The 144,179-nt window shown below is 39.5% G+C and overlaps 3 protein-coding genes across 14 annotated transcripts; 2 read left to right on the top strand and 1 right to left on the bottom strand.

The window, feature by feature from the left end:
* Positions 1-24,534: 24,534 nt before the first annotated feature.
* phc2b (polyhomeotic homolog 2b (Drosophila)) lies at positions 24,535-63,687 on the top strand. 2 transcript variants are annotated; one of them, XM_085159131.1, is made up of 15 exons: positions 24,535-24,662; positions 38,564-38,915; positions 41,393-41,536; positions 41,679-41,756; positions 42,101-42,262; positions 43,533-43,655; positions 43,927-44,221; positions 51,829-52,133; positions 53,176-53,371; positions 58,405-58,616; positions 59,979-60,108; positions 61,018-61,120; positions 61,232-61,346; positions 62,154-62,484; positions 62,601-63,687. In XM_085159131.1, exons 2-15 carry the CDS (start codon positions 38,622-38,624, stop codon positions 62,753-62,755), a joined length of 2,643 nt encoding a protein of 880 aa, XP_085015257.1. In that variant the 5' UTR covers positions 24,535-24,662; positions 38,564-38,621; the 3' UTR covers positions 62,756-63,687. The 2 variants fall into 2 exon arrangements, with proteins under 2 accessions (XP_085015257.1, XP_085015256.1); XM_085159130.1 differs by lacking the exon at positions 24,535-24,662 and adding an exon at positions 25,258-34,288.
* A 1,687-nt stretch (positions 63,688-65,374) lies between these two features.
* Positions 65,375-80,677, top strand: LOC146518015 (T-complex protein 11-like protein 1). The gene is made up of 10 exons (XM_085159141.1): positions 65,375-66,856; positions 67,481-67,571; positions 67,697-67,826; positions 67,925-68,045; positions 69,178-69,398; positions 70,139-70,275; positions 72,065-72,246; positions 72,580-72,761; positions 74,387-74,559; positions 75,634-80,677. Exons 2-10 carry the CDS (start codon positions 67,493-67,495, stop codon positions 75,864-75,866), a joined length of 1,458 nt encoding a protein of 485 aa, XP_085015267.1. The 5' UTR covers positions 65,375-66,856; positions 67,481-67,492; the 3' UTR covers positions 75,867-80,677.
* anks1ab (ankyrin repeat and sterile alpha motif domain containing 1Ab) lies at positions 77,412-129,265 on the bottom strand. 11 transcript variants are annotated; one of them, XR_014874040.1, is made up of 15 exons: positions 127,962-129,263; positions 109,274-109,346; positions 102,535-102,650; positions 98,164-98,262; positions 96,091-96,237; positions 91,713-91,820; positions 90,858-91,028; positions 88,879-89,016; positions 88,589-88,660; positions 87,753-87,836; positions 87,500-87,637; positions 86,384-86,560; positions 84,121-84,219; positions 82,600-83,265; positions 77,412-81,551 (listed from the first exon to the last, which is right to left on the bottom strand). XR_014874040.1 is itself a non-coding variant. In XM_085159135.1 (15 exons), exons 1-15 carry the CDS (start codon positions 128,253-128,255, stop codon positions 81,518-81,520), a joined length of 1,848 nt encoding a protein of 615 aa, XP_085015261.1. In that variant the 5' UTR covers positions 128,256-129,264; the 3' UTR covers positions 77,412-81,517. The 11 variants fall into 11 exon arrangements, 9 of the variants coding, with proteins under 9 accessions (XP_085015261.1, XP_085015262.1, XP_085015264.1 ...); XR_014874041.1 differs by having other exon boundaries at positions 82,719-83,265; XM_085159135.1 differs by having other exon boundaries at positions 83,168-83,265; positions 127,962-129,264.
* Between the last annotated feature and the right edge of the window lie 14,914 nt (positions 129,266-144,179).

Genomic DNA, 144,179 nt, shown 5'->3' with positions numbered 1-144,179 from the left:
TGCCTGCTGGATTTATATTTTTCCAGTGCATTCCAATGGAGCCTCTGTTTCATAACAGCGGTTACACTTAACCCCTTAAGCCCTACCACCGCTCCACCTGAGAAATCTCCTGCACATTATGCCAATAACAGCTCTCCAACTATATCAATAACCTTGGGCTCCATGGATAAGAGACTTTCTTTGGGAGAATTTTGAAGCACATTACATGATGACTCCTTGGTTGTAGCAGGTGAGGGGGTGATTTGATACAATTAAATTGGATCACTTCAGGTAGTGCTATCCACCCTCTATTGTGGGCGTGGGCAATTATTTTCCCCAAGGCACCACGAGACACTAGGACTGCTGTGAAAAGTCACACCAGTAAGTTGAACTCAGTTCTGCTCAATTTAATTTAATAATTTTTATATTTATAAGCTTATTGGTGACCCTCTCCACAACAGTCCCAGTTTCTCATGAGGCCACTGGAGACCCCTGCACTATAGTGTTAAAACATAATTGTGTCGTGGCGCAGACAAAACATCAGAGCAGAATATGTGCAGCTATGCACACACACAAGTGATAAGGAAGACAGAGAGACACATCAGTACATTTATTTCTAGAAAAAGTAATGTATGCATACTAAATCACAGCTGATGTCCTTCACATACAGCAATGAGTGAGCTAGGCTTCCTTTATTTGTGGACAAAAGTGGGTAAAAATATTCTTTAATCATTTTTTTAGTTAGATTCTAGAGATGGTAGGGGAATTTCCAGTGTGGAAAGTGACACACAAAACCAGTCAACGTGACAGAGTCTGAAGTCACAGTATCAATCAAATGTGTCCCTTAATAGAAATACAAAATACAAATGCAGCTGTTTAGTATGTGTGGATCAGAATGAGTCCTTCTGGTATAACAAAAAATAGAAGGTTTATGATTTCTTTGATTTATTTATAGAACATTACTGAAACAACAACAGGAAATGAAGCAATTTTGTGGTGTGGTTGTTAATGCAGCTGTAAATGCAGCAGTGAGGACTACCAGCTGGGCCCATATGTCGCATGTCCTTCCCCACCTCTCTCTCCTGCAGTTTCCTGCCACTCTCTACTATCTACCGTCTACTCTCCAATAAAGCCATAAAATATGCCCCTGCCAAAATGACATGCTCAGATTAATGGTAAATTCAAGGAATGGTTGCACTATCACCTTATCTTTTAGGAATTTTGAATGTGTGTGTGCTGTTTAACTGCAAGGCGTTTAGTAGTTTAGTCTGAACCAAAGTGTCAAACATATACACAGTCTCCCTAAAGCCAAGCTAGTACAGCTAATGTCTAAAGAGAGTAATAATGAAGTGAAACCGGAGGCATTATAAAAAAGAACCCTAATGCCAAGGTTCTGTGACAAATTCTTCTTTTTACCTTCCTAAAGGATCAGCCAAAGCCACAAATATAAAGCCTTGTTCTTTTGTCTTAAAACTCCATGTTAAATAAGTCATGCAATTTATCAGCGATAATGTGTTTAAGTTGCCATATATTCACTGATGTTTTCTGCTAACCTTTAGTTCAATTCAATTCAATTCAATTTTATTTATATAGCGCCAAATCACAACAAAAGTTGCCTCAAGGCGCTTTATATTGTACAGTAGATCAAACAATAATAGATACAGAGAAAAACCCAACAATCATATGACCCCCTATAAGCAAGCACTTTGGCGACAGTGGGAAGGAAAAACTCCCTTTTAACAGGAAGAAACCTCCAGCAGAACCAGGCTCAGGGAGGGGCGGGGCCATCTGCTGCGACCAGTTGGGGTGAGAGAAGGAAAACAGGATAAAGACATGCTGTGGAAGAGAGACAGAGGTTAATAACAGATATGATTCGATGCAGAGAGGTCTATTAACACATAGTGAGTGAGAAAGGTGACTGGAAAGGAAAAACTCAATGCATCATGGGAATCCCCGGCAGCCTACGTCTATTGCAGCATAACTAAGGGAGGATTCAGGGTCACCTGGTCCAGCCCTAATTATATGCTTTAGCAAAAAGGAAAGTTTTAAGCCTAATCTTAAAAGTAGAGATAGTGTCTGTCTCCCGAATCCAAACTGAAAGCTGGTTCCACAGAAGAGGGGCCTGAAAACTGAAGGCTCTCCCTCCCATTCTACTTTTAAATAGTTGACTGACATCAGCCCCTCAGCCACAGCTGACAGTGTTTTTATGCTTTCACAGCTTTTACAATGTAAATAATGTGAAAACTTTTCTTTTAAAAAAATTCTCTCCTTCTGTTAATCCTCTCTTATTCTCAGAACTCCCATACAATTGAAGGTCTATTGTGACCTTCTAAAGCTGTGGTGCCCAAATCTGAATTCCTCTGAACTGTTTAAAACTGTGGCTCTCATCCAAGAAGTCTTATACAGCCACCTCGCAGCAGATTAAAACAATTTTTCCTCATAAACAGAAAACTAGAAATGGACAGCATGCCAGTGGGATTATTCTTCTGGTGGGAGCAAGCATGCTGAGAGGAGGAGTGAGAACCATAGGTTTTGTAAAGCCTGCTTCCACTGTTTGTATTCATGTTGGTATTATACAACTTTAGGGATTAACACTATGTTACATAATCAAGATGGAATTCAAATGACTGGGGAAAAAATCTGAAACCCTGATTTATGTTTAAAATCATTAGATTCAATTTCATTTGTTACCTGTCGTTAATGATCTTCCACTAATATTAACAGCTGAAAATGCTACAGTTGTGAAAACATGTTGTGTAAGGAGATAGTAATCTTGTTACAAATGTTACATTCACTTATCAGCAGTTAACAAATTATTTGATTGTGAGTGCTTTGGCCATTGCCACAGTTTACTGGCTTGAGCTGCTCTCTGGCAGAGCTTCTCATCTCTACTTTAATAAAGAACAACTGCCAAGTCTTTGGTAAGTAGTTGGCAACACACAAGTCAGGTGATTGCTTTGTGACATCATTTCTGATGCAAAGAGCTGTAAAGCCTGTTGCCTCAGGGTTCAGTTCTAGGACCACTGCTATTTATTTTATGTGTAAGCAGTCTTGATCATTGGTCAATCTCTGTCACAGGAGCAAACTTTAATTTTTATGCTAATGACTTTACAGAACATTTACATGGTCATGCCACGTCTGCGTGTGTTCTCTGTCTCTCCCACAGCCTAAAGGCATGCAGTTAGTGGGGTTAGATTAGTTGGTGATTCCAAATTGGCCAAAGTTGTGAATGTTAGGGGAAATGGTTGTTGGTCTCTTTGTGGTAGTCCTGCTACAGACGTGGGTATGTCTCACCTCTCACCCTATAGTAGCTGGGATAGACTCCAGGGCTCACACAATCCTGAACTGACGAAGCAAGAGGGATGGATGGATTCTTGCCTTGCTCACTTACTGATTTATGTTCATCAAACAAGTCGGAAGTGTGAAGACTATTGTTTTTGGCCCCGCATTTCTCCTGTCAGTCCCAAAAATTCGAGGTGAATTTGGGAAGAGGGCACTCAGATTTGCAGGTCCCCAGTCCTGGAATAAGCGTCAACTAATCAACCAAAACTGTAAGAGATGGTCTCACTGAAGGAATCTAAGGTGATTTTGGGTGATCTGAAGAAAGCAAATTCAAGGCAAAAGTATTTTCAGTTTCAACACTCTTTATGATATTTCATCATAAAGTAACACTTCCTCTTCTGAATCATTTGTGGATCCGTTTGCAGGAAATCCTTTATAAACATTGTAAGAACAAACACAGATCAGTCTCAGTGAGAGCTCATTGTGCTTTATATAACTTTCCTGTTAATGATATTTACATTACCGCTAAACATCCATCCATCCATTCGCTTCCGCTTATCCTTTTCAGGGTCGCGGGGGGCGCTGGAGCCTATCCCAGCTGTCATAGAGCGAGAGGCGGGGTACACCCTGGACAGGTCGCCAGTCTGTCGCAGGGCTAACACACAGGGACAGACAACCATTCACACTCACATTCATTCGCACATTCACACCTAGTGACAATTTGGATTATCCAATTAACCTATCCCTACAAGCTGCATGTCTTTGGACGGTGGGAGTAAGCCGGAGTACCCGGAGGAAACCCACGCAAACACAGGGAGAACATGCAAACTCCACACAGAAAGACCCCAGCCTGATGTTGGAATTGAACTCAGGACCTTCTTGCTGTGCGGCAACAGTGCTAACCACCGTGCCACCGTGCTGCCTACCGCTAAACATTTACTTTGATAAACAAATACATTTGTTTCTATCAAATATGAAAAAACAAAGCTGGTTGCATTTGTTAAATCACCTGGTTTGATTAATTAGGTCTCCATTGTGGTGCCTTGAGGGGGAGGGGGGGGGGGGAGCTACAATAAATAAATAGACATTGCCTAAAATGCAAATCTTTACTGCACTGAGCTTCCAGCGCCACCTTTTTCAAGATGACGCCCAAAAGAATTTTGCAGCGGCACAAAATTTTGTGCGTAAGATTTACTGTCAAAACAAAAATCAATGTTTTAAAGTGCATTTTCCAAAAGTTTCTATATCAGTGCCTGTGTTTCAGTTTAGTGCAGTGTGGATTATTAAAATGCTCATACTGAGAACACATGCACATTGTTTCTCCAAGACTGATAAGCTCTTACTTCACCAATACAAAGAAAAGCATTGTCTTCAGACATTTGTCAGCATTTCTGAATAACTTTATTGGAAGAGTCTCTGCAGAGCCTTATGATGGCTGTTTACATCATAGGGTAAATCTGCATTAATATCTATATTTTCGAGAGATGTATGTATTATTTTGTTGCTGAAAACACTTCATAATACAACCATGCAACATTTGCTACATTCTGCAGAGCAAGGGTCAAGGAGATTAACTGTTTTCATTCATTATCAAAACAAATGACTCAAAATAAGTAAACAAGTAAAACACCCCAGAGACCTTTCAGTTCTCTAACAGTCTACCCCAAATGATAAATGTGACATTTATGAAAAATATCATTATAATAATTTACAAATAATCCATATATACAGAGAGAGAGAGAGAGAGAGAGAGAGAGAGATAGTGTGACTCAGTTTACAAGATCGATTTGAGAAGACTTTAGCAGCACATGTTTGTACTGATGCAGATCTCAAAACAATATGGCCATAGTCCAGAGATTGCTCAACTCTTTCTTTTTTGGGGGGAAAGTCTTGTGATTGCAAACAGCTCTATAGAGAAGTAAATGTAGACCTGGAAAAAAGCATAACTGAAATCATTATAAATGTCTACATGTGATTTTAACAGCATTTGTGTAGCAACACAAATATCTTGATAAACTGGTTTTAAAAGATGTCTCTACACTAACACAAACAAGGCGTGGTAAAAATGTGATTCTTGCATTAACATTCACCTAGGCTATGGACAACAGAGTGTTGCAGTGTGCCAAAGTGCACGGTTGCCGTTACAACAGTTGGCATGTTTCTAACATTCTCTCAGTCCCATTCACCTCACCCATTGCCTGAGAGGTTGTGAAACTGACAGATAAAGCAGACTGGCTAACAAAAGATTGCATCTGGCAAAAAAATAAACATTACAGTTAAGTGCGTAGCATTTAACTAGAATGCTCAGTCCTATCAGCTTTACATATTGGCCCCTCATAGTATTTGTTATAAGGAATAGGTCACACTGTTGCTTCATACTTTAATTCTTCTGCCTTATGTTGTCAGATTTAAATTGGGTACATTACAAAAATGCTGAATATTAATGCAGAAATATGTTCAACTGGTATTTAATCAAATACATTTTTGATAATGTTTTACTAATTTAAAAATGTAGTGCTTCATGCCAATTTTGTGCAAACTAGAAGATGTGAAGTAGCCCAAAAAACATACCAGCTTCCAGTGTTTCTCAGTCTTTGGCACTGTGGTCGCTGAATACGACACAAAATCTAACCAGAATGAACCGGCTGGCTCAAAAGCAGCCAGAATCTCGACACATTCTTTTTCTCTCTATTGTACCGCTTCCCTCTTTGAAAACACACCTAAGTCTAACAAGGTCTTGATTCACTGTAACTGGCTCTGTCACTTTGCCCAGTGCCCCTGCAGAACCTCAGTTGACCATGTGGCAGGCAAGAGGCCAAACACGGCTCTAGCGCTCAGCTAATTCGCTGACACACTCCTTTCCATTCTTTGCTGTGCTCAGAAACTCTGCACCCCTGGTGCCCCAATAAGATGCCCGTGAGGTCTGCAGAGAGGACTGAGGATGCTAAATGTATCTAATCCTGGAGTGACTGAGCAGCCAGAAACAAAGGGGGGCAGTATGAAACATTACACTTTGTCGTGAATGTTTAGTGGTAAACTTTCCCGTGACCCTTCTACCATTGTAACACCTTGTCTGAAATTTACACTACCCAGAGTTATTGGTTAATGCATTTAGGTTTCCACTGTGTATCTGTTGTGTGAGTTAATTTATATTCACTGGTTAAAGAGGGATTCCTATACCAGTAACCACTACTGTCGGTTTAATGCATGTGCTTATGTCAGGACACCCACTTTGTATTCTCAAGGTCCACAAGAAAAGAAATACCAGAAATATATCCTGCTCAGACTTTTCAAGAGTCAGACTCGCATACACGTACAAGAAGAGCAAAAGAAGCTGTGGATAATGATACGAGATCATTAGTCTTCTATCAATTCTGTGGCAGCACAAGACGAGTTCAAATGTGTACACTGCCCAAGGAAACTGGGCATACAGTAATCTCAAGTGGGAATCCAGTCTCCACTCCCTCCATCATTATGTTCAATTATAAAAATGTCACTCCTGCTGCTGCCTCCAAAACTGTGCAAAATGGAAAAACAGAATGTCACATTGCATTAGCGTGGTACTGCCCCGTTTACAAAAATTCACTGGAGCATCTCTGAGGTCTGCAGCTCGAGCCAAATGAGGTAAGAAGGGACTGAAGCCAAATATGGAAGGCATACAAGTCTGCTGTCTCTTTCAGAAATCTTCTTTTGTTCATTTACTGCGTAATAAAATTGGGCTATTGTCTGCTGCATTATCACAGGATGCCCAAGCCTAAGAACGAAGTCTGATACTCAAGATACAAGATAGCAGGACAGCTGTGCTTTTTCTGTTCTTTAAATGTTCTGAGAAAACATTGTCTTATGTTTCAACCAAATTCAGACAACAAAGACGCATCTTTCGATAACTGGAAAATATTTCTTTTTCCCTTTTTTAGAGTTTAAGACGTTATTTTTGACATCTTTTTAATTATTTTATGCTAGGTGTGATTAAATTAGGTTCATGTGTGTGTGTGTCTTTGGGCCAAATGTGAATTAAATGTAAATAAAAATCACAACTGGCAGACCACGGTTCACCAAAAACACAATGTTCATAGCATCTGGTGTTTGGTGGGATATCATTAAGGAAACTGAATTTGTGACAATCACATGCTGTTCCTGTTTTACAAAGTATCTCCACAATGTTGACATTGTTCCAGTGGAAGTTTTGTCCACATCAAGTCTCAAATAGACCCTCCTGAAGGACAGTCTTGTCTGAGAAAGGGAGTTCTGCTCTCCCTATCACCTTCTGACAAATCACGCAGTTAGCGATTTAGTTCAGGGTCATCTCTAGAGGTAATTACCTCACAGTTCTCATTTTCATACTTTGACCTTTCATTACAGAAGTATAAAGACAGATAATTGGGCAGTTTGTTAAATCTGTTAATAAAAATGATCTTTTTAAAGGAAGAAAATGAAAAATATTGTGCTGCTTTACATTTTACATTCATCTTGCTAAAAAACAATTCAAAAACAAAACACAGTAAAATTGTCATGATCCTGGGTCGTTGACCCAGCGTTTTGTGTTTCATTTTGGTTTCATCTTGTGTTTGGTGTTTATTCTGATTCTGCATTAATTCTTTGGGTTGGTTGTCGTGTTTATTATCCCTACCTGTGTCTCCCCTCTGTGCTCCGTTCAGGTCCCTGCGTTTTTTGTTGTAAAACAGTCTGCGTGTTTCCGGGTTTACTTTGTAGGTCTGCTTCTCATCATGTCCATTAGTGTCAGCTGTATCCACCCCTGCATGTCATCTCCTCGTTACCTAGTGTGTATTTATAGTGTCTGTTGGCTTCTGTTCGTCGTCGGATCGTCTGTGTTTCTCGGTGTAACTACGTCTCTCTGCATTCTCCGCTCTCCGTCTCATGCTTAGGTTTGTCATTTAGTTTTCCCAGTCTAGGTTTTTTCAGTCATTTCGTCATTCCTCACTGCCTGTTCTGTCGCTCCACTTCTGTAAATAAAACATCACTCTCATCACCAGTCAACTGCCTGCATTTTGGGTCCTTTTCCTCCTACACCACACGGCTCACCCCGCCAGCCGTGACAAAAATGTTAAGTGTCGAAGAAATTAATCATGCTTTAGGAACCATCCATATTATCTGTACTCAACTTTACAGCACATGTCGGGGTGCTGTGAAGGTATCTTGTTCTTTAATTGCAATTTGTGATCTGGTTTGGTGATAAGAGGCCTGGAAGTATGAAGTCACATGAGCTTGAGGATAATAATACATTTTTAAAGCATTAGTAAAGTAGCACTGCTGAATTGGCCGGCCAATTCAGGACTACACCGGTTTAGTCCTTCCTGTCATGTGACCATGAATCACACATATGACCCTTTGTCTTTTTCTGATGTGGTTTTTGATTCTTTAATTACTAATTCCTCTCTCAACTTAGCTTTATTCATTAAAACTGGTGTAACCTAAATACACTCAAAACAAAAGAAAAGTATTGTTGTTACTAACATTTATGTTAGCAAAACATTATTGATAGATTCAGCACTTGTGATAGTCTGAGACTGAACAGTTGCTCAGCTAGCTTGTGAATACCTTTCATTTTCTTTTGGATTACATCTGTGTGTTGAGTTTTGATTGAAATGTAAAAGTCTACAGTTGTATTCCAACCAGCTGTGCAACAAACTTCTTGCCCAATGAGAGAGGTTCAGTCTGGTTTATGATATTAGTATGATACAGTTTGTTTTGTTTCCAAAGAAACATTGAGTGTTAATGGCGATGCAACATGACATTTTACAGTTCTTAATAACTGCAGTGGTTCCACTGAATTCATTACATCAGTGACTGAGACTCCTTTTTCTTTACATTTCTTTAAATTCTCATTCTCTCAGCCATTCATGGCATACGTGCACTCAGGCTCATCTACACTCTGACGTTTTGTCTCTCTGACTCGCTCAGTGGTTTTCAGCTTGCTGAAACTTTTTTCACCATCTACCTCTGTGCAGATCACAAGCCCCTGTGGTTTTAACCCACTTTTTTTTTTTTTTTTGCCTTACTGAAACTAGAAAATGTGTGCGTGCAAACAGACACTGTGTCAGTAACCTGCTGCAGCTTTTAATAAACTATACTGTAAATGAAGTGGATGTCATAAAGCAGATGTGAACTTTATTTTACCAGTATGTCAGTTTCCTTATTCAATTAATATGACGTAGTTCCTGTTAGACCATCAAGCGTGAATGTAGGTCAAACCACAGCAAGCTTTACAGTGGCTCTTTGCATGCCCCGCCTACTCTTCCTCTTTAAGACACCTTAGTTAACCTTAACTAGACAGACACACACACATAAACAAACAACACAAGAAAAGAGAAAGCAATGTTCTTTGCAGATAATAATACTAATAATGTTCAATCAGTCAGTATCATGTTTGGTTTGGCTTTGAAGAGGGAGAAACTGATTCTCACAGCCATATTTGGGTTTATTCAAACTAATATGCTCTGCCAGTCTACAAGGGAACTAGTTTTGTTTATTTCTTCTGTTCTCTTCTTGAATAAAAAAAAATGTGATTTTGATGTTTATAATCCTTCTAAAACATTAAATAAATAAATACAATTAAAAAAATCTGCAGTCAGAAAACTAATTAAGTTTAAAAAAGGCTGATGTCAAATGTCCAGTAACCTTTTTTTTCTTTTTTCTTTATTTGTAATACAGATTAGAATAAAACATTTAAAGAGTGCACAGACAAGACAAGGTTTGCATTGATATTGAGTTTAAGGGGGTATTTTTGGCTTACTTTTCAAGGTTTTCAACGTCTTCAGAGCAAGTTCTAATTCAAATTCAAATTCAAATTTTATTTGTCACACACAACCATACACAGTATGACATGGGGGTGAAATGCTTGTAGCTGTACAATGCCCGATCATTAAATGACAGAAAAAAGTTTTACAGTATTTACAATTTACAGGTTACTACAAAATTTACAAATTAACTTAGGAATTTACAGTAAAAAAAAAGTGCAAATAGCAGAAAGAGATTATCAAGATTTTAAATTATAGGAATTATAGGATTATAGGAAGAGTGTGGTGGTGCGTGTGGTGATGTGATGTGTGTGAGAGTCCAGTCTTATAGTGATGTGTGTGGGAGAGTCCAGTCCTACACCTGGTTCAGGGCCCGAATAGCCTGGGGGAAGAAGCTCCTCCTCATTCTCTCTGTTTTGGCCTTAAGGGAGCAGAAGCGCTTCCCAGACCTCAACAGTTAGAAGAGTCCATTGTTGGGATGGCAGAGGTCCATCATAATCTTCCTAGCTTTGGACTTGCACCGCTTGGTGTAGATGGACAGCAGGTCAGGGAGCTCTGATTGAATGATGCGTTCGGCTGAGCGCACCACTCTTTGCAGATCTCGTCTGTCCTGCTTGGTGCTGTTCCCAAACCAGGTGCAGATGTTTGCCGTCAGGACGCTCTCGATGGTGCAGCAGTAGAGGTTCTTGAGCACCTTCAGTGGCAGATGGAAGTCTCTTAAGTCTTCTGAGGAAGAAGAGACGCTGACGGGCTTTCTTAACCAGGGTGTTGATGTGGCAGGACCATGACAGGTCCTGAGTGATGTGGACACCCAGGTATCGGAAACTGTCCACTCTCTCCACTGGCGTGCCACTGATGATGAGGGGTTTGTAATTCCTCACCTGCTTTGTGGTGAAGTCCACGATCAGCTCCTTAGTCTTGCTGATGTTTAGGAGGAAGTTATTCTCCTAGCACCAGGTCTCCAGGTTCCTAATCTCCTCCAGGTAGGCCGTCTCGATGTTGTTGGAGATCAGGCCTACAACAACAGTGTCGTCAGCAAACTTGACAATGGAGGTGGTGTCTGATGTGGCTACACAGTCATAAGTGTACAGTGAGTACAGCAGGGGGCTTAAAACACAGCCCTGAGGCACTCCAGTGCTGAGTGAGATGGAGGGGGAGACTTGTTTTCCCACCCTGACTGATTGGGGTCTGTCTGTGAGGAAGTTGAGGATCCACTGACACAGTGATGAGCTGAGTCCTAGGTCCGTCAACTTGGTGAAAAGCTTAGAGGGAATTATTGTGTTGAATGCTGAACTGTAGCATTCAAGTTGAGTTTATGAGCAGTTTCTCTTTCATACTTTCAGCGTCATTTCCTCAGGCACAGATTCTTTTTTTAGGTGTGATTTATGTCTGTGACGTCTTAGGCAGCCTTTGACTGGCATGCCACTTTCACAATGAGACATGAAGTTTCATCTTGAGAAGCAAGGAATAACTGACGGTCATGCCACTGTGGTTACCTTAATATAATCCCTGCAAAAGATTTTTCTTTTACTCAGTTTAGATAATAAAAGCCAAGACCTCTAAATCAGGCTCCACATTTATTCCTCCATTGGTTGTGGTAATATTTGTTCGTAAGACTTTCTGTAAGATAGAAAAACTAACATTTCTTGAGTAAGGCTCACTTATTACTTACCATAAATGTTTTTCTATTTATCAAAGGATAGGTTGGGGCTGCCACTGGGTAAGGGGCAGGGCATACAGACTGTCACAGTGCTAACGCAGAGACAGACAACCATTCACTCACATTTATGGGAAATCCAGAATCACAAGCTGTGACTCACTAACTCCACTAAATGCATGTTTTTGGACTGAGGGAGGAAGCCAGAGAACCTGGAGAGAACCCACACAGACATGGGAAGAACATGCTAACACACAGAAAGGTCCTATGCCAGGATCACATTGACTTAAAAATGGCCTTTGGGCTCTAATCTCTAAGTGGAATTCCAGGATGAAAATGCTTTTACAGGATTTGATGTAACTGTAATCATTTATCCAGGAAACTTGAAGCAGTGACACATTAAATATCATTATGTTGAAATTCCTATTATTAGAATAGATGGTATCATAGTACAAGCAAGTAAACTTATCACATTAAATCACTTTTGTTTTGTTTTTTTACTTTGGTTTATATTTCTCTTTTTAACATAGCTCAATCCCAATATTAGCTGTTTCTGTGGGAACTAGCAGTCCTGGTTTTCATCTACAAGAAAAATGATGAAAGTGAGTTGAGCCAAAAGGCAAGCCCCACAAACAGCTGATGGACCGCTCATTTGCAATAGGAACCCTGGAAAACACTGGACCCTTGTTCTTCCACACACATCGCTGCACACAACCCAGCGTGTCGTAATGTTGATGGCAAAAATCCTATTATTCTGATCGGGTGCGCGAGAATTGAAGTAATGAGTGTGTTTGGTCGTTCAGTTTCTGCAGAGACAATTTAAGCTTCTGTAAGTCCAGTAATGCCACTTTAAAGAACCATGGGGAGGGGAAAAAATCAATACGGGGAGAATAAATGCAGCTATTCTCAAGTGGAGGTGACAGAGCACAAAAGGACATTTTACAAAGAAAATCCTTCTAAACTTATTCCACAATTCCAGAAAGGAGTAATAAATCATTTATACATTGACAAAAACAACTGTAAAGGTCAAGAGGTTGTTTAAAATCTGGGTGAGTGGACAGTGAACCTGCTACATGTTCTTGTTTCATACTGACTTGAGAGTTCCTCTTATTGCACAACACTTTTAAATAATAAGTTTAAATACGAACAATAGTAGTTCAGCCACATCATGATTAAGGGCCCAGTTGCGTAGGGCTAACTACAGGGTGCTTGTAATCCTTTTCTGTGAAGTTTGTGTGCAGCAGGGAGTGGATGTCTGCTGGGACTGAATCAGACTAAATATCCTTCCTCACAATAGTCATCTGTGCTGTGTAAACAGCAGCGCGACAAATCTGAGAACTTCAACACAATGAGGAGAAAACTGACTAATTCTTGAACTAATAAGCAAACTTTGATGCTAAAGGCCTCTCTGTCGTCATTCCCAAGCACTTTCATGCATTAAAAAAAAAACTAATCAAAAAGGCATCAGGATGGTGGTCTACACTGTCTTTGAAGAAAATCATGAAAGCAAACACAACAGGAGTGACCAGAGAGGAAGTAGCAGCACACTGCCTTTGACTTCAGGAATTTTCATTGTTTCACAGGAACAATTTACCTAGTTCCTGGACGCTAAATAAAACGCCCCTTACCAGCCTGGGTGATGACGACATCTGAGAAAAGATAATTTCAAACGTAACTTGTCCTGACTAAGACTCTTTGAAGCTTTGTTCTCCAGATATCCTTTAGGTGACTGTTTTGAAAATGAAATAATGGATTTTAGGCTCACATAAACATACATTCTCCAGAAAGCAATAACACAACACCTTATTGTTTAAAAACGTTAGGGAAGGCAGATATAAGCAGTACTGTTATTTTTATTTAGTTGTATTTGATTTTTTTTTTTCGTATTAGTGCAGTTTTAAATGAATCTGGTACTGGGCAAGGAAAGGCTTTTGCAATCTAGTAGCACGATGCCGCCCCCTTGTGGATGAACGGAAACTACACAATCGCTTACCATGGAACTATTGCAGCTGGGATAGACTTCAGTACCTAAATGGAAAAAAGCACATGGCATATCCTGGATTAAAGGTATCAAAGAACACGCCCATCTCGTTTCATGAGGAACAGTTAGGGCTTTGTTTGCATTGGTGTGTGAGTCCCTTAAATGTTCATAAGTCTCACTGTAAGTAATGTAATCTCTGGGGATAAAGAAAAAAGTTATTTCTTGTGGGAATAATCATTCCAACTTTATATTGTATTGTGTACACAGCAGATGATGTAAATGACTGAAATTAATAGACACCTTGGTGTACCCTTGGGTTTAAGTGTGCTTTATAACTAAAGTTTATTATTATTAGTAGTAGTAGTAGTAGTATTATTATTATTATGTTTTAAAGTATTTTATATTATAAGGCAAAGACCCAAAAGTTCAGTGAGCCCTTCTTATTGAGCACTTTGTGATAGTGGAAAGTACTCTTTTAAAAGGAAGAGTCTCTGCACAACTGCGAAACTCATGGAGGGACTGCATTTTGTCTGGTGTGAGGAGAAAGAGAAGAAGGAAAGGCAGATATATATGAAAATATTAGGGGTGCAACGATACACAAAATTCACGGTTCGGTTCGATACTTTGGTGTCACGGTTCGATATTTTTTTGATACAAAAAAAAAATGTTCATGCCTTTTTATTAATTTGTCATTTATTAAATTTTCACGGCACATTCTGCACCACATCTCTGTGCGTTCATCATTTGTTTGAAGCCAGCTCACCTCCTGCAACCACTTTTCCGAGAATACAGGCTTCTTTTGTGGTTTGGACTCCTGACATTTCTTTGGAGGTGGAGGAACATCACAGTAATTCCTTAAAGGAGCTTCTTCGACATCTTTAAGAGTTCTAAACAAATGTCTGTCCTTCTCCAGAAAATCTTATGTATGCAAACACGCCTTGCAACTTCTTATCTTGTGCGCGTTTTTTCATTTGACAGCGAATGCGCACCTGCGGACCACTTATGTGCAGCCCTGGTTATTTAGCTCGTCATATTGCAGCCACAGAAATTCTTTTGTCCATGAAACCATAAAGCTGCACTTTCTTTTTGCCTTATAGTCTGATTTGTCATAACTTTTCCGTTTTGTGGTAAGCTTTTCTTTGGCTGTCACTTCTTCACCCTGACCTGTCTTATTTGGCTCAGCAGAACTAAAATATATATCCTGCTGCTTTTACACACGCACTCACATAACGCTCAGCGATTCTCTGCGCGATCAACCTCCCACATGTTTAAGCTTGCTGCGGGAGATTTCACTTGTCATGTTTGCATAGTAAGCTAACGATTGATAAGACGATGTCAGAGGAATTGGTGCGCAAATTATCATCACTCACCAATCAGTGCTGTCGCTCTCTATACACAGTTCGTGGGATTGCAAAGTGAAAGCAAAAAACAAGCGCAAATTCAAACGCGATTTCAATATGTCACATATTGACAGTGGCTCACCGATGCCAATGACATAATTACCCAGCTACATTTCCGAAAGAATGCAAAAGCATTGACATATATTTTTCCTTCCTACGATAGGCCGTCGGGCAGGGCAGAGATAGATTTTGGTAGCCCGACTGGAAAAATCGCTAGCCCCTGGATGGCGGGCTAGCGATTTTGCGAGCCCTGTATCTGATTGAGGAATCCCTCATCTTTGGAAAAGAGAGTTTATTACAGAGAATTGGCTCTTTCCAAAATAAAAGCTATACTATACGCTTCTTCTGGGCTATATTCTCAGCAGCATATTAAACATATCAGGTCCCCATAAGGAGAATCATGTGCTAAAGGCTGTCTAAATGACTGGGGTAAAGTTTGTAGCATGCGTGCTTGTTGTTTTTGTCTGCTTCCACTTGTCTTTGCAATAGGATGCTGTCAGAGTAAATGTGCAGTCATATTCGTTGTGTTCCCACTAGTGCTGTCAGCGTTAATCTGAAATGAGGTTAATGCCACAATACGGCAAATCTCCGTTAACGAGCTACCGCAGATCGCCCTGTGCATGGGGCTGGACGGCCAACACATTAACGAGCTAACTGCGCTAACACACTAGTTCCCACCCATGTAATTGAGCATTGCTGGCACATCCAACATACTGTTTTACTCTAGTCCATGACGCGCTTACCTTCAGGGTCATACTTCACATGAAAACCAAAATAGTTCCAAACGCCAGATCTGAATGAGGGTGGGGGAGGTTCAATTTGCCATGTTGCAAGGAGAGCTTAACTTCTGTCTCGCTAGCTTGCCCTGCCCTCAGTGAATCTGTGTTCGACTACTCCGCCTAGGCTGCACTGTCGAGCGCAGATCCACTGAGCGCTCAACACAGACAGCACCGTCAGAAGGAAAGTTGATAAAATAAATTAAAAATGTTGTATTGTACTGAACCGAAAGCACTGCATCGAACGGTTCAATATCGATACGAGTATTGTTGCACCCCTGGAAAATATGTATGGGAGTTGGAAAGGAAGGAACAATGAGGTCCTTTAGCAGCCTGAACCTAATGCAGCATAAACACTCAGGGTCGATTGATCCACCCCCAACTATAAGGCTACGTTCACACTGCAGGTCTTAATGCTCAATTCCGATTTTTTTGATCAATTCCGATTTTTTGTCTGCTTGTTCACACTAGAAATAAAATGTGACAGCAAACGCGCTCTAGCTTGAACCCTCAAAGCGGCCCGCATGCGCAAAAGAAGACGTCACACACAATGCGCTCTGTTTAGACCCAGAGCAAACAGTATTGTTTGACAGATGGCCGTTAATATAAAGACTTCGGACTTTCCCAATTTTTGCTTTAAGTTATTTTGTTATTTACATAATAATGTAAATAACCTTATAATTATCCTTATTGCTGTTTAAGAGAGGGGCGGTGATTCAAAGGATAGTTGCAGATTTCTGTCAGAATCTGCAGATTATACAGTACAAATAAAATGTTCATGTTGTCTTCCCAACAGTTCACTAACATCTACACGGGACGGCCAGGAAGCGTTCGCGGTGTCTTCTCGGGCGCTTCTCCGGCGTTGATAATTGGCGTCTGTCTTGTGTCGGTGACGTAAAAGACGGATTTAATGCGACATGACCGTTCAAACAGCAGTCGCTTTCTAAAACATCGGATATGTATCGGAGTCAGTACCACATATGAAAGTGACCCAGATCGGATTTGAAAATATCGGATTTGCGCCGTTCACACTGTCATACCACGATCGGATATGGGTCGCATAGGGTCAAAAAATCGGATTTGATGCGCTTTCGCCTGCAGTGTGAACGTAGCCTAAGTTTCATCAAAGATGAAAGCTTTACACTTAATCTTAAAAGCATAGTCTTTCTGTTGCCTGAATTAAAACTGGTTTCACAACATAGGAGCCTTTAAAAAATTGCCTTGAGAAAAGCGTTGTGAATAAGTGCTAAATGAAAGTGGAAGGCTCTGCCTCCTATTTTACTTTTGGAAACTCCAGAAATCACAATTAAGCTTCCACTCTGAGAGCAAGATCCTCTATTGGATTAATGTGCTCTTTAAAGTATCATGGGGCCTGATCATTCAGGGCTTTGTATGTGAGAAAGCCAGTAAAGAGAGGCTAATATGGGAAGAGTATCACCTCTTGTTCTAGTCCCTATCAGTACTCTCACAGGAACTTTTTGAATCAGTTGAAGGCTTCTCAGGGAAACTGTCACAATTTGTAGAAAAGAAGACCCACTGCAGGACTCAAAATCAGGCTGAAGTTAAAAGACAGAAAACCTTTTATTGAGGTAAATTCAGAACATAAAATGACATGCAGTCATAAAGCAAGAACACATACAAGGTAGGAATATAAACAGACTACAAGCACTCTGACAATACAGAAAGGTAATTAAGGCAGAGTGGAGACACCTGGGAAACCAGACACAGCTGAACCAGACGAGGCCAGGGGAAGTAAAACCAAAACCAAGGCGCAAAAGACAAATGTCTATTTAAATAAAACAGGGAGTAGCATTGCAGAGGAACATGAAACACAGTGACAAACGCTTGAAACAAAACAGAAAGGCACACCCAAAAGTCTAGACCAAACTAAAGCAATGAATCAAATCTAAATAACAACTAAAAAACACCAAAGAGAAAACAGAAGAAACTAAAGACTAAGAATCCTAAAGACCTGAATCAAACTGAGAAACAAAAGAGAAAGGGATTAAGAGAGGAGTTACATAGAACTAGAATCAATAAATGAAACATACGCATAAGCAAGAAACACAACATAGTAACACAACATAACATTTGTCCGACCAAGCAAACATCAGTATAAGGCTCAATAGCCCAAGAGGCAATATCCTAAATTTGTTTCTTTTTGGCTCCTATTCTGCTGTAAAACATTTATAATCTACTGTAAACTCTTCAACAGACACTTAACATCTGTAAACTGCATGTCAGGCTCTTTTTAGGATCTCTTAAGATAAAAACCTTTCATTTTCAATGTTTCAAGTTAGATTTCTTATGCTATGTGTCATTGTCCTGGGTGTGACCCAGTGTTTTGTGTTTAATTTATATTTCTTGTTAATTGTATTCATGGTTTAAGTTCTCTTGATGTTATATTTAGTCTGTTTCTCAATGTCATGTCTGCATCTTTGTGAACTGTCTCATGTTTCCTGATTTATTTTTGATAGCCCCAGTCCTGCGTGCAATATATCTAGTTTTGCTTCCCCTTGTCTTGTTATGTTTGATCACTCCCATCCGTGCTGTCCTCCTGTGGCTTATTTCCTCCTTATCCCTCAGTTTATTTAAGCCCTGTGTTTCTCTCTGGCAGTGTTGTGTCGTACCCTCGTCGTGCTGTGGTTTCCCCTCCGTGTTTCTGGTAACCGTCTAGTTCTTTGTTCAGTTTTGTTTCAAGTTTTCCCAGTTTTTCTGGTTAGTGCTACATGCTTTGAGTTTTAGTTTCATGTTCAAGTTCTCCAGCAAATGAAGCTGCGTTTTGAGTTTAATTTTTCCATCTTGTGAGTCCTGCAATTGCGTCCCATTTCCTGCCTGCCACACAGCAAACCTTGACATTAAATAAGTTCAGTGGGACTTGAAAATTGAGGTGCTATGAAACAGGGTATGTAGCGCCTTATTAAAAACATTACTTGTATTACAAAGACATGGTGTTTGCCTCTGTTGAAACAAATTCAGTCCTGCAATTTAAAATTTGTCCATAATAATCTAATATTATTATATAATGCAATATAAATCTCCTTTCTTCTTGTTCTTTTTCATCTTCTTACACCTCGATCCTTTAAGGGTCACCACAGCTCCTCTTTCATACTGAACCTTCTGCATATAATCCACCTGTGTGTACTTTCCTCCATTTATGTTCCTTTGTCTTCTTGAAATATATTTTCACCATAGTCATTTTGATTCCTTCCGCTAAATCTGCTACCATGTGTTTTGTCGCATTTCTCTCCTTAACAACAATTATAATCTACACCTCCTCATCTCCTCTCTTCTATTATATACCTGCTAAAGTTATCACTCTCTCCCCCTGACAACACACTCGCTATTTCATCCAATCCATATCAAATTTGCTTCTTATCTATAGTAAGAAGCAACAGTAGAAGAGTTTGAATTTACTAATGTTCCCCTGTGCATTGTTTCCCTTCTACCTGGTCTCTTGCACATACAATATCTCTACATTCTTCTCTCTATCATATCATACCAGATCTCTCTTTTTACCAAGCCAGTGTCCCTATATTTAAAGTCCCAATGTCTACCTTTCCTTCTCTCTCACTTCCTCTGAACATGCCTCCCCCCTCGCCTCTTTTGTCTCCAGTGGTAAGACACTTATGTCAGAATGCTGTTCATAGACCTTAGCACAGCATTCAACACCATTATCCCCCAATAACTGTTTGAGAAACTCAGCAAGCTGAATCAGTGACATCTCCAGCACCATCAGACTGAGCACAGGAGCTCCTCATGGCTGTTCTCAGCCCACTATTGTTCACTCTCCGGACACACAACTGCACCGCCCTACACAGCTCTAACCACATCATCAAGTTTGCTGACGACACAACCGGGGTTGGACTCAGCAGCAACAACGATTTGGCGTACAGAGATGAGGTTCAGCATCTCAACATCTCAAATGACCTCGCCTGGACGACCAACACCACCTCCTGTTCATCCACACTGAAACGAGTGTAATTGGAGTTACGTGCAGACGTATTTTACCTGCACAAACAGCCGAGATGTGGTTTGCAATACACGTGACAAGACAGTGAGGTGTTGTGGCAACACCACTAACCTCGTGAAATACCTCGCAGTAAATCAGATCACAGAATATGACGAGCTTATGTTGAGGCGAACTGAAGAGGAGGACAGGGACAGGTGCTGCTATGGCGAGACAGACGTCTCTCACTGAATCCTTTAGTGCTGCAGGTAGGCCACATGCTCAAATAGGTTTTTTATTTCTATCTGATGAATTCTGCATTATTAAGTGATAAGAACAAGTAATATGATGTCCTGTAATCATGATGACGCTATAATTTGAGATACAATAAAAGATAAAATAAATAAAGTACGTTTTTGTACAAAGTATCGATATCAGATCAGCATCGTCGATACCACCCTGAATTTTACTTGATATTGGATCGGAAAGGAAATCAGTGGTGTTGCACATCACTACTGAAAACGCTTACGTGAAACATAAGACAATTTGACCTGCGTCATTTCTGTCTGACGTTTATTTACTTTCTGGCTCTTGTGGCAGCAAAATGTCGAGGAAAAGCACTGAGTTTTTTAAATGGACTGACATTGAGGTGGAGTTGTTGCTGCGAGTAACACAAAAGTACAAAGTTGCAAAAGCGAGTGACTATTAAAGAATCTGAAGAAAAGCTATCTGGAGCATGTACATTTGATATTAATCTTTAATAGGGCTGTCAAAATTGTGCACAAACAAAACAACTGCTGCATTATGCCCTCCGCTATCTTAGTTTAATTGGTCACATGACTGCATCACATGACTAAAATGTGTCATCGTTTTCAAAAGCCCCCTGCTTTGTCCACACTGCCACGCAAAAACGTATCCACATTGGAGAGCGTTTCCAAAACGCTGCGTTTTCCTTGACCAAAAATGCAGTCTCAGTGTGGATGGAGGGCCAAAACGGAGAGAAAAAGATGTGTGGACATGGCCTAACTGACTCTATTGCACTCCACATACCACTGCCTTTGTAATGCAGACGCTGCTCTATGGACAATCCTACTCTCAAGAATCCTGCTCATGTTTGCAAGCTACTACGTTTTCTGGTCACTTTAAATCATTCAACCTGTAAATTGTCATTGATCCTTTTACATTAGTCTTAAGTGTATATTTATTCTCTTCTTATATTTATTGTTGTTTTTTGCACTGAATGGAACTGAAGAATGTTGTCTCATCTCTCTATATACTGTACTGTTTATAGCAGAGATGACAATAAAGTTTGCTTTGACTTTGATTTTGATCAACTTTCCCAGGGAGGCTGAGGACTTTGATCCCTGTGAAGTTAGAACACACCTTCTTAAAAACAGAGGGACCCACTACCCCAGTCCGCCAATCCAGAGGCATTGCACCATCCCTCAACCCCCATGCAATGTTGAAAAAGCATTGTGGGATAGAAATGTGTATGCATACAAATTCGCTTGAGGCCAAAGACAATACAATATATGTTTTCTTTTGTTTTTATGTGTTTTGAAAAGCTAAGCATAAAAGCTACTGGTTCCATCTATGTGAAACATAATACTTTAATTAATGCTGCTTGTCCACATTTTATCATTTTGTTTGGGGCTTTGAACTCCCACATATTTTGAAAGGCAGTTCATTTGGTAAAAAAAAAAGAAGAAGAAGAAGAATAGCCTTTTTGTAAAATTCATGCACAAGCAGCACTAATTTAAACAATAAACCTGTGTCCCTTTGCTTGTGGCTTTGGTTTAATAATTGTACTTCTGTATAATCAGACTAACCACAAAAAAGTCACATTTTATGTTTGAAACCTTACTTAAAGCAATAAAGAACAAAGAAAGCTAACTAAATTATTTTAAGTTTAAAATTATTTGCATCACTGTAAAAAATATAAAAACTCCATATCTGATTTTATTGGTCAACAAAGCTGAATGGGAGCCACACATAAATATTCCATTAAGATTCTCACATTATTATCAGCACACCATTACCGCTAGTCCATTATGGCATACAAGCGTCACATTGAAGGTATGTTCCAGTCCAACAAAGCAGTGTTTGACTTCACTGTTACCTCTGCTATAACATTAATATCACACATTAATCTTGGCTGCAATCCCACAGCGTATCTTTGGGGACTAACTGCATTACTGGAACGATGCTGTGCTCATACTGATGCTGTGAGGGATGTATCAGGGGAGCTATGAAAGACCAGATAATTAACTCGCGGGCCAACCAAATAAGTCATATTCAGATAAATTATTCAGTATTTGCAGGCGGATGAATGTGCTGCCTCCTCATATTGCAAGCAACACAATAGTGACTTACTGAAACATTAGCAGTTCATTGTTGTCCAATTTATTACAATGCTGGGTCATTTCCATGAGGATACAAATTACAGATTCAGTGGGGCCTACTCTTGCGTGCACGGTATGTGGAATGCTAAAGAGTCTGTGAAGAGAGCAAAGACAACCACAACCTGAACCTGTGAAAGATGGCAGTTTTTAAGGAATCTGGAAAACAAAAATCACAAAATGATAGAAAACTACAAATGTTTGTTGAAAATTCTAAATTGAAACAAACAGAACAGAAGAAAAGGTACAGAAACAGCACCTCCTTACTTTTTTGTTGTTCCAGTCAGTCTGTGTATTACTTCCTGACATTTCCTCTCATCCCCTCTTCTTCTCCAGATAGAGCTGAGTAAATAAAACGAGTCAATAAAATGTGGAGGCCAAAACCGCTTTTGTGGGGTGCAAAATATTTGCATAATCACATTAGTTACACCTTCATTATCATAGACACAGGTGTAACTAATGCAAACAGCGCCTGCATTCCACTGTCAGACTCCTATTGGCTTGCATATCTTACTGCCATTCAAACTAATACAGTGAATAGGGTTTATATAGGTATTTAAATATTTTAAACTCTGAACTCTTTGCGCATGCATCTTTATTGTATTTAAAGTTATCAGTCTGTCTTTATATCTGCTTTGACTGGTGATCATACACATGCGGTTTTTTTATGTCCCGTTGATTGAAATCTATTAGCAAAATTAATTTAGATAATAGAATTAAGTCAGTAATATTGTTACTGCTGATAGAGGCAGCAGGTGAATTCTGAAGTGTACAAGGTTATTATATCTGCTCAGATTTATACAACCAAGACTGCAAAAGTGATCCAACAGTGCTTCACATGTGCAAACAATGACCCAAAGCATACTGTAAAAAGGGTTTCTCAAGGCAAAGAAATGTGATATTTGTCCGTTTGTCAATTAGTCATTTGATCCCAACCCATCAGAGGATGCTTTACTGAAGACAAAGCTGAATGCACAGAGACCCACAAACAAGCAGTAACTGAATGTTACTTAAATAAAGGCCTGGCAGAGCATCTCAAGGGAGGAAACAGCATTTCATAATGTCTTTGGGCTGTAGAGATAAGAAATTCATTAACTGTATTTAAAAATGCAGCATTTAAAAATCCTTAGAATTAACCCTTTCATGTATGAATTATGACAACCTCAATCAGGATTTTTTTTCTTAAGTATTCCTATTCATCTTCAGGAATGAAAAGATGAATACAAAAAAATCCTGAAAAAAATCCTGAAAAAAAAAAGAAAAAAAATCCTGATTGAGGTTGTCATAATTCATGCATGACAGGGTTGAATAACAATTAAAACAAAACAATTAAACAAAACAATAAAAAATTACAATGAAACACGTCAAACATTTATAGTAACATTAAATGACCAGTGGGTGGCAGGGTATGGAGTGACACATCAGTGTTCAATGTAGTGGTTTATGAGCAAGTATACCATCAACACTGACAAGAAAACAGCCTTTGAATAGCTGTCCACTGTAGTGACCACTATGCATGAAAGGGTAATAATTGCCAATAATTTGTTTAAACCTCTTGAATAAAGATTGAAGAATGAAGAGTTTAGAAATACAAAAATATAAAAATTTAGTCATTGTCCGAACACTTAATAGCAGTAACATCATCAATAGATGCCCATGCCATAAGATTTACATTGTGAACTGTTTATCTCCTTCGCTGTATTCTCTGAATTTAATTTGGTATTAATTAGTTAATTTTATTTAGTTTTCCCCTCTGCATTAAAGTCTAACTTGTCTTACAAATGAAGAAACATTCTAATAATGACGACTGAAAATTGTGAAAAAGCCAGCACTTCAGGTCAGATTCATCTTACAAGCAAACATGATCAAAATAATACTTATTTTACGGCAGAATGGTGAGCGTGCAAGAAAAAGAGTCCACATGCTTGTATGTGAAAGAATTTAATAGCTGCTAAGCTTACAAGGCAAAGAAGTGGCCCGGAACAAAACCCTGAATCAAATGGCTCCAGGGGTGCTGTTTTGAGGTCGCTGATGTTGACCTCCGTTTTGAAGAGGGCCAAACAAAGTGTGACATATCTTTAAAGCTTCTCTGTGGCCCCGTAGCTGCACTGCAAACAGAGCACAGTGCAAAGATTAAAGCTCTTTGTTACCATGGAGATCAGGACTGAGGCCGACACTTGACAGGTGAATGGAAAGAGAGGAGAGGAGGGGTTAATTGACAATAGGGGGTGGGGTCAAATCTCACCCTTTACGCTCATTGGTCCGCTTTGCATCACGTTGCCTGTATGGAATGCAAACGAAAGAGTCGCTTCGGTCTACCCTCCCTGGGCCAGGTCTCCTTTGCCGCTGTTTCTTCTGCTGTTGCTGGAGTGCTCCGAGTCTGTTGGGCGCAGCGAGCCACCGTCCAGTGTAGAATATCAGGAGAAACACTGAGCGAGAGCAGTCAGAAGGAGAAGCGACGAAACAAGGTTTTCGGCAACGGTAAGGTCACGTATATTTGGCTTCTTGGCGCAGGATGTCACGGTTCGTACAAGGGTCACATACCTGTTTATATGTGTTTATATGTGCTTCGGAACGCGTGAGGTTAGTCGATAGCACAAGCAGACGTCTACACGGGCCCCAAAACAGCAGCAAGCGTTTTTCTAGCTGACTTGCTAACGTCGACGTTAGTTTAAGTGCTAAGTTTACTGTTCAAAACCTCATATAGGAACAAAATTGTGTTATTATTATGAATAACAACAATTCAGATGTAGCTAACGTTAGCTAGTTTTGTAATGGAATTCATTGCCAGCAGGAAAGGAGTAAAAATGCTTATGAATGAGACAGCGCATGAGCGAAACGTTTAAATGCAATGTTTTGGCCAATAATAAAGCCTCCCTTTTTGTTTTTAATTGACAACAGTGTCTGTAGGGTGTAGCTTTGCTAATTTTGAAATGCTAGGCAAAGTTGGCCAAGTGGATACCAACAGGGAGCTGTGGCCCCTAAGGTCATGACATTTGGCATAAAGAAGGAGGTAGTTATGTTGACAAGTGAAGGTCAACACAGCCGATGGCCCGGGCCCTTTAAAAAGCTGCATGGAACAGTCTGTCCATTTAAGGAAAATTAGCAGTGCTTTAGGAGCAGAAATCTGTGAGGCAGAAAAACAGACTGCAATTACACTTAAAATTGGCTGAAACAAATGGAGTGTAAAATGACTAAGTATATGGCACAATAGTAGCAATGTATTATAATGATGCATCGTAGACTTATTTCAGCACTGGAACTGTATTCACCCTAAGCATATATGCATAAAAGGTTTAATCAACATCTCACCTATTTAACATATTTTCTTAATTTGTGTAATAGAATCCATTTATTTAAAAAAAAAAAATTCAAATATATTTGGATCTCAATATGAGTTCAGTGACCTTCACATATAATTAAAGCAAAACACAAAAATCTGCATAGGTTGAGGAAATTGGGTGTGTGTGTGTCGGGGGATGGGGGGGGGTGGGGGGTGGAACAGTACTTATGCACAGACTAACTGGTGTGTTTAGTCATAAAACCTCAGATACAAAGGAGACCTGCACAGTAGCCACAGATAGAAAAAAAAAGGAATGTAGCCATTTTTATGTCACCCACTGTTAATTAGTGCTAAGTAATAAGGTAATAAAATGTAACTTCACTCACCCAAACTAAAGCACAACCTCTTGGATGGTCTCTACTACACTACAAGCCATGATAATGAGGTCCACTTTAATGACTAAAGTAGTGGAGCTTGGTCTTTGACTTTCATGGGCTCCAGATGTGTGTGTTTGAACACCTGTCAGTTATTTTGGCCTTCCTCCTGAGTTGTAAGAAATCCACCTCTCTTAAAGTTAAACTGAGGCTAAAACCATCCACGCTGTAAATGTGGTTTTAGTGCTATAAATTTGGCCATTTTAACATGGAAGTTTCTGGGAATTTTGGAGCCAGCCTCAAGTGGCATCTAGAGGAACTAGAGTTTTGTTTTTTCCTTTTTCTTGTTGGCTTCGTTTTTCGGCTTGACGGTAGTCACACGAATTGATGGAGAGCCTGTCACTATTGTGGCTAAAAGACCCTCTTCATCATGATCCGGACACCAGCTGCAGCCATTAATGGTTGTTTCACAGAGTTACCTAGATTACCTTTACAGTTTCTTCCAGATAGCTCTTGAACAAATGTTGGATTTCTTTTAAAGCCACAGTTATAATTTAAATTAAAATCAGATTAAGCAGAACAACTACAGGTCCAGGCTTGGTTTGGTTTCTATGTTTTATTAAAATCTTATTAATTTTCAAAGTTCAGCTTATTAATTTACAGAGGGTGTTGTGCTTTACTTGCCTTGTTATGGCCTTGGTTTGAAGGTTATTTTGTACCTGATTTGCATCTGTTTCCTGGAGCCAGTGAGTTGAGACGGCCACTTCAAAAGGTGCTGCAAGATGGTGCCGAATATCACTGTAAAAAACTGTGAGGTGTCAAAATCTATAAGCAGTATATAATTATGATGAGAATAATACTAAACTGTTAAACCTATATCCACGCCTATATTTAACTTGCAGTGAATCTTTTTTAGATTAGGGATGTTTACTGATTCATAGCTGGGGGGGCAAGCATTTACATCACTTCAGCTCATACAAACAACTGACTAGTTGTGTGCAGCAGAAAAATAACACAGCAGGCTTAGGGAAGAAACTTGTAGATTTTCTTCACTGACACTGGGGTTAACTGAAGAAGAATTATGCATTATCCACTTAAAAGCATGTCAAGCTGTTGTAATAGAGTAGAGGCTCCTTTAAAAACCTGAGATTAGTTAGCCAGCTGTGAAAAATCAAGCAGAGATAATTAGTTACCCTTCAATTCCTATAGACAGCACCTGATCTGATGCTGTTATTCAAATTAATTATGGGCTTTTATTAGGTATTTATGAAAAGGTTTATTTGTTTATTTCACAAGAGAGAGAGAAGCCACACTTTGTTCCTATGTTTTGTTTAGAGATGAGCTCATTTACATATTGCATACTGCTTTACATTTACTTGTGACTTGCAACTGCCTCTACCCTTCAGTACACAGCCAGCATATATTGCATGTTATAGCTTTCAAAAGATCCACCTGAGGCAAAATGCCACAACAGATGGCTGACGGACTTCCTGATTGATTGTAGATACTTGCAAGCTGTAGTATAGTTATCAGTACAGGTACAAATAAAGCAGTGATATGTAGTTGTGTTTATCTGCACCAGTAGGCACGGCTACAGTGGTAAGTCTTTCTGTGGGGTCACAGTTTGTTCATTTTTATTATTATTATTTTTAAACTGTTTATTTATTTCAGGGTCACATAGTGGCTATAGCTGACACCATATGAAAATGGACTTCTTCATTAAAGTAGATGACAATTCAGGTGAAATAATGCTATGACACACTGATGACCTTAAACTGCATCCATGGGCCCATACATAGGTGTAAATTATTAGGTTGGCCTTTGGCTACATCCACATCAGTCCAGATAAATTTGAAAATGGCGTTTTCGTCTGAAAACGCTCTGCGTCCACACTATCGTTCTCAGTCGTTTTCACACTGTTGTTCATCCACATTTTAACGGGCGAAAATGCTTACGTTTCAGTACTGCGCATTCGTGAAACGCAAGACGATTTGACTTGCCTCATTTCTGTCTTCTGTTTATTTACTTTCTGGCTCTTTGAAAGGTTGCAGCAAAACGTAGAGGAAAAGCACCGAGTTTTTTAAATGGACTAACAAGGAGGTGGAGTTGTTGCTGCGAGTAACATAAAACTACAAAGTTGCAAAAGCAAGTGAGAATTAAAGAATTTGAAGAAAAGCTCTGTGGAGCATGTACATTTGATATTAATCTTTAATAGGGCTGTCAAAATTTAGCGCAAACAAAACAACTGCTGTATAATGCTCTCCGCTATCTTAGTTGAATTGGTCACATGACTGCACCACATGACTAAAACGTGTCATCGTTTTCGAAAAGGCTCCAGGTTCGCTGTCCACACTGCGACGCAAAAACAGCGTTTTCAAATGTATCCGCTTTGGAGAGCGTTTTCAAAACTCTGCGTTTTCCTTGACCGAAAACGCTGTCTCAGTGTGGATGGAGGGCCAAAACGAAGAGAAAAAGATGCGAACATGTATTAGTCTGGACATGGCCTGTGTGTCTACTTCAGTGTCTTTTAACAATATAAACATTGACTAAAGCTTTCTGTCAGAATGTCAACATGTGTTATGTTTTTCATAATTTTAAACCTGTTGAGTAACACATCTGTTATTTTGGGCACAAGATTTTGCTTCTGAAAGGTAGTAAATTAACACAGTTAAGTTCTCTCGGCTACTTCAAAATGACGAAGTGGCTTCTCTGTTATCCTTTGGATAAGCTCTAATTTTTGTTGTCTCTCTGGTTCCCTGTTAGCATTGATATATATTTAAAGGACTTTAAAGGATTTAAAGGAAGCACTACATTTCTGTTTGCCTCTGCCTCATACCTGACCCAGTTTTCTCTTTCTTTTTTTTTCTGCTGGCATGAAAGACTCCTGAGAGTGATGCCCGAGAGACTGCTTTGATAGAATAGTTGGGATTGAAAAGCGTTGATAATCTCCAAGCTTCACCAGAACTATTTAATGGTGATATTTATAGATCAGAGAAAGAATCTTTCATTTCTCTGTTGGCACCACTTCAGCCTCTCAGTCTATGTGTGCTTTTCTGCCTGCTTTTGCTGTGTTTATTTTGAGAGGCATTAATAGTCTGAGACATTTTTAGCATCTACTGGAGCATTTTGCACCTTACGCTCTTAGCCCTTACTAAATGAGCCAGGGTCCTCTCTGGAGAGTAAAGTCAAAGTGTTTTGTATCTTCGCAGCATGAGCCTACATATGCTGGAACGGCACACACTCTCAGCACACTTAACCTGGAAAGCAGCCAGAGTCTCTTTGTGCTGGTCTACTCAGCTGTGGAAGGCAAGGTCCACAGCTGAATCGGAATCAGATGGCTCAATTACGCTTCCATGGTCGGCCTTTCCTTGGGATCAGAGGGTATCGCTATCTTACACACTTTAGCGAGGGCAGTGGCCTGCTTGCTGTGTTTGGACAAGCCCATCAGCTATCATCAGGCTCAGGGGATTCTCCCAGCATTACCAGAGTTCTCCAAGGAAATGCTTTTTCAGAACAAATGATCTTGTCACTGACTTGAGGTTCATTCCACTGAAAGAACAATGAAATCTGAGACCCTCTGTAATTCAGGTCCTCCTGCGTGGTCAAATAGCATTGAAGAGAAAGTTCTTCAGGACCTAATGTTGAGGACCTCCCACACACGGTGATATGACCCTCAAAGGTTTACCCACAATGCACTCTTTGAAATCTTCTCCAATTGATCATAAGAAAACAAATACGAGATACAAGGAATCACTATTTTTATCTGTTACACTGCATTGTAGACAGTAAATTGGTGCAGTCCTACTATGATATTGATACTATGGTATATCACATGATATTAAACTTTATTTTTTCTACAAAGAGCTTTAATTCTGAACAAAAAATTAATTAGTTTTGGGCTTTAGACTGTGACGTAATTTATTTTTTTTTAAATCCGTAATTCTGATTGCTCAAATACTGGGGAAATTTCAACTCACTCCATTTATGTTGAGCTTTTTTTTGCAATTACTGACTGTCAAAGTTTGGCTTTACTTAATTGAATACACTAAAATTGGGTGGGAGGTACTGATTGGAAGGGAATGACCCATTAAAAGTTTAAATAAATAGGCCCATCCCTCTAAAATGATATTTTAGTTTCTTAGAGGTAGAGCAGGGCGATATGACCAAAAATATTTATCACAATATACATTTGAAAATTTGCGATAACAATATAATTGACACTAGACAAAATACTTTACAACTCCAAAACTTTATTAGTGCAAAAAAAACCAAACATCAATGTATTTTCACTTAAACAAGCAGCTGTTTTTATGTGCATTAAAGTTATATAAAAATTTAACAGTGCAAATGCAAATTCCTTGCTGACAGTTTAACCAAAAGGCATTTCCAGTGGAAATTGGCCGACATATCCTCAACATAACCATGTATAATATCCATAAAACTTAAAAAGAGGTTATAGGTACACAATATGGTAATATTATGTTGAAGCACAGTATGTATCACTCCGCGAGGCGCCTGCCTACGATAGCCGTAATGCTCCGGCAATCCATCAAGCGGTGCGGGTTCGTAGTTTAGCAAAGTTGTACTAAAACATTTGACATATTTTCGAGCGCCGTGTACCACCTAAAATCATTTCGAAGTCAGTAAACACAACCAGAATTCATACATAAGGCTCACACGATTATAAGTGGCACGGTCGATTTTCAGAAAAATCAAAGGATTGATTTTAAGTGTGCCGTATTTTCCAAAAAACACGGTAATAACGACAGCCCGCTAGCATGCTCTACCAAAAATAGTGCTTTGTTGTGTATCTGACGGACGAAAGCTAAACCAGTTCCACACCACTGAAGTTGCAGCATTTTTACAAACCAATTCTGGTTCATCCATTTCATTCAACGATCCGCTTTCGCCCTTGTCATTTTCTGTCGCTGCCATACGCGTATATAAACAAAGTCACTGCGCATGTGCGTTTTACCCATATTCTATCGCAATATTTCATTTTCTTATCGTTGCCCGACATTATACCGGTATTACCGTGAAAGGTATGATATGGCCCAGCCCTACTTAGAGGTAAGGGCTTTGTGCAGAGGTTCTATTGTAAGAGGCAATCTTGTACTTAACAAATGAAGCCATTAGGTGTGAGTAATAAAGACAGTGGGTCCCCATCCCAAGTTTGTCTTTTTGAACTTCATTAGTTACTTTGACTTTAGTCAGAGTTGTTCGGCTAACTAGAGAGAATTAGTTTTGTCAATTTATGAAGTCTAAAGAAAAGCTTTTGAGACCTAACCAGTGTGTCAAAGGTAGCTCTGTTTATCTTTTTACAAGCAAAAAAAAAAATGATAACATTGAAAATAATTATTGGCATTGATAAAAATGAACTGATAAAATCCTATCAATACCTTTTGAATAGTTAAACTAACACCAGTTATTAGTTTATCATTATATTGAATTTATTCCTATGTTTTAGGTTTGTCCGTCTTTATTTCTTTTCACTACCACAATAAATTCTGAGTGCCTTAAATTTTTTGCCACATTTGAAATTTTGCAAAAAATTTCCTGAGAACAAAATGGAATGCCCTACTTCAAATGGTTCATTAAATGTTTGTGAGATAGATGTCAACAAAATAGCCCCGCAAACTCATGTTCATTTTGTCAGTCTGACTCATACCAATTTAATTCAATAATATCTTGCCTGTTTTGCCATCTGGCATCTTTAAATATCTTCATTATCCTCATCCTCAAATAATTTAGTTTACCAACTTTAGGGAAGTTAAATAAAAGCAATTATTTCAATCTTATTTAACCTAGACTTTTACCATCATAGCTCTTGTTAGGGTCTATTAGGCCCCTGGCTGAACCACCTTTTACACCGTCCTTGCATCGTAATCACTTTGTTTTTGATAGCAGTTTTGGAGACTGAGCTTTAGGATGTTGAGTTTTATCATCAAAGAGATGATATCTCACTGAGCCACACTATTGGTCTTTCCTTCCTGTTTTTAACCCCCCAACCCCCCTGCCACAGCTCTGTTAGCCAAGTGTGAGATTTCAGGCTTGCACTTCTGGATGCACTGCCAGCTAATCTATATGCTAATGAGAAGATGATAATCAATGAGGCTCACGCATGGTTGGCCCCAATCAATACTATATTGCACCAGCAAACGACTCAAATAGCCACATTTCATACTGCCAGACAGTTGGGTGGCGTGTTAATGTTGTGGGGTAGAGCATAAGTATGCCATTATCCTTTGGTTTTTATCTTCCCAATTCCATGTAAATGAATTCTGTTGTCATTAAAGAGGAGTTTAAATTCAACTCTAAAGCTATCTCATTTCATTTTTATGAGGGGTTTTGCTGGTTTTCCTCTTTTGTTATTTTGTTTCTAAGCTTGATGTCCATACAGAAATCTTTGGCACCAATTATTCAAAGCCTTCAGTAATAAATCACTCTAGTCTAGTGTGTACTGTTATTTTTTTTAAAAACTGTCAAGACATGTTGGATATGTTGCAAAAGCGAGTGAGAATTAAAGAATTTGAAGAAAAGCTATCTGGAGCATGTACATTTGATATTAATCTTTAATAGGTCTGTCAAAATTGAGCGCAAGCAAAACAACTGCTGTATAATGCCCTTCGCTATCTTAGTTTAATTGGTCACATGACTGCACCACATGACTAAAATGTGTCAACGTTTTCGAAAAGGCTCCAGGTTCGCTGTCCACACTGCGACGCAAAAACAGCATTTTCAAATGTATCCGCTTTGGAGAGCGTTTTCAAAACGCTGCGTTTTTCTTGACCGAAAACGCCGTCTCAGTGTGGATGGAGGGCCAAAACGGAGAGAAAAAGATGCGTTTTCAAATGATAACATGTTAGTCTGGACATGGCCTTAGCTGTTCCTAGGACTGCGCTCTTCTGTACAGAAATCTCAGACGTTGTTCCTCGGATCTGCTGGAGCCACTCGCCTAGCTTGGGAGTCACTGCACCTAGTGCTCTGATTACCACTGGGACCACTGTTTCCTTCACCCTCCACATCTTCTCAAGCTCTTCTCTGAGCCCTTGGTACTAATTCCAGCTTCTTGTGTTTCTTCTTCCTGATGTTGCTGTCATTTAGTATTGCTACATATATCACTACGGTCGTCTTCTTCTGCTTCTCTACCACCACTATGTTCGGTTGGTTAGCCACCACCATTTTCTCCGTCTGTATCTGGAAGCCACACAGGATCTTAGCTCGGCCATTCTCCACCATCCTTGGTGGCGTCTCCCAGCCTTGTTCCTGCTTGTTCCTGTGCTGCCATGATTAGTGCCTCTGTGTTGTCTTTCAGTCCAACTTTCTCCAGCCACTGGTAGGACGTCTGGATGTCAGCCACTTCCTCTATCTACCGTTGGTACATACCGTGCAGGGGTCTATCCTTCCATGATTATTCCTCCTCTTTCTCGGGTTTCTGCTGCCTGAGGTATTCACTGAGCACGTGGTCGGTTGGGGCCATCTTCATTTGCGGATGTTTGTTGTCTCATCCTGGACTGTGATGATATCCAGTGTTGGTGATGATATCTCTCCCCGACTGTCGTCCTGGTTCCCCCTTTGTAGCATGTGTGTTGTTCCTCGTCAATCTCTAGACATGAGAGCAGTCCTTCTTCACAATGTTTGAACACTGAGCTGCTAGTTTTGCCATCAGTGTGGATGTTGGGTATCAAAGATTCCATAGGTCCCCCATCCTATTCATGTAACCCCTTCGTTGTTCAGCCTGTGACTCACTGTTCCTCTCCTTAGCTGAATGCTAAGGAAAATGGGCCTATTGCAACTGCAGGTTATTTGTGGAAATTGTGCTGCAGACTTGAAGTGAAAACTGAAATACTGAAAAAGGAATGAAGCCTTCGGTTTTCCACTGTTCGGGTCTAGACTAAGCAAAAGAGAAGAAAAAGCATTTCAGGGTTATTTTTATGAAATGCCTCATTATCTTGGATTTTCAGCTATTTGGAAATAATTTGGGTGATATGGGGAGGTTAGGGTCTAAGCCTAACCTAAAAAATAATTCAGTATTCAGGAAGCATCAGAGGGGGAGGGGAGAGTAAAATCATTACCATCATCTTCATTAAAGAGGATCCTGTTGTCCAATCAGGATGCGGCTCTGCATGGGGATTCCATAAGCGCCCGTTGGCTGTCGCTAGGATACCACATAATTAGGAGGCAGGCTGTGGCCTGGTTGGTGGACTTGGGTGTTGATGCTGGGACGACGAGCTTGCTGTGTGTTGGGGGTAGACAAGAGGGGCAGGGGGTTTGGAGGCTGCACAGAAACACCCTTGCACGCGCTCATTTATTCACTCAGTCAGCCAGGCAGCCAGCCACTCACTTAGGCAGACAAAGAGGAAAGAGGAGCAACATCCTGCAGGAGGACCGCACGCTCCCCGGGGGATGGGGCATCATACCCCTGCATCGCGTTGGGGGTGTCGGAGGAGGTAGGAACACCAGGGTTAGGGGGCTTTGTCTCAGAAGCAGAGTACCCCTCTTCACACACAGATACACGCACACTCGCCTGTGCACACACACACACACACACACACACAGAAATTTATATATAAAAATACACACAGGCACAGATTTCTCTGTGGATCTTTTAGCTATTAAAGCTATTATCACACATCAATCGATTAGTGGAGCTGACAAATGCATTCTCATAGTATTTTTAATGTGGGTCATCAGAGTTGCATGGGCACTGATGGAGGTTTCTGCACTTCCTTACTGTGATGTAAGCTCTGTAGAGACAGCCAGTCTGTCTGACAGTCTCTTAACAGCTCTCATCGTCCTGCTGGATATGCGAAACGGATCACACGCAAAGCTGACTGTCAGTTCTTGTGGTCTTGTAATGCTAGCATGAGGGGATCAATATGCTCCAACAGCACTTAAATTACATTGTTATGGCATTGACTGGCTCTTTGCACTGTGTTTCATGCTGCTGGTGCTGCTTTGATGTTGTCTTAAAAAAGCTGAATAGCACTTTTCATGGGTGCAAGGGGTCCTCCATGAAACCCAATTCAAAGACAGATTTGTGGATGTAACAATGTAAAAGTGGTACTTGGATGGGGCTGAGCAAGGGGTGATCTACATGGCACTGTTTACTGATTGATGGGTGACTCCTCTCAGAGGGACATGGGTTGCAGGGATCATTACCAGAGGGGATTCCCTCCCCTCTCCCCACATGGGGAGGCAATATGAAGCACAGTGTGGGATGTAGGCTAATGATGGCATACAGACAAGCAGGCTTTGGCAGCAGTGGTGCTTTGTTTACAACCTGGACCCAGCACTGCCTGACTGCATTTCATTTTTTCAGCCACAAATATGAAAACCTCAAGTTTTCAATCAGTGACTGGCACCGCTGAATGGAAAATAAGGGTCTTTTTAATTTAGGTCTTGGAATATGTATTTTATATTTTTCCATTTTTCATCCAGTTTAAATTAGGATCTAGTTCTTTGCTTTAATGGTGTTAGATATATCAGGTTAATATGTAAAAGCATTTTTAATTAATCCGTGTACTGCCCTAATTTGACTGTTTGCTGCCTTTCTTGTTATGCAACCTAAGGTTTCAATTAAAGCATTTAAGCTGTTTAAACAGATGTTTAAAAAATGTCTTTTAACTCACTCACTGGTTTGCTCAAATATTTTGTAACCTTTTGTGGGCTGTTCTGCATTTGCCATTTTAAGGAATAGCATGTGGTTTAGTGAGATGGCAGATTGTTTCCAAGTCTCCTTTGTAGCCTAAATGGGCTGTAGAGCTTTGCTTTGGCTCCTAATCTGCTCAAAAGAATGAGTATGTGGAGGAAATGGCTTAAGAATTGCAGCATGGCAGCAGCATTGCTCCTTATTTAATTACTTCCATTACACACTCGTCCCACTTCTGCTCATTTAAAATCCTGAACCTGTTCACTCAACCTTCACCTCTCACTTGCTCCTTTTTCCTTGTAGCTACGTTGACTTAATGTGAACCTGTATAACCTTAAGGCTAGAAATTCCTCCCTCCCTTTTCCCCCCTTTTCTAACTCATACAGCGATTGTTATTCTTTCTGATCCCCCCACCAAACATGCTCATTAATCTCATTCTTGACACTAGTCAGAATCTTAATGAGTTCAGATTCTCTTCTTGCTCTGAGAGCTTTTTTTTTTTAACTTCTTCTTTTTCTTTTCTTTTTTTCAATTAACTTCTGGACTTTGTTTAAACAAAAGAATTTTTGACTTTTGCTTATTGCTTATTGCTTTTGATTGCTTATTTTCCACCAAGGGAGGATGCTTGATCTGCTTCCATCATCTTCACTTTTTATCAGCTGCCATGCTGAAATCTTCTCCACCTTGTCTACCCGGAGAGCTCTGAACCTTTTTCGTTCTGTGCTAATGGATAGCAAAGCACCAAGGGACCAAACCTAAAAAGGCTTTTATGGAAGGACCCTAAATCATTCCTCCTTATTCTTGTGACTGACTGAATGGAATGGATTCATTATTTTATTTTATTTTTTTTTTAAATTTCATTCACTCAACACTCTTGGACTGAATGTTGACTTAATTTAGGCTTGTAGTGTCTGCTTACCCCTTATATTTATGCTAAATTCAGTGGAGTTCACTGTATTCCTGAAACACAATTTTATGTGTATTTTTACATGAAAACAGAGGTATCATTTATTTTCCAGCTCGTGTTTGTATCCTGCATATTAATTTCATGCAGTCGGACAGCATATCCGTCTTTGAGAACAGACAGCAGAGGTGTAACTTAAGCAAAATGACAAGAGATATCCTTATGTTTGTTTTGTAACTTGTACTGACTTTATATAACTTTAGCTTGGCTCAGTTTATTAAATGCATAAATACAAAGTAAACAATGAGATGAAAACTCCCTTCTTTGAACAGTAAAAGCAAAGGGAGTATAAACTGTTTGAAACTTAATAAAGAGAATGGCATAAGGGGCTCTTACATAACCCAGCAGCAACAAAAGGAAAGCGGCTCCCCACAAAGATGGTATGTCTTGTTTTGTATGAGAGAGAATGCTTAGTATCAGAATATATATGTATATTTTGTGTAGTTTGTCAAACTGGGGGCTGGACAGTCATGGCAACAGGGATGTGGGTGTCAAATTAAGTCGGGGTAAAAAAAAAAAGAAAGTTAATGATTGGCTGCAGAGTTCGACATGATCTCTTTCATGGTTTCTGCAGTGAGAGATTATTCAGGTAGTGGCTGTAGTAAAAGATTGCAGTGACCTACAGCTTACACTGGGCTGGTTTGCAGCTGGGTGCGAAGGATAAACTGAGCACTGAAATGCTCACTGAGCTGGGGGAAAAAAGTGAAACTGGTAATTCACTGGTTGATCTGCATTCCTAACCTCACCTATGGACACGAGCTCTGAGTCTTGTCTGAAAAAATAAAATCACAGATACCAAAATGGCAGAAGAGTTTCTTTCAAAGCATAATAAATTGGTAGGGGCTCGAAGTAAAACAACTACACTTTCATGTAAGGTGATTCAGGCATCTGACTAGTGTGTTTTCTGGACTCCTCCTGGGTGAGGTGTTTTGAGCCATGGGAATGGCTCAGTGTATCACAAGAGCTGGAGGTTGCAGGGGAGAGGGAGGTCTAAAGGTATTGGTTTAGACCCTGATCAGGAGCAGAAGATGGATAGGTGTGATAAAGATTAGTTTCAACTGTAAAAGTACGTAAAACAATGATTTTATAGTTATGTAGTAAATGTTTTTGAAGTCACGTACTAATTTGAGCAAGCTGAGATTTTGAGATTATTTTTCTTTACATTAATATAAAATCCACAAAACTTGGACCTGGTGAAATCTTCATAACCAGAGTTCAGAGTTTTTATTCAGAAGAGATTTTACTTAATTTGAGTTCCTTTTTTGGGCCTTTTGATCATTTATGAGTCTAATTTGCATTTTGTTTTGGTGGCAGGGTGATGCACTAATTAGTACTTACTTATTTTTCATACTTTAAAGGGATTGTGGCACATGTGTCAAACTGAAGACGTAGGGGTTCAATCCAGTCCTTTGCAGGTTTTAATCCAGCCTGCCAATCAGTTTAGTCTTTGAAAAACTTCTTAGTCATTTGTAAGTTTTCATGTGAATCTCCTTTTTCATCCTAGAACCCTGTGGAGTTCATTTAGTTTAAAATTTTCAAAGATCTTTAAGTTTGACTTTTTTTTTCTTTGAAATTCCCCACATGTACTGAGTTTTCAGGTTCATGCTTTTAAGAATTTTAAGATTGATTATTTTACCTTGAGCTATTTGTGCTTGACTAAATGATATGACATAGTTAGGGATCTTTGGACAAGTTGTTGTTAAGAATATCTGGTATATGTAACCATAATAAGCTGTAAACTGTGTATGGCCTTGGATGTCACCAACCGTGGTAAAATAAATTTTATTGCCCTTGACTTATAGTGCAACATAAGACTAAAACAGTTTGGGTATAACTTTGATGCGGTAGATGTGTCACTGGTCTTACATTTACCTGGTGTTGAGTGGTTTATTGACAGCCATGTTCAGGTGCATCTTGTTTCGACTACTTTGTCTCCATTCAGTTGTATGTAAACATAGAAACCTAAAGCATTTTTGCAATCCATGAGCCAAAACTCTGGGTTAATAATTATTGAGTTGGTTGTCTAAAAAAATTACTAATTCCAACTTCTTTATCAGTGGCAGAAACAAGCTTCCATACATTCATACATTTTTTGCTTCTTTCTTGAAGGCACAGGAGAGCCATTCAGAAGAGCCGGGGGTCAAAGGTGAAAAGAGCAGAGGGCACCATGGAGAGTGAGCCAGGGGCCCCTGCTTCCACTGCCAGCAGTACCGGGACCACCGCAGCCACCACCACGTCCACCACCAATTCCTCCAGCACCACTGCTGTCAGCAGTAATAGTACCTCTAATACTACTACGACTACTACTAGTTCTACCACTTCCACTAGCATTAGTAATAGTAGTAGCAGTAGTAGTAGTAGTACTAACACTAGCAGTACTTCCAGCAGTAGTACTACAGCTGGAAGACCGGCAGTGCCTCAGATATCGGTTTACAGTGGAATACCTGACCGTACAGTACAGGTGAGTGTTTTGGTTCTGTAATAAATCTGCTGAGAGCTTAAGTTGAGGTATTCTGTGTAACATCCTGACACTCTTTGCTCTACTGCCCTCTGTTGGTGTTTAAAAGTGACATCGTTTTTTTACAAAGCGAATTGATGAAAAAGGGAATTTGTCTTCCCAGTAAAGGATCTCAAATGTGTGGTAATGTTGGAGCATGTCTCCAATTTGAAGGAAAGAATGTTTTCTGTGCTTTAGTGCTTTTGACCCCTTGCCCTCGGGGTAAGCCTCTACACAGGCTTAGCCTCCCTCAGAATTAGGTCCACTCAACTTTGAGTGCTGATGGTTTGACAGCAGGGTTTTTGTTAGATTGAGTCCTTCTTTTCACCCCCTCAGCATGCTGACAATCACAAGGCAATCACTATTGTCACTGAGCAGCACTGTGAGCATAAAGGACCGCTGGAAATCAGTTCATGCATGTATTTCATCTTTGCTACTTGTGCCCGTCAGCGACACATTGTGGGTCCGGATGCTTCTGTGACACTGTTGACTGCAGGTCAAAATCCTTGGAAACATGGCAGAGGGCACTTGGAGAGGTGGTTTCCCAGTGGTAGGGGTTTAACTTTCTTAGAGTTGTGTCTGGCACAGTGTGAAACCTTTCTGTCCCACATTTAGGGAAAAAGAATTGTTTGTATGTTTGCAGTAATTGGAGGTTTTGAAACCCTGACTTCTGTCTCCCGATTAGTCTGTTAAATAGGCAGTGATGCAATCAGTTCAGATTCAACACATTTTGATTGGACCACATTTAGGATTCGATAAAGATATTGCACACTAATGACTATTGCTTTGGTCTATAAAGCATTTTGAAATACTATCAGGACAAGATTTATAAGCTCAAGTGATAAAATAATTGTAAATCTAAAACCTTGTAAAGTTTGTAAAATGTTAAATTCATAATAACTTAGTTTTATTTAGAGCAGAAGTAAATGTCTAAAATAAAGCATAAGGGTATTATTATTGTTAGGGATGCCGCTATTATATCATCTGAACATATTTTTATATCATAGATATTTAGGTTACGGTAAACGTTTAACTTGGCAACAAATTTGTTTTCTAAAAAAAGTTATTAAGCCTCATGCAATTCCAACACATAAATCAGAAAATGCACCGTGCAATCGAACTGACATTTCTTGATGTTGTTTACTGTTATCACACAATTTCCTTTTCATTTTTCCCACCAGATAATCTGCATGAGGAAAGATCCTAGTAAATAAAACTGCATTTAATATGGGGATGTATTAGCAACTGTTACTGGTATCAGAGTTTTTGGGTTGCCTGCTTTTTTTTTTTTTGTATGCCTTTGGCATGGTTCTAGCACCGCTGTATGTTTGTAAAAGAGCAAATCATTTAAAAAAAACCACAGGTAAGGCTGTACAAAGAACAGAACTATTTTTAGTATAGGTGTGATGTTGGTGGCTTTAAGCGGTTGTATAATAGAAGAATGTGGAGAGTGTGGAGGTGGGTGATACAGCCTCAGATTATATCACAATATTTCAAAGAAATTTGCAACAAGTGTTTTACTTGTGAATGAAGTGGTGCCAGCAATAGCAGCATTATGGTGCAACAAGTCACACAGGTATTGTTTTCCAAGGAAATTTTAAGTAAGTCTAAAATAAGTGTTTAATACGTTCGCAATAACTAAAGTAACCTTGTAACTCTTCAGAAACCTACACAACATTGTCACACAATAAAACTGAAGCTGAAAAATATTTTCCACCTTCCACCATGTAATTTGGGTCTGCTCTCTTTCTTTTTTTTAAATCTGTTGCTCCAAGGCCTGCTTTACCACTGGTTGAATTGGCCAAACAATATGCAACTGAATCAGTAATTTCTATCCACTGCTTGCTCTTCTTGTCATATGAACTCCAACGAGTGCTCCAGTAATGCTTGGTTGAGACATTTCTTTACTTTTGTGTCGTAGATCACCAGCTGCACCAGTTTCCTCTTTGCATGCCTTCGTAGCATGGTTATACTTAGGGTGTGTTTTTGGTGAAACAGGTTTGCCTTTTCCATGTTCAGCAGGGACGGTTTTCTTGCATAATTTGGAAAGCATTGTTATGTTGGAGGATGATGAAGTAGCTCCCTTTTAACAAATCATCACTGTAGGCGGACACATGGCTGTGGCTGTCAGATATATCTGGGCTTGTCTACTTGTTGTGCGATTAGATAATGTAAACACATGGCATTGCTATAGAAATAAAATTATAAAACCCATTTTCTTTTCTTTTTATTTATCATGTAAAAATTTGTATTGAGATTACCCACATGGTAGAGGCACAGAGGCTTTGGTTTGCTTTGTTGACATATCATGAAGAATTGATGTTGTTTCGAGGTGACTGAATCTGTGATTCTTTGGATTTTATGAAAGTTTAGTTCAGATGTAAAAGTCAAATGTTTTTTTTTAAACTGGTCATTTTTTTTGCACCTGTTTTTATTTGCAGGTATTCCAGCAGGCATTGCATAGACAGCCCAACACAGCAGCACAGTACTTGCAGCAGATGTATGCAGCTCAGCAGCAGCATCTGATGCTGCAAACTGCAGCCCTCCAGCAGCAGCACAGCCTCAGCCTGGCTGCTGTACAGCAGGTCAGCAAGCAGGCATCACAAATAATTCATTCTCTCGGTTTAGAGATGATGATTGCAGTTATTGTTGACCTGCTGCAAAACATGTTTCAGAAGTTGTGCATCACTCACCCTGTCCTTCTGCCTCTCTCTTCCTTTGCGATAGGCCAGTATCGCGGCTGGCCGGCAAAGCTCTTCACAAAATGGCACTTCATCTCAGCAAACAGGATCTACTCAGGCTACGGTAAGTGCAGTTTGGAGTGCTGCCTTCCTAAAAGCCTCTTTAAGTTATCTTTGTCCAGTTGGATTATCATCGAGCCAAGTGATGCTAGCAGCTTGGTTGCTCCTTCTGTTTTACCTTTAAAAAGATTCAAGTTTCTTTTTGATTTTGTACGTATTTAGCTGTAAGAAATATTAGCAGAATGAACACAGTTCAAACAATTTTTTTAAAATCTTTTTTATTAACTATTTAATTTGATGCTGTCAAATTTAATAGTTGGGGGATATGATGCTTTTGTCTCAGAACTCCCCACATCTATTCAGGTATTGTATGTATAACCTAATAATCCTGATTATCTCTCCCCATAGATCAACCTGACCACGTCTCCAGCGGCAGCTCAGCTGATCAGCCGAGCTCAGAATATTAGCTCAACCCCCACCACTATTTCCCAGCAGGCTGTTCTGCTGGGCAGCCCATCGAGCCCCACTCTTACACCCACCCAAGCACAGATGTACCTGCGTGCACAGATGGTAAGACTACAGAGAAAAGAAATGGCCACAGGCACATTTACATGATCCTCCACTTTATGCATAAACACTAGCACACTCGTATTGCTTGATTTAAATAGGCACAACTCTGTTCTTTGGAGGCCCTGTGTATGTGTTTATGCCATTCAGATTTCTTTTATTGTCATACAGTCAATACATCACAGATGCATTACTGAACAAAATTGCATGCACGGAGAGAAACTCGCAATAAAAACAGGGCTGAGTTAAAAAAGAATAAATGAAGGTGTTATTGCACATGTATAGAACATTACATACATAAATACATAAATAAATAAAATATACAAAATACATATTGTGTTTGTAAGTAATTCCACTGTAAATGGCGTGTTTTGTTGTCATCTTGCAGTAGAGTAGGTGGTCAGGATAATGCGTTTGCCTACAGAGAGCTCTTTGCATACATGGAAGTCGATGTCTTTAACGTGAATGCTCAGAAAACATTTTTTGGTTTGTGTGTGTGTGTGTGTTCTCTCTTTCTCTTGTTGAAGGAATAGAAAGTGGTTATTTTGGGTATAGCTGGTTTTGAGTGATGCCAGTTGGAGTTTCCAGATTGTACAACTGATGGCAAACTGAAACTGGCAAAACAACCTGCTTATTACGAGCAAAAACACAACATTATCAGATGTCTGTGATGATTGCGGCAGGAAGCAAACTGCATGTCAGTTTAGTCATGGACTTTATTTCGAGCACAGTTTCCTGGTGCTACATCTACTCATATCAGTGTCCCAAAATATTTTCTTTAGTTTCCTGTTTTGTCTTATCATACACCAGAGGTTAAAAACTAACTAAATATACACACGCAGCACCCCATGATTAAATGATCTTCTGTCTTGTTAAGTTTTTTACTTTTGTAAATAGTGTGTTTTAACATTTATTGGGAGCCTGTGGCCCTTATTCAGTGTCATGCCCAAGGTACTGAGTCATATTTTCTAAAGCAGAATGGATGCTCATGGCACAGCTTCACCTACTTCATAGGTGCATGTTTTGGCCTGTGGCTTTCATCAGGTCAAAATGGTTATGGCCATTATTCAACACCATGCCCTGGGTACTGAGACAGTTTTCACAGGTAGTTAGATACTGATTTGGTGATATAAGTCTTTGTCATCATTAAAATTGCAGTTTCACTAGTTGGTGGGGGAATATGATCAGTAATGACACAGGAGAGTAATTTTAGTTTACGGTTTGCTTCTCCTATTTTAGTTCCCCCTTTTTTAATGTGTGCCAAACTTTCCAGGCCCAGGTACAGGTGGCGAGGAGCCTAGGTCGTGCTGTTCCTCTGTCCCCACAGCTCATCTTTACCCCAGCTGCCACTGTGACGGCTGTGCAGTCAGACAGCTCTACGCAGGCCTCCTCACAGGTAATATTGCTGGAACGTATATTACCACTAATAATACAAGAGCGGTCTTTTATCTCGCCTTAACATCTTTTCCAGCTCCCTCTCGTGAATATAACTTTATACATTTTACACATATGTAGCAAAGCAGTAATCCATAAAAATAAATATTAAACTTAAGAGCTTTAAATGAATTTCCAGCATTTTACAAACAAAATTCTTATGAACATAGTCAAAAAATCCACAGCTTGAGCCATTTGTGAATCTTGTCTCTCTTTTTGTATTTTGTCTTAAGAATCAGGTACAGAATCTGGCCATCCGTGGCCAGCAGGGGGCGACAACATCCTCCTCTCAGACTCAGATGCCACAGGCTCTCAGTCTGAAGCAGGCCCCTGTGCCTATCCAGCCTGCGTCACTGATCAAAAACCCAAGTCAAGGTACCCAGGCCTCAGCAGGGGGAAAGACCAGCTCCTTAGACAGTCCCTCTGAAGGAGGGAAGAAGGGGGACAGTGCAGCAGTCACAGAAGTCCGAGCTATAAACATGAGCCGCAGTGTCACCGCTGTGAATGCTCAGCCTCTGCTTGCTCCAGGTAAGAGAAGTTTGCATATCCACAACATTAAATCCCATCCATTAAAGAAATGTCTCTCACACAAGTGAGAGAAAATAATAATAATGATGGATATTAGTAATGCAAATAACCAACCAGTTGTTTTGGGTTTGTTAACAGGTTGTTTTGTTTGATCTTTAAAAGTACAGGAAGTAATACTTTTCTTGTTCTACTTACTGCTGTCACTCTTTTTAATCAAGAAAATTGTCTGCAGCTCAACCAATATTTATTGATACATGCAGCCTTAATGTGTTTTAAACCTAATGCTTTGTGCGCTTGCCAAATTGTTTGCAACACAAAGTCTTAAAAAACAGCAATAAACTCTGTGTAAGATATCAAGATGTGCTTCATAGGTCTTGTTGAATATGAGTGTTTGTATTAAATGGCAGCATTGTGGTTCAATTGATGGCACCATTTCCTCACAGCAAGAGTGTCCTGGGTTGAAACCTTGACAGGGCCCTACTGTGTGGAGTTTTGTCTGGGACCACTTAATTCAAGTTAAAACTTGTGGCTCCACAGTGTAGTGGTTAAAACACATTTAACACGTGGAAGTTCAAGGCCAGGAGAAGGAGGGTTATGTCAGGGAGGGCATCTGGCATTAAACTCTCTTCTAAAGGCAGTGGTGACACTGCCATACACTCTAGACAATCTAACCAACATGTGCAAGCAACACTGTAACATAACAGATTACATTTTAATGTCCCTAATCATGTATTTTAGCAACAGTCTTATAAATCAGTGTTTGTCAGCTCACTGCTTTGATTCTGACTAAATTATATCAGCAGCTCGACTGGATTGCCATGAAATTATGCAGAGCAGAGATTGGTGGTCACAAGAACATGAATCCTAGTGTCTCCACTGAGTTTCCTCTTCTGTGTTTCTTCAATCAAATTGTCTTATAGCCAGTAAAATCTTTAATCTCAGTGTATTTTAAATGCTGTTTCTGAGCACATCTTAGATAAAACTTCTTGTGCTGCTCATGCTATGTGTTTTGAATGCACCAATGTTTTCCTCTGAAAACATGTGGTCCACAGAGCACGTAAGCTCTAAAACTGCAGTGAAGTTATGGTTTCATTTTTGTGGACAGAAAAAGGAAACTGACAAACTGTTTGCCGGCGGCTGCATGCTTCTGTTATGTATCAGATGTACATTTCAAACCTCAAGAAAGATTTTGGCTTTGTGACAGCTGTCTTATATACATATACAGAGCTGTGCTCTAGTGTTTATAGTGAGATTAGATGAAAAGACATTTCACACATGGACGTTTGAAAGCTTTTTCTTGGCTGTTGCCGTGACTTGTCGGGGCCTGCTTCACAAATCCATTCACTCACTAAATGGGTGAAACCAGCTCTATTAGAGACAGCGTGTTGGTTTTGTGTCTGGAACAGTCTAGCTGCTTTGTGAATTAGAAGCTGTGAAAGGCACACTGCCATGCAAGAGTGTTTTTAAACCACTTATTGTGTAATTGAAAGTCAGCAGCTGTTTTTTCTTTTTTTTAATGTTTTTTTTCCCCCTTTTTAGCGTGAATGTTCTAGCAGCACAAGCTGATTACGTCAAATTAAGTCCCATTTGTTTGCATGATAAGTCCCTTTAGATGCATTTTAAAGAGGGTCCTCATAGGAAATCACATCTTACAAAATAATTTGTCTGTCTGTGCATGTGCCATATTTATGTCTGTATGACTGCATGGCTGTAACACTCTTTACATTTATGGTTGGTGGTGTGTGTGTGTGCGCACTTGGGCTTGTGTGTTTGTGAAGAGAGGGGGAGGTGGGGATTATCTGTGCACGTCGGTGCACAACTGTGTCTTGCTTTGTTTCAGTAATAGATTCGCATAAAATGAAAGGGAGGATGGAAGCTGAAAATCTGGCAGCATGCTGTCTGGGAAAAAAAATTACCATGGGTTGCCATAGCAGCAGCCCACGAGGGACAGGTGTGCACATGAGATGCTGGGGAGTTATTACTGTGTGGATCAGGAAGAGAAGAGGCAGCGTGGCTGGCTGATGGGATTCGGATTAGGATAAAAGCTTGGATTCAACTTGACTGTGGCTGGGTCAAGATGCACTTTGCTTTAGAGGGTAAAATTGGTAATAGAAGGGAGCAGACATTATTTTTAGCTGCAGGAAACCAGAGATTTTGCTCCATGTTGTTGGTGGGTAATTTCACCCCCTGAGGATGGTTTTGGTTCATGAAAGATTGTAGAGGTAATTGCTACTTAGCATTTTATGTAATGTAATTGATCAGCAATTTTAGTGATTTTAGTCTTAATAAAATTATGACACTTAACTGTTGCATTTCAAAAGTAGCTCATTGCCAGGAAAATTTAGATATTAACTCAGCTAGTGGTTTTGCACAGTCCACATTCATGATATCAATTATTAATAGTTTCAGTTGGCAAATGAACCACCTATAACGCTGCAATGTTACTAACTTTGTTGCTAGTTACTACACTGACATTGACTGATATTAGACGTTTAGCCTAAATTCACCTAACAAAATGGGTGGTGAATTTATGCATGAGGCTTGCAGACTTTAGAAGTGTTTAGAAGTGTAATATGGTAATTATGGTTTTTGCACAAGTAAAAGGAATAATTACATCAATAACCTTGCTTTAATTAGTTTTTTATGTTTTAAAAAAAAGAATACAGTACATACAATATTGCATCTTTGCAGTGATTTTTGTTTTAAACAGGACTCTCCCGGCCAAACAAGGGGTGAAAAATATCCATCATAATTTCAGATTGATAAATGGATTCATAAGTAGTAGAGCAGGGTAAAATGACCAAAAATATTTATCACGATATACATTTGAAAATTTGTGATAACAATATAACTGACGATATAATTGACACTAGACAAAATACTTTACAACTCCACAACTTTGTTAGTGCAAAAAAAACAAAACATCAATGTATTTTCACTTAAACAAGCAGCTGTTTTTTATGTGCATTAAAGTTATATAAAAATATAACAGTGCAAATTCCTTGCTGACAGTTTAACCAAAAGGCATTTCCAGTGGAAATTGGCTGACATATCCTCAGCATAACCATGTATAATATCCACAAAACTTAAAAAAGAGGTTATACACACACAATACGGTAATATTATGTTGAAGCACAGTACGTATCACTCCGCGAGGCTCCTGACTAAGATTGCCGTAATGCTCCGACAATCCATCAAGCGGTGCGGGTTCATAGCTTAGCAAAGTCGTACAAAAACATTTGACAGATTTTCGAGCGCCGTGTACCACAGAAAATCATTTCGAAGTCAGTAAACACAACAAGAATTCATACATAAGGCACACAGGATTATAAGGGGCACTGTCGATTTTCAGAAAAATCAAAGGATTGATTTTAAGTGTGCCGTATTTTCCAAACAACACGGTAATAACGACAGCCCGCTAGCATGCTCTACCAAATATAGAGCTTTGTTGTGTATCTGACGGACGAAAGCTAAACCAGTTCCACACCACTGAAGTTGCAGCATTTTTACAAACCAATTCTGGTTCATCCGTTTCATTTAACAATCCGCTTTCGCCCTTCTCATTCGCCGTTGCCGCCATGTGCGTATGAAAACAAAGGCACTGCGCATGCGCGTTTGACCCATATTCTATCGCGATATTTCATTTTCTTATCGTTGCCCAACATTATACCGGTATTATGAACGGTATGATATGACCCAGCCCTAATAAGTAGGTTCAATAATTCATGTGAAGGATGCCTTACAGCCTCCCAAAGTGAAAAAGAAAGAGATAATAGATGCATTTAAAGGGTTATAATTCACTTAACAAAACGGACGTGCACCTCCCATCAAAAGACTCCTATTCGTGTACCCTTGTTATCGCCACAAATAGAATCTTAAGAAAAAACAAACACCTGACGTGTCTCATTTCTACCAAATCTGTGTTAAATCTAACTCAGCACAGAACAAATTGATTAATTGTGGTTATGCTGAGAGTTTGTCAGATTCACATTCATGGGAATTGAGGAGGAAGTAAATGTTAGGCCGTCTGGCTTGATGCAGCAAGTGTATGTCTGTCATCACCTTCTCTCAGCAACAAAGACTCGGCACCACACTATAAAACCACAGCAGGGAAACCCCGTCAGCACTAAAAAACTGGAAAGATGAAAACTTTTTTTTTTTCTTTTTTTAAGGGGTACTTATGTATAAAACCTTTACTGTACTGTAAGTTTTGAAGCCAGTTGAGAACTGGATTCATGGAGCTAATTTTCCTTGCTAAACAATCTTCAATCCTTATTTGGAATTGTATTAAAATTAGGAAAGGTGACTCAAGGTCTACTGTTGCTGTGGTGTTATTGGTCAATATTTTTCAAGATGGTAAGCCAAAGCAGGAGTCAGTGAAAATGTGGAAACTCTGGGGTTTTCCAGGGCCTGGTGCTGCAAAAGCTGGAAGGAATGTATACTGTCCTCAATTTCAGGACATTGCACGGCAATACACAGAGTAAGAGGTCTACAAACATTCACAACCTTGGGGGTGGAGGGAGTGGGCTTCCGCATACTGTAGACTATATGATTTGTATGTATATATTGGTTTGGGGTGCCTGAGTAATTCCAGTCCTTAATCTTAAGACCTTGAGAGGGAATAACATTTAAATGAATTTCCAAACCTTCCTCTTCTTTCAAGACCTCTTTCTGTTACTCATTAGAGGCTTGGGAAAGATGTCAGGATTCATGAGAAGGGGCTGATTGTATCCGGTGTGTACTGATTCAGAAATCCCCCTCCTCCTCCCTTACAGAAGGCTAAGAGTCTCTTGATACTGCAAGTTTGACGCAGTTTAACCCCCGCAAGGGAGCTTTCTGCTGCCGTTTTGTTCTTTGATCACATTACAATAGAATAATCATTAATAAAATAGGTAAATGTGCACACCATTTGTTAACTATTGAATATGGCAACCAACAAGTTAAAGATAGACATACATGTAGCAGGCTCTGCTACTGTAATTGGTCCTTTCCTGACTGTTTTATATCTTAAGATGGTCAGTTTGTAATGACAGAATTATACTCAGTCTCCAATACCCAATGATCAGTTAAACTCAACAACAGCAAGCACTAACTTTGAGTAGCTGCCTTCTTGCTACATTCAAGACTAAGAACAGCAGACTGTGGCTCCCTCATAACTTTGGATGAACATTGTAAAATGGCAGATGCAGCAACCAACTTGCTTTTCTTGACAACTTGTGGTGTTTGGAGGTAGTAGGTTGACTTCATAGCCAGAGCTGTCTTAAAATTATTACACTATTTTGTAACATCAGTGGATGTTACACCACAGTGGGTCATACAAACTCATGTTTCTGCCGTGTGAAGATGTCCGATGTTAAAATCAATTCAAAACAATCTCATTTTCTGGTCCATTTACTTGGTATTTACACATAGTATGATTTTATGTAGCACGTCTATCATCATCGTCATTCTACCACTTTGTAGAAAATCCAGTTTGAAGAAATATTTGAGTTCAGAACAAATGTTCATGTTATCCAGGAGATTAAGAATCACCACAGTCAGTAGGTTTATTTTTATTTTAGTGCAACCATAAGGCTGCACTAAAACAGGGTTTGTGTCTTTAAAAAAATTGATTTCTGTGGAATTTGATGCTCGCAATCATCATGTAGAGCAGGGGTGTCAGACTCATTTTAGCTCATGTGCTGAATACAGCCCAATTTGACCTCACACAGGCCTGACCAGCAAAACCACAGCATAATAACCCATCAAAAAAAAAACAAAAAACTAAACTCTCAAACCATTCCCATTCAGCTTTGTCTCAATTGTTTCACATTTGGTGTGTTGCAATTTTTAATAAGCTACTGTTTTAACTTAAAGAAACGCGTCAGTGTGGCTCCTTGGCTTAACCATCTTTGGGGTGGTTTTGGCCGGCAGTGTGTAATGTCTTTGTCAGAAGGAAGGCTGTAAAAACTGGACATGATTCAGAGCTCTGGCTTGAATGGCAATTAATGATTAGGACACTCTCATGATCTATTCTTGTGCTCCGCTTATCTGTAGTTTTCACACTTTATGAACCTTTACAGGAGGCCTGATCAGATATTTTTAGGAGACTTGTTGTAGAGTTGTTGTAGACTGTTCACTTTGCTTTTCTACACTTATTTATTTTGGCTGTCTCAGACAAGAAGACAGTTGAGTTTAAAGTTGCTAAAATGGGAATGAGTGGACTTTTGTTTGCCGTGTTTTTATTCTCTTCTACCACGCAGACTCTTTACATTAAAAAGATGCTTTAAATGAAAGGCTTTGGGGCTGTGATGCTTGAGTTGACAAAAAAAGCATGTCTCCACTCATTTCTTTTTCCCACCCATGGGCATAGTTGTTGAGTTAATGGATATAATTTTCCACGGTCTGTTTTTAAAGTTTGTTTTCTTAAAAACCCTTTAATGGTTAGCATCTAGCTGGCTTTATCCACCCATCCACATCTTATATTTATCCTTCTCTTAACATAATAAATATTAACTGAAGGTTTTCATCGACGCCACAGCTAACCAAATTTTCTGTCAGTGGGTTCCACTGTGTCTCACCATGTGAAAATGAAAACTCTTCTCAGCGGTCCTCGTACCATTAAAGGGACTAATGACATGCAAACTCTGCTGGATAGAAATGTCTATATTTTCCACGGCAGGGTACAGAGTGTGGTTACTGCCTCACAGGGAAACTTTGAAACCAGATGGAGCCTGTCCCACACGAAACAATGCGAAAAGAACAGGGGGGCGGAGGGAGGGGCCGAGGGGGATCTAAGACAAACACTGATGCACTTGGCAGTTTTCCACTCTGGGATTTACTGTGATGTTTATTAACATAACCAGATGCACCTCTAGGTTCACATGGCTTATATAGCAGGACCTGCTGTTTAGTAGTTTTCAGGGATAACTCTTCATTTTTTGGGGGATTTTTAGTAATCAGATTTTTTTTTCTTTGTTGATAAAATTCTTAGAAATCAAGGAGGTGTGTGACATACTGGAACCCACTGACTCATCCTTAACTCTATACAGGGTGTCATAGATAGTTTGCTCTGCATGTTTCTTCCTGAGGCATTTCTAATATTAGACTAGCCTCAGGCTACTTCCAAAGAACACTCTCCCACTCGCACATGCTCCCACAATACAAGATTGATGTGCTGTGTCTTGGGCTTGGGGGCAAGTTATGAGCTCAGGATGTCCTTTTACCCACAGCAGCACTGACAGGTGGTGACAAGCCATTTTAAAACTATTTGTGAGTAATGGTCTGGCCAACACTGCAACAGTGGGCCTCTCTATGCACCTTTCAACAAGCTCTTAATATTATATCCTGTCAACAAGGGACTTACAGGTGAAGGCGCTGCAAAACAAGCTCTTTTGTGCAGACGTCTACATTTTTCAATGTTTATGAGCCTGAGGCGCAGTTCTCCGGATATCGAGAGTTTGGACAGTTGTCAGCATGCATGAAATAAAGAATGCTCAATGTATGACAATGACTTGCTTTGTAAGGATATTTATGAACAGTTCTTTTTCTTACCAAATAGTTTTAACAAATAATCCTAGCTGAAATAAAATCACTTTCAGAAATAAGTGTTGGTGTTCTCGTTCCAGCATACACCCAGATTCAGCCACATTCTCTGGTTCAGCAACACAAGCAGCAGCAGCAGTTTGTGGTTCAGCAGAGCCAAGGTTCCCAAAGGACGACGGGCCAGCTGCTGCAGACTGCCTCCGTTCAGCCGTCACAGCATCCTGTCCCCGTGCTGCCCAAACCTGCTCCTCACCAGCCTTCTACACCGAGCCAGCAGGCTACCATCTTCCACTCCACTATCAGCCCACATGCCCTCCACTCCTCCCTCAACCATGCCAAAGCTCAGCCTGTCCAGCTCACTGCCATCAACCTACAAATCCAGCCAACGGTACGTACACAAATGCAGATTAATGCCACACACAAAAGAGCTTGAAGACAAGATTTTTGTAGGTTGTGAAAATGCTGCAAGTTTGACACAAATGGGCGGCCTACCCATAAATAAACAGTTATAACAGGTCAAAAACTCCACAGATAATTTTTCAAGGAGGTTTCTTATGCTTTACCTTATTGTCTCTTGTTTATTTGCAATGACAGTGGTGGGCACTCATATTAAACGTGGTCATTACTTTAAATAATGACTGTGCGTAATCCCTGTGAGTCACAAACTCAGACTTAAAACTGCTCTAAATGCTCAGTTTTAGACGTTTTTTCCCCCATTCTTGGATCTTTATAATGGCAAGGTGAGCAAATATGTCTAATATGGTGGTCTTACTTAATTACCTGCTGTTCAAACTATGTCTGACTGCTAGCTCATCTGAAAAAGTTGACTTTAACCTGAGAGGATGTGGTAGCTGAACCTAGGGGCTACACCAAATCTCAGCAAAATGTAAATGAGGATTATTTTGAAGAGTGAAAATATGTCCTTGAAATGAATGTAACCCATCTGCTTTAATTAAAATCACAATTAGATGTGCAAAGCTATTTGCATTCAAATTTTTGAGACTTTATTTTCTAATATGAAAAATGGCAATTCTCCAAAGTGAACTTTTCACCTGTGTCCTACCTGTAGATATAAAACCACAGGAAAATATCTCTCTCAGAGTAATGCTATCCTTTTCAAAATTGCGTAATGAATGTGTTTTGAGTAATTTGAGTTCTGGTACACGTTCTATAATTCGGTATTTTGACAGTGGCAACCAGCTAAACAAAAACTACTTTTACAGCAGTTCCACAGTCTTCATTTCTTCTCTAAGAGACACAAAGGAAAGAAACCCAAAAAACACAGGAATCTTCACAGTATTATATTTTCCCCCTCATGTTTTCCAAAGCTGATGGATTTCAATTTTTCAGTCCCTGATGTTTGTTGTTTTATCTCAGATTTCTTCTTCTCACACTTTTTTCTTTTTAATTGTTTCTACTGCACTTCCCAGGCCTCCCGACTACTTCAGGACAGTAAAGATAAGCCGACCTCTCTGGTAGTCAGAGAGACATGTCAGACCCCATCCACACAGCAACAGCAACAACCACAACAGCAGCAACAGCAACCTGCAGCTTCTCCATCCCAACCCTCCAAGCCTGTAGAGCAGTCCAAGGTTGACTCAGCCACACCAGCTGTTCAGCAGCAAGGTAGAGACTCAGTGGGATTTTCTAAGCTGAAAGTCTTATTAAGAACATAATTTATGTACTTGGCTCTGGGACGACATTACTGGTAGGAGTTAAACAACTGTTAGCTACAAATTTGCGCCTCGACAATTCAGCCATCTCACATCTGATGTCTTTAATCTGTTCACTTGCATAATGAAGGAAGATACATTTTTGTTCTTACATCAAAACATGTGTTATCAGCTCATTCACACTGCTCTTCTTATTGTTTTCCATATCTGTGGTCGTGACTTCACCCTAACCACTCATCTTATGAATCAGAGGGGGTTTCTGCCAAAGGTGTTATGATAATGAATCCAGTTTTTCACTCTTTTCCAACATACATCAATCACATAGACATTTGTTGATTTCATTATGGGTAAACTGATACATCAAAATGATAATAGAAACTTTAAAACGTTTATATTATATCCTTAATTCTGCTAAGTTCCACTGAGACTAAAAATCTTTTTCGAGAGGTACACCGTCAAGAAGGAAACGGATATTCTAATAATTGTAAGCACAAAAGAGCACACAGTGGTAACTGTTAAACGCTACATATAATTTAACACACAATTCAGATTACAAGCAATTTTAAAATCAAATAAAGTCAAGATCAAAACTGGTAGAACAATGTGCTCGATTGTAACCTCTTCTGATAATGTCCGCTCCTTCTGTAAGGTCCTGCCTTGTTTTGGCACATGCTGTCTGCTGTCGAGTTGTGTAATACTCACCTGGCCAATAGGGAGTAGTTGACATCGAAATGTGTTTACATTTGTATAGTGTGCTAAAGTTTTTACACCACAAATATACCAGATCCCACTAACTATGGCCTTAGTCCTAAAGTATCAGCTAACCTTAAGTATAGCAGTTGTTTAACAAAATGACAAATACAAGCTGGCTTTCTGTCTGTGTTAACCTCATAGTAGCCTACCAACTTTTGCCATATGACTGCTAAGATGGGCTCCAGCCCCACTGTCACCCTTAAAATGTTTCCCTGACACTTGGGGTTTGCTTTAGTCTTAACCTTTAAAATTGTTATTTTAATTGCATGTTTTTCTAGTTATCATTTTGATTTTATTGGGGATTTTATTGATTTTATTGGGAAAAAGTCTTTTTCTTTGTGGTAGTTTTCAAGTCTTGCACCTTCTCTTTGGTGATGGGCAATTTGATGCTATCGTCATGCGTTTCCTACACACTAATCTTTATTGTCTAGTTCATAGTCATTTAGTAAAACACATACTTTCGAAAAGTGTACGTCTCTGACAAAGGAGACTCAAGCATTGCCTTAGAATGTGTGGGGTGGAGATGCACAGTTCCACATAAGCTCTTGTCCATTAGTACCAACCTTAGGTGATGATACCAGGTACTGTTTTTGTACTTACTCTGCAGGCGTACCAAACGATTTGAGGGGATGTCAGCACACTGCACGCAACCTATTGGTTTGTCAGTGGCGTCATGCAATCAGTTATGAGGGCGTCTCCTTCACGAAAATCAAAACCACCACTTTGTTGTGGCGTTCGTGTCACATACTAATTAAGTCACAGGACGCTTGGCTGCGTTGCTATAATGACCCCAAGCACATTAGGTGGTACTCGATTGTAATAGAAAATGAGTTGAGTTGTGCCCCGCATCGAGCTGATCTGAGTAGGTACTAATCGAAAAGGGGCGATAAAGGATATTTAGGCACCCATTTGGGGAATGCTTTGAGACCATGTTTTGCTTCTGTGGAGTAATTCATTAAATTAAGTGCGGACCAAACTGTCTAAATGGTGTGGAGATGATTCCAATATGTGTTCTGGGGAATTTCTTTGTGTGTGGGGGTAGAGTGTATATTGGGGGACTTGGATGGCCCGTGTAACTCTAAAATCCTTTTTGCGGCCCTGCTGAAAAGCATGCCTTTTGTGGCAGGGTTATTTGAGGATTGCTTGCATTTTCCGTGAGAGACTGGTTGAAGTCTGTGCCAAAAAGAAGATATTTCCTGTAGTAGGTTGAAGCTGGAGGCTCTGTGCTGGTTTGTGTTGTTGTGCAGCAGCAGCAGCAGCAGGCGGAGTGAGGAGAATCAGAGCTACTAACGTGGGAGGAAACGGGGAGGCGGGGAGATATTTACGTGAAGCGGCGCTGCAGCTTAAAGTCGCGCACAACAGCGGCAGGCTGGCGTGTCGGAGCAAAAACAAACAGCAAACCGCACGTGCTTTCTGACTGAGCAGAGCGGAAGTTGCGCGGTAAGAAAACGCTTTCTCATTCAATCCAGCCGGATTTTAGGGTGACAAAGCGCAGAGGAGCGGTGTTTACTTTCGCTTTGGAGGGGGTTTTCACAAAAAGCCGAAGCGTCTTTGTGGCGGTGCAAGCGACAGATGTGGGGTGGTTGCGTTGATGTTGACTGGTACACTGTTACAGGAGGTCAGTGCGGGATCGTTTAGGTCTGCCGGCAGATGAGCAGGTGGATATGACTGCGCTAATTTGCCTGAAAGTGACCGTAATTTGACATTTGAGATTGCGAAATGTAATCGCATTAATCCTTGCAGCCTCGGTGCTGTTATATGAAGACAGACATTTACGATGTTGCAAACAATACTACTAATACTACTAACAACTACTACTACTAATTACTAATACTAATGATAATAATAATAATAATAATAGGATTCGTGTTCTCAAAAGTTTAGCCTTTAAATTTATGGCTGCAACTAATTACGCTATTCATAAATTTATTTATCCATAAAACATAACAAACAAAACAAAGTTTGTTTGCTTGCTGCAAACCTCCGAGGTGTCAACTCCATTGTTATCACACACTCAGTGGCCACTTTATTAGGTACTTGCTACCTTTTTGTCTTTAGAGCTGCTCTAATTCTTTGTGCCATAGAGTCAACATAATGCTTGACACATTCGTTAGAGTTTGATCAGTTAACGATGTCAGCATCACAGGTTTTGCAGATTTATCAGCTGCACCTCAATCAGATGAATCTTCCATTTAAACACATCCAAAAGGTGCTCTGTTGAACTGAGATCTGGTGACTGTGGAAGCTATTCGAGTACACTGAACTCATTGTCACGTTTAAGAAACCTGTTTGACTTGATTGGAGCTTTGTGTTATCCTGCTGGAAATGGCCCCCAGAAGATGGGTATGCTGTTGTAATAAAGGGATTTGGATTTAGTCAGCAGCAATACTTTGGTAGGCTGTGATTATTAAAGGATGCTCAGTTGGTACTAAGGGGCTGAAATATTAAATTCAATTAATTTATATAGCACCAAATCACAACAACGGTCCCTAGCAGTGGGGAGGCTGAACAAGCCAGGAGGGATCCATGCTTTCATGTTGTTTTTGCAAAATTCTGGCTCTACTATTTGAATGTTACAGCAGAAGTCCAGACTCCTCAGACCAGGAAACCCTTTTCCACTCTTCTGTTGTCCAGTTTTGGTAAACACATTAAGTTGTTTACTTCAGTTTCCTGTTCCTAGTTGACAGAAGTGGCACCTGGTGTAGTCTTTTGCTGCTGTAGTCCATCTGTTTCAAGTAGAGCTTGACCACTGTTGGACTTTGGATACCGATGCCAATGTTTGATGATTTAAAAATCCCATGTTCCGATATGTTTTTTTTTATTTCCTATCTTTCAGACACACAGACAGCTTTTCCTAACATTTATTATTTATAGTTATTTCTTTTTTCATTCATGCCCTGCTTTGATCAGCTGATCGTTTGTAATGTTTTGAACTTGTTGCCAACAGGGGAGGTTGCAGAGTGCCCTCTGGTGGTTAACATGGTTGGGGCTCTTCTCCTGTGTCTTATTTACTTTTCATTTATTGGCTGTTATAAACGTGGTAACAAAAGGCTTACGGCGGCTGATATTCCAACAAAATCGGTCAGGCTTGAGTTCTTAACTGATAAGAGTGGCACTTGGCAGGGTCTTCTGCTGCTGTCACTCATCTGCTTCAAGGCATACTTTGTTTGTAATGACTGGTTATTTTGGTAAATCTTCTCTGATCGCTGACATCAACAAGGGATTTCTGCCCAGAGAACTGCTGCTCACTAGATGCGTTCTCCTTTTTGGAGACCCTTCGTATAGCCTAAAGCTGGTCGTGTGGGAAAATCCCAGTAGATCAGACATGTTTAAAGTCACTTTAATTACCTTCGTTCTCCATTCTGATGCATCAATGTTATTGGAAGATTGCATTAAACAGTTAAACTGATGTTCATTAATGGAATTCGCCAAAGTGGATGGCGAGTGTAATAAATTGTAATTATTAAAATTTAAGAAACTGAGATGGGTTACTGTTGAACATTTTCACTTAAATGTGATGCAGATTTGATGACATGATTACTCGATTTTTATTAAATATGCCTGATAAAATTTCCCCAAAATTAAAATGGGAATGAAATGCTTGGTTTTACAGCTGAAGTTTTGTTTGTTTCATGTGTTTTTAAACATGTAATTATAGCAAATCCGATAATATGTCCAGCATAGTGTCTGCTAATGTGTTGTTTGTAATGATCTCAGCATTGTCTGCAGCACTTGCACACGTAGCATCACAATAAAATGATTCATTTGAATCTCATCTTTAAGAAAATTATTAAACAAATACTCTATGGTTTCCTTTTCAATATTACTCTAACACACTGTATTTATATTTATGTGCATAAATATGCATACAATCCAATATATTTATATTTCCAATGTAGTATATTGGATAATTACATTAAATTTTATATAATTATGATTATATGAAAATCTGGCATTTCTATTGAAAAACAAACAAAAGGAAAAGGACTCCAGCTATCCTTGTCTTGCTTAACCAACAATGTACAACCAAAAAATATTCAGCTTATTGTAGAACATTTAACCATTCAAATCTGAAAATGTAATCTGTCTTTTCTGCTTTTCTAAATGACTGAAACGATCATCAGCGACTTCTTTTTAAACTTTAATTTCATTCAAACTGAAACATTTCTTAATGGATACATGCTCCTTTGTATTAAATGGACCCATTTTGTTTTTGTTTTTTCTCTCCATCAGGTGGGGGTACAGCGAAGAGGCCGAGTGCAGCAGTGGGGACCCCACCTCCAGCCATGACCTCAGGAAATGAGAGCGAGGCGCCCACCGTGACGGGCAGCACGCCACAAAACGGAGAGAACAAACCACCTCAGGCCATCGTCAAGCCCCAGGTCCTCACACATGTCATCGAAGGCTTTGTCATCCAGGAAGGAGCTGAGCCGTTTCCCGTGTGTGTAAGTGCTCAATCTCAGCAATACTGGCAGACAAACATGATAAACAACCCAAAGCCAGCACCGTCTCCAGTGTACACGCCTGCAGGGAACTGTCAGCAGGCAAACACATACCCTCTGTTACTGCTAGCAGTGACATCGTACAGCTTCTGTTTGATTCACTCGTTAATTACAGGGAGATGAGACCCTGTGAATGAGAAAGAATACAGATGGAAGAAGGTAATGAGCAGCGCTCTGTAGTCAGTTCATTTAATCAAGGGCATTAAAATCCTTCCTTAATCTGTGTAGTCATCTCCCTTGAAATTGGTTCATTATTATCTCATATTGTTTGTACAGTTTAACATGTGCTTATATATTAATGTTTGTATCTTTTCAATTGTATTCGTCATTAGGGGGGAAAAAGTGTAGTTTTAATTTCTAGGCTTTGGCCTCTCTGCCTCCTACTGGACATTTTGTGAAAATGCTCTATATACATGCACACATGGCTAAACAAGCAGATTACAGTTCCAATTTTTAATCAACAGACATGGAAATAAATAAAATGCAGTATTTATGAAGATGCGTACACACATGATGACACATGGAGCTGAGGATTATTTTTCCTTTTATAGTAATACATTTTTTATTCATTTTATGACTCAAATTAATCTGATTACATTTTCCACCTCAGTGTTCTGTCAATTTAACAAAAAAAAGAAAAAAAAGAAGAATAAATTAAACACTGATTATATATTTCTTATGATGCCAACACTGTCCTGTAAAAGAACTTGATTGTTAACAGTTAACTGTTACTTTATATACGCTGGTATTCAAGTTGCTTTATGTGCCGTATGGACAGGAGAATTAATTGTATGCAAGCTTCATCTGTGCGACATGCAATGCTTGAAAATCAGACTACATTGAAGTGAACATGTCAAGTCTACATTATCAGTTTAAATGGTCACTGTGTGTGGTGGTTTAACAATGATGGTGTTTATCTGTTATTTTTGTGATCGCTATATATTCAAACATTAACATCCAGAAGACTAAAACATTCAGTTGGTGACCACTGTTTCCTTTTAAGTCTAAAAGGTTTAACTTGTAGTGGCCAGCAGTCAGCTGACTTTTTAAAAAAAAAGTCATCTCATCAATACTACGGTAATGAGGCGCAGTGGGGCTGTGCAGTGGAACAGCTGCCCTGATTTCCAGGTTATTATTTGGAGTAGCAGCGGTCTTTGCGTTAATGTTGCTGCGGCGACAGAATGCAGCTGTTGTGATAAAGCAGTCCAGATGTAAACCCTTAAACCACACCCATTGTTTCTTGTTACTGTTGTGTGCAGCGTTTCATTTTTAGTCCATTTATAAATATTTTATGCCCCACACCAGGTGGAGCGTCTGCCCATTCTCATCGATAGTCCAAAGAAGCTGGACCATCAGCTCTCATCTGACCCGGACAAAACTCCGGTCAGCAACGCAGCCAACACAGACTCCGAGCCCGAGGACATGAGCCAACCAGGTGAGACCAAACACATTACAGTGTAGATTGTGTATATTTCTTTGTGTAGCTTCACCAAGTTTTGGAGGTGTTAGTCTGTCGCTCCTGATTTTTCCTGCCAGGGTTTCACATAACGTTAAAGGAATTCACTTTACAATGATCATCCTCTCATAGTATTGGAAGGTGTTACGAGCAGACACCGACCCAACAGACAGAAACTCTGACCCCGGTGTGTCCGTAGAGTTTATTTAACCACGTAAACTGCATTTTGCTCCTCTGCCCCAACAGTCAAACCCCACACTTCTAAATAATGTAGACCCTCTGGAAGTGTTTTTAACTCAGTTGCTGGAAGTTCATTATTAATTAGATGTTCTGCCAGTTCCCGTTTTCTGATACATGCTTCTTTTTTACCTTTGTCTAACATGTTGTAACAAGTTGTCCATTTATAAGTTAGAAAAAGACCTATGTAGAAAAGTGCTGAAAATATGGAGTAGATATTTGGCAACACTAGCTGATGTTGACATTTGTGGTTTTGCTGCAAATGCCTGTTTTTGGTTTTTTTTGCCTTCACTTTAATGTTGCAGGAAGTGCCATCAGTAGCTTTACAAGTGTTGACCAACTGCTGTAAACAAAGCAGACCAGACTCACTGCACTCGCAGAGAAATCTCTTGAAAGAGGTTCAAAGCAATGTAGGTTTGTATGTATTTGACATCTGCACCCTGAGCCTTAACCATCTCATGACTCTCCGCCAGAAGTAGAAATGATGCTTTAACATTGGGCCCCGAATAGTTTAGATGAGCTACCTACAGTTTTAATTTTCTGCACGCTGAATACACCTAGTATTATGTCTGTCCTTTTTTTTTTTTTTGTTCAGAAGAAAGTCTAATACTTGACATGTGTGTTGTGTTTATGCTGCTTCCTGTCCCCCAGAAAAAGATGAGCCCAAGCTGACGTGTGAATACTGTGGCTGGGTTGATTTTGCTTACACATTCAAAGGCTCTAAAAGGTTCTGCTCGGTGGTTTGTGCAAAGAGGTAAGTAACCTTGGCTTTTTTTCTTTCATGAAAGAAAATAGCAATTTTTCCATTATGTTCACAAAAAAGGAATTTAAAAATATACATATATATATTTATTTGTATGAACAGATACAACGTAGGCTGTACGAAGCGGATTGGACTTTTCCGTCCAGAGAGGAACAAACCAGCAAATCGCTGGCGTCGACGGTCTCAGGGCCGCCCCAGTATTGAGGCAAAAAAGCAGGTAAAAACATGCTTCTTAACTGTCATAAAACTTCCTCATCAACACTTTACCTCTCATCAGATACTGCTTCTGCTGCACATTTTAAACCCTGCACTTTTCATGCCTCTTGCTTTTTAATGAAGTTGAACATAATTTGTGTGAGCCCGATTATCTCCCTCTGTCTTTAAAGGGTCATTAAGTACTCGATGATCTTCATCAGCCTTTATTGGTGACCGGCAGAAATGGGAGAGCATTAGTAGAGATTTTCTGCCTTCTGCACAAGTTATATAGATGTAGATAACAACTGGATTCACAGTTTTCTCCCCACACGTCAAAGCCTTCTTTTGGGACGTAACACATTATCCTTTAACTGATCTTAAAGAGAAGCAGTTTAGGTAATTACAGCAGAAATTCAGCGGAAAATATAAAGCAAGCATTTTACACCACAATAGTAAAATGTGGTGTAAAATTTTCTTTTTGAATCAAGAGCTTTTTAATATTTTATGGCCAGCTTATGTAATGTTATAAGGATTCAGCTTTAAACCTCCAGTGGGGGGTGCTTTTGTGTCATGTTTACACCAATATGCTTAGGGCTTTGCAATTCAAAGACAAAGTGATATTTGAGGCAATGGTATTGATCCATTAATCCCCATCATATCCCTGCAGGTGTATTATCGGCATTTAAACCTATTGTACCCTACAAATCTTACTTATTATCCCGTTAGTCTTTGCGTTGACTTTTATATTGACCTGGGAGTGTTTTACTTATGCGCTATCCTTTTCTTAAGTGTAACAATTGATGTCACTCCTGTTTGTATTGCTTTGCAGAAGCTGGCCTTGTCACCACAGCAAACTCAGGGCGGTTCTGTATCCTCACCACATCCCTCCCAGCCCAGTCAGGAGGAATCCAGCCCGTGTTCAGACATGTCGAGCTACGAGGAGCCACCGTCTCCCCTGTCAGCAGCCAGCTCTGGGCCTTTGGCTCCTGCCCCGGCTCCAGTCCAGGTCCCCGTCCCTGTCCGCCGTCAGCCGAGCAGGGCCTCGGACCAGGAGGCCTGCGTTGGGAGAGATGGAGCACCGCTCTGTCAGCGCTTCGTACCCAACGACCCCACCAAATGGAATGTGGAGGAGGTTTATGAGTTCATTCGTTCACTACCAGGTGAGTAGGATTTGTTAAGAAGGCACAATCATAATGCTTTATACTCGGATGTGTTCCGTGTATGAAACCTGTTTACCTGTTATTAACTGTAGCTCGTGCCTCTGCTGTTTTCACAGGTTGCCAGGAGATAGCAGACGAGTTTCGCTCTCAGGAAATCGATGGACAGGCCTTGCTCCTGTTAAAGGAGGACCACCTGATGAGCACTATGAACATTAAGCTGGGACCTGCACTCAAGATCTTTGCACGCATCAACATGCTCAAAGACTCTTAGCAGGAAACCGTGTGTGTATGGGTGTGTCTGTTTGTGTGTATTTGTATATTATAGCACTGATGGCACAGAGTACTGACTGCACTGTGAGCAGGCCTGCTCCATTACTGGACTGGTTCCTGTCATCCAGAATCTCACTCAAGCTTGACTCGACCTCCCAAACCAGATCTTACTCACCGGCATCAGCTCAGTCGCCTTGTGACCATTTATGCTTCTGCTTGGTAACGTTAGAGTGACGTGTCAGACACTTCAGTCTGTGTTTACATGCAGTCACAGGAGAAGCTTTTCAGTTGCTAAACCTTAAAGGAGCCTGTACAAAAGCTGTGCCAAAATCTTTTATTTTTCCAGATGAAAAGAAATTATACTTTAAAAGTATACATGGTTGAAACAGCAGATGCATAAGTTTCCACCTGGCAGTGCACCTGGTGAGTTCTTTCTGGGTTAAAAAGAAAAAAACTACATGAGTTGATGTGGGTATAACTGTTAGTAGAAAAGACATCAGATGTCAAAACTGGAGACAAGTTAATGGCAAGCAGCAGCCTCTGGGGCTGAAAAAGCCAACGCACAAGTGCCAAAAACTGCAGTTCTTCTACAGTCGCTGGCTCTAAAAGCCATTAATCCCCCTTACCCAGTTTATGCTTCCCGTTGTCGCCCTCGCTAACAGTGGTGCTGGCCAACAGTGACATCACAATTGCTGGCAAGCACGACGCATCGGTGTCATGTAGGCTGGTGTGTACTATCATGCCACCATTTCAGTGACAGTCGTACAGAAGCTCAGAGATTCTAGAGGGATTTTTAAAGCAAGGCAGATGCAGCAACAGCTTAAAAACATGACTTTGCCATAGCTTTGCATCCTTTTTCTTCTTCTCCTATACCAATGCTCCTGTGAAGGATTCTTCTTAATAGGAGACGAATCTGATGTGCGTCAAGCACCAGTATAAATGGGTACAGGGCTGTAATGACGTCACGGGTGGTGTAACAAGCAATTTGATTAACATAAGCTAGACATAAGCTAACCCCAATGTTAAAATGCTCAACTTTACTGTATCAATAAAACATGTCTGCAGCCCTGTACAAAAATGTTTTGGTCTTTCTGGATAGATTACACCTTCAAACAGCCTAATTGTATCTTGGCAAAGCTTCCATTCAGCTAAATAGAGTCGCTATATTTAACTTCTCAACTGTGTTTGGTGCCTTTGGGAGCTTTTTTAATGCTGTTATCTGACATTTTATATGGTATTAAAGCACTGCTGAACTTCATATCTGTGCAGGTATCTGTACTATAGATGCAGCTTACAAACCAAGCTTGCCAGCATTAACTGATAGCACTGTTTGCTATTGAACAAATACATTTAGCACAGCTCCAACACAACATGGACATATAGCTCAAAGTTTAAAGTGCCAGTCCATAAGTTGATAAGTGATGTTGCACTACATCCATCAATTACATAATCTGCTTCTCTGCCATAAACAGACGACGGGGGAAAACACCTCTATAATGTCAGCTTTTCAAGCTGGGGAACGATAATCTTCTATTACATGTGTAATCTGTTAAGCTGTGATCACAGTGCAGGAGAATTAAGATAACAAGAGTGTCCTTTTAGTACCAGATGTAACAGCAATTATCAAATGTCATTAAGCAGATTCCAGATGAAGATACTGATCCTGTGATAATTACAGAAAAATGGAGTGTCATGTTTACCCCGGAGAGGATTTGTTTTTTTGTTGTTGTTGTTTTGTTTTTTTTTAAATAAAGTCTCTAAAAGCTTAACTAAGGGAAAATGTGGCTAAGAGAAGAGACAGTGCCAAGGTGCATTACCTGTTCAGTTATGATTGGGCCAGGTCACACTGCAGCACAGTCAGTGCTGAATGGAGGCATTGGGACAAAACATGAGAGAAGTCTCGATTTATTATATTATTAGACAAGTTTTTGTACAGTTTGGTTAGCGTGTGAATGAGAGCGAGGTGGCTGTACGTGCGGCTGGGAACAGAAGATTGCATTCATTAATTTGCCCAATTTTATTCACTTGATGCTCCTTTGCCTTTTCTCACAATGGACTCTCACAGCTCTCGAATACAAAGCTTGAATGCGAAGAAACCATTTAAACAGCCTCTTTTGTGACATCGATTTTTCCCTTCCATCTGCCAGTTTTCTCCTCTGAACTTACACTGCTTACAAATGATTTTTTTTTTGTTGTTGTTGTTAAAGATTTACTAAAATATGATATTGATTTCTTGTATGAGATTTGTAAAAGTACACTAAATTATCAAAGAAAAAATGTGGGTACGCTGCTCTCTTTTCGTAGCAGCTCTGTTTTTGGCACTTATTTTCTCTTTTGCGTTAATGTTGGGGAAACGCTTCACCTAAAAGTGAGAAATCTGGAGTGGCATTTGTGAAGCGGTGCCAAAAAAAAGTTTATATGTGCATCACAGCTCAAGTGAGGAAGAAGAGTGTGAATCTGTTAAGTTATCGTTTTAATTTTTTAACAAAAGTATAAAAGGTGTTTGATATTTTGAAATATGCAAATGTATAAAGTACTATTGGCTTGGGAATTTTGGGTTTGTTTGTTTTCTAGGGGGGAAAAATGTTCATATTTACTTGTTTTGTGGGCGAATTTGGAAAGTTGACTTTTTTTTTTTTTGATACTGCTTTGTTAAATGCTTGTATTTATCAAAACTGTTTGTTACACATTTTGCAGTCATAAATAATTTGCTATACAATTCTGTGTCGGGACATTTGTGTGTGTCTGTGGATTTTATTATTTATTTATTTTATTAATGGGACACCTCTAGTTGTTAATTTATATACAAAGCATTTAATTTCACAAATTCCATTTGAATGAATGTGCTGGTGTTTTTTGGAGCATGTTATCAGAATTTTATGACCACTGTTTCTTTCTCTTGAAGTTCCAGACTCGTGAGGACCGAAACTTAAAATGCTGAAATATTATCAGGTTTATTTAATTAAAGATGGAAAATGGTTTTGAAAATGGGCAGATTTGGCAATATATTTAGAGATTTCTTCAATTAAGCACCAAAGATCTAAATATAACCGGGCACCAAAGCATTTTTTTTAAAGGCACATATTTCTTCTTTTGATACATGTTCAGTCTCCCTGTCTACATTAAGTATTTAAAGAAATATGCTAATCTATAGACTGATCACAAATGAAATCCAAAAACGATTAACAAACAGAACACCATCTGAAATGATGGCGTTATTATTATTATTGGGATATGATATAGAAAACATGACCTTGAGAAGACACGCAAAAGCAAATTAGCTTTTTAGCTCCATTTGTGTCCATTCCATTTGGCCTACTTGATGAGGGAGGTGAGGAAATTGAATATCACATAAAATAAATATAAAATCCATTATGTAACAAACCTGGAACCTGAACACACACACAATATAAAAAAATTATGGATCTGGTTTATAAAGCATAAAGTAAACAGAACATACACAAAAAAATTAGTAATTGTAGAACAGGCCTTTTAAAAGTACTGGTGCAGTATTTGAGTGGTTCGGTATAACGCACGGGTTGACAGTCCACGTTCCTAAGCTGTGTACCTGCTCTTTCTCGAAATTGGAACAAAGATGTTTCCAGGTGTTGAGCTCTCATAACGTTTCGTACAATGGCTGACGGGCGATTTCCTTTTTGTTTCCACCGAACTATAATGAAGAAACAGGTAGCTCGAGTTTTGTTTCAAACACAGAGACGAGCAGCGTACGGTACAGAAAACTGCAGCACAGACACGCCCACTGATTTGATTTGAGAACGGACCAAACCAAAAGAAGTAGCGGCTTTTTTAATGTCTTGTCTTTTTCAAGGTAGAAAATAATTTAGTTCAATGGTTTATTATGTTTATAGCTGCATTTTTCTATATGAACACAGCCACGCATACAGGATAGATGTTGCTGTGAAACAGGAAGAGCGTCTATCATTGTTTAACCACCCCCCCTATTGGTGAAAATGGTTTAGTCCAAGTTTGAAACGATGTTTTGAACTGGAGGTTTTTAAACTGCGGAAAGAAACACTGTAACGTTTCTAACATACTACTCACATCTAGAACCTATACTATATTCTTTAAATAACAGCAACAGGTAAGTTCGCCTTTAGAAAGGTGTCATATTTTCATTTCTGTGTAGTCTTATTTTTGACTTTAATAAATACGTTTTTACTCATTTCATTGTATGTAATTTTTTGTTAATACTTTAATGTACACATGTAATAGTACATTTTCTGTGCGTAGAGTGTAGGTGTACCCAATTTTACCCTTGTACCCAACACATGTTTAACCTAAATATTTATGTTTATATCAATAAACATATTTATGTCAATAGTTGCTATAGTGTGTGTGTGTGTGTGTGTGTGTGTACATATGTATGTGTGAATATATATATATATATAAAAATGTGTGTTTATATAGATAGAGTTGAATATAGATACAGGACTATTGTACATTTATAGAAAAAGGTGAAAACCCCTTATAATTTCCTAGAAGTAGTCACACTTTATGTTCTTTTTGATCACTAGTCCCCAAACCAGGGGGCAAATCTTTGAAACTCTAGCTGTGCTGTTTCTCATTAAAATATTACTAAAACTGTTGCTTGATTGTTAATCAATTGACGAACAGTCTCAACCATGACCATTTTGAGTGGAGGCGTAGTTAAAACCTGACAAAAGTGACTATTTGTACCACGTTAACGAGCGATCTAAATGTCTAGACTGCTTCTGAAATGCCAAATCAGAGAGAGGGGGCCACTGATGATTCCCCTGCTGACCTTCCCTGTCTGGAAAAACTTGACTCTCCAACAGGTACGTGGCAGTTATTACAGCAGTTATTGTTTTCAGGCACATTCAGGGGCCATTAGTAATTGAAATATTACCACCGTGGCAGTTTTAATTATCTGTGGGTGTGTGTGTCCTGTCTGTGGTGTCAGGGAGCCCACCCACAGCCTCATTATCCAGTCTAATGGAGCTGGAAAATTGCGTTTCCAACCTGAGTCTTGCACATGAGATAGTAGTGAACAGAGACTTCTGCTTCAAACCCCGAAATCCTTCTACAGACAGGCAAGAAAACACATCTACAGTGACCTTGGTTATTCTTAGTTCCTATATTAATGAGTGTTTTTACCCTTGAGCTGTTCTTTTAAACTGCTTGTCTGCAGCCTGGAGGGTAGAGTGACAGAAATCGTTCACCGGGCCTTTTGGGACAGTCTTCAGGAGCAGCTGAACAGCGATCCTCCAAACTACAGCCACGCTGTGCTTCTGCTGCAGGAAGTCAAAACTGTGAGTATCTGGCATTGTAAGGGTCAAAAGGAAAGCACAAACATGATCACCAACCTTATAAAATGAGGAATTAGCGCTATCTGATCAATAGAGCATTACTTTAATTCACAATGTATTTGTTATGACACTGTCAAAAATATTCAGGTTTAAAAGAAATGTGAAGACAAAAAAAATCTTACATTTTAGATCTTTTAGGGTTTTTTGAAACAATTAAAAAGTCATTTTTAAAGTGACATGAAACAGAAAAATCAGAGAAATACATGTCACAATGATATTACAACAGATTGGGTTCGGCAACCGTGTGGCAGTCCTTTGAGTTTATTTGAGTTTGTGCATCACTTTGATGTGTAGAAATCCTGTTGTGGGCAGATGTCCCAGTCCTTTTCACACAAGAAAGAAGCTGAACAGCTGCTTGTTCAGAGTTTCAAAATTGAAATCTTTGTGCCTTACATTGAATGAAAATGTTGGTGGTTGAAAATATACAGTACAAGGGAAGTGATTATCCAGCTCATTTCTTTGATCATACTGAAAAAACAACATTGCATCTTTTGAGATGAAACATTAGGTCACTGCAAAGTGTATTTGTAGCTTCTGGGAACCCCAACATATATACCCAGATGTTTATCTTTAATATAGTCACACTACTGCGCCTCCATAAGGTTTGCACAACTTTTTTTTAAAACAGATGAGAGGTTCAGGTTTGGCTGCTTTGAGAGTGTACATTTACTTAGAGAAGCTCTGTCTTTGCACAATCTTCTATTTCCTGTAAATTTAAATAAGAAATGGAATAAGATCCCTTGAGCACATATGTAGATTTTCATATCTTCTCTTTTGATTCCAAAAAAAAGGAGAAGAAATGAAAAAAATAGAAAGAAACTGGCCATGTCATCTTTAATCAAACCCATATACTACTCTACTTTTATCTTAGATGTGTGCTTGTATTTTATAGCTTGTTTAAGATTGTGTTTATCTGCCCAGGGATTGTAAACTTGGTAGTAGCTAAATCTTTATTAAATAGAAACAGTTCCAAGTGACTGTTTGCAGTGGATTATATTAAAAGAACTGGATAAACAGAATATTTCCAAACAAAACATAACATGTTAGTGAAAATAGGCATTTTTCTTCACATTAGATGCTTCAGTCCCTGCTCTTGCCTGCTCACGTCAGACTGAGGTCTCAGCTTGACGAGGTGCTGGATATGGATCTGATCAGGCAGGAGGTCGACCACGGGGCTCTGGACCTCCACCGACTGGCAGAATTTGTTATCAACACCATGGCATCTTTATGTGCTCCGGTGCGCGACCCAGAAGTCAGAGCACTGCGGGATCTCAAGGAACCTGTGGAGCTCCTGAGGTAAGAAGCAGGTTAACAACACCTGCACCGAATAAACTTGTGTCTGACATGGAATCAGTGGCAGGCTGTGGCCATGTATTAAATCCAGCATGCAGCAAGCTGTATTCCTGTAATGACATCACTTGCAGGCCACATTATTACCATGAAATGTAACGTAAAACCAAATTAATGTACATTCACTGATCAGTTTTCTGCTTAGTAATGCAGTGCCAATATATATATAAATCCAAACTTTTTTTCAGTTGGTGTGAGTTTGGATGCTCTGTTCTGCAGGAATACCTCTCATAATGTCCAATTAGAACTAAAAATAATCCTCAGTATGTGCAAATATTTAAATATGCTTGTAAATTCTTGTTTTAAAAATAGTATAAATCCCACCAGAATTAACAAAATCTATTTAAACAATATAAAGATGCAAATATATTAATTTATATCCAAAGCATCTATATATTGTGCTGAAGAGATATTAACTAAAATTGAACTTTGGCCAAGCTGTACTATCATGTAATACCACTTTGCGCCACATGATGATGCTGTGAGTTGTGTAACCTTTATTTAACTGGGCACGTCCTTTGCTCTAGTGATGACCTGCTATTTCTTGAGGAAATGCATGTAGAGCTAAAGTATCCAATGTTTAAAACATCTCCAAACGCGTATTAAAATTCTGCCCCCTAGTGGTTGAGGTTACCTTATTTCCAAGAATGTCAAAAAAGGTTTTACTCAAACATTATTCCTCCCAGGGAGATCTTCCGTGTCTTGGGTCTCATGAAGACCGACATGGTTAACTTCACCATTCAAAGCCTGAGGCCTCATCTCATGCAGCAGGCCATACAGTACGAGCGGGCGAAATTCCAGCAGATCCTGGACAAGCAGCCAGGTGAGAAGGGATTTCATTTCCAGCACTCTTCAATCTTCAACTTCACTGGTGCAACGAGTGATAGATGATAAAGGTGACTTTGTGAGTGCTACATTTATGGTCGCTAGATATTTCAGTTTTCAATTAAACCTCTTTTGACCCTCGTCTTTCTAAAGTACCATCCTGCCATTTTTCTGCTTCTCATATATTGGGTAAGGAGTGGGACAGCCAATCCCTGAACTGAGTTTTTGGCTCATGTACTGTGCTTCTGTAGCGCTGGCTAATCAGAGTAACTGGCAGCGTGACAGTCACTGGTGCTGAAAAAGCCATGTTAGCATCCATCCATTTATTTTGTTAATCGCTCATCCAACTTAGGGTCATGGGGGGAGTTGCAGCCTATCCCAGCTGTCATATGGTCAGAGTCGGCCTTTACAAAAGGCTGACAAAGAGAACCACACAGTCTCACATCCAAACAATTTTTTTTCTCACTACTCTGGTGAGTAGTTTAAAGACTGAAAAGTCTAAATAGTAAGCAAGATCATGAGTTAAGCAAAAGAGTTTTATCACCTGGGAGAGACACCTGGTGCAATCCCATGTGAAGCCTTTGTTGGGATGGCTGGAGCGTATTCCAAGTGTCATCAAGTGACATGTCGAGGAAAAGGAGAAGACAAGACGGGTCCTTTTTAAGAGCAGCAAAAGAAAAAAAAAGAGCGATGGTAGCCAAGGAGTACAAAACCCAGAGAATCAGTTATGGACATTAGTTTATTTATAAGTTAGCAGTCCAGCCTTATATTATATGCATAGGTACAACACTCTTATCAAATGTTCTAGAGCAGGGGTGTCCAACTCCAGGCCTCAAGGGCCAGTGTCCTGCAGGTTTTAGATATCAACCTGGGTCAGCACGCCTGAATCAAATTATTAGTTCATTACCAGCCCTCTGGAGAACTTCAAGACATGTCAAGGAGGTAATTTAGCCATTTAAATCAGATGTGTTGGAACAATGACACATCTAAAACCTGCAGGACACTGGTCCCTGAGGCCTGGTGTTGGGACACCCCTGTTCTAGAGTCATCACAGCAATCAGGTTTTCACCAGCCGTCTCTAACCAGAAACCACCTTTTACTGGGTCCAGCTCCTCCACCTCATCCGACACCAGTTCCACAGACTTAACTCCAAGGTTATAGTCCCAGGTCAATTGCAAATGTAACATAAAAGGTCAATATATGCTGATAGATTACTCTTCATAAGAAGACAAAGTGGGATGGAGATGATTGACTTTTTAACAGCACCACAGTCTTAGACTAAGGTAGGTGTGGGGAAAACCACAGAGGTAAATTTAACAAATTATTGTGCTTTAAAGGTGCATATTTAAATATGTAAATAATAAGTGCAAACACATACAAGGTAAACGCAGTTTTAGCAAAATAACTCAAGTATGAATTCACAGCTAATCCCTACATGGGTTTCTAGTTTCTACTGAAGAGAGCATGTTTATTTTTTTAAATGATGGTCTCATTAGTTTAAAAATTGATAATAAAGCAGGGGATGCTTTAAGTTGCATGGAGTTAATGCTCAGTTTCTCTGTCGATCTCTGCCTCAATCGTCACAAAGTCTAAAATGGGGATGGTGAAAACGCTCAGCTCGAGGCTTGACAAACCACAGTGACATAACCATGGCTACATCCATCTTTAATGAACAGTCTATGGCTCTGTCTCGCTCAGTAGCCATGATTCACTTAGTCGGTCTCATCTGTGTAGTTTCAGTTTTTAGTATATTCTTAATCATTTTATAATTTGTCACTTCTCTTCAGATTCTTTGGACAATACCACTGCTTGGCTTCAGGCAGCAGCGTCTGAGGTGGTGTCGCCGTGTGAGGCGCAGTCTGATTCTCCTGGTCCTGACAGCTGCGGTCCTTTCAGCCCCACCGCTGTCCTCAACCGGGCCTACATACGTCTTCTCCACTGGGACCCACAGGACCAGAAATATCCTGAGGTCAGCTGCCGTCTGAAAAATTACATCACGCCCATGCTTTTCATCGGACCCGGTGATATTTTATTGATTATGAGGGAATGTTCAGTTTGCCTACCCATTCCTCCTCACTGGTTAAAAGCATGTGAACTGATTTTAGACGCTGCATTAATATAATTGATGAATCATGACAGTTTGCATTTATATACTCTATGACCCCTGGAAATTCATCAATTACCTGTGGCTTCGCAATCTTATTTAGGGTTATAACCATTAGACTCCTTATTGAGGTATTGATTTCATATTTATGCTGAAAACATTGCCCCCTTGTGACCCCAATCTGCCTTCCACACACAGACCATCCTGATGGATCAGGCCCGCCTGGATGCTCTTGGTCAGCGGCTCCAGATGTTGGTCCTGGAGGCGTCGGTGCTGCTCTTGACTAATGCTCAGTGCGGCTGCGTCGTTTTCTCCCTGCAGGGGTTTGTAGGTAAACTCAGGCAGTCCATCACTGCCCTGCTGGAGGGCAGTCACACAAGGTAAGAGGAGGATGTGGTGATGCATGTACTGGCTGTCACAGGGAACAGGTATTGTATGAGAAAGAAACCAATGGAGGTGACATGAGGCAACTAGCTTGTCAGAACAGATCCAGCTAACCTCATTCTTTCTGTTCAAGAGAGGGCGTGTCATGATTAGCGGATAAATGTGGAACAGCAGCTTGTAATGTTCGAGGTCTGCTTGCACTCTGGTCCGAGCTGCAATAAAAGGCAGCACAGGCTGTTTCTGCCTTAATCGCCTCTGTTACAATGTGGCAGTATTTAAAGACCTCGGCTGTTTTTTAACCCTCCGTAATATGTTCACGCGATCATTATTTAAATGCCAGAAGAGAAATCCTGAGCAAAATTAGAAGTCATTGCCATGGTTGAACATTTCTGCTTTGGTGTGTTGTAACAATGAATATCTCAAACTTGGCCTGGATTCATAGTTGACAAACTTCAAAAACTGAACAAATCAACATGCGAGATGAGGCTAACTTTTTAGAGCTGTTTAGGGGTACGAGGTTTATCTAACATTAGTGAGGAATTATCAGCTATAATCAAGCCTGAATGTTCAGATCATCTATGAACTCTATGAACTGGATCTGTTTTACCTGACTGTCTTTTATGCATATACTGTTACCATGGTGGATGCTAATTTTAAACATGACCAGAGTTTCAAAATAGAGCAGTCCTAGACCGCATATCTCCGCCATGGCTGAAGACGACCTCAAATCAATTTCATAGATTTGAAATTTTTTTTGAATTCTTTTGTTTTGTTTTCTTGAAAAAATACAAACAATGTTTGATATTTGGCAAGTTCTCCAATTTTGCCAGACATTGGTTTGTTTTGTTGTTTTTTGAAAACTCTAAATTTTGTCAACAAAAGCAGGTATTGGTAATATGGTCACAGCGCAGCCTGTGAGCACAGAAGCCCCACCTACCTGCTGTTCAAACCGTCTGTTTGACAGCGACAGCCAGTCAGAAGAAAGTTGGCTTAAAATGGAGCGTGGTCTTAGAGTTAGAGGAGCTAACACTGTTTGTTTGAGACAGTAGAAGTAGTAGAATGATGGAGCCTAAATGAGGATAATAGTTCCACTTTAAAATTTCTAACACTGTAGAAGCTGTTCTGAAAAATTGAGTTCCAGACAATCTGGCATTTGCTCTTCAAAATCTATTTCCATGTCAAACATCTGTGGCTCAATTACTCCTACGTTAGTTTTATCGTTGCATAGCAGAAAGTAGTCTTTCAGTGTTAACTGTCAGAGCAAAGCAGATATGCCTCAGCAGCAGGAAAGCAGCAGAAGAGGTGAGAGGAGACAGAAGACGACACTAATTTGCATTTTCATAAATACGCATCTACTAAAAAGAGGCAAGGGTGTAGAATTATATCGAAGCCATTTTAAGGAGTGCACTCATGGAAACAAATGTGTAATTGTGAAAAACAAAGATGAGTTTGTAGGAGTTTAATCAATGTGCAGGAGAGGAACTTTAATCAAATCCTGCTCTTGGAGAACTCCTTTATTACTTCCATCAGTTCCTGTACATAGATGCGTAGGCCTGTGAGACAATATATGTCTGATGAAGAATGCTGATGGTTGGTCTGATGCCGGTTTCTGGTGCTACAGGGAAGCTGACCTGAAGGGGGCCTTGTTGGGCATTGGGGAGATAGTATTGCAGCAGATGTCTGAAGCGCTGGCTACTCAGGGAGGTGCAGCACTGCCGCAGGAGAGCCAGGATCTGCTGAAGGGACAAATATCTGAGCTGTGGAAACACAACAACCCAGTCTGCGTGCTTATAGGTAAGAAAGGAGGGGGGAAATGAAATATATCCACATATTGGGCTTGCATCAGTGTGTATTACTATATAATTTCAGCTGTTTACGTTTTGTAAGGTGTGAGTGGAAAAAAAATGGCCATTTAAGACTATTGGAAAAACATTTTTAAAATAAGTATATTTTACATAGCAAAAACTCATGTTTGGAAAATCACAATTTTCAATGGACAGATTAAACTAATCAGTTAATTTGATATTTTTTATGTGTGTAAAATGTCACAAGAAAGACCATGGTGATATCAGGATGTTGAAGCATATCATGTTCCTTGAAAAAGAAATCCTTTATTTATTATAAAAACTACAGAGTATTTGCATATGTTTTTTCCTTCTTTTTAAAAAGCAATATTATCTTGTATTTTATATATTATAAGATTATAATATTTATAATACAAATGAGCATCTACTCTGTATTTCTTTATATATTGCTTCTGAAAAGCCAGACTTTATTGTAGAGGTCTTGAGCAATGGTTCTCCACGCTTTCTGAAGGTCTTTTGAACGTGTGCTTTGACTATTGGCTGCTTTTTCCACTCATTTTCCTCATTGTCCACTTAAGGGAATTGTCCATTTTGTTTGTCCATTGTTGGACAAACAAAATGGACATTTGACAATTGTCCATTGGACAATTGTCCAATTGTCCACATGGGAACAGGCTGCTAATAACAGTGTGACAAACACTGGTTTGTCACACTGTTATTAGCAGCCTGTTCCCATGTCTTCAGTTGAATCTATAAACAACAAGATGATTCCAAAGAGCTATTAGCTGAAAACTTGGCATATGTTGGCATGATGTCCAGTGTGTCCTCAAAGACATTTAGAAGGCATCAGGTTTTTGGTTAAGTTCTTACTTCATTAAAATTTAGGATAACTTGGCCAAACAGAGTGGTTAAAAAAAAGCGGTTCTGGAAAAATATTTTCATTAAGATAGATAAGTACATGTTCCTGCACTTTAATGCTGCTGAGTTTAGATAGTCTCTGTTTAAACTTGGATGTGTGCTGCTGCAGAGCTGACTTCTCTCCCTCCTTCTCTCCATCAAACAGGAGAAAGGGCACAGGGTTTCCTCCAGGACACGCTGCGGGGCGGCTCTGCTAAAAGGAGTCCAGAGCTGCCTGCTCCCCTCGGGCTGCTGAGTGCTGAGCTAGTTGAGCTGGGGACGGCCTTTGGGCGAATCGTCCACTTTAACCAAACAGTCTTTGGTCCCTTCTATGCACCCATCCTCAGGAAACTGCTGTTCCAGCCAGTAGGGGCCGAGGCTGGGGAGGACTCGCGCTAAACTGGGGCTGACCCTTTCGGTTTGTAGCTACATTCTTAGGCAATTTAAAGAAACAAAGGCACAGAACCAAAATCCTGTGTTGCCTTATACATATTTACTGCCTTAAAAAAAACAAACACGTGAAAGAAATTTTAGTAATTCTGACCCAGGTGAAAGCTATAATTATTATATTTAGCCATTTTAAGACGCTGAATGTGAATGATTTGAGAAATCAGAGCACCAAAGAACATATGATGAGTCTGTAAATAATACTTTAGCTTTAATATGTAGCTCTTCATGTTGAAAAATGTTTATGAGTAACTTACCAAAGACAGCATGCACCTTTTCAATATTTTTATTATTATCATTTTTTTCTTCTTGAATCAAAAATATACTTGTGTTTCTTTCAGTCGTTGACATTGGAGGGGGTATGTGCTACTAAACAAATACCAAAGTGATATATTTTTTCCACCAGCCATTCAAAGACATGAAAACACGTGAGCTTGAAAGAAATTATTGTTCACCTTGTTACATTTTAAGCAATATTTCAGAAAAAAACTGTTACAGGATGCACATACAATGGGATAAGTTAAATCCTAAAGGGGTCTTATTTTAAAATCGGTATTTTTTTTTCTTTTTAAAAAATACTAATACGGTTTTTAGTATTTTTCCCCCATTACATGTTATTGTAGTGAAGCTTACAAGAGTCCTGTTTTAAATGTATGTACACCTAACTTTTCAAATGTTTGGAGTGACTGTGCTATAGCTGACTGCCAACAAGCAAAGGAAGTATTCCGAAACCAATTTGTGCCCTTTTATTTGTTTCTGGCACTATTTTGTAACCCATTAACAAACTGTATAAAAAAGATGGACATAGCCCTGGGGTCTATAAAGTAAAGCCGGTGCATAAACGCCTTAAACCTAGATTCTTTATAATGGCCAGCAGGGGCCAATTCTGGAAGCAGCCAAAAAAGTCAGACAGTGTACAAGTGAGGAAAAACTGCAGTTCCTTTAGTGACCACTTGTGTCTCCATTGACTCTCATGTTTAATCCACAAGCTTGGTACAAAACAAATTTGGTCACAACTATACAGTTTTTTCTCCGCTCATACAATAAATAATAATTATAAATGCAGAAGCAGACAGTTGGTGATTTCATTGGTCGCTACCTTACTGATGCACCCAATTGTGATACAATACCTGGTAACTTGTATTTGTTTTTTAAGAAAAGACTTATTATACTTTCAAACATACTTTTCATAAATAAAATGTTATCCGTCTAATTTATTCAAATTAGTCTTATTTTAGCTCTGCGAGTGACCACTGCATACTGTCGTCCTTTACAGTGACACTTCTCAAAGTGCCTCGAGGCTACTACTGCTGTGATTTGGCGCTATATAAATGAAATTCAATTGAACTTCTCCTTTACCTGCTGTCGCTGTGAGCACACCTTTTATGCATGCGTGGGGTAAAGCCAATAACAGAAACATGAGATGAAATAATACCACATGGAGTTGACATCATGTTACTGTATGTTACTGTAGTAATGCAATAAAAGCTTTTTAACAAGTGTTACACTGAACATAACAAGAGTGAGGACCAGCGAGAGTGAGCAAACAAGAGAGAGAAGCTGACAGAGAAAGCATCCGAGTCTGAGCTTTTCAGCAAATAAGTTAACTTATAAGTCATAAATAAACTCCTATTTCTTTGCTTTTAGCTTCCTCCATGTTAGCTTCCTTGCTTTTGACTCATGAAACACAGAAATGAAATTAATTCAGTAAAATATAGATTTAAATTGAACAGAATGACCCATTGGTAGCAGATCCAAATATCAGATCCATCCACCCCTATCTACATCCACCTTTTATATTCAGTCAATCAATTTCAGTAAAGATAAAGTTTATATTAACTTTTGCCAGTGTTGCTTTGTTGTTTTCTAATACTTCATGCTACAGTCACACTAGGTAAAGCAGCGGTAGGAGACCATGGCACGACCAAAATTATTGCATCGCGTTGGAATCTTACTGCCTTTAAAATGGTTACTTTAAAGACAGTGAGCACGTCTGCAGTCAGGTATCTTCAAAATGACTGTGGTGCTTCAAGAAAGCGCTAAAGCCGCACAGCCAGTCTGCTATCAGTTTGTGGCTGACTGGAGTCAAGTTGGCAGTTACATTGCGTTTGTGAAAATACAGCAATTAAATGTGATAAATGAGTGAAAATCTCAAATGCTTCAGGAATTCTCATTAAACCGAAACCGACATTAACTTATATTCAGTGGGGCCCAGCAAGCTCCTCATAGATTTGAAATTCCTCCTCAAATAATCACATAGTTGCTGCAGGACAGCAGGAAGGTTGTACTCATTGGAGTAGACTAACTCAGATTGTTTGCCAGTCTGTCTGCGTTTATAAGTTAAATGGCAATTATTTGACTTTCTGGGGATTATCGGTGACCAATGCAGTCGTCTTGCAGTCCAGTGTGCTTGTCCAGGGGTTAGGGTGCTGCTCGCTCAACCTCTGGTTGACCACTTGGTCGCCACAACTAGTCAATCAGTCTCCAGTTGCAAAAACGGACTAAACGAATGGATTCAAACACAAAGCAATGGGCAATTTTTTTCCTGCTTTTACTGTAGTGTGACTGAGCTGTTAGGTTTGAGAGCTATGCAGAATGACCCAATATGCATTTTAAAGAGTCAGCTTTTCATTTTCTATTTAATTTAAATTTATACCCATAGCTGGAATGTAGCTAAAATAGAACATTTCTAAAACAATGCCAGTTTTGAAGAATTGTATTCATACGGTTAGCAAAAACATGCAAAAAAAGGACAGGTAATTCTCATTTAACCTTGACTTTGCTATACGTCCCAACAGAACTGATAAACATATACCTGACAGAAAAATGTTTCTTCATGTTGTGCAAATGCTACGTTTACTGTGTTGAATACTGATGTGTGTGTTTTCACCAGGCACCTGGATGCTTGGCTCTGACTTGAATGCAGTTGGAGACATGAGAGAAACAGAGACTGGGGGCTAATCGTTTGTTTAGAATAAAAAGTTGCACCACCCACTAATCTCTTTGGCAGCAGAAAGAGTGAAAGTATAATTGTACATTAATTACCATGTTTGTTGTATTTGTCACTTTAAATTTTAAACAGCTGGTGTAATGTTTCTGCTTTTAACTACTCAGCCATATAAAAGAAATCAATGCTGACAACAGACGTGAGAGGGATTCTTTAGTCTTTGTATTATTTAATGTCATTAATATAATATTGCTTTGAAATTTGAAACAGTATCACATTTTCATTGACAAACCATACTCTGTCCAGAAACATGGGCAAAGCATTGTATGCTGGTACAGTTTTTTTTTCTTTTCCTCTACATTTTGTTACCCTTTAATAATAATTCCCACATTTTCAATAGACCTGAATCAATAGAAATGCTCATTAATGGTCTATATCATTAATGGTCTACAGTGCTCTAAACATTACAGTACCTACATAACAAGATCAGAAAGTCACACGGAGGCCAGGAAATAGACTTGACCTTTCTGAGTGACCTTTCTCAAGACAGGAGTGATACACAGGTCCTGTTTAGCCAGTGATGTGGGACTACCGGTTTACCTTTTAGTCTGTGTTGGGATTCATCTCAGGGGCAGTGGAGGAGCAGGGGATATACGGAGTGAGATCTAAATGTCAGAGTAAGCGCTGGTTTGGCCCTGCACATTGCATAAGGCTTACCTCTCAGTTTCTCTCTAGCTCTTTCACACTGCTCTGCCCGCTATAACTCAACACACACAAACACACTCGCATCGGCTGCTCCCCTTCAACTCACAGCTTGGTATCCGGAAACTTGAACGCTGGGGCGAGCTACACAAGGAAAACACCAATGTTAAAAAGAGCGGTTACATGCACAGCGATATCATGCCACCAAAACTTGCTTTAAATAGCTTGCTGCTCATTTAAGTGTAATGCTTTCATATTGTGCATCCATAATAGAGCAGGTTGTTTCGGTGACACACAGAATGGGAGAACATACGTGACAAAATGTTGGACGACGATGGCAAAACGAAATGAGGGTGAAGCGCTGAGTTGGCGTGTGACGGGGAGAGGGAACGTAAAAAGCGAATGGCAGGTGAGTGAGAGGAGACGAGACACTGCTACGGTACATACAGAGAGACTGCTCAGGCCAAGTGCATCAAAGGGTACGAAAACACAAACACACTGCCAACATGCAATCGTCAGTGGAAGCTAACAGTTAACAGTCAGAAACAGAGTGGCAATGACACAGCCACGGTACCGCACGCAGGCCGGTTACACCGTAATAAAAAAAAATAAAATCAGTCAGCCTCCACGAGCTCAATCCTTCACTTCTCCCGCAGCACACAAAAAACAAGGACAGTGGCCGGTGATGTAAGAGTCCAAACTCCCATGAGGACAGACAGAAACAAGGCATACAGCACGCACAGCAGGTAGTGCACACAGGGGAGAACCCACAGATATGTGTCGACTTCACGACGACCTTTTTTTTTTTCAGTCACAGTGCAGGAGGAAAATCTTTTAAGAAAAAAAAAATAATGGTACCACGCTCTCAGCATTACAAATCCACTCGCAGTAACACGACACCAGAGCTACATTTAGATTTGGCTCTTTTAATGTAGTGGAATAAAATCTTTTCACCCCCTCAAAGTAACACACGTTGCATGTACTGTACCTAATTCTAAAGTGGAGTGAAACAGCATGGATACCTACTCAAGTAATCATGATAATAAGATGCTATGACGGGAAATGTGCATCAGATTGTGCTAGAGGCTCATTAATACACCCAATATTTTTTTTTTTAACGTTGCTTACGTTTTGTTTATGTTTTTTTTTTGCCTCTGGTAGTAATGTTGGGATTCTTTACAATCCCTTCGTAATCATTCCCCCCAACCCACATTTCAGTTATGCCCCGTCTATCAAAAAGTATCACAAAAATCCACTAATGTCAAATTTGCACCATAAGAAAAAAAGAAAACAAGGTCTTAAAAGGGATAGTGCCATGTTTTTAAACACAGTGTTTCTTTTAATTTTTTTTTCTTTGTTTAAACTGACAATAAGAAGAAGCTGTGATTTTCAGGCTCTCAGTGCTACCACGACTGCTGAGAGGCACTGGGCAGTACAAGGCCAGAGCAAAGACTCATCCTGACAAAAACTGTACCATCTCTGCATCAACGTCATCCCAGCTAGTCACAGTCAGTTTAAATACAGCAGAAAATAAGAAGTGTTGCCTTTTTTTTCTTTTCTTTTTTTGCCTTTAAAGTCTTTTAGAAGCAGGGTGGAGGCGTGCAGTTGTTGGGTGGTGGTGTTCGGGCAGGTCAGGGGATTTTTAGTTGATTATAGATAACCGTAATGAAGTAAGGCTGTTGTCCTTGATATTGTCCTTCTGGGTGTGTATGTGTGTAATTGTGTGAGTTTACGAGGTCTCAGTTTTTGGTCCGTTTTGAGTCCAGACATCAGTGATTAGATTCGTGACCGATTCCTTGTGGTCTTTCTATGAGTATTGTACAAATGCGTAGAAAAAACCCCAACAACAACAAAAGAAAACACAAGTTGTTTGCTGCATGTTGCTGTTTTGTCTTTCATTGATTAATTGTCCATCTTGCATCCCATGCTATCAAAGCAGCCTCCTCATAGTGCTTCACAGTGGTAGATGCCTGGTAAGACAGGACAGGCTACAGATGGAGAAAGAAAAAAAATTATAACTGTCGAGAGGCAAAACAACCAAACAATTGTGTAAATGAAAAAGATATGTTAATAATAATAATAATAATAAAAAAACTAAATATAAGCTACAGACTTGAAATCTATCTGTGTGATACCAAAAAGACACAATAAAGAAAAAGTTAACATTTTGGAGAATATGCTTGCTGGGAATTTTGCAAGGGGACACAACTGTACATTTAATATGGAGCTGACTGGATTTACAGGTAGCAGAGCACCTGCTTAATTAAGCTCAGCTGCCACAAGAACAGATACTGAACTGAAAATGTAACTTTCTTTTCAGTAGTTTTTGCTTTTATTTTATTTTTATTGTATGAATTTATTTAAGCCATTCTTTTTTTGGTTGTGTTTTTTGTTTTGGTTGCTATAACACAGACATTTACCAACTTTTGGAATAAACTAAGTAGAAATGCTTTAATCTGTTTGGCATACAATCTTATAACTAGCTAACCTGCCTTTAGAAAATGAAACACAATCAGCACCACTAAAGCTCCCTAAAGATGTGGCACCAGTGGCAAACTGGTGCCTGTTGGAAACCAAAACAATTGCAAGGAAAGTTGCACGATGGGCTTTAGCAACCAATTTCACAGTGACCCCAATAACCTCAGGAACCATTACACTTTTTTTCCCCTAGTAACTGGAGGTTGCCAGGGTGGGAGAGGAGGGGTCGCCTGTGTCTAGGCTGGTGTGAAAACTAAAACGTGCAGTATACTTATAATCTAACCTGTCTAATAATATTAGAACGTTTCTTTAGCTATTTGTTAAATAGCTGAAATTTGTCAATAATCAGTGGCAGAATGCTTTGGTGAATGTGCTTATTGAGACTGGTATATGTAGCCTGTGTGATTTCTGTTTCAGCTTTATATTAACTACACACCTGTGAGACTGTTGTCAATATCCTCACGTAATTCTCTGCTAGACATATTTCCCAAAACGTCTAACAGAAAACCATTTTTAAAATAATATAAACTCAAGACTTCTGGAAATACTTCAACTTGCCTTTAGCCAGTGTGAAGTCTAGACAGAGCAAGAGAAAAAATGAGCATGCCTGTTTTGCCTGTGGAGAATCAATTTAAAAAAAAAATGGCTTGAAAGAGGAAGAATAATAAAGATGCAACCTCTGGGAGCTATCGGGGATTTGGAGGCAGATGCAAGTTGTCAGGAAGAGGAGGATGAGGAGGAAGAGGCAGTTTGGTTGAGAGAGCGGGGCCACTGTAAAATGAGATCAGTCCAGGATCATCCGTTCCAGAGCTCCGCCATTGGCTGTAGCAGCAACAGGCGACGGAGGCTGCCAGGGGGTGTTGGGGAGGCATGGGGGAGCCGCAGGAGTGTTTGTCATGGCAGGTAGGAGGTTGGTTTGGGTCGCTGGGCAGGGCAAAGGAGGGTGCAGGAGTAGGCAGCCCTGAGGGATGCTATACCATCACAGTGAGAAGGCACGGGGCTCACATGTATATATGTGTGAGTGTGAGAGATAAATAGAGAACCGGATGCAGGGGCAGAGGAAAATACAGGGGGGTGCAGAGGGGCGGCTGTGGGAGTCCGGCCTCAGAATATGGTGGTCTCGTACTTGGTGCTGACAGGGCGCCTGTTGGCGTCCCGCTGGTCCAAGAGCCAGGTGGTGCTGCCCAGGGACTGCATGTCTGGGTCCATCTCCAGGGGGTCGATCTGCCGGGGGAGGGAGGGAGGAGGGACGAGAGGAGGGCGTGAGACGTGTGGCAGTGGAGGCCATTGCGCCACACTGACAAGTCCTCAGCTCACACACGTGCATGTGGATTAGAGGTACAGTCCAGTGATCATGTTATAATCACAGACACTCAGGGCTCAATCCACAACATGGATGATGTCTGACAGAAAAGACCCTCAGCCTGTATAAGCAGCGGCAGTAAAACCAACAATACGACCCTCTGGGAGTTAAAACATACGCTGATTAGTAGTTCAAAAGCACCATGCTCTACACCATTGGCTACTGTCATAGCACAAACGGCAAAGACACATAATTCTACATGCATTACGCTGAGTAATTTACTTAGAAATACATTTGACTTTTAATTAGCTTGGAAAAAATCTCAATGTAGGCGTTTGGCAATCTGAAATTTCCTGCTTATGAAAGACACCTTCAGTTGAAAATATCTTAAAAAGACACAAGAATTGAGAAACTGTTTAAAACCATCGAGCAGAAACAACTTCAGCCATCATGTTATTGACGCAATGGGCTAAACCCACACTGGCATAATTTAGCCAACAGTCTTCATATAAAGACGGTAAATCACATCAATGAGTCGCTCGTCCCCGAATGGGTTTAACCACAGAGCTAATTGCATTTTAACACTAAAATGTAAGATGAAGATGAGAGATGGGAAAATAAAAGGATGAGGTTCATGGTTGAAATACTAATAACCACACAACGTGGAGGCGAGGTGCACCGAAGCACTCAGATGCAAGAAAAATAAAGAGGAGAGGGAATTGTGTGTAAGAAGATGCATGATTAAGGATTGAATAGAGGAAAGGAAAGAGAAGGACCTGGACTCCAGGGCTAACAGAGTGCAACGGGAGGAAGGAAGGACGGTGGGTAGTACACGTGTGACAGTGACAGCAGCGGCATTCGAGCAGAGGGGCACCCTGGGAAGCAGGAGGACCAAGAAGACAAGAATAAAGACATGTTAAAAAAAGAAGAGCGCAGAGGGACAGAGAATTTATATGCACTAAACAGACAGTGTAGAAATCCAGAAGCAGCAGAACGAGCAGTTCATTATCTGTCCTTAAAGCTCAAGAGGGCAAATTTCTCAGCATCTTTTAGTTTTCTTGTCATTGACTGTTTACTTAACTCTGTCTATGAATAGTGACGGTCCAATTATAGCTTAGTAGCTCCAGCTAGGCATAGCAGTATTTATTTATACTTGTGTCATTTTTGGCCCTCCATATGGCAGGTCTGTGCAGCATTGGATTTCTCCACTTGCTCAAGTGGCGTGCATGTGGCTATAGCAAAGATGGAGCAAAGTGTGAGGAATTCATTTACGAGTGCTTATACTGTTTAAAGAAATCAGCAGCATGCCCAGATGACTAGTTTAGTACTTACAAACCTACAATAACTGTGCATGCGTCTGATTTGAGAAATTAACAGTCCAGGGTAACAGTATTTCTATAAATTGTTCAAATTCACATATCAATATTTGTCAGTGATCCCAGTGAAGCAATTATTTACTGGAAACAGCCATGAAGGTTGCATCAGTGTTGTTTCTATATTCCAATTTAAAAAGCAAACAAACACACCAAAGATTACAAACTTATTCCCAAAGCCAAGAAACTCGAGCACATACATCATTATTAAGAAATCCACTTTGCACAGTTCCTTTACTGAGTGCATCCTGGGGTCTGTCAAAGGTTAACATTACTGGCTAGGCCCTTTTCTTTATTGAATATGGGCACATTTACACTCCAGCTAAAGTTACTCAAGTAAGCAACATTTGATCATCACGCTCATTAACAGTGGAAGCTTTGTAAAGCATTTTTAGAAATATTTTATCCACAGCACAGATAAACCAATAGGGCTAGCTAATATGTCATGTCATTGAGTACTATTTAACCCAATAACAGTAATGTATACATGCCATCTAATGACATATGTTTTAGTCACTGCATTATTTCTGATAACTATGTATTTTAATGATAATAGTAGGGTGGGGCTTTTCCTGGCGTAAGAAATACACCGACCAATCGCAACTGGATGTCTTTAAGGGAAACAGCCATTAACGAATCTGGCCAATGGGCATACACTGGACTTTTGTTTTTCATTTTGAGATGCATACTTAAGATTCCTTTACAATATTTTTGTTTTAAAGCAAGAGGGAAAAAAACCTGACAGTAACAGTTGATAAATATTTTTTGTTTTAGGAAATATTGTCTTTATGCAAACTACAGAGGACAGGGCTTAGCAAACAGTCAATCTCTTCTTAGGTAAAATACATGAGAAACCTTTATGATTGTCACAGGTTTAGTTTCACTTCACTTGGTAGCAGCGAAGTGTATTAAAACAAATCGCAGCTGACAGAAATCAGCCCCCCCCCCCCACTCTTCTCATCTAAAACTTAAACAACCAGCAGGCTCATTATGCAGCTCTGTGATCACTCCATATATTATCCTTGCAGGCAGGTAGTAAAACAATGTGATTTGTGTCTCTGAATAAGCAAGTGGTCCAGCAGTGTGTGCGTGTGCGTGCTCCTAGCGGCGGCTGTGCAGCGCTCTCAGGTGACAGTGATCACTGAGTGCTTATTATATGCAGCCTGAGAGGTCAATACATCAATGCTCAGGGTATACCTGAACATTTATGCAGCACACTCAATCAGAAGTGAGGAAGCAGCGGGTGGTTCTGACCAACGAGGCTGTGCACAGGCTTACAAAAATCCCAGAGGAAATCACACACCTCCTCCCACCCCCCTGTTAGCAACAAATAAAAGGAATCATTCATCACGCTTCACATATGCACAAAAAGAAAGTCTCCTCTGATTGGAGTGACTCACAGAGCAAAGTAATGACTCATCACTTTCTACCACACGCACAGCAAATCCTCCTTTGTAGGTGGCCCATTAGGGGTTCAGCAGTGAAGAAAAAGTGGGTCACAGGGTCTGTCTACTTATTTTGAAGTATGACTGCACAATATGTTCCTTCACACCCGCTTTCCTTTTAACGTGTAGAGTAACCTCACCACTCAAATGCACTCAGAGATGCACTCAGAGATGCACACATTCGCCACGATTTTCTTCAGGTTTTATAGGCTGGTACTCACTGCTGATCTTCGCATGCTGCTCCAGGACTGAGATACAGGACGGCTGGTTTTGGTGTCTATGACCTCAGAGCCCAGAGATGAAGGAGGCATGTAGTGTCTCGCCCTGGACTGAATCGCCATCTGATAAGCCACCTCAAATGCCTGTCCCAGCGTTAGAATGATCTCGTAGGTCTGCGTCTGTGTGAGTGGAAAATAAAGATTCATTGTACTGAAATATGTGACAACAACTTTTTAACAGCTGACTTTAAATGACCGCACACAACAAAGACAACATCTTTATGCACACTTGCTTGTGTGCTCAGTAAACATTTAATTTCCATAAAAAAACACAACTAAGCACCTTGTGTTAGTTACGCTGCAAAGCTTGGACTAAAAAAAGTCTTCTGAACGTGTTACAGTATTTGTTTTGAGTTAACCACTATTCAATTTGGTTTGCAAACACTTGTTTTCAGCAAATTCACAGCACACAAAAGTGCTGCTCTTCACATTTTTAGGATAATTACTTTGTATAATTATCCACAGGCTCTTGTTTAAATATGATGCATTTACAGAGAAAAGCTAAAGCAGTTTTTAATCTGACATTCTGTGCATGGAGGAGCTGTGTGAAGTATAAATAATAGAGGCTCAGCAGTGTTTTTTTTGGTCCTGTAAAGATCTTTTTCAATGCAGTTCATTAAAAAAACAAACAAACCCACAAACAAAAAATGTTTCCCTGCAGTTAAAGTGCCCCCACAGTGGTCGAGCTGCCAAAAATGAAACCTCACTGCTGACCTTTTAACAGACCTTTCGACTCAAATGACAACATAATTTGTGCTTGTGCATGGAAATGCCATGCATAGCAGGAGTGGGTCTTTAATCAAGCTATTTGATGAGCCAATCAAGAAAATAATCCATAGGATGCTCAAGGCAGGTTTAACTGCAGGATATCTGACGTCCTACAAGGGGACATTTTGGTTTTCTTTCTTTATTTACCCAAAAATTTGCAAAATGTTCCACAATGATATGAAAATATGCAGCTGTCTATAGTGGATTATTTTAATATATTAGCATAATTACAGTGTATTATGCTTATAGTTCTAATTCTATTAAATCAATCACAGGGCTGATGTTACTCACCACTTCCACAGTGCTGAAGACATGACAGAAGTGGTGGCCGCTCTTCAGATCCTTGGTAATGTATGCAAATGTGCAGAGGTCATCTGGGTCTTGCGCGGCACATGAGATATTCCTGATCTCATGTTCTGCTACTATAGTCTAATGAAGACAGGAATGAAGTGAGCGCTAAACGGGAATCAACCACTAATGGACAGTGAGAAAGTCGACAGCAGTGTTTGCATTGGACAGGTCAATAATCAATAATTCCCATTACCTTTGTGGCTGCATCGATGAACTTAACGCCTCTATAGGTAATGGACAGTATGACAACTGGACCCTTTTTGGAGTCCTTGGATTTCTGGAATAGATACAAAAAGAATAAGTGAGAAGAAAGGAAAAAATCACTGCCTATTTTGGGGAGTTTATTAATTGTTATGACGTATAAAAACACTTTTCAGTTATTCTTGAAAAAGATGGAAAAATTAAGGTTTTGTAGTACTAAACCCAGATAATAAAGCCGTAAATCTTTGTCCATTCTCCTACAATTTAGGCTTTGTCCTGTTTTATACTTCTTTTTTCTCTCTTCTTTCCCCTCATGTTTTCACCAGTCGCAGCAGATGACTGCCTCCCAACCCCGAACCTCGGCTCTTTTGGGCCAATATGCCTGATCATCTCCTTTATAATAACCTAAACACAGATCATGAACCAACAGTATTGCTGCTCACATGAAAGCAAGCAACCAAGCTAAAGGTTTAGTTTTAGCTGTTTGCTGCCAGATACATCTAGTTGTTACTTTATTGTATTTTAGTGGACTTAAAAATGTATTTATTATTGGATTGATGGCATGAACTAGCGTGGTGTTTGCCCACAATGTAAATTAAAGTAGTAAAAAAAAAAAAACAACCGGCAAGAACCTGTAAGAAAAAAAAGGCTTTTTAAACCTTATTTTGGGAAAATACCACCAATTTTTTCAAATTAAAAAAAAAAAGTATGTTTAACTGGTTATTCTATACATAAAGTTATAGCTCTCTCCCCAACCACACGTCAGCGTTGGGTGTTACCACGTTGGCTTTTACATTTGCTCTTAGAAGGACATTGATAAATACTTACCCTAATTTTAGCACAGGCATCTTGTGTGGACTCAATCCCTCGTAGATCCCTGATTATCAATGATCCTAGATACTAGAGGAAAGAGTCAAAACACAATTTAAAAAATGATTTAAAAGTTGGTGCTGGCAAATGAAGTCAACTACAGACACAGACGGGCCATCGCAAGCACAGGATGTATTTGAATAAAAATGTCCTACACTATTTCTTGTTTAATAGTGTTTAATAGTCCATCTATAACATATTTACAGCATATTCTGGCATCTATGCTGAAGACAGTAAAGGTGACTTACTGTTGCCTCGTACCCGCAGGAGTCCAGAATGAGTTTCTCAGGCTGGTGATGCCAGGCGGAGACCGTGGCATAGGTAGCAGAGTGGCTCGGCGGCCGGAGGTTTAGACGAGACTCTTTATGCCGGTCGCTGTGTCTGTCCTGCACAGATGCAAATGAACAGGCTGCTAAATGCAATAAAGAGAACAGACTGATCCAAGAACAAAATATTCTCTGCCTTGTGTTCAATTTTTGTAGATATTAAAGGGGATAAAATGCTATTTTTTTTTCACTGTTTTGCAGGATCTTTGTAACCACACTCATTTCAAATACTAATTTGTGCATCCATCAAGTTGGCAAGGTAAAGGGTTTCTGACCGCTGAACATTAGTGTGAAGGCAGATGTCTGGTCAGCAGTTTAATGCAAGTCTTTTATGCTAGGAAACTAATAAATATTATGCATGCTGGGCCTTAAGGTCAGTGTAGGCTGTGCTCAGTGCTTTCATGAATCACTGTCAGAGTAAAATATACTTATGATTATGATTACACACTAAGATTTTATGGAAATTGTAAGTATTGATTTTTATACAGCAGTGGTACCATATTCCCTTTCCTTATTTGTGGATGCTCCTGTGTGCTTCCAGATTGGCCTCAGTGAGTCAGAAAGCAGCTATGCCAGCTTGACTGTTTGTGTTGTAGTTTGACCTTTAACAAATGATAAGATTTGATCACTGTGTTATTCTTGGTTTCTTCTCTTAAAGAAGAAACAATAGTCTACAAAGATTTAAAAAAAAAAAAAAAAAGATGCTCAATGGCACTTCATGTCTTTTTTGTTTTTTCTTCCTTAGACTACTTCATTACAATGAACATCAATTTATTTATTTTATATTTTACACATATTTTCTATATTCTATTTATCAGTTTGGGGACTTAATGGAAGTTAAGATGAGCTTAATTAGGTAAAATTACACATATTTATATATAAGAAATAAACTCAAGTTTTTGTTCATTAAGAATCAGCAGTGCTTCAAATGTTTATTTGGACAGGGGGAAAATATCAGATAGATGATTAAATATGACATTGAGTTTTCCAACTATATTGATTGAAAATGTCAGCTCCAAAATGTGGGTTTCCAAAACTTTCCATCAACTGTATTTTCTACGTACATCTGAGCACATCCTTAAGACTAGAGCCACAAGGTGGGATGAGCTGATCAGGATATCTCCAGGACATCTCCTAGTTGAGGTTTATCAGGTATGTCTAATCAAGAGGAGAGCATCAGGCAGACCCAGGACATACTGGAGAGTTTATATATCTCCAGGACTAAGGACTAAGCAAGAGCTGTAGGAGGTGGCTGAGTGGAAGGATGTCTGAACATCTCTGCTTAGACCTGGCTACGCAGCAAAAATACAATGTAAAAACCCAACAACCTTGAATGCACCTCTGCTTTTTTCACTGGTTCTAGTTACATTTTGCTTTAATCAATCACTCTGCACATTCACCCTTCAATGCAAAACTTCGTTTTACATCCGGACCAGCACAACACATTTAACTTTCGGCAGCATTTATTTATTTGTTTCTTTTATTTATTTAAAAAAGAAAGAAAAGGTCAGAGTGATGTGATTATTTAAAACGAAATACCAATAACCCCAAAGTTATTTCTACTTGATAACAAGCAGGAAAAAATATGAGCCTCAGTACCAAGAAAAACCCAAATGTTAAACACTGGATAAGACAAATGATGTCAAACCTATGGCTAGAAAGACTAAATATACTGTAAATATTATGTATGTTAGATTGAAGGTCAAACAAGGGTTTGTAGAAAAGGCTTGCAATTAATCTGATTGACTTATTGTCAATGGTTTTCTGTGTGTGGAAACAGAGAACAGGCTGTTTTCTTTTCATCTTTGTCATTTTTTTGTGCCTGATTGTGCTCCTGCATCTGCTGAAAGCTACAGACATTGTTGGAGAAAAGCATTTAGGTAAAAGAAGGTGGCACTCACTACAGAACGTGGCCTCTCGCTATAAGAACGCAGAGATACACTACAGTCTTGGTCGACTCCTCTTCGCCTCCGATCTGACTCGGTCAGGGGAAGGAGCATGTCCATGGAGCGACTGGTGTAGGGGTCCAGCTGACTCAGGGGAGATGTGGTCTGGGATAGGAGGTCATGGAACTGCCATACGCATCGACACACACACACACACACACACACACACACGCACACACAGATTAATGATTTGAAAGCGCTGTCTACACAGGCTGGTTTTCCTGATCTACATCCAAGCCTAATCCTCGACAAAAAGAGCCTCTTCCATGGAGATTCTCAATTCTTTTTAGCCCAGTTTAATCTGCCTGGGAAATCAGCCCTCAGTATTTAACTGTTGTGAACATAATGATATTGAAGAATCTCATTCCAAAATTAGATTTCTGCTGCAGAAAGAAAAAGGATCCATTTTCTCACAAAATGATGTCGGTATAGAAAAACAGCTGAACCGTGCCATGCTGCTTTACACTTCAGCTCTGTCTGGATTGTTGTACAGTAAGAAAAAAATAAACTAAAATATAACAGCACACAGGAACGAGGGTAAACATGCTGAGGAGAAAAAAAATCTCAGAAGAGACAAGAGTGACACGATATGTGTGTTATATCGAGGGTATGAGCAGAGCTATCCTTCTTACTAAGCACATTAAGCATATCTGATCTATTAATCGAATAAGTGTCGACAGTGGTTAAACAGCAGCACTAACACTGCTGCAGTCTGGCTGGTGCTTTAAATAAAAACATCTTCCATCTTTTGGAGCTGACCGTATTTTTGTGAATTCTAGAGAAAATGTGAGAAAATGTGAAATGCATTACCATAATTGGGGACAGACGACGGGACTTAGATGGAGCCTCTTCATAGGGTCTCTCTGCTAGAGAGGCAATGATCCTCTTCCTGTGACCCAGAGGACCAACCTTAATAACCTAGAGAGGACAACATCAGGGCATAGCATGAGACTTTCCACTGTACTCTTAGATCCATATCTTACATACAGGAGTTTATCTAGACTAAACTAATATAGATACTTTATATTCAAAATAAACTGACACAGAGTGGCAAGCACCCCTCACTGGCAGGCATCCACAGGCAAACAGAAATGACTCTCGTCAATAATTCAACTTCAATCTGTTTTGCCGTAAGCTTGAAGTGCCGCACTGTCTCCTTCTCGGGACGCTCTATAATTTACGACCCATTTTTGGACATAGTGCTTAAAAAACACACAAGACTTTACTGATTTATGTAGGATAACATGTGACATATGAAAAGGATAAAGCATAACAGTGTCACTATGTAAATACACACTGTGTTTGCCATTCACAGTATAAAAACACTGCTCGTCTATCCACAGCATCTGTCTCGCTAAACATTTTTTTTACAAAGGCCGCTGAAGCTAGTGAGACTCAAATCATCACAAAAGGAACAATAAGCTAATTTTATATAGTCAAAACCCATCACCCCAAAACTGACAATTTGCATAATCGGCTATTAACATTCATGCTCATCCAGTAAAGGTTGATGTTGAGTGATTAATGTTACATTTGCAATTATGTCACGGGTACAAAATATTCCATAACAGGCTCATATGATTCTTTGTCTAAAGCTTCAATTATTTATTCAGTGGGAGTCGGAGGCAGAAGAGGCAACTGGTTTGTGTGCTGGATTTCTGGTGCTGTTTTCATCAAAACCATGTGCAGAATCCCAGTGAGGCCAGTGTGCACGAAGCCTGCGAAATGAGACGAAATTTAAATAGTAATAAAGAACACCTTGGGATTATACAGGGAACCAGCTCATAGATCATCTCAGTGCTCGATGCTGTTTGCTGTGAGACGCTGAGGAGGATGTCGGAGATGTGATGGGCAAAGTGAGTTCAGATGCTCAGAGGCAGTTCTGCTACTGTGCACACTGAAAGTAATGTGCCCTGCACTCACACCCCCATCCTTCTGCATCGCAGTCTGCTGGACACCATCCCTCACACACTGCATGGACAGTATGCTTGGCTGCTGCTCGACTGTTGCTGCTGCTGTGACTGCAGCTGTTGCTGGTTTCTGCTAATTTACCGCCACAGTGTTTTTCATAACTATGCACACAAACAAACGGAGTGAGAAGTGCAAAAAAACAAAACAAAAAGAAAAACGATGACTCAATATCAGCTTTGTTACGGTGCTGTTTTGGCATATGTGCCATATTGGATCATCTCATTGCTGGTATTTCTTTATGAGTCACAACAAGAAAAATAATATTTTCAACACAATCTGTTATAAATTAGAAAACATGGAAACATTATCACCACATTAAAAACTGACAGACAGATTTTGATTACATATACATCAGTGATCCAGTCAGACCCTCTCTCACAGTAAGAAATATTGATCACATTATTGCAGTGAACAAAGAAATGCACATTACTGTTGATTGACTGACAACCATTTGGTCAAACGAGATGGCTACATTCAGACAGCTGCACAACACTCACTCCGCAAACAAAAAAATTGTATTGGTATATAGATGGAATTTATGTATTGCTTTATATAACGCACATTCCTGTCTCATCACATTCTGTCCGACAAACTTGCTTGTATTGACTCTCACAACCCTTGTGTCTCTGCTGCACCGATGTCAGCAACATAACCCTATGACACGTTTGGATTATCCTATTTTCACATATGTAGTTTGGACAGTTTTAGGAAAATCAAGTTGGGATATTTTCCAGTTGTCATCGCTCACATGCAGCATACATAAGGAAACAGCCCACTTCAGACATGTTCTAGTTTGGACATTTACTATATATATCCACTATGATATAGGCAAGAGATCACCACTCTCTCATGGTAAATTACCTTTTTATGAGCTTCTTGCTCTTCACATGAGCAAGATGATATCATAACACTGAATTTACACAAGCTTCTCCTTCTTATAAAGTGCAAAAAGGATATAATGCTGCAGACATTGCACAGCTTTCATATTAAAGCAATTGATCAACAATAAACTTCCACTTTGCAAGATCTCCAACATCAGTTATAAAAAGTGAAATTTGTACAATGTGAATAAACCAGGTATCAAGTGGCAAATGGAAAAACATCAAAAGGATGCCTATAAAGTTGTTGCAGCTCAATACTGCTTAAGCTTTGATTTGTGACTCCAGCAGACAAGGCGATGGCTATTTGCAAATCGTCATCACAGGCAGATTATTCCATTTGGATAATTTACATGTAGCCAATATTATCAATATTTCATAATTAATTATTTTTTAAAAAGAGCGCCGTCTTGAAAAATTTCTAACTAATGATCATGTGTTTTTCTACTTCCATATTCTAGTAATAATGTTTCAAACACTGTTCTCCATGTACACACAATCTGAGAAATCAATCCTCCTACACATGTTGCACCCATGTTTCTAGGCAAAATTAATAAGACCGCCTCTCTAATCACTAATTATCATAAAATGTTACACTATTTCCATACGGATAAAACCAAATTACATTTCTCCATGTCATCAGTCACAACTTTGTCTCTTAATTTACACACATCTGTTAATTATCCACTAATTACTGTGTGGTGATTTTGTCTCTGCTATAGTTTTATGCAAATGCTTCCATCACGAAGCATTTCTGATATTTCAGCTCAGCATTTTAAAGTGCTGCTTAACTTCATTGGGAGCCACATATTAAGATGGCCTTGTTATTAAGGCTATGAGAACTGGCCCACAGCATCACAGATTCAAAAGCTGACGACTACATCCATCCACAGAGTTAATCAGTGCTGGACTGTAAACCCCCAAAAGTTCATAGAGCTTAATACAAAAGCAACTAATTATCAACTAAGGCAAACTTAAATCAAATATTTTCTGAATTATTTTCTGAGTACATGCTATATATCTGTACTTTAATTCTAATAATCGTACACTACTGCTTTGGTAACTATTGTCCATGATGTAAATATATAAAAATGTTGTGTGTTTCTGTTCTATGTCCTGTGTCCTGTTCTGTTTGTATATGTATTTTTTTGCTGCTGTTCCAACCAAATTTCCCCCTGTGGGACAACTAAAGGATTATTAAATTCTATTCTGTATCCATTTTTGTATGTCACATTTAAATACAATCAATATTCGTTACTCTTGTCTTGTATAAAAAGTATGGTGAGTGATTATGTGATTATTTATTATTAAAAAATGTCTCAATTTATTTTAGTTTTCATTCATTTAGTCTTAGTTATGACGGGCAGTTAGAATTTGAGAATATGATTGCAATATAATATATTATCATATAAACTTACCTTTTTCAGTTTCTTTAGACTACTCTCTCTAATTGTACCGAATGTCTCATTTCTTGCATGTACATTGATACAACAACACAACAATCCAGAAACACTCACACAGACCTCTCAGTCTCAAAAAAACTTCATGCTAGCTGTGCTAAAACAATTGCCAGAATGACAAGAAATGAAAACAAACTACATTTCCTCTACCTTTTTAAAATTTGTTTTGTAGCTATACAATATAGCTTCTGTGTCCCTTTTTTTAGAGTGCATGTTAGAGTGTTTTTTTCTTGCATCTATGGTTTTACCTGACATTAGAAAACATGCTAGGTTAATCCTGCTTATGTCAGCCCACAACACTCTTATGAAAGATATAATCATAATCTGAAGAATTCAACTTCCTGGTTAAAGAAAAGCTTTATATAATACAATAACCTTTATGAGTGTATGCTTTTGATAAACATCAGCAAGACAGCTTAAAAATATTAACTTTAAAGATTTTCTTCCTTAACAATGAGCAGAGCATGCTCACTGCTTGCGGTGCCACAGTGTTAGTCACTAGCTCACCTACCCACCTCAGCCATGACAGCTTTGTTATTCACATATGAAGGTAAATAAAACACGACCGAAGCAACTGAACTGTAAACATAGTGGTACAAATATAGAAGTACTAAGGAGAGTAGAGCATACAATATTAATGGGTGAGCACTGACTATTGTAGACACAGTTAAATACTTAATACTTACTTAATTATATTTTTAGGTAGCATTTATTTTATTGAAAAAAATAATGTTTTCGGACTCAGAAAAGGAAAAACGTCATAAAACATTGCAAAATGTTAGTAGAAAAAAAGAAGTAAAAATATTTTTTTTGCTACTTTATGCATTTAATTACTCGTAGTGCATGCATTTATAATCTGAGTAATCAGTGGCCTCTTACATTGATGATCTCCAGTTCCCACAGGTTCTTAACACACTCCAGTGTGCGGTAGCCGCTGGCAAGAAAGTTGGGCAGATATTCATGCAGACCAAGGCCATCCAACCAAGTGGCAAGAGATGTGCTGCCATCACACCCCAGTGCTTTTACCTACGGAGACAGATGCATCTAAGTAAGCAAGAACTGTGACTTTATGGAAGGACAATTTGGGTTTTCTACCCAACTAAAGCTGACTGCTGCAGCGGCCATGCTAGGCAAGTAGCTTAAAAAACAGCAATGTCAGTTGAGCTCTTGACTGAAACATCAACGATTGCCGGATGGAGTGCTGTGAAATCATCATTTATAGTCCCCGGGAAGGTTACTCCTGACTTTGCTGATCCCTACATATTCCATCTAAACTTTTCTCATCTCCAGAACAAAAATGTAATTTGTACAACACTGCAAAGCTTATGATCTTAGGTGACAGTATATCAGCTGCTTCCACTTCTTTAGTTACACTTGTTCAAGTGGTGGTCTAAAGGAACTAGTACATGCCCATGCTATAGCATTGTTTGACCTGTTCATGCTGGTGGCCATGAAATGAAAATGATATGATGCTTTGCTGTAGGCACGTAAATAGGTAAGTTTAGCCAATTGCTATGTGGTTGCTAGGCAACATACAATAGGTCATGTATAATTCTGTTTTTGTGGATATAAATGAGATGCTACTATGATGACGAAAAAGATACAATACTTTTAGATGGTGTTATAATTGTTAAACACTAAAAACAAGTCATATCAGCCTGTTGCTTAGTAATTGCTAGGGAATCTGATGACATCAGAAACCTGATATACATAATAACCTTCAGGAGCCTATGATGTACCTGCGTGCCAAGTTTGGTTGCTCAACTCCTGACTGTGTAGGAGGAGTTAGCAGCCAAAAAACAAACACACAGACAGAGATTTGTACAGTAAATCAGTGGCACGTAGACATAGTCAAGATCTGCTCAAACCACGTTCAAACCAAGAACATGGAAAAGAGTTGCTTTTAATAAAGCTTATTTGAAAGCCAGCAGTGTTCTTTGCACTGAACAGTTTGGATAATATTGTTCCATTCTTAAAATAACTTCATCAGCCTCCTTCATAGTCCACCTCAAAGTAAATATGCAAGAAATGGACCTTGGAGAAATGGAGGTGTAGCCGTATGCAGAATGTAGAAGGCAAGATCAGAATGATTCACTATCGTACTCACGACGGTAAGAACAAAATTGGCCAGTGCAACTGTTACATGAATTTAACAGTAATTTTGCATGCACAGTTGGTTTTTGTTCAGTTTAACAACATTTCTACAAACATCTTAGTGAATGAGTTCATTAAACTGTAATGACTTCCATATTAACCAGAGTTCAATCTCACAGAAAACATCTGTGGACTAAAACAGGACTCGCATCACGAAGGTGCTGGACCAACTGCATAATGCTATCATTTCAATGTTTTTTTACAAAGTCACCAGTTCATTTGTGGATTAATGTTAAAATGATACTAGCGTAGTATAAAACATAATTCACTCAAGCATACCTTATATTAAATTTTTTTTTATTGTAAATGAGGAGAAAAATTGTCTTTTAAAAATGGATAGTTGTCTAAAAAAAAGTAATAACTAGTGTTTTATGACTCGTTTTTTCATTTGCAGTGATACCAAACAGATATCAGAGTATAACAAACACAAATAAAGCCACTCATCCATCCATCCATTCATTCAACTATCCTCTTAATCAGTTGTCCAGTTGAGGGTCACTGAACTGGAGACTATCCCAGCTATCATAGAGTGAAATGTGTGTATTCCTGAATGAAAGATAATAGGTTTTAAATGAACCCACTCTGTCATTTTGTTTGCTTAGACAGGCTTAACCCACTCTATGGACAGCATGAATACTCCTTCAACACTATAACACATATCAGGGTGCCATTTATCTATTTTTAGCTTATTTGCTATTGTAAGTGAAGTACTTGTCCTTATTGGGGTTTTTTTGTTATTTGAGATCTTGTCAGTTGCTGGTCTCCTTAGTGCTGAAGATAACCTAAGATATTAAGCACCTTGGGAAAGTTGCGTGCCGCGTGGAGGATTTTCTTTCGATGTCCTGGATCAGTGATCCCAATGTCTCTGAGATCCTGGTCCTCCATCACGTTACTTCCCTGCATGTGCACAAACACAGGAGAGACACACAAATAAACACATTCACACACAGGCACACCCAAAGGCGTAGTCATCAGACATACGTGCATGCAAACAATCACATACACACAAGCACATAGACAGTACGCAGAATGGAAATGGATATACAGAACAATAGTATGCAAGAAAAATCATTTATAATACCGTGTACATATTTGCACAGAAATAAACAATCCACTCAAAAGTATCATGACTTGCTCCACAGCCTTACTGCAAGGGTAAAACTGTGACTGAAAAAATACACACTTGCTCTTAACACACACCGCATGCGCAAACACGCAGAATATGCACATCTCTGACACAAGCAGTAACAGCAGAGTGGGAGGACAATGAAGTCAAATAAATTGTGCGTGCCAAGAGTAATCAATCTGATCTGGTGCGACTCAGCAGGAACAAAGCCTTCAGAATTGCTGCTGCGTCTCCAGGATCTCTGTGCTGCTGTGCTTCATCCAGGGACACCAAGCAGTCCAAGAGGAAGTGTTCCACAACAATTTGAGACTATTTGTTAATTTAGAGTGTGGAAACAATGAACAATAGATTTTTTTTCTCACATCCTGAAAGCTTCAAAAATAAAATTCTTCCCTTATTCAAATCACAGACCCACTTGCTTCATCGTCTTATACTGGTTTATAGGTAGGAATGTAAATACAAGGAGAACCATGAAAATGAAGAGCTAAGCGTTTTTCCCTGAGGACTGCTGCAGATTGATTCTCTCTGGCCAAGAATGTTAAAATGTTCTGTAGTCTTTACTCAATCTGCTCTCTCTGGATTGGTTTCAGAGCACAATGCAGCAGTATTCACAGGCCTCTATCAGGGTGCAGTTGGGAGATTACTCACTGATCGCAAGAATAAAAGGTCAAAATGAAGCGGGCCTGATGTAAGGGAGGTCCAAAAATAGATCTTCCACTTTTATTAACACAGTTGGAAGTTTGATGATGCCTCGGGAGACTTTGCAAACTTGTTATTTCATGCCGCATTTGAAACATGTGACAGGAATGTATGGTTCAGTTCTTACATAGCTTATAAGCTATGGTAGTGTGATTTGATCTGATATGCCTTGCAGATGTAGCCATGGTAGAAGTCCTTCATCTCACTAAATGCACTCAGTTAAGGCAACAGTGAATTAGAACTGCTCCATTCCCCTTCTCCACAGAGGAATAGTTTGGAAGCATAAAGATTTTCCATTTTTAAAGCGGACGTAACAGGGAAATGATAAAGAATACAGAGTTTACGGATCAGAATGTTTATGTTAAGCTCCATATTACGATATTCGAAAATGGGGGGGAATGTAGGGTCTGATGCAATATTAATGCAGAAGAGATGCAATACAAGTGGATGATGATGGACAAGCTTCTAAGATGTTCTCTTTATCTAAAAAAAAAAGAAAAAGATTTGTGTATTTTTTCACTCAAATGAAATGTGTGGCCATGAAGGCCAAGAGAATGAAAGCTACGGTTGCCCCACTTTTGGTAGTGCAAAAATGATTATCATCGTGTAAAAATTATGAGAATGGGCACACAGCTGTTCATAATTTATGATCCCTCAAAAGCTGCATCTCAGAGCAATCATCACATGCAGAGAGCCTTGCCGACTCATGTGAGCGGCTGCTCTCGTGCGCTGACGGGCGGACACAAGGAAACTTTCCAAGCAGGACTATACAGTGTATCTTAAGCTGTGACAGCAGTGGGTTGTGGGCACAGAAAGGCTTGCGTGCTGAGACTCCTGTCACTGCAGAATTAAACTGGGAAGAGCTTTCAATCCCCTCTGGGCTCACAAACGATATAGTGTTTAAAGTAAAATCTGCTCTGAGTTTACCCTGTTTTTATGTCAGCTGATTTCCAGAAATGGTTAAATATTACTACATGTTCCTCTGGTCTCCATTGCATTGTTCTTAAATACAGTGTTAATACATAAATGAAATCAAACATGACGGGGAATTGAAAGGGAGCCACAGCACTGCCCTCTACTGATCACTTTACTCAAATTTGCAATGAATCCCACAAATGAGTTCTGATATTTAAGTTCAGTTAGATTGATGACATCTGAAGCAAGCCTAGCACAATCTAAAAGATCAATATTAAACATTCACAGTGCCTGCCTGCCTGCCTGCCTACTCTGACCTTTCTTCTTGTTTGCAACCTCCACATCCTTGTAAATATCCATGGCTAATTTGCCTTGTGAAGCTAATGATTTATTTCCTTGATGCATCAAGTCTAGCAGACACATTAACTGTGGCATGAACATGAACATCAGAAAGGCTAATGAACCAAGTCCACATCACACTGTATCCTGGAAATCTTGATCTACATGGATTCATTCAATCCCATTCAATCAGACGGTAAAGCTCGCTTTTTGTTCTCTAAGTCTACTATATCTACTAAATGATAAATGTTACATTTTGGGCAAAATAACAAAATACAGGCAGAGATATTGCTTAGTCAATTGAGGATGACAGTTATTCTACCTGGTTCTTGCATCTGGCTTTTGTTGGCTTATGTTGCCTGTGTAACAAATCAATAAGAAGAACAGATTTCTCCATCAACTAAATGAAGTACCTGCTCCCACATACATAAAACATATAATGATTTGATTTAATCAGTCAAGGTTAGAAATCATCCTTTTTTAGTGTCAAAGGACTCATCCCCTCAAATCTTATGCATTGAAGTCTGAATTTAATACAGATGACCTGAGTTTTGTACAATACGGTACAACTGGCTGAATCCATAATGTGTTTTTTGCTGGACATTTTCTGACTGAAAAAAATCAACTTGCCCTTTTGTTCCTAGTGTACTAATTACATAACAGCATTTCCAAATCTCTCAGTGTGTAAATTACTTCCAACTTAATTAACTCCAGTGTATTATTCTGGAGATAACTGATTTATTAGTGTAGCTGTAATCACCTACCAAATACTGTATTCCTTTATTTTTACAACCATGCTCTTATAGTTGTGTTAATGCCTCATAAACAAATATAAAGCTGAGTCCGTCTGAATGGTCACATTCTTATAAATTCCCACTATACTGCAATCTCATTTCTACCCAAAATGGGAAAAGAAATCCAGAAAAGACAGTAGCACTTATAAACTTTACTGATTTGTTAATACAACCACTCTTTTTTTCTGACCTCACTGGTCTCACTTGACTGAACTCCACTGTGACATCAGACGCACTGTATCATATAACCCATGGTGCTATTGCAGCTCTGTGGCCTGAGAAATGTTACCCCCAGGCCTACTTATTTACAGCATATAGCCATGTTTTCAGAGAAACATGACTATCAGATGGAAAGTGGTGTTTTTGGCTATCCCTGTCAAATGCAATATCAGGTTTCCTCACAATGTTCTTTACGGGAAACATGATAAAGCTTTCAGACAGATTGTGGACATCATTTGGGCTTTAGTATGAATATATTAATATTAGATTCTTACTCTTGCATAAAAAAATGCTAAATTGTATAAAATTCTTCAATAACTTTTTATGTTTTAGGAAAATAGTGGAAAAAAATGTGATTTTGATCATTTTTTACAGTATAAATAAAAAATTCGAAAATAGAAAAATGCATGCAAACATGTGTAATACAATTGCAGCATATCATTGTAAAAAAAAATACAGCACAACAGCATGCTGCTGCAGTGTAATCATCTCTTGTACAGTAAATGCAAGATAGGCCCACCATATGGATAGTATAGAGAATAATCTGTGGAGGATTTAATAAGATTTAACAATCAACCATGCAAAGTGTATCTAGGATAAAACATGCTGTGCTTATATTAAGAATTGTTTGTCCTGGTTAAGTGACTATATCTAAACAGAGGTCAAGTACAGTGGCTGTAAATCAAGGGAATCGATGTGGAGACAGACATTTGAATTTCACAGTAAATGAGATGATTGGGAATGCTGGGAAAAAGTTAATGAATGTTGGCTGTCTGTGTGTTCCCACTGGTGACAGCTCATACTCTTTATAGGGATTCGGGAAGAAGCCATAAATTTTAGCTGGGTCATGCGTTGCACAGAGGTGAGGAGGAGTTATGGAGAGGAGATGGGAAAGTGTTATAAAGGAAGAGAGAGAGTGGAAGGGTGAGTGAGAGACAGAAATAAGGGGGCGTGGAGTTACCAAGAGACAAGCAGAGTGGTGACATAAAAAGACTAATGCAGCTTGTTTGACAGTGGAGAGACAGGGTGATGTAAAGTGGAACCGACCCTTGAGATGACATGCTGCAGGTGACTCACCATGAATCGTAGGTCATCAAAGCCATTGAGCAGGAGCTTGCTCTCGTACTGCGGCAGCCCCACGTGCTCCAGCCACTCTCCCACCGGCTGGTCCAGGGCTTTACCACAGGCCCCATCTGCCGAGAGAGGGAAGCGCTTCAGCAGGGAGAAGCCGTTCAGCCGGTAGCAGCGGCACTCAGAGGACGACACATGGCATTGCCACATCATCCTCGGCCAGCAGAAGCAGAGCCGAGTGCAGCAGCACCAGGCAGGGTAGGGGGGAGACAGGGTCCAGGCCGGGGGTGAGGGGCTCCCACAGTACAGGCGGGGGCCCGGCTAAACTCAAACACAGGAGGAGGAAAGGAAGTGCTGCAGGCACCGCTCAAGCCCTGCAGGGGACTGACTAGGCTAATATACACCCACTGGTGTTAGTGTGACTGACTAGATATGTCAGGCAAGGGTGGAGGTAGTGCGGGGAAGGGAGCCCATCTGAAGCTCTGTATTGTTAAGTTATGTTGGACTGAGCCACTACAGCATCTTCCAACAAACCGAGCTCACTAAGCATTCCTTTAGTGAGCAGATGAGCAAGTGTAAAAACAAGTGCCTAGTTCGTCCAAAATCATTACAACACACCACTACAAGTCAAGAGACTAGATAATTTTCAGACTGAGTGGAAATGGAAATTATGTTTCACTAAATAAGACATTTTCATATACCTGACATTATTTACTCTGTTAAAAATATCCCCGTCACTTATTCTAAAATCAGAAACTACTCCATCAGGATGTAACACAGAAATACTCAGCTCCCCCAAAATGAATCTGTCAGGGTTTTCACCACATACTTGTAAAGCTCTGGCTGAGTCCCATGGCTTCATTGGTCAACCTCTTTGAGAGCTAGGACAAGGCTCATACAATGAAGGTAGCAGCATTCTAAAGTACTGTTGAGGTACGCGTGTAATTTTTGATCAAGGAATAGACATTTGCTTAAATCATATTTCGTCCTTACTCCACAGCCACACGGAGTACGGTCAGGTAGACATATTGTAAATCCTACATCAAAGAAACGTTGGCTTAGGCTTTCCACAGTGTGCTGATTCCAAACTCCTCAATTCATAATAAAATCCAAGTTTAGATTCCTTGATAAAGCTCCAGGTAAGCTGTCTGCCAAAGGAAAAAGGCTCAGTGTCCTTGGTGGTACCAGTGCTCCCTGTGCTGCCCACATTCACACTTTTCAGCAAGCTGCTGGATGTGCGGCTAAGCCAAAGAACGTGCTTCTCATCTCTGAAAGCAGTAAATCCAGGTTCAGATCCAACAGATGGCAGGTGAGCCTCTTGACTCTGAAGCGAGGATCACTGCAGGACCACAGTGCCGGTTAAGGTAGCTCCTTCCTGAGGCAGGCGCCCCCCACTCCCTCCCCAGCCCACCTGGTTCTTCCCCTTGCTGGGTGCAGCTAGCAGCCTCTGTGCTCAGGGCAGAGGTTTGCTGCATCCCCTGCCTGTCGGAGACACGCAGGCAGCGCAGATGCAGTCACAGCAGCTGCTCCTGGCTCACACACGCTACCCCTCACTGCTCACAGGGCATAGCGTCCTCACGCTGGCTACTTCTACACAGGAGACCAACGATCTGCCTTAAGCTCAGCCACTGCCGCCACGTCCTTCTCACATCCACGACAGCCAACAGACTCACTGTTCATCCCCCCCTTCTCATCCGAGCAAATCCCCCAAGCTCTTCTTTGTAACTCCCCCCCCCCCCTCTTGTCTCTCTCGCTTCTCTCAGCTTTCTTTCTCTCAATCTCATAGCCCCATACCCATACTGTGTGATCGCACTGCAGGGCTGCCGTATGCTGCCTGATGAAGTGGGGTGCTGCTCCACGTAACCACCTCTCTCTTCCACTATATCACTTCCCCTCCCTCTGCCTCTCTCTCCCTCTCTGGCTTGCACTCTCCCTCACTCAGTCTCGCTCCTTGCCTCTCGTTCTCAAACACACAGACAGATGCAAACGCACGCACACTTTCTCGCTCGACTCATCGTCTGTCTGTCTACCCCTTCCCATTATATCTTGCTCCTCTTTCTCTCTCAATAAAATGCACACATACTCACTCTTTTCTGGCAGTGTCTCTCTAACCTTAACGTACCTCTCCCCCTCTCTCCCCCTCCACTGCACTGATTAGAATTGCACAGAAGCACTCTGATCTTGCCAGTGGAGAAAGGACACCACCATCAGAGGCGAGGAACAAGCTCCGAAAGCCCCAAATCACAGTCTGTTCCAGCTAAGAATGACTAGAATTTAAAGGGATGATGGAACCTCGATCCAGTTCTGCAGGAGCCACGCCAGTTTTTTTGGCTAACATGGGATATTGAAACAAAGACTCTGCTCAAATCCCTGCTTATTACCAGAAGGCTTTAATTCATTTACATCTTACTTTGATGATAGGACATGGGGGGGCAGCATTGATTCAAGTCAGCAGAGTTTTTAATACACTTGGAGAAGAGAAGAGAAGAGAAGAGAAGAGAAGAGAAGAGAAGAGAAGAGAAGAGAAGAGAAGAGAAGAGAAGAGAAGACAAGACAAAAGGACATGTCGAGACCTGCCTCTTCTCCATCTCATCCAGCATGACAGAAAAGAGGCAAATTCCATTATGTACTTCCAGATGCTCATGTCATGTCAACCATTTTTAGAGCACAACAGAGGCTTCTTACAGAAAAAAGCCTGCATAAGAAAGTAAGATGACATAAATTTTTTAGAATTGGGGTTAAAAATAAATAAATCAGGTCATGTGTGGCATTAACATGTCTTTAGTAATCTGATCACAACTGGACAACTGCAAAAGTTCACACTTGGCATTTGAATGCCAAGTTATCGCGTTTAATCATAACTACAATTTGCAACATCCCAAGACATTTGAATTGGAGGTAAAGACAATACAATATAACCCCAATGATTGAGCCCCCTGTGAGCTAACTCTTCATGATGGTGGGAAGTAAGGAACCTCGTTTAACTGGAAAAGACACACTGTAGAACCAGTATCAGGAAGGGGCAGGCATGTGCCAAGACTGGTTTGGGGTTGAGGTGAAAGAGAATAAGGGGAAAAGAGAGACAAAAACGTGAAAGGGAAAAGTCAAAAACTAATGATAAGACCAAATACCAGATTCCTGCTGCAGGTGTTCAAACTGCTAAAGCCAATGGCAGATGCACAGCTGTAATTTAGTGACTAGCAAAGCTTCAGTTGACTAGTGCAACTCTGCAGTCAAGTGGCTGAAAAATGAAGCCAATGCTAAAGTACCTTAAGTAGATAGCTTATAGTTATTGAACTGTAACTTTCTTTGTGGTGTTGGTGACATTTTGACATTAAACAGTCTGTGCCTCAGTTTTATTGCATGAAAATCTATTATTTTATGTACTATTAGAACTAATTTGTGAATATGTGTGGTATGTGCTTTGCACCTCCACAGTTTATGGAAGCATTTGCTAACCAAGTTTAGCCCTTCATTTTTTCCTCTAAATATGTCCATCTTTCATTATTCTGTCTTTTTCCCACAACATGTCAGGATCCACTAACCCAACACCTGAGCTTTGAAATGCAGTCTACACAAACCAATCCCTGATGTCCCAAATATTACGTTTATCTTTTATATACAAAAAAGGTGGATCAAACCACCTTCAATGGAGGTCTGAGCTATGTGTTCTCGGTACATCTTGAGTATATTCACACCTGTAATTAGAACTGTCCACTTGTGATCTTGACCAAAAATGCATGTTAATGACAGGTGAACAAGGCTTGAAAGACTCAGTGGTGTTATCCCAGTAAAGCTCCAGGCAAAGCATTATTATGCAGGCTTTCAAGCAGCCTGCAATCACCTCACACATTCCCCAATGGGTAGCCAGCCAGTCAGTAAGGTAGAGAGGGCAAGGAGAAGCAATGACAACACAGGGAGGCAAAGTGAAGGGCTATTGATTGAACCTTCTCTTTAATTGGCCACGTATACCTTTGTTTCTTCGCCCTTAACAATTAGGTGAAAGGCCAAGTCAGGTCTCAATGACCTGTCAGTCATCCACAAGGACTGATGCTCATCATTCGTTATCAGGAAAAGAGGCTGCTATTAAATTTTCTGTGACTGAGGAGAAGAATGATGGATAGGGGGAAGGAGAAAGGAAGGGAGAAGGAGAGAATGTGCAAGAGAGATAAGACGGAAAAAGACTAATAGAGGAGGAGGCGATGAAACATATGGGTGAGATAAGATGGTAATAGGAAGTAAGAAGGATTGAAGTGGACTAATTATGATTCACTACAAGATCCCACAACTCCTCCTTCTCATACTTTACACTTTTCTCCTAAGCCTCATACCAATCTCAGCTTTTACGATACAACAAAACTGCTCAAAATACCATCCACCCCACCCAATTTTTTCCATTCTTTTGGGACAGGAACACCTCCCACGATAGTAAAACCTAATTACTGACTGACAGAGGATCCAATTCTCCTTTGGGGGGTGGGGGGAAATGGGTCACTGTCTTATCCCCTGTTAAACAGCCCAAGCTGTCAAATCTGTCCAAGTGGGTTTCTGTGCTGTGTGAGCACTATGAGGTCTAGACTTGGCTCCACGGAACACCCCGAATGGCCTATTTACCGAAGAAGAGGTAGAGGTTGTGTGTAGATAAAGCCATGCCTTTTTATCAGAGCAGGAGAAAAGCAGTAGCTCCTTGTCAACACACCCAAGCACTGGAGAAAATGAGCCGCAAAGCTGAATTAATTCAGAGAAACTGAAGGCGGACTCTTTTCCTTTGAACGTCAGAGTGTGCCTGTACACAAACCGAGCCAATGCCTCCTGTGTGCTGTTAGCAGTGCGGTCTCTCTCTCCAGTCCCTCTCTTATTCTAAGCACATTTACTCAGTGAACTCTTTCATACAATCAAGGCACTTGTGATGGGCACACAACACAAACATCATTATCTTTGAGGATTTATATGGTACAAAACTGCATTAACATTTTGCTAGCCGAGAAAATCTGATTCTTTTCAGAAATTGCTTCGAGAAGATGAATGACCATCCTTCACTTGTGTTATGAAGTGGACAAGGTTTTCCTCATCCTGTCACAACAAAAGCTAAAAGTGGAATAAAGATTTACAATTTAGGCTTCCATCTTTGTGTAATCCCTCCTACATCTCTCCCCTCCTATCTACGTGTACCTCCTTCCCCATGTGATTACTCTGAAGGGTAGCCGATCCTTCCCTTACACAGTGAAAAAGGGAAATATGACCTTTTTATTAAGAGACACACAAAAAAAGCATCTTGGCAACCATCAGAACTAGTTGTGCACAATCTCCGATTTAAATCGGAGCAGCAAGTGTATGACTCAGCTGAATCTGGGACACTTTCAGCATGTCATTCTTCAAACAAGGACTATTAATAGCACACACCTATAAGTGTAGAGAAAACAAACACCATATTTGCTCTTACGTAATGTGGAATAACTCCAGGTCTTAATTGCTTAGATAGCATTTAATCCAACACTGCTCACTGAGCTGGAATTTAAGTCAAAATTAAAATGATAAATTAACAAGCTTTCCTTAAAAAAGATATATTTGAGCTTAAAGATAATGAATGAACAGAAATGATCCTTAAAAGAATTGAATTGTGATGAAATAAGTACATTTAATGATTTCTAAGAACAGTTTATTTTTATTGTTTTTGATATACTTTTGTCCTCTTCTTTTGAAAATGTACATTTCTAAATTGTGAGTTTCTTAAAAGCACTTTGATCTGCATTTTGTTACTTTAGGGGAAATCATAAACATTGAGAATTTTCACCTTATTATTGCCACTCCAAAAGCTGTATAATGTTTATTTACTTTTACAATATAGGTTTTACTTCTCAAGGCTAAAAGAAATTGATTGTCTTCCTGACATGACGCTAAATCTAAAACAGAAAATTTACAATCTTTACTATTTTATATTAAAAGTGGTCAAAACAATCACATAAATACACCAAATGGACATTTGTAAGAGGAATACAGGATGATGTTATGGAAGAAATGACAGCATTGAATCAGAAATATGATGAAAGAAACTCTCTCGTTGCTTTGGTCAGCAGACACTGCAGCCCATAAAGCATACTGCACATTACTAATGAAAATGTTATCCCAATAAATCTGATGATACACGTAAAACGCAGTCCTGTGCAGAAAAACACCCTTATACAGTCCTGTACGACAAAGCCTCCTTTCCTACAGAGTATGTAATGGAGGTAGGTTTACACTGTATCAACTCAGTTGTGTTATCTAAACAAACTGAGATGATGCCAGCTGGCTTCTCCCTCTGTACTGCCTGAAGGACACTTGATGAAGCGTACTATCAAATCAAGCCCTATTGAGATCTACAGTACCACGAGAAAAAAAATTACAACACTGAGGGGAATTTAGAATTTGATTTCCCAAGAAGTGGAAACCTTGTGAGTAATAAATAACAACAATGATGTGCCAAACAACAGTCAGCATGAATCACTGTAACTTGTGAGAACAATAAAAGTGCTCTTCGTCCTTTCTGAAGGCGTGTTTAAATGCCATGAAGGAGCTCTTGCTGGTGTAAAATGACTGGTTGCAGATAATATTCTATATAAATCGTGCTCAATTAACTCATCAGTGGTAAATGAGTAACATTCCTTAATACCTCAGACAGTGTTGTTATTTTGCATTTACACCACAAAGTCAAATCTGTGGAGAAGAAAAGACTCCAAATTCAAATTGGTTACTGATGGATTACCTGAACTTGGTATGGGCTGCTTGTTTTTGGATGTTTCAATTCCTGCTCCAATTAAGTTCATGATCTTCTCAATCTGTTGAAGAGAATAAACGTGAAACACTGGTGAAAAATTACCTTACCCGAGACTGACATATTAACTCATGACTTTAAAACAGAAGCCAACACATCATAATGGATCGACTTTAATGCATTAATGTAAAACACACATCCAATCTTCCTTTATCCTACCTGAGCCAAACCAATTATAAAACAGGAAGGAAGAGTTAGGTCTGTGCACTGCTACTGCTGGGAGTGTTGGAGAGAAGGCAGGCTACTTTGCATTGATGGATTACGAGCAACAGTCCAACGTGGACAGCAATTCAATGACTAATGCTTCACTCAGCAAAAACACAGACGGTTGATTAAGGTGAAGCAAGAATATCTAGGAAGTTCTGTAACCAGGTCCAAAATGCATAAACTAAGCCCCAAGAGAATGAGAGCTGCTGTTGACTGTTTCAGGGAGTAACTGATTGCCCCCTCAGACCTGTGTTATTTAGGCTTCGGAGAATAAAGCAATAGCTTACTGCAAGATTAAGTGTGCACAATGCTGCATGCAGGAGATTACAGAACAACTCAAAAAAGAGTTGTTCTGGGGCTTAGAGCTGAGCGTGTTTATTTAAGAGGACTCTGATTTTCCGGAGCCAAAATATATTTTAAGGTTGTTTATTTGTTTTTGTTTATTTTGCTGAGTAACAGAACATTTGTGCAGATTCTAGTGAAATTCTTTTGGATACTGATAAAGGTATCACAGCTGATATTTGAAAGGCAAGGAAGACAAGCTATGAACATTATTTTTTTCATCCCAATAGAAATGAATATGCACAGATATATAGGAAGTACATTTCAGCAGTTGAAGAATACTCCAGTATTTTATTATTGCACTTCATAGACTTGATTTAAAATTTGTCAAAAATTGAAGAACTGAAAAAGGCAAGATATAATTACTTTCTACATTTTTCATTGCATAAAAATGATAATAAACAAAGAAGCTTTACACTCTACACTCCAAAGTTTGAAACACAGCATTTGCTATATACTCGAGACAGAAAATCCCAGCTGTGCACAAAAACAGTCAAGAAATGACGCAATCAAGAATAGCAGGACTTTCCAAGTGTTTTTTTTTTTTATCTTCACTGGCATAAAGGTAGTTTAGAGGTGCAACTTGGCCTGCCAGCTAGTGAAATTTGCAGCCTTAGCAAAGCTGGAGATTTTTCCAGCTTTATCCAGAGGTGATAACCCTGTGTGGATGATCTGCGATTTCTTGTTGTTTTTATCAGTAGTTTAATTATCTGCGAGTGACTATTGCATTGTTACTAAACACAATAATTCAAAAATGGAACAGTTTGACATCTTCAAGTTGAAATTCATAGAAAATAAACTAATAAAATTAAATCTGTTTTTGCATGTTAATCTAGAAGTTTTACAATTTTAGGAAATGTGAAAAAGAAAAAAATATCTAAAGTTTGGACTTTAGCCCGGTGAAATAAGCTGAAATGGCTCTGAAACTTCCTCTTAATGAGACTGACATTTAAATTAAGCTTATGCGTAAGTTCAGTAAGGAAGATCTGTCGTCATCCATCTGTCTGCTTCCAGGTGTTGACGGATAATCTAAGCTTTACATCAATTCCACTTTCCCACGCTGTCAAGTTAATTATGACATCACATGTCTAGTCCAATCAGTTTTCTGCTGGCCTCCTTCAGGCCGATCAGCCTTTACTCGGCTACTTTAAATCTCACTGCGCATCTGTCATTCCTCCTTGCAGTCGCCTTCATGCAACCCACCTCCTCCCTATCACCGCCTCTCATCACTCAGGCTCCATTCAAGCCTCCATCTTCATCTCCACCACCAGCATCTAGACTCTGTGGGGGGGGGGGGGGGGGGGGGGGGGGGTCCTGCCCTTATCCCTATCACAGCTGGGATTATGTTCTGCTGTGCTAGGCCATCAGGGTCTGAACGCCGAATACCTCAAATTGAATTTTGTACATCAATAAATCATGTTCAGTTCATTCTAATGATCGCTTCTTATTGAACTGAAGCTTACTGTTGTTCCAAATACACTTATGTTCACTATCAATTTTATTCAATCAGTCATGGTTTTGGTACTACCTACACTACCCTAAACACCAAGCTAAGTGCTCAGTCGACAACACCTTGACAACCTCTGGTGCTATGGAAAAATGTGTAGGCCAGTTACAAAATTACAAAGGAAGTGTTGCACCAAACACCTCATTGTGATTGGTCACTAGCAGATTGTTGCCGTTACCCACAGTTTACACCAACTTACCCACACCAACTTGCCGGCAGACACTTGTATACTACTGGCTGAGTGGAAGTAAAACTTGAAAACGTTTGATCTGTTTGCTGACAGGTCGGTTCATTACAAACTATAGACAACCTTGCAAATCTGCTAGCAATCAAAGCAAATCTGTGAGGCTAATTTTGCACAATCACTCGCCAAATGGCCGGGGAAAAAACATTTTTCCTAGTGACCAGTGATTTGCCATTGGGTCGCCAACTGGTTTCTAGACCTGTGTATTTGGAGCCTTCACCTGCTAAAGAAATTTGGTTAAAGCTTAAAAAATAAAAATAGAAGTCCAAAGATGAAATAGATGTGAATTTTATTTGTCTATTTCTGCATTTTGTTAACTACTTCACCAACCTAGGGCTGTGGGCGGGATGTGTTCTATCTTAGCTGTCAGAGGCAGTGTTGCAAACTTAGCGACTTTGTCGCTATATTTAGCGAGTTTGCAGACACCCTTAGCGACTTTTTTTTTTCTAAAAAGCGACTAGCGACAAATCTGGCGAATTTTTCTGGTGTTATTGGAGCCTTATTTATGACGACTTTTTGTGAAAACGCGTATCGCTCCTACTCTCAATAAACAGCGGGTGCTGCCATGGGCACCTCGCCCATGCCAAAGCGCTCACAGGCGGAGGATAGTCCTCCCCCAGCTGCTATCAGGGCAGGAGACGTTCAAACCTATGCGTCCAAACTGCAAATGAATCGCGCATGAGCGAAGCCGCTGCTCCCGCACTGACTGTAACGCAGTCAGTTCTTTAACTGTTATGTTGTTTTGTGGACCACAAGGTTTTAAAATACTTAGAAACACACACACAAAGTAACTCCATTAGGAGTTTCCATCGCCAATAGGAAATTAGGCGATGACGTCATTTAGCGACTTTTAGGACAGCCAATAGCGATTTTCCTTACTGTGGAGTTGGCAACACTAGTCAGAGGGCAAAATGGTAAATGGCCTGTATTTGTATAGCGCTTTTCTAGTCACCCCAAAGCGCTTTACACAACCTGTCATCCACCCATTCACACACTGGTGATGGCAAGCTACATTGTACATCCTGGACAGACTGCCAGTACATTACAGGGCCATCAAATGAACATCCTTATATTTTATTTATTACAACCCTATTCCCCGTTCCTATGAATAATAATCACTGTAATCTAGGGCTGCCACAAACGATTATTTTGATAGTCGACTAGTCACCGATTATTTTTGCGATTAGTCGACTAATCAGATCATGCATCCATTGTACATAAAACGGACAGCTTATTGCACCAGCATGCATCTGCTCTTATATAACTATCACTAGCTTACAGCTTGAAGTGTTTAAGGTATGTGCTAACTAAAAATAAAGACAAGATGGTAGCTTATTAAATTTTAAGGAAATGTGCAGATTGTTTCGGTGGAGTTCAATAAACTCAGCCGATTTACTCAGGAACAAATAAAATACTGAAAAAAGCCAAACAATAACATTTTTAAGTTATCTAAGTGACTTATATATCATGTTTAACCTGAGTAGCGAAAGACAGCGGTGGATTTGAAAAGGATTTGCCCAAAGTCCGGTGTTCTCACCAGCTCTAGTGAGGCTTGAACCCCGGCTCGCTATTGAGCTGGTGGGTAACAGACATCTCCGAAAACGTCGGAGCGCTTTTGAAAATATGTGGTGTCTTGATAAACTGAGCAGATATTTGAGGTTTACACAGCTACATTCTCGCCTGAAAACACGTTAAACGTTTATTTTGTGACCCAGAAAGAATAATAAGAGTAGTATTAAAACTAACTAGCTGCCGCCATTGTTGGAAACTGAGCTGGGCCGCGCTATGAATTCTGGGACGCAGCTTCTTCTTCTTCGGGGTTTAACGGCAGCTGGCATCCTTGTACATGCAGTGCTGCCATCTTCTGTTTCAGTCCATTATTACACTCTTAAATCCTACTACTTATTCCTGCGTCTTTTGGGATCTACAAAGCCTCAAATGACGCGTCAACTATTAAATTAGTCGTCGACGATTTTGATAGTCGACGTAATCGTGACTAGTCGACTAATCGTGGCAGCCCTACAATCACTGGCCAGGTGTATAGTCATGCATCAAAAACAAGGCAAATGATCTGTACCAGTCACTCTGTTATAAAATAATCTACTACAAAAATAACATTCAATATTCTTCAGCTATTGCAGAAAAGTGTAAATCCAGCTACAAGTTCTGACAACTTCAAGCAAGCCAATTAACAGGCTGGGGTCACCTTAAAATGTATGAACACAGTATTGCGAATCAGGCTAGAGACTATATTTAGAAACACTGGAGTAGTCTATTCATAATCAGCATGAAGATTTTTGCAAGCCTGAAAAACTGATTCTGCTTCCACTAGTGACACCAGAGACACAGCCAGGCTTATTTGATGTAATATTTAGTGTTTGAAAAAGCCCTATGCACTTCGCTAGTGGCATCAACACTGTGGATTGCCTTGATTCATTTGGAAGTCAGGCACGTGGGACACACAGCATATGCCTCCAGCAATACAGACCTCACATTACTTTATGAATTAACCCAGTTACATTCTATATCACATAGACACACTCATCAGGAGTGCATTACATCTAAGCTTAAGTGCACCTTTATTAAGACCCGTCACCAAAAAATGCTGCTTCTGAGGAAATTAATTACGCAATAACTAAAGTGCTGAAATGTCTTCATGTGCATATGGCCTCATCCGGTGCATACAATTCCCCAAACAATAGTTGCAAAAAACCTTTAGGGTATTTTATGTGATTTCAAAAAGAGAAAGTTGCCATCATATACGTTAAAACACACAGAACTGTCCAAACATTGCACCCACCAGAAGTAAAGGTTGCTTTAAAAAACAAAGGCATGAATAGTTTGTCAATTAAGTTCATATAAAGTCCATCTGTTGCTTTTAAAACTGCATTAATTCTCCCAGGTACACTTTTACATAGTTTTATAGAGCGAGTAGGATGTCCCCAATATCTTGGAGGGCTTGCCATAGTTCGTCCTATCACTTCTTCCCAGACATAGGCGCCATAAAATCAGGGCTTTATTCTTTGGCTTTTACTCTGGCTCTGTGTTTACTGTTTGTACCTGGTGCCCAAAATGTTTTGCACTGTAATGTATATTGAAGGTATTTCTCACGAAACAGTTACCATGTGAACTGTACCAAATGTACTTATCCACTAACAAGTAAGTCTACTTTATCCCTAAGCCAAAGTTAAAAATGGTGGTTACGAAAGACTGATGTTACAGAGGAATCTTTACACCACAAGAAAAATTAAAGCAATAGTTCTACATTTGGGAAAATGTGCTTGTTGGCTTTCTTGCCGTAAGTTAGAAGAGAGGATCAATAAAATGCTCAAATCTGCACACAAAATATGAAGTTATACCTACAATTTGGTTTCTTCAGGTTAGAATAAAGGTGGGACACAGGGAACAAATAAGCCTCACTCTGTCTAAAGCCCACAAAATCTGCCCACCAGCACCTCAAGATCTCAGTAATTGTTATATCTCGACTCCATACAGAAAATGAACACTCCCAGGAACAGCTCCCAAGAAGTCAGCAAAGACATCAGGAAATCACCAACAGCCAAAACACATAGTCTCAATTTCCAAACTTTGGTTTTTGCATGAATAAAATATCTGATTTTATTATATAATATATTAACTGGTGATAAAATAGGCATAACAGTTGCTCGATGGAATATTTTGTTGGTTTTAGCCATTTAAACCTGTTTCTAGGTTTAATGCCAAGATAGCCAGCAGCAGGCTGTTCTATCATTCAGTGTAGCACCAATCTAACTCATATTAAGAAAATTAAGACATTTATTTCAGTGTCAAACAATTCCCTTAATCACTACTGTTTACTACCGCCTGTACACCTCGCAGACTTTCTGCATCAACACAAAGCAAAACCTACTTTAATTCAGTTTATTTATACAGTGTCAAATCACAAAAAAATAAATTATTAAAAAAACTAATCTCAAGATGCTTTATATAGTATAAGGTAAAGGCACTATAACATGAGACACAGAAACCCAACAATGCCCTAGAAGTAAGCGCTTTGCAATACTGAAAAGAAAAAAAAAACAAAGCTCTATTTTAACAGGAAAAAACCTCCGGCAGAACCAGGGTAAGGGAGGGCAGCCATCTGCCACGACCGGCTGGGGTGAAGGAAGAAACACAACAAACAAATCACAGAACAAAGCGCAAACTACAAGAGAGAGAAGACACAAAGCTAATTACATGCAGTAACGGTGTACAAATACATGGGGAGTGAAAGAGAGGAGAGGTGCTCGGTGCATTATGGGAGATCTGCCTGCAGCTTAAGCCTACAGCAGCATAACTAATTAATGGGTCAATTACTAGCTTTATCAAAAAGTTATATATTTGAATTCTAATGTGTATAATAGACACAGTGTCTGACACCTGAACCCAGCCTGATAAAGATAAAGGCTTTGACCCACAATGGAAACTCCAGAAACCTCAAGTAATGCTGGAGTTTGGAAGCAGTGCTCTGTTGGCCTAATACAGCAGTATAACTAGCGTGCATCAACCTAACCAAATAGGTATAAAATAATAATTCATAAAGTCACAGTTTGTTCTCTGAATCCAGTTAAGCACTGCTTTTTCCTTAAGTATTATATCTGAAAGGTGAAGTTAACCCAGCCTTTTCTCAATGGTATTAAGTTTAAGTCATAGTGTATTTTCTAGAAAATGTCTGGGAGTCAGAGGGGATATGATCAAGTAGATGTTTTCACACTGAAATGCTACTGATAATGCTGTTATGAAGCACTTGGAGGTTTGAGTGGGCTGTATCATAAAAATCGGTGCTCAGCTGAATGATAGCACTAAATCCTGAAGTGATTTAGATGTTAATACAGTTTAAGCCGCTCCTCAGTTCATGCACATATTGCAAAAAATTATCCACTCTGTGCCACCTTTTCATGCTCAAGTGCTTCAGTGAAAAAGATCCGATGGTAAAGGTGAAATCATTTTTGCTTCTTTCCAATGCAATCAACTGCCCTGCTGAATTCCTGTGATCACTCCTTCAGTCCTTGGCACTTACTCTGTAACACCTCCAGATATCAGGACTTATTCCTCTCAATCTTGAAACAAGCTTTTTTCTGAAGAGGTTTTAAATCCTAATTAAATCCTAATTATTGACCAAAAGACAAGTTAAGATCAACATTTTTTGAATTACACTTGCCACAACAATGTTTTTCTCCACTTTGTCTCAGAGGCCAAATTTTTGGAGGACTGATCTTGATCTAATTTAGGAGATTAAGACTTGAACACAAATCCAAGGTGATTAAATAATTTAACTCCTTAACTCACCCCCACTCTGTGTGGGTGATATAAAGGCAGGTTTTGTTGGTTTAGAGACGTTTGTTTGACAATTCTCAACCAACTGTGGGTAAAAAAGTATATCAGGCAACTTGATTGCCCCATTTTTCTCCCCATTCAGGCCAATGATTGCTTTCTGCCAATAACAGTACTAAGAAATGCTTTGCAATTTTTATTTTCCTGTTGTCTGTAGCCTATTTTCATTTTAAAGGAAGCAGTTGAGGTTACTGAGATAAAGAGGCTGTTCTTAGCTGCATGGAAAAGTAAGGAGGAAGGCACGGCAGCATGAGGATTTTGCTTGCATGCATCTAAAATTAGATGTGTGCATACTGCAAAATGTATTTAGAAGCATAGGTGTGAATAAAATGTAATATACTCCACTCAAGCTGGTTGGTTTTTCTCAACAAAAAGGTTTACAACACAGCAGCAGTGGGGATGATGTTGTAGTTTATGGTGGAGCTGGAGCCTCGCCCCTCAGACACAGCAAACAGCAAAGAGGCATTGCTGTCGTTACAAGAATGCCCCTTACTGTAATCAGAATCAAGACCTCTGCTGGCCAAAAGTATCCTTTCAAAGAAAAGCCACTTTTTACCTGCTCCCATCTGCAAGTTTATTTAAGACACTTACAAAGCTGTTTAATTAGAAACCAGGTGATATGATGTTTATTTATATAAGAGGACAGTAAAACTGCTGTAAATATGGAAGGAGCAGCGCTTTAACTACAGAGGATGATGCTCAACTCAAGTGAGCTAATTAGGAAGACATAACATTAAGTCATTTTTGATCTCTTGGTGCTGCTTTACTCGTGAGTGAGATGTTTTGCACGCAGGAATAGAAACACAAAAATCACGTTAGAAATCAGGTTTGCCTATGTGGCGAAGGTGTGGTCCCTGGCTCGGCTGCAGGGGAAGGGTGGTGCAGTGAGCTCAACGGGGCGGTGCTGGGAAGGCAGGTGAGAACACAGCTGGTGGCGTTTGGTCTGATGACAGCTTTTCCCCTTTTTTAGTGAAACGGGACACGAGAGGAGAGAAGCTTGAAACAGCTGAGACCGGAGCTGACCAGACTGTGAACTGTCACAAAAAGCAAAGTCAGAAATAAACGTGACATCTCGCTATATCAAACTGTGTGTGTGAAGTGCATTTTACAAGTGTTGCTTTACAGCCTGGGATGTATTGTGTATCCTTTATATCACTGACAAATCAATACAAATAACACATTGCTGACTTAAATCAATGGCACTTTAACATGCTGGTGACTGAGCCTGTTATCTTTAAGACAGGCCTGTTATTTGCCAGGGTTTGGACAATTTTATCCTGGGGTAGTCAGCCTGAGTGAGTGTTACTCTACAGTCTTTAGATACTAACTCGTATCATTAGTGCTTTAGTGCACACAAGATGAGAAATAAATACACGTGTGATGACATTCCAAGAGATTCTAGACCCTCAAGTACTGCTGGAAACCAGGAGATGGAATATTTTAATGTTTATACAATAAAAATGGAAACATCAGCTAGAGGCAAAAATTACAGACAAATTGGTCGCATCAGCAATGATTTTTTTTCCTATTAGGGTGTGACTTCTATAGGGTTTAGTTGCTGTTGGACCTGCTTGTCTGGGGACACTGTGTCAAACACAAATAAAAACAGAATGCAATTAATTAATTTCAAAACATTTAAAATCTATATTTAATTGAAATTATTACAAACGCAACATGTCAAATGCACAAAGTGACAATTAATATTCTATTCGGTTGTCCTGTCCCTTCCACCAAAGAACCAATCAACAGGCAAAGTGGGAAGTACAAGTCAGCAAACAGCTCCAGTTTTGTGCTGGCAGACATACTGCATCTTTATCACAGTATAGATGTGTGTATTTACCATGTTTTATGTCGCTTAAAACCCCATGAAAAGGGCTTAGATTTAAAAGCATGATTAAAAAAGCCGGTCTATTTAAGAAAAGAGAACAAAAAGCTGCAAAATCATCACCTTCTGACCAATCAGTTCTCTAGAAAATAGCATCAACAGTCCTGCAACATCTCTTTGACCTCTCATAGATACCAAGAATGAGTCTCACATTTCTTTTGAACGTCTATCTTTGCTAAACATCAGTAATAAATAAAAATTCAACTTTAATCCTTAATTAATTCCTTAAAATCCTTTTTCCTGTTCATTTAATCAATCAATCACTCAAATCAGTTTTATATTTCTATAAGCCTCAATATCTAACCCTAAAACAGGAACCCTATTTTTACTTGTTGACCCTAAATTTGCCTAAATTAATTAGTCTAAATTAGACTAAGCCTGCAACTGATTTCTATTTTTACACATACTCTTTACTTGGTCTGAGACCATCAAACACCACCAGCGCTGCAGAAGAAATAATAAAAATTCAAACTGAGCATCAATTTAACTGAATAACAATTATAATCTATCATATTTTCCCTGTGCAAGTGGTATGTCTTACTGACAGAGCAGCCTGTTAACTTACAGTCATATTTTTTGGTTTTGTCTGGCTCAAAAAGGCAAAAATCATTAATATAGTAGCACATTTTCACTTGCCAAAATAGTAAAGCACACACACACATTAATAACTACTGTACAGCACTATTTCAATTATACACACAAACACCACTAATTTGTCTGCAGAAGATGTAATACTTGCTGGCTCTACATATTTAACATATTCATATTTTTCTAACATTCTAGATTTATCTTTCTTTGTAGCATGCATCAGTCTGCTGTAAGCAGACTTATCCATGACTGTGATTGATCAGATGGGGCCATTGCTGAAGAAGTATAAGCTATATTAAAGACCCGATGACAAGCTACGCTTGGCAAGTGTCACACACTTGATCAGCACCATCCTTTCTTAATTTCCCTTTTTCTGTGCAGCAAGAACACAAAAAAGTATAAAAATGCTACAATATACACATATTTACAGTTCAGCTAGTTTTGTAACAACAGTAGGCATTTAAATTCCACAAACTACATACTAGCTAACGTGTTAGAGATAATGTGAAATGATCCTAAACAATGCGCTTTAGAGAGCATTATTGTTCACTGAGCCAGAGTCTGAATGCGCATAAATGATGGCTGCAAATCCAGAACAGAAAAGACAAAGAAATAGATGGCTGAATATAGAAATACTAAAAAGACTACTTAGAAAGGCTGCCTGCTTCACTGTCCCTTGTCTGGAAACAGGATTAGCGCCTCAGTATCACTGTCAATAAAGACAGATGGCCCAGCAGCTCCACAGTATACAAGACCAGCAACACATAATTCTATCCACCGGATTTTATTTGACAGCTCTGAAACCACACAGCATAAATAAAGCCTGCGAGAATAGTAACAGTAAAGTCAAGAACGGCTTTATGGTTCAGCTTATTCATCTTTTCAAATATCATTCAAGAATCCATATGATGTAAATATAGTTATATTGAACAGGTTTGAAGCTATTTTTTCACAAGATTCTAAAATTCTTTTGAGGAAGAAATATTTTAAGATTTATTGTGAAAGCTGCTAGCTCAGGTTGAGCTCACATTGCAATAAATTTAAGGGCCACTTAAATGTAACTTTCATAATAAAGTTTTATTCAATCCTCCTTCAAAAAAACCCTCCAATTAAATATCTGTGCCAAGTCCCAAAATCAACCAAATTTGAAAAAAGGGTGTTCACTTTTATGCAAATGCAGATTTCTCCAGTGAAATACCAGAAAACATACAAAACATCAAGGGTGCTAATATGTTTTTTTTCTGTTACTCTAAATCATAGATGTTAAATTGGTGCAGTTTTATAATTAAAACTATGCAACATAGACCTGCTAATGGAGCTGAACTCATGCCATGAAGATCACGGGTCACAGTTTTTGTGGTGATCTTAATGTTAGAGGAGGCCTGGAAAGAGTGGAATCAGGTAATAGGAAAGGATGCTGATTAGGCTCGACAGTTTGGGACATCTTAAAATGTACAATCTGAAATTTCTATTTTCAAAATTTTAAACTCCCATTTTTGAAAGGAATTATAGTTTCAGCTCTTGCACATGTGCAAAGACAGCATTAAGAAGCAGTTTGGAAGCAGTCTCCTGCTTCTGATACACCTGTTGTGAAATTTTACAGACAACACGGCATCAGAAGCAGGACTCTGCCTCACCCCACCAAGCCCTCTGAAAACACCATTACTCTCATATTAATGTACCACATCTGTCAAACCAGATCTTGGAATGTGTTCACTCTGCTGTAGCTCGCTATATAAATTATGAACCAGCTTGCACATACTGTAAAAAACTTGGCACCAGCTGTAATCTACAACATTAAGATATTTTTGTGCCCTTTTGATTTTTTTTTTTATACGACATGCATAAAGCATGTGAATATTTAACAGAACGAAATTAACAAGATAAAAATATATTCGAGGGCCACATCAGCTTGTGTGATTTATAACCACAGAATCATTTGAAACCCCAGAAATACCACTGGGAAACTTTGAGTACATGCAGAAATGAACCCAGTTAAGCATCTGCAATATGTGGCTGCGTTAACCTTTGGCTTTTGAGCGTTCAACACATGTACTGACAATGCCAATCACCTTAAAGACATTAAGATGACTGAAGTGAAAATTACTATATAATTGAAGCTATTTGTAGCATTATGTCAAAAAGGGAAAAGGAGAAATTCACAACTAAATCCACATGTAAAAGTAGTGAAAGGTGAAAGTAGTCAGTTTACTAGGAGAAATATTTACATTTGCTAAATGTCTGCTACTGATAATAACCATCAAACCAATTTAAAAATGTTGTTTAATTTTACAGGAACAGTAATGGTAAAACCAGATAGTAGTTTATCTTTGAGTAGTTATTAATAAATGTTATTAAGGCCTGCAAGATGTAGTCTAAGATGCATTTTTGAAGCTTAATGTAGACGCTCAAATCACATCACTGACAGATGACAGATCTTTTTTTTTTTTTTTATTAACAGGCTAGTGCTTTTTTCCCTATCCTCAAAGAAAGAAGAAAATAACTTGCTTGTTCCTGTATAATTAAAATATACATTCAAACAAAAATAGTGCAGGATGCTGACATAAAATCATGTATTGGAATATTTAGATTTGGTGGGATGTTCATAAAACATATAGTTGTGCTTAAAAAAAAGAGTAAACCAGGTTTTAAAATAAATATCACCACTTACAAGCCATTTAAATTATTCTCAATTAATAATAATTACCATAACCCTTACCATAAAATATTAACACTTGCTACAATTTTATTTGATTTATGAGACATTTTGACAAGTTTTTTAATGTTAGCAAACTTCAGCTGCACCTGTTTTATGCTAGCTAGCTACTAGTTTAGCTAATTTGGGCTGTAAGATTTAACCTAGATATGTATGCATAAGTAATTTTGTTTTACACAAACAATTAAAACCAAATTTGAACTTGAAGTTTGTTTTACAAGACACCACAAATCAGAAGTAGTTTACCCTCAAACTTTGCTGTCATCAGTGGTGTTGAAGGTGTTCTGGGAATCCATCCTACCTTACAAACTATCCTACCTCTTGTTTCTGCGCATGCGCTTGTAACGTGCGGTGGAGATGAAGCCAGCCGCGGAGGTGTGCAGGTGGATAGCGAATGAGCAACAGCTTCTGACTTTCCAAAAAGTACTCATTTATTTACAATATCAAAAATAAAAGTGCTACCTCTACCACACATTACTAAAGAGCACACTAGTCCGCGTACACACGGGAGCATCCATTACAGAAGGAGTGCGAAGAAGAACAAAAAGGGGGTGACACACCAGTCATGAGACAGGAGGCGCCGCCATGTGGTGATACACTGCATTACAATAGCAACTGTTACACGCTGCATATGCGCACAACACAAAACCCAAATTTACTTCATTTTTTTAAGCTATTGTGAATGTTTGTTAGGGTTAGGGTTTGTCAGAAGTCAAATTAGCTTACAGGTAGCCTACAATTTGCCAAAGTAGGACGGTTTCTCAGAACTTCCTCAGCTTTCCTGAGTGACAGTGAAGCAGGCAGCATTTCCTGGTCTTACATCTTATTTGTAGTGGGAAAGAACTAAAATGGAGAAGTGGCTAACAGAGTCAAATTCACAAAGGAAAAATATTTTAGAGAATCAAAAGGAAATACAAGGTCATGAAACCTGTTCTAAACATTGAAAAAAAAAACTCACCTGTGGTTATTGTGTTTGACAGAAAGGAAATAAAAAAAAACTTTACAACCAAGTTATATCGACTAATACAGCTTACATATTTAAACTGAATTTGGGACAATTACAAAAATATGAAGGATGCACTAAATGTAATTGTTCATCTGTTTCATGAATTTTCAATAAAATAAAATTATATGCAGTCAAAACAATCTTACTTTAGGCAGAAATTCTGATGGAGGGTGCAGGTCCTAGGCACATGTCAGCAATGGTAAATGGCCTGCATTTGTATAGTGCTTTTCTAGTCCTTAAGGACCCCAAAGCGCTTCACACTACATTCAGTCATTCACACACTGGCGATGGCAAGCTACATTGTAGCCACAGCTGCCCTGGGGCGCACTGACAGAGGCGAGGCTGCCGGGCCCTCTGACCACCACCAGTAGGCAAACATGGGTGGTGGGTATGGGTATCTTACCCAAGGATATTTGGCATGCAGCCAGGAGGCAGCCTGGGATCGAACCACCGTCCTTCTGATTAGTGGCTGACTTGCTCTGCCACCTGAGCTACAGCCACCCATATCATTTAGTAATCGAGCAACAGCTGACAGGACAAGCACTGGATATTATGATTCATGTCATAAATGTGAAACAACAGATGCAGCAGCACCACCCTGCAGATGTCTGCCATTTCAGGGCTCTGAGGTTTTCTGCTGAGTATTTTCCTTAATTAAAGCTTAGTTTAATCACACTACAGACAATTCCACAAGGATTTGTATGCGTCAAAGCATTACACAGTAGTATCACTCTCTACACCAACAACTTTAAGTGCTGAACTAATGGCTAATCTGAAGATTTTTGATCCACAGTATCAGAAAGGAAAGCTTTCTCATCACAAAAACTAATGCCTGTCTTTGTTTAAATAAAAAATTCATAGAATAACAAGTCTTTTCACAATAAAGGAGAACAAAAAATGCTTATTATATTATTGTATTATATAACATACCAGATATAATAATGTTTTAAATGTATCAGGTTTCTTTTTTTAATGAGATCATCTGAATGCCAGTATGTGTATACAGTTTGGCATGTACTGCCACAAAAGTGTTTTTATTTATATGACCTGAAGCCCAGTCCCCCTCTAGGCCTGGTACGTTGCATTAATGTTTTCATGTTTAATGTGGTGGTTGATTGCATTATGACATACATTGGCTCAACAATTGGATCAGCAGACTTTCAGAAAGATCCATAAGGCAATTTCATGCTTAGGGTCACTGGTTTTATACATTTACTATAAAAGATCTTTGCCTAGCAACTGCAAATTTGGTAAACACAAGAATCATATTACGCATCAGCAGGAATAACAAGACAAATTCAGCTCACAGGCCATTTGAGTAGAAAGAGCAAGCACAGAGGGAGAGTGATATGACAGAAACCGTTTGTAGGCCTAAAGAATAAGGCAGCAAGGATTAAATTTGCAAAAGAACATGCACAGTAAGGCTTTTTAAAACTTGTGTTATTTTTGGATGGTTTTTAAATTCAACCTACAAGGATCTAATGCTAGAAAGCTGGTATGGAGAAAGCCAGGAGGGGGATCTTCAGTCAGGCCACCTTGCTTTGGCACATTATGACAAAGCAAGGTGGTGGATGCATGCAGGTTTGAGGCAGTGTTCAGGTGAACTTGTATCTATTCACTGAAGGAATCGTGAACTCTGCATTTTAAGGGCAGCAACCAAAATAAACTTCTTCTTTTTTTCTTTTTTTTTTATCAAGCTGATGACTCAAAAGAGACTCTTCAAGAGTCCTTAGAGCACCTAAGGGAGAGGAAAAAGCCAGCTTGTTGACATGCTTGTCTGCATGAACTAAAAGCTTTGCTGACTGAAACATGATGGAAAAACTTCACCATAGCTAACAGAATGCTGTCAAGCTGATCTACAAGTAAAAACACAGAAAGTGAAGACTAAAATATTATGACTTTGATGCTAACAGAGAGCATCCAAGTACTTTTTTGTCCTTATTTGAACTTAAGCATAACAAACATTTTGTGCTTAATGAAATGCCTTTGATAGCTGTTTTTTATTTGCTAATGCAATAAAAATGTGGTGTAAGTCTCCCTAAGTGTTGGTGCTATTGTATATGTACACATAGTGTATATAAACACATGTATGCACAAACTGATTTAACTTTTGCCCTGAGCCTCACCCACACCCATATCCCCAACCCAAACAAATCCCTTGACATGTGGAAGAGAAACAGACACTCCAGGACAGCTGCAAAACAGGATGCCCTTGAGAACAGGACACCCCACCCAACATAGCCTGGGTAAACAGTCCTGTCAGAGAACAGGGGTGGAGTGGAGAACAGGCACAGGGCATGCAGGGCTGACAAAGAGGGAGCTCCAAGTTCAAGATGTCTCTGCCCCTAAACTGCTTCATTGCAGCCCTTGTTGTAACATATGGAACACACCATACATTTTTAATGTGAACATATATTTTTTAAATGCTTTCATTAAAACATGAGGCAAGATTAGTTTAAGATAAATCTTTTAAAATTGAATCAAGTCAGGCTCAAAACTGAGTCAAGAAAAGGACAAACAAGTCAGCTGTCTTACTGATGGTCACAGTGAGACAGATTTAGGCAACATTTACTGTAACAACTCACTCTGATCATTCTTTAAGAAAAGCTTAAAGCGTTGTAAATTAATTACAAATATAGAAGAAAAAATGAAAAGAAAACTGATTTCCCCAACAGACATATGGCACTTTTGAGCTTTCCAGTGCAGTCAATATACATACACTTAAAATAACAGTAAAGGCTTTTAAACTTTTAGGAAGCAGTCGTGATTTCTGGAGCCTGTGGGGCCATCATTGACATCAAGGGAAGGCATTTTGTGTTTAATTGTCATTTAAAAGTCATACATACAAAACATAGGTCTTCTTTGAATTTGCAATCTTAAATAATTAGATATATAAAATTATGAAATCAATGAAATCTAAAAGAAACTAAAAAGTGCTGTCCTTCTGGTGCACGTTACAAATTCTAAAATCTTAAAAATGAATTTTACTTCGTTTTGTGTTAGATTTACTTAAAACTGATCGTATATGGAAAACAAGAATAAGAGGCATTGGTTTACAATCACAGAGAGCAGAATGTGAGGAAAACTTTCTTTTTGGATAACTGTAACCTGACAGCAGTGTCTTCAGATGCTGGACTTTGGAATAGTCCCAACCTAACCAAAAATAATGGATGACGGACTGAATATAAAAGATGGATGTAGTGAGCACAATGTGACCCAATGTTAAGTGAAGTCCTGTTGTGAGACATTAGTTGGTCTATGGGCTTTAAACTGGATGTAACAAGCAAGATGTAACAGTTACAGGATACTATATCCTGCTTTACATTCGTTTTGGACCCACAAGTTACAACTTGAGCATGATGATGTATTCAATAACACTTGAAGCTAACAAATGAGATTGTAACATTTAATAAAATTGAGTAAAAGAGCAGAAGCAGTGTTTCCTCAAAGATATGTGTATAATGTGACCTTGTTTTGCAACCATTCTTCCCAGCTGGACATTAAGGAATTTACATTTGCATTACAGTGACTTTTTAGATCCATCTTTTATATAAAGTCTTAGTGGATGTAATGAAAGAGTATCCACAAAATAAAGGGTTTCGTATTGCTCACTTGGCTGCCCAATTGTAGTTTCTCTTCTGTTTTGCATAAAAAGATTGATTTTTAAGAAACTAATCGGTCAAGTTGTAATTATCAGTGGAGCCAATAGCTTTTGCTTAAGCACTGATAGCAAAAAATTCATGCAAGCAGGAAGAACTGAGTGCCCCAAATAAATTGCAGACAACTAAAGCCTTTTCATAAGAGGCATTTCAGTTCGACTTAAACCATTTGCTAGCCAAGATATCAGCTGGGTTTGATGACATATGGCACTATGCCAAAACTTAATCTGATAATCTGATTAAAATCCTTCACGTTATTATTGTGATGGGGAATAATCACCAGGCATGAAGCGTCAGATATGTTCTACTTTGCTGTGGACATTTTAAAAAATTGTACTGCTCTGCCTCTAAGCTGTATAATTTAATAATATATTATCAGTCGTCAGCCATTGTCTTCGTTGTCTCCAACCATTTAAGTTCTGCTAAGAAATGATTATTCATTCCGTGGTTTTTGCAGTGCTTTAGGGTGTACTGCATTGATGCTCCAAAGTGCTCAGAAATCACAAGTTAAGGCTTTTGGGGATAATGGGGGGGGTGGAGGACCATTCACATTGGGCTGAAAGTAGATGGCGCAAGACGTAGAAAAGGAGCCAGAAGAGAGCCGGATTCAGTGGAAGCGTGGGTCGGCCCTTGAGACATGTACTGAGTGGATATGGAATGACAGCACAAGCCCAATTAGTCTTGGATGCCAGGGCTGCTACAGGGAGGTCGGTGCAAGTGATCAAGCCATTCATGCATTCAAGCACTCGCCCGCAGGCATTCTCCGCCAACAGCCTGGGTAAAGTTACTCTATCACTGCTTCTGCTGGACTCCTGATCGCTCTCATTGCGCTGCCTCTGCTCTCCCCCTCTCCCTTCCTTCCTTCCTTCCTCTAGCATGAAATGCACTGCCTCGCCCGTTCTCATTTGTCTTTTTTCACACTAATCCAGAGTTGCTTCCCTTATTGGTTTTCTTTTTCCCCCCTCACACATTCACACTTGCTAACACACTCTCTCTTAAAGACATTAACACGCTCCACTCGAAAGCCTGTCCATGCCTGAACAGTGACAGTACCACTCCTTCTGTCCTCTACACCCTCCCACTTTTCCCCCATCCCTAGAACTTGAGTATTACCTCATCCCACTCAGAGGCAAAGGAAGGCATGCGCTCCATGGATGGCTGCCCAGAGCTGCAGTTAGACACAGACCCACTTCGGCCAACCAGACCTCCATCCTCCTCTCCAAGTGGCGATGCCAACAAATCAGAGTCTGACTTGGACAAACTTCGAATCAGCCCCGCGTCTGCAGGTCTGACTTTGGCTGCTCCCGCTGATGCAGACTCAGCCGAAACCTCACTCAGCTCCTTTATGTCAGCCTCTGGATTCTGGATCACGTTGGTGGGGTTTACATCCGGTGTGCACTCTGCCATTGCTTTTGGAGCTGCCAAGTGCAGCTCAGTGCCTTCACTGTTTTTCTGCCGTACTCTAACTTGTTCAGTCAGTCCAGAGAATGATCCAAAGTCTTTGTGGAGTTTTTAAGCTTGTAGTTGTGGAAAGCCAACAGATGTACTGGAAGATGCAGATTAATAAAATATAGATGTTGAAGGATCAGTTAATCTTTCTGCGCAGCAGCTCATTCAAAAGTCATTCAAAGTTCTCCTGTTTTGAGGTAAAGACGGCACAAATGAGAGACTTGTTGTGCACGGAAACAATAATCAAGGTCCACCCACTAGTTGTATCCTGTAGCCCTCCCCTTACTAACTGGCTGCTCACTTTGATACTCCTACACTTGCTTTTATCCACACATGCAGCCTTTTTAAAAAAATAAATAATTCAGTTTTTATCATCACTTCAAGTCATTTATTTAGTTATGCAAAGCCTAAAAGCGAATACTCCCAAAGAAATCTGGGAGGGTAACTCAGGTTTAGATAGAGCAAGAAGCACATGTGTTTATACTGTAAATATAAAACATACAGGAAAATGTGTCTACCTTAAGATATAATCTACTCCCAAATATTTAAGAAAGTTAGACTCACCAGAACCAAAGAAGCCAGAATCAAAGTTTTAACTACTGCACCTTACCTGATGGCTTTTTCTGGTCCTACCAGTTCTTTCCCTTCCCCGTGATTGTGTCCGTCCTGCTCCAAAATCTTAAGGAGGACTGCTTCTATCCTGTAGTGAGGATCAGACGACGGGAGGATCCCGAAGCCTGGCCTTATTCAGACTGACAGCTGGGGTAATCAGGTTACTGACGCACTGGGTGGCTGCTCCATTAGAAAAGGAGGGAGAGTCGGGATTCCTGCGTTGTCGTTCATGTGTGTCTACCAGTGTGGGTGCATGGAAGAGATTGAGGTTATTGAGTTACTTAGCTTTGTTACTGTAGAGCAGAAAGAGTCTACAAAGTATTTCAAACCTTTACTGAACCTGTATGGAATACCAATGAGATTTCTAGCGTTGTACCTTTGTGCAGTATACCTATTTATATACAGCTCACAACTCTTTTCTTGGCCTAACTCTGTTCTGATGTTGTGACCTAAAATCTTGGCAAAAAAGTAAGGATGTTCCTCCGGGAGCTTCTCCCATTTTCTTACCTCTGCAAATTCTCCCTGACCTGAAGCTTTATCGCTAACACGCTTACATATTCATATATTATAATCACAAATCCATTTGAGGCCCAAATATTCACAGTTCAGTGAAACTGATTTTGGTGCCATTTTCATTGTTACTATCATTTATGATTATATTTTTAATCGAATCTTCTTTGCAAGAGCACTCACTAAGTTGTAGGCAGCAGCTCAATCAGGATTATGTGCAATACACATTCAGTGTGCACACAGGTATTCACATTAAACACGTATGCAAATGGAATGAAACATCAACTAAGCATAAAACAGGGGTAATAAGGGTAATAAGGGATGTGACTGCTTCTTCTAGTCATTTGGTGAGACCAACTCACTAAGATTGAACTGATTTTTGCTACTGATTCCAAGCAGCATCTTTAAAAGTCCCCTTTGTTTTTGTAATTCATCCTTAAGACCAAAAACACATTTTTTGTATACTTTTTTGAAGGATATAACTCCGTAGGCTCTGCAAAACCAAATGTTCTTGTTCATGAGTTTACAAGAGGACAAAACAGTTCATCCACTTCAAGCATACAATGTGCAACAGCAAGAGTTTTGAGTTTTGTGATGAATCCATCAAGCTTGTGTAAACACCGCGAGGATGCCTGCAGACGAATAACGTCAACATAATCCAGCACAGACATAAAAGCCCTGGGAACAACTCTTTTTTTGGCCTCAGAGGAAAGCAGGACTGGGAATCTAAAATAAATACCAACTTTCATTTGATATTTTTCTAACTGGTAAATGTGAGTCTTTGAAGAGAGAGAGGTAGAGGCATAGTGAGATAGTAACACAATTTTAGAACCATGTAAAGTAATGATTAAAAAAAACTGAGTGGATTTCATTTTACATGTGAGGAGAGTTTAAGATGACACCAGACAGTGTTTCTGCTAGAAAATATCACTCTTCAGACAGGGTAGAGATGAGTGTCAGGGATGATTTGTGACAGAAAGAGAACAGCAAGAGTGAAAGGGAATATTTACAAGATGGTAGTGAGACCTACCACGCTCTATGGTTTGTTGACGGCGGCACTGACAAAAAAAAAAGACAGGAGAAGATTAGACATGCGTAGATCAGAGAGGGAGCTCAGGTTGAGCCCTTCGGACTTGGTGACTTAAAAAGGCAGGGTTGAGATGGTTCGAACCAGTAGTTGATGCTCTGGACAACAGGTGGTGAATATGAAGCTCAGAAATAAAAGATGGAGAAGGCTCATGGTGCAGAATCAAAAGTGAGCCTTTATTTTGGCTGGTGAAAAGTTCATAAACAAAGTCTATCGGAAAACTAAACAAACTCCCAAACTGGCTGGAAACAGAGAGAGGAGGTTAACAGATGCTGCGACAAAAGACAAAGGAAGAGCTTGAGTACACACAAGAAAAAAACTGGGTGGACAAAGCTTTTCAGTCTGTGGCTCCAAGCCTCGGGAACAGTTTACCACCCCAGCTCCGTTTAGCTGACTCTGTGGAGTCTTTGAAAAACTTATTTAAATTCATTTATTTATTTGTATTCTGTTTTAAAGGCTCTCCGTTGATATTAGTTGTGTTTTAATTGGCTCACTGACCTTTGTGTCTGTGAAGAGCACTATTTAAATAAACTTACCTACTTACAAAGTCGTTATGGGGCTAAGTGTGGACACAGGAGGGTCAAGAGTCACAGTAATCAAATACAATTACACAGGAGGGGAAGTGAATTAAACTCAAGACACTAGAAATGAGAAACTATAAAAATAAAACAGGAAGTGAGGACCATAACTAAATGGAGAATGCAGGAACAATAAAAATCTTAACATAAAGCAGTTGACATTGGGGAATAAGATAGGAAACAGAGAAAGTAAATGGAACTAAACACTGAAGACTGACAATGCTAAGGAATAACACAAAGATGACAGCATTATTTATGCTGTCATCTTTGGCATCGCCACTTGGAGAGGAGGATGGAGGTCTGGTTGGCCGAATTGGGTCTGTGTCCTCAATTTAGGTTTAACAGCGTTTTAGTAGGTAAAAGTGAATGCTTTGACATGAATTGAGCTGCGGTTTGGGGAAGGCATTGAAGGGGACTGGCGATGGCTCCCGGGCCTGGCAGATCCCCATGTACTAAATAGAAGTGAAGAAGTTAGAGAATGGAGAACAAGGAGACAGGGAGGGTGGGGCACAAACCTATATAGATGACAACCGGAAGGAGTGTGTTTGGAGGCTTGGTCCTGCTCCTGAAATTCCGATACATAATCTCCAAAAAAACCCTGAAAGCCCCAAACTCAAAGAGGAGGGTCAAACACCCAGGACCATAACACATGCAGAGGGTTGATGCGACAGAGGAGGATGGCTGGGATAGGGTTAGAGGGAGTGAGGGTGAGAGAGGCAGATGATCCACTGTGGCAACCCCTAAAGAGAGCAGGCAAAAGAAGAAGGCTCTTTCATCAAACAGAGCCAAGAGGTGAAAAAATGTATCAAAATGTAGCTAAAATTGAGGGCTTATAGTCACCTGAACTGTTACTTCATGAGAAATTCTTTCGAAATGTGGCGATTTTTAATATGATCGCCCCTCAACGTGTCAGAAAGTTAGAAATTTTTTAGCTTTACATGATTTATCAATTATATGTATGAGTTTTTGCTAAGTACAAAGGTTTTAAACATTGAAATAGGAAATCTTGATGATATGGCAGGAATGTAGACAAGATCTCACACCCCCTGTGCTATTTATGACTCTTCTCAAAGGGCGCTGACGCTGACAAAAGATTCTCTTGTGAGACATCCTTAGTATTCACAGGCAGCCATAGCAGTGCACAGCTCGCCTCTGTGCCCTGTGCCCTCAATCAGCCAAGTTCCTTGCATGTTCACCTCTTCCCCATGGGCAGTGCTGGTATGAGCATGACAGAAAAGATAACATCCTTCGTTCTCCAAGGAGGGTTCATACAGCCACACGCTGCTTAGGCTCGCAATAACAAAACCCTTTCCTAATGACGCACGCTGGATTGAACGTCTAATGATGAAACAGTTTAAGTTATACACGTATTCAGTGCCATTTTAAACAATAAAAGCTCTGGAGGAAAAAAAAAACGTTAGGAGATAATGATGTCTTCACGCCATATTAGAGAGACAAAAATAAAACATGCATCCCCTCCTTCAGCTGGCTGGATGCTGAGCCTTAGGGTAAAGACAGTGGTGACTCATGAACACTCTTCTAACAAAGACATGCACACTGTGCAAGTCACAGAGAGGCAGTGTATACAGTAAACGCACATGCTGAAGTGCAGTGTTTTCAAGTGCACGGGGTTTGTGCCTGTGAATGTGGATTTTGTGTCTCTAAATTGTTTGCACACCGTGACACATGAATGCCTCTTTAGGATTCCTCTGATTCTTCTTGTTTTATCTGCACCTGCTGTATGTGTCTCCAGGTCTACAACTGACAGTTTTAATAACATTTCAAAACTTCTAATACCATTTTCTCATCACTCCCGTATGTAAATCATTATCCTTCTCTGCAATTTGGTGCCCTGCAGTTCCCACCTAATCAGTCGGCATTACAGGCACAGAGAATGAGGCCACTGGGTAAAGATCTAATAAAGTTAATCAACCGAGGACGCTATTACCTTCAGATAAGTTCCAAAACAAGTGCTGCAAATCAGCGTCTGATGAAAATCGTAAAAAGTGAAATACAGCTCCCTGCATGCCTGTGAATGCGTAGATCCAAATGGCATTTTTTCACTTGTTTCCCTTGGAGAGATTTAGAGTACATTAACCCGAGAGTCATGGACCCGAATGCTTTGATGCTAACCTCTGAGGTCCTCTGGTCCCAGAGGCAGCAGGGATGCCATTCATCCATGCTATCATTTTCACATACCCCAAAAGTGGGAATTATTACTATTTATCATTGGTGTAGCAGAGCAGTCCAAGGATTGATATCATACTTGTTCCAGTTGTGCTTAGCAGACTAGAAAAAAGGTCATTTAGAGGGCAACAACACAGCAGATACACATTCTGAAATAACCTCAGCAGCAAAAGTCATGCGTTTGCCATCATTTTGGAGCTACTGAGAACAAGTGTTTCTCTCTGAATCAACACTCGGCAACACTACAAATGTTCCTTCATTGTACACTTCAAAGTCAAGGGATGAAATGAATCACTTCAAATAGAGGCAACAGCAAAACTACCTGCTGTTAGCTCAGAGTAGCTAAAGATGAGGCTCCTGTGAAAGCTTTCCAGCAGACACGAACAGCACTGACCTCTCAGCAGGGAAATGGGAGGGCAAGTGTGCACGGCTGAGTGAAGACGTAGTGCTGGATATCCGTCAGCGTTAGAGGAGGAGGGCATGAGAAAGAGAGACTAGAGGGTAGAGATACGATCTTTTCTCAGAGTTTAGTGGGGTTTTGTCAGTAATCTCCCTTTGCTGTTTTGTGAATTTTATCAGACTCTCTTTTACCAGTAAGATCTGAAATATTTGAAGGATATGGGAAATTAGGTTTCCTAAACTGAAGGAGGAAACAGTTGGCTACCTGCTAGTGTGTTTCTAATTAAACAGCTTGGAAATGGTGATAGCCAAAAAGTTTGGTTAACAGTTTTTACCTATTTTGTAAAGTGTGGTAAAAAAGTGGATCACCACTCCAAAAAAAGTCTATTTTTTTTACCGAACATGTGGAGCTATTAATTTATTACTGTACCTCTGCCAAGGAGGTAGCATTTGCATGCATATATACATGTCATTCTTTCTGTCTGTAAACACAATAGCTCAAAAGGTTTTAAATGGAATCTGATAACACTTTGCAGAGGTGTAGAGTTGACTCATGTCAACAATCCTTTTAAACTTGGCTTACGTCCTTCAAGGTCTTCAGAGTCAGCTTAATGATTTATTCATCGAAAACTGACAAAAAGCCTTATAACTTAGAACTAGGGCTGGGTATCGTCACTGATTTCTAGAATCGATTCAATTCCGATTCACAGGGTCCCGAATCGATTCGATCCACGATTCGATTTAATTCGATTCGATTCGATTCGATTTAATTCGATTCGATTCACTTTGATTTGAATCTGGGAAATTTTGACAGTCAGAAATATTATAATTCAGATCAGTACATTTACATATTTTTGTATCTATAAAAAGGAAGCTGACACACCAAGACTTTATCAAAGGTGTGAGCATCACAGCAGAGGCCTTTGTGTCAAAGTAGCTGAAGATAAAACACAGAAAAACATGAAGGTGATTTTCCTGTTCTGGGATTTTATAAAAATTTTCTGCAGTAGATCAAAAACGAAAGAAAACCATTAATCAACACATGAACATTACCTCTGAAGTTACAGCGGTTTTATTAGAGACAAGGCTGAGCGTTTTGCATTTTGCATAATTTTAAAAAGTTTAAATTTGTTCGGTATTGAACGGCAGAAATTAGGTTTTATTTTCGGAAGTATATAAAACGGAAAAAAAAACCGTCGGCCGACAGCGCTGTAAACAACGGTAGACTTGTGCGTAACAAGCAAGCGAATAATGCAGAAAACAGTACAGAGAGAGAGAGGGAGAGAGAGCGCGCAAGAGAGCAAGCATGCGAGAGAGAGCTGTGCATCGTGGTCGAAGCAAAACAATAAAAGTCAGAGTGAATTCATGACGTTGTTTATGTGAAGCCTAGTTTGGATCTTCTTTTGCTGCTGGTTCGGTCAATATTGTTTGGAGAGAGATAAAACTAACAGCTTTAGAATCAGGGCATAAAGGGCGTGAACACAAAGCGCGGACCGCCGACAGATCAGAATCAGCGCGCTGTCGGCTTTCAGCCCCGACTGTGAGAAAGGCGACATCTCACTGATTCTGATCCGCGGTTGGGCTGTGTGTTTAAGTCTTTGTGCAGAATCCATGTTCCTGCTCTCATTTACTGTCTTAGCTGTTTGGTGGTTGTTGAAATTTTGTGAGATTTCACCAGAGATTCTGGCATTTCGGGCAAAATAAATTTATATTAAAAAATCGATTCAGGATTTTAATGAATCGATTTTACATTATCCAAGCCAGAATCGATTTTAATCGATAAATCGATTATAAAAACCCACCCCTACTTAGAACCTATGATTTTTACAAGTGTGCTATTTTCAACGAATAATACGTACCTTATAAAGCAACCTCTGACCTCTCCTTCAAGGTCAATAGACCAATCATAAGTATGATGTTTCTTACATCCATTGTTTGTATTGACAACATATAGCCATATAGGGAATGATATATGGGGGTTCTAAGTAGAGATGGACCGATCCGATATTACGTATGGTATCGGTCCGATACTGACCTAAATTACTGGATCGGATATCGGAGAGAAATAAAAAATGTAATCCGATCCATTAAATATCAAAAAAGCACCTCACAAAACTTGGCGACATGGCGAGCCGGAGCAGTGTGGTCAAGTGATAGAGCGGCTGCGTGTATTTGTAGCCTGCTAGCAAACATTTCATCTCCGAGGAAGTTATCTCAGAGAGAAGTAAAGCAAGTGTGTAAGTTCATCTCTGAATATTTGTAAAGCATTCCCGCGTTAAGCTTAACAACCGATATATAGAGCAACTGCTTCTTCTCTCCCTCTCCTGCTGCTACTTCAATCGTGAAACTGCTTAAAGATCAGCTGATCGGCTTTTCTGTCGCGAGTCCGTCTCTCTTCTTTGTTTTTGGCCCATTTCTCACCAGAAAGAGGAAACCAGCGGCTGAACAACAGCAGCACTATTAAGCTTGATAAGCTGTTGTTAGAATTTAATATTACTTTCTAGACCAGGATCATTTTCTACGTAGCTGACGGCTGGTAACTGTGCAGGGGCGGATCTAGCAAAGTTTAGCCAGGGGGGCCGATAGGGAATGAACAGGCAAAAGGGGGCACAAAGACATACTTTTCTTTCTTATTCTCATTTAAAATATCTAGCTTTTAATTATTTAATAATTATCTGAATCTTACACCCAAAGTTTTAATCTGATGTAAAATGTATAGAAGTCCATTACTGTATATAGTAACTGTTAAGTCTAATATACCCTAGTACTTTTTAGTAGTAGTACTTTTTCCTTTGGGAAGGTACCATCTGTGCAGTCTGCAATTCTGTTGAAGAAAGATGTTGAATCTATTTAATTATTCTTGAAAAATAATTTATTTCTGTGAATTTTTTTCACCCTGCATCAAATTAAAGTTGATTACATTGATTAAGCATCATGAGGAAGAGGGTGGTTCCCTATTTTCTTTTGCTGGGAGTTTGCAACCCTATTAGTTAGGTTGCTTAATATTTCTGCTAAGTACTCTTTAAAATACCAGAATAGGGAGGATGGGGTAGGTTTAACTTTATTAGATTGATCAGTGTTGCTGATCTATGAAATATTTTGGGTGCAGTGTGTTTTACATACAGGTATAACAGAATAGCTTTAGTGTTGTTGTTGTTTTTTAACTTGAGTATGAACTTATACAAAAAGCAGCAAGATATTAAAAAAACAGTTTTACTGATTAAAAAACACACTATATCGGATTCATATCGGTATCGGCAGATATCCAAATTTATGATATCGGTATCGGTATCGGACATAAAAAAGTGGTATCGTGCCATCTCTAGTTCTAAGTATCCCGTCAGAGTTTGTATCCAAATATCATGTCACATTTGACCTTTGACCTCATTGTTACATTTTACATCTGCCTTTCTTTCCTGTTGGCCCCCAAATATGTTATTTTTGCTGCACTACAAACCTCTTAAATTATGCTTAAAAAGAATAAAGAACACAAAATGAATATACAAAAAACAATACGATTCCCTTAAAAGTAAATACTGCCTAGAGAGTGAGCTGCCTCAGTGGAGGTTTGCAGTCTTGGAGTGCTTCTTGTTTAGACTATTTTTGACGTAGGTTTCCCGTTTTTGGAGATATCGCCCTTCTGTTGAATGTGTGTTTTGATTTTCACATGGAACAGGGTCCTTTTATGTCTGAGATGTAAATTTCATCATTGGACAGCAAGTGCTGGGATCTGTGTGTAGATGTCTGCGTGCCTGCTGTTTTTTGTGACACATTGTGATACTACACTCTATTCAATTCAATTCAATTCAATTCAATTTTATTTATATAGCGCCAAATCACAACAAAAGTCGCCTCAAGGCGCTTCATAGATACAGAGAAAAACCCAACAATCATATGACCCCCTATGAGCAAGCACTTTGGCGACAGTGGGAAGGAAAAACTCCCTTTTAACAGGAAGAAACCTCCGGCAGAACCAGGCTCAGGGAGGGGCGGCCATCTGCTGCGACCGGTTGGGGTGAGAGAAGGAAGACAGGATAAAAGACATGCTGTGGAAGAGAGACAGAGGTTAATAACAGATATGATTCAACACAGAGAGGTCTGTTAATACATAGAGAGCGAGAAAGGTGACTGGAAAGGAAAAACTCAATGCATCATGGGAATCCCCCGGCAGCCTACATCTATTGCAGCATAACTAAGGGAGGATTCAGGGTCACCTGGTCCAGCCCTAACTATATGCTTTAGCAAAAAGGAAAGTTTTAAGCCTAATCTTAAAAGTAGAGATAGTGTCTGTCTCCCGAATCCAAACTGGAAGCTGGTTCCACAGAAGAGGGGCCTGAAAACTGAAGGCTCTCCCTCCCATTCTACTTTTAAATACTCTAGGAACAACAAGTAGGCCTGCAGAGCAAGAGCGAAGTGCTCTAATAGGGTGATATGGTACTACAAGGTCATTAAGATAAGATGGGGCCTGATTATTTAAGACCTTGTATGTGAGGAGCAGGATTTTGAATTCAATTCTGGATTTAACAGGAAGCCAATGAAGGGAAGCCAAAACAGGAGAAATATGCTCTCTCTTTCTAGTCCCTGTCAGTACTCTTGCTGCAGCATTTTGGATTAACTGAAGGCTTTTCAGTGAGTTTTTTGGACATCCTGATAATAATGAATTGCAGTAGTCCAGCCTGGAAGTAATAAATGCATGAACTAGTTTTTCAGCGTCACTCTGAGACAGGATATTTCTAATTTTAGAGATGTTGCGCAAATGGAAGAACGCAGTCTTACATATTTGTTTAATATGTGCGTTGAAGGACATATCCTGGTCAAAAATGACTCCAAGGTTCCTCACAGTGTTACTGGAGGCCAAGGTAATGCCATCCAGAGTAAGAATCTGCTTAGATACCATATTTCTAAGCTTTTCAGCACCGAGTACAATGACCTCAGTTTTATCTGAGTTAAGAAGCAGAAAGTTAGTGGCCATCCAGGTCTTTATGTCTTTAAGACATTCCTGCAGTTTAACTAATTGGTGTGTGTTATCTGGCTTCATGGACAGATAGAGCTGGGTGTCATCTGCATAGCAGTGAAAATGTATGCTATGTCTTCTAATGATGCTGCCTAGGGGAAGCATGTATAATGTAAACAGAATTGGTCCTAGCACTGAACCCTGTGGAACTCCATAATTAACCTCAGTGTGTGAAGAGGACTCTCCATTTACATGCACAAATTGGAGTCTATTAGATAGATATGATACAAACCACTGCAGTGCAATACCTGTAATACCTACAGCATGTTCTAATCGCTCTAATAGGATATTATGGTCAACAGTATCGAATGCTGCACTAAGGTCAAGAAGGACAAGCACAAAGATGAGTCCACTGTCAGAGGCCATAAGAAGATCATTTGTAACCTTCACTAAAGCTGTTTCTGTGCTGTGATGAACTCTGAAACCTGACTGAAACTCTTCAAATAAACCATTCCTCTGCAGATGATCTGTTAGCTGTTTGACAACTACTCTTTCAAGGATTTTTGATATGAAAGGAAGGTTGGAGATTGGCCTATAATTAGCTAAGACTGCTGGGTCTAGAGATGGCTTTTTGAGTAAAGGTTTAACTGCAGCCACCTTGAAGGCCTGTGGTACATAGCCGATTATTAGAGATAGGTTGATCATATATAAGATCGAAGAATTAATCAATGGCAGGACTTCTTTGAGCAGTTTTGTAGGAATGGGGTCTAAAAGACACGTTGATGGTTTGGAGGAAGTAATTATTGAAGTTAACTCAGAAAGATCGATTGGAGAAAAAGAGTCTAACTTAACATCAATGGTACTAAGAGTAGCTGTAGATAATATTACATCTGTGGGATGATTATTGGTAATTTTTTCTCTAATGATAAAAATTTTATTTGTGAAGAAGTTCATGAAGTCATCACTAGTTAACGTTAAAGGGATGGTTGGCTCAAAAGAGCTCTGACTTTTTGTCAGCCTGGCTACAGAGCTAAAGAGAAACATGGGGTTGTTCTTATTTTCTTCAATCAGTGATGAGTAGTAAGCTGTTCTGGCTTTGCGGAGGGCTTTCTTATAAAGCAACAAACTATTTCTCCAGGCTAAGTGATGATCCTCTAAATTTGTGACACGCCATTTCCTCTCCAGATTACGAGTCATCTGCTTTAGGGTACGTGTTTGAGAATTATACCACGGGGTCAGGTACTTCTGATTAGAGACCTTAGTTTTCACTGGAGCTACAGTATCCAGAGTCGTACGTAGTGAGGAGGTGAAATTATTAACAAGATAATCGACCTCTGTTAGGCTAGCGTTCAGATAGCTGCTCTGCTCTATGTTGGTACAGGGCATTGACGATGATAACAGTGGCTGGATTATATTCTTAAACTTAGTTACTCTACTGATTGCACATGTGCCCTTTAGTCAGATTTTAAAGAAGCATTACAGGAATGATGACTCGTCTGTGCGCTGCAGTCCGTATCTGCAACTGAGTATAATCCCAAAGTCCAGTTTGTTTGACAAGTATGACCGCTGCATGCCACGTCCAGGCGTGGTTAAGCGTATGGCACCCTGAGTTGCTTAAATACGTTTTTCCACGCATGGTATGTGTACAGCCAGACCACACCCAAGAAATGAACTCCAGTGATTCCTGAACTCCAGCTGCCTCTTCTAAGATGGAACTAGTTGGCAGTTACCTTGTGGTCTTCAAAACGCCATAAAAAATGCAATTGAAAAACTCAGCAGGCATGTCTCTTTCCAGAAATCATGACATGTTTCCAAAGACGTTATTGTAAGCATTTTTATGCTTTATTATTATTTTATGCTTTATTATTTTGATTTTGCTGTCTACAGGGGCTTTAATCTGCAGAATGAGTGAAGTTGTTGGCAGGTGTAGTAAAAGAGAAAATACTTGAATAGATGAAACAGCTCACAGCAGGTTCATGATTTATGGAAAGAGACTTTTCACTTATTTATTATTTTCACTTATTTATTTATTTTTTTGGCACTTTGGGCACCACAAAGCAAGTACCATTTAGGGTGCATTATATTAAAGAGAAATCAAATATTTCTTAAGAACGTACACCCAAATTTAGGCAATTCTGATGTATAAATTAAACTTAATAGGCGCAGAATCATGTGCAGAGATCCATGGCTCTGAGGTGATGGTCATGACTTTGATGATCCCCATTTTTCACCCTTGTTTAACGAGACTCTCCTGTGTGACGAAAGGGTTCATTACAGTCTTTGGAGGGATTTTCACTGACCTTGGTGGTCCTGTGGTACTTTTTTTAATGCCATTATCAGATAAAAAGTGAAATATATCTAATATTTTAGATTTATTTTAGGTTTCTTCCTGTTAAGAAGACGTTTCTCCTTCCCACTGTTGCCAGGTGCTTGCTCAAAAAAGGCCTTTTGATTGTTGAGGTTTTTGCTGTGTTACTGTAGGTTTTTACACTCAAAAAACTTACATTACTTAGATATATAAAAATGCTTGATTAATAGAAATCTATTATGTTTATGGTTATTAATTGATTCCTTCTTGTTGGTTATATTTGAATTAAAGAAATTCAGATCAACTATTTTATATGTGTTCACTCACTTACAACGTACTCTGTCATTGCTAACTATTACACATGCTCCACACCCAGGAAAAAGTTCAAATCAAACATCATGAAGCTCTGTTGTATGTTAATTGTCCCTTGGGTATAAATAAAGTCTTCTGATTCTGATTCTGAAGTGGGAAGAAACATTGGAACTGATAAGCAACACATCCTCAGAAATACCATTTGCAGAACTACTTTTTTGCATCCTTAATACCAAGGGTAAATAATGCATAAGTAATATATAATTATAGACCTGAATATATTCATTTCTGTAGGAGGGATGAGTAAATCTTTTATAAGAGTTAACAATGATACCTCAACCCTAGGCTATGTTGTTTTGTTTTGCAGTATACTCCATGCATGTTTTTACTCTTACTGATCTTACTGGTCTCGCTGTAGATATTTTACAATTATTAATTACCTTTAATGGTAGTTAATATCTTGCTCAGTGTCAAATTTCTTTCCATTCATGAAAATATTCCTATTTTCCCTCCTCTGACTGATTACAATCATTAAACATCTGATGTGTCAAGGTTGAAATGAGAGTTCTTTGTGTGTGTTTTACAGTTGAAATGTAAGTAGAATTTATTTGATTATTCTTGACTTTACCAGAAGTACATCACAAAAATAAACGAGCCCTTCATCTGCTCGTGGGCACCTGCTCTTTAATCCATGGTAAGTTTTTTACACATTTCTAATTAGATGCACATTTATGTACTTGGGGTTCGGGTAAGTTTCACAATATTATCCTTGGACTCCACTAGAGGATATTTTACGCAATGCATGGTGGCATTGATATGCATTAACTTATACATGAATACTATGCTGAAATCACGTACTTGATTTGCCATTTTAAATATATGGCTTCAGTAAACTAATCAAAAATATGGGGGTGTTAGTCTGGTTAGGTTAAGATTAACAACCAAACTGGATGAAATGGTTATTTACAGTATACTGTATGCAGAGATGGGCAGTAACGCGTTATTTGTAACGCGTTACTGTAATCTGATTACTTTTTTCAAGTAACGAGTAAAGTAAGGGATTACTACTGCAAAAACGGTAATTAGATTACCGTTACTTTCCCGTAGGAACGCTGCGTTACTGCGTTACTAAAAACGTGGGTTTTTTGCGAGAATGTCTCATGACAGTGACATAAGCGAGTGCCAAGTTGGTGACAACAGCTGTGTGCAGATCAACAATGGATCATATATCGAGTGCAGAGAGAGTATGAGCGTGCAAGTGTGGAAGTACTGACCTTACTTTGAGTTTGATTCCATAAAAAGTGACAAAAACATTAGTGTCCGTTGTGCGTGGGAAGAAAACTTCTTTTTACAGCGAAGAAAACCCCCCCTAAACTTCCAAGCAAGCACTGAGTGCGCAACGACGTAATGGGAAACTCACAGAGAAACTCGCGGATTCTTCCACTGACCGCTGCGCACACCTGCACCAGGGTAAACCTCCTGCTTTACAGGTGAAAATAGAGCAAAAGGACCGCTAGTCTTTGATGTTATTTATTTTCTGCTGCGTTTTACTTGCATCTATTTGAAAGAGTGAGTGTAAACACAAAACATATTTTATTTTATGTGCTGGAATGTGCAGAAAATAGGTTTAAATGTTAAACAAATTTCTTCCAGTCAGAGAATGTTGCATATAATTAGATTTTTGCTTGATGCATAAAGTTAAAAGATTTAAACTAATAAAACAAGTTTTAAAAAGAGACTTTTCCATTTGATTACATTTTGTATGATGGATTATGTAGAAAAAGTAGAATTGGGCTGAAGATCTATCGCTTTATCACCTATTCAGGTTGTAAATCGTGTTGTTAAAAAGTAACTAAGTAACTTTGTCTTGCCTTCAGATGTTTGTTGAAATGTCTGTATTTCTTCTTTGAATAGTAGATTTATGTTTTTATCAGACAGATTGATAAGCCGCAGATGCCTTTGAACAAGTTGTTGTGATGGTGAGAAACAGTGAGAGCTGTATCCTTAGCAGACATTTAAGGATTGATTCCAAGAAATGTACCAGCGAAATCTGGTTATATGATCAATGCCATTACAGGTTTTATATGCCATCATTGTCAAAAGGATATAAAATACTTTTTCGGTGGGGTGTGATAAGGGATTGCTCATTCTTTGCTTTCACACTGCGAGGAGTCGTGTGAAACAGTAAATGCTGCCGGCCACATAAGGACAAAGATAAAATTAACAGATAACCATAACAGGCCGGAAAGATCAGAATCAAAACACAACCTGAATTCTAACTGTATCTCTGTCATTTACATGCAAGAACAGAAACAGTAGTATGTTGGCGTGTGTGTCGGGTGGGTGGGTGTTTACCTGCAGTGTTGTCATGCATCAATGCACGCATAAGCGTTTTGTGGCCGCACGTGTACGTATGTATGCATGCAGGGTAAATGTTTGTGTTGGAGAGCCAGAGGCATGCAGAGCTTCCTGTGTTAGGTTAATGCTCCCTGTGCCGCTCTCAGTGAAAACAATGGGCACAGCTCCATGTTTCTGAATTTCCCATCAGGGTGACGATGATGACAATCACCACTGACAGATTAAACACATTCCCTGTTTTTACTGCGGCTGGCTCAGAATATCACGGTTAAAGAGAAGAAAAAGGAACACCACAGATTTTCCAATTGTATTTAAGTGCTAACAATTTTCTGCTTCCTACTGGAGGTACATGGTGAGGCACTGAATGGGGAACACATTTATATTCAGAGGAAAGATGGGACAAAGGGAGAAGACGCAATCTCATTCTCACCCTACACAGGTAGAGTGAGGATGAGAGGGCAGAGTAATTAATCCACAGATAACGCTGACGGTTCACAGCCAGGTCACTTTCAGTGTAACATCACCATAATAGCTGCCTTTGACAAGCTCCATATTCACTGAGCACCGGAAATGTATG

Source organism: Neolamprologus multifasciatus, chromosome 5 (genome assembly GCF_963576455.1).
Source record: "Neolamprologus multifasciatus chromosome 5, fNeoMul1.2, whole genome shotgun sequence".
Classification (NCBI taxonomy): Eukaryota; Metazoa; Chordata; class Actinopteri; order Cichliformes; family Cichlidae; genus Neolamprologus; species Neolamprologus multifasciatus.
This window is presented reverse-complemented; position numbering and strand designations above follow the sequence as displayed.

Coding starts and splice junctions, on each gene's coding strand:
- phc2b (XM_085159130.1), top strand. CDS start 34,245: ATGGGGCATCATACCCCTGCATCGCGTTGGGGGTGTCGGAGGAG. Junction 38,916..41,392: donor TACCTGACCGTACAGTACAG/GTGAGTGTTTTG, acceptor TTTTATTTGCAG/GTATTCCAGCAGGCATTGCA. Junction 52,134..53,175: donor ACCTACAAATCCAGCCAACG/GTACGTACACAA, acceptor TGCACTTCCCAG/GCCTCCCGACTACTTCAGGA.
- LOC146518015 (XM_085159141.1), top strand. CDS start 67,493: ATGCCAAATCAGAGAGAGGGGGCCACTGATGATTCCCCTGCTGACCTT. Junction 67,827..67,924: donor CGAAATCCTTCTACAGACAG/GCAAGAAAACAC, acceptor GCTTGTCTGCAG/CCTGGAGGGTAGAGTGACAG. Junction 70,276..72,064: donor GATCCTGGACAAGCAGCCAG/GTGAGAAGGGAT, acceptor ACTTCTCTTCAG/ATTCTTTGGACAATACCACT.
- anks1ab (XM_085159132.1), bottom strand. CDS start 128,255: ATGGCAGAGTGCACACCGGATGTAAACCCCACCAACGTGATCCAGAAT. Junction 102,651..109,273: donor GCAGCCCATACCAAGTTCAG/GTAATCCATCAG, acceptor CTCTCTCGGCAG/ATGGGGCCTGTGGTAAAGCC. Junction 84,220..86,383: donor GCAGCATGCGAAGATCAGCA/GTGAGTACCAGC, acceptor CCTGCTTCCCAG/GGTGCCCCTCTGCTCGAATG.